We start from the raw sequence: 142800 nt of genomic DNA on the forward strand, positions 1-142800 counted from the left end.
GAAGGAAGCACAATAAGTAATGTGTAGTGAGATGGTGAATAACACAACAGCACGGTTCAAGAGCAAGATGAAATTAATTTCCAAACCAGTTTGTGTTGAGCTCAGGTCACCCAGACAGCACAACAAGAGTGTAACCACATGTTTTAATTATACCGTGATTATTTTCAAAGAGATAGATACGGATCTTTAGTTATATCTTGTGAAATGAGAAGTAATCAAATGCTGTAAACATTCATCATGATTTTTTCTTTTTAATAACGTTCCCAATGTTATACTGTACAGTAGTTCTTTCAGATGTATTTGTGCGTGGGGTACACCGGGTGTATTGTGGATAACCTTAGGTAAAAACACATGAAATGTATTACAAGTGGAAAGAGGCTTTAATTCCAGGGAATTTACTAGCCTTGTGATTAAATGTGCTTTATTTTCAACTGGTGTAGCTGAATTTGATCTGTGCTATAAAAGAAGAACAGTTTTCTTTACAGCTGAAAGACTAAAGGAAAATAATTATAGCTCTTGAGGGTAAAATCCAAAGTAATACCAGTTAATATTTAAGTAAAATGTAAAGATGAAGAAAACAACTTGGGGACATACTGTAAGTCATTTAAGAAAATCACCCACAGATACAGTAGCATGTTACATAATATACAATGTGCAGTTGTGCTTGGTGCAGTATGCTGTGTGCTGCTGCAGGGTTTCTCCTGCTAAATAAAGGTTAAAGCCTGTCTTTGTTGTGTGCCACTGTCGCCTCACATGCAGAAGTTGTTCAGTTGTATCACTGCTGCCAAAGCCAAAACCCTCCAAAAATGTTTTTTGAAGGGAAGAAAGAAAATGGAGAAATGGTAAATGCAATAGATTTTTTAAATGTGTTTGAAGTGCCACATCACACAGTGGATATGGAAAATAAAATTCTGCTTTCATGCTGCTCCATGCCACAAAGGGTTCAATGCTGGTGAAATCCTTATTGACAACAAATCCAATGAACACCAAAACCAGCAAATAAATAGAAATCAGCCTATCCAGTTCATTTTCTCAGTGCTATGGACCCCCATTGTTGAAAAAAAAAAAAAGTAATAATAAAACCTCATCAGTGAGGCACATCTGCACAGGCCGACATTTGCTGTTATTGCCATGAACACAGCTGCTTACTGTATTTTAAGTACATTTACGTCATCCTGGTGCTGTAAATACCCATGGATTTTTAATTTCAACTGTGTTATTCCACAGGTGCAAATAGCCCCCAACAATTTCTTCTAGTTTGACATGAGATAAACTACAGTGCGTCCAGGTGTGTCAGTAAATTACAGTGGATTTAAAAACCCATGATTCCTTCCTAAAAAGCATGCGTCTTCAAACAGAGAGAGATATCAACCATGGCAAGTCAGTTGAGTCACAGCTGAGGTTGCCACAGGAAAGTGCCACGCTGCACTGGTGGGAGCATAAGTATTGAAAGATTAACATGTCGGTTTTGGTCTTTTCTACATGCAATTTGTTACATGTAAGAATAAAGGCTGCAACCTGTGTTCACCTGTGGTGGAAATGATCCCAGTGAAAACCAGTGGGACACAGTTAAGATGGTTAAAAAAAACACACAATACCAGTTACAGTATGTTCTGAATCAAAATGAAAACATTTTTGTGAGGGAAGCATTATGATTAAACTTAAATTGTATCTTCTGTCACCAAATTTTATTATATTGACTTTTAACAACAGGACCTATATGATAAATACTAGAGGTCTGTGATGATTGTCTGCGTTTGACATCTTTTTTTTTTTCTTCAGACAGTATTTCTAATGGGAGCCTTCAGACTGTAACTTGTGTATGTGTAGTGGCTGAAAGGCGATCCTTTTGATAAAATCAAAGGTTGTGACCTCGCAGCAGCATTAACGCAACAAATCACTGGATTTTGTCTGTTTGTATTTAGTGTTTCAACATACATTAAAGACATGTACATTGATTTTTTTTTCTCCTCCTCTTCAAAAATGTGTGTCCTAAGTGCGAGTGCAGCTTCTGTTTGACTTTGTCCTCCAGATGTCTCTGTGAACTCCAAATGCTCTCAAACGCTGTCTCCCACAATCATCCTTCTTCATTTCCACTAACAATTAGGTAATGAAATATTGATTTTTAGTTAGATTCATATTGATGCTATTAGCTTTGCATTGATAAATCACTGATGCTGGGAGCCAGACCAGGAAGACATTACTGTGTGTTAATCTGATGGATATGCCTTCTTTTTCCTGCGTGTCTCTCTCCACCTGGACTGTCACACTCCATCTTTTACTGCGTTTAGTGGAGGTTCATAATGACCAACTTCTTTTTCCACTATATTTGGCTTCATTCTGGGCTGTAAATGCAGGATTCACTTGTTGATTTTAGATGGAAACTTTAAAAGCATTTTTGATATTACTTTTAGAGAATTTTGTTCTTTGCAAAAAAACAAAATTAGAATAAATGAATTGACATATGGCATTTGGACTTGCATTCAGAGTGTCATGCACATCGCTGACCCAGGCAACTTTCAATGCCGTGCTCTCTTGTATGGAACAACATTTCTGTGGCTGCTGGGAAATCTCCTTATCACCAGTGTCCACCTGTCTGAGGCGGCGCTCAGTATTTTACCCTGCTGTCTAGTCATTACTGTCACAGTGGGGTCTCAGTATCTAAAACTGAGACACTGCAATACACTTAAAAGACTTGAAAGAAATTTATATTTACTTTTATATGGAAATATGACTGAATAGGAAATATCAAATACAAGTCTTAATAAGGAGTGTACCTAACTTAAGACTAGGCTTGTTAAAAATGAATATGACTGGTATATGACTGATGAAAAGTGACTTTCCAGTGGTTTACTTATGGGATCGTCATACAAAAGCTGCTTTTCATTTAAATTATTTTGAAAGCTTCTAAGAAAAACTGTTTTGTATTTTATAAGAAATCACATTTGAATGTTTATCACTTTATTTTCTTCCTCAAACACAATATTTGTCTGTGTTTCCTGAACCACATGGGGTACTGCTGGTCAAGATGATGTGTGAGTCTTTGTTCTTAATACTGTATGTGATGTCATGTCTTAAATCAATATCTCATTTCCTAATCTTACCTCGACTTGCCCTATTTTAACCCTTACAACAAAACTACACAAGTTAGTGCTACCTTTCATACCAACATCCCAAACCTAATCACATTCAAAGCCCCAAAGCCCAAGTTTAACATCCCAAAACTTCACACATTTAATTTTATTACTCTAGTTACTGTAATCTTACTACATTATGGTCTGCTGTGTAATTCTGGTGGAGAGTCGTGTACATTACTTTCACTTCACTGTCTTCAAGTCAAACCTTTTTTTTTTTTTTTTTTAAAGTTTCATCTTAAAGTCAAACCCAAACGTCATGTCAAACTGTCACGTCACTCAGCCTGACATAAACTAAATGTATCCCTTAAACCTGTCTTCCAACCTTAAACCACCCCATTTAAAAAATGAATGAAATCCTCCTAAAATAAAGTCACTTTACAATACTGTCCTCACTTGCAATGTCAAAAGCTCAGACTGGCTCTGGTAAGGACAGCAGTGCAATGGCAACACACGCACATGCAGTCCTGACAGCTGTCACTCCCATCGTCCACCGGTCCATCTCTTCTGTGCTCGACAACAGCCAGGCGTTTCCCTGTCAGACGACATATGCCACTGCATTTCTCCTGCTCCGAGCCGCCTGACATTATCTACTCTCAGACCCTGTGGCCGGCACCGACTCTCAGCCCCTCTTGCTGGTGGCACGGCGAACATGATCTCTGATGTCTCTCAGGCAGCTAACTGATGCTGTCACTGCACCAAGATATAACACAACCCACTGACAAACACATTGTGACAAGGACATACAGGCACACCAACGTGTACACAGACACACACACACACACATATGCACAGTTGCACAAGTGCTCATGCCTTGTCGTCGATGTGCTAGACGACAGCGGCTGAGACTACAACCTTTATTCAGTATTTATTTTCTCCTCCGGGTTTCACCATCCAGATAAGGTCAGCTGCACATATGTTAACAGTCACAAGAAAATATTAGAATTCAAATGCTCCTCCGTGACTTTGTGACTTATTTTGTTTTTCCCATATGTTAAACACTATCCACTTGACACATTTTAACAAGCTAAAATGCTAAAAGCTGCCTGTGGATTCAGTTTGGCCAAGTTTGAAATTTACCAGATCTGACATCTCAATCACGCCTGCAGGCAGAAAAATGTCTGATGATGGGGGAGAAAGGACCTCATCCATAATTTGAGGCTCTGTCTTTGTACCATGTCAAGTTGTACACATGGACAGCTTATAGAGAGAGTTTCAGGGCAAACATTTTAATGGGTTACTGGTGGAAAAAAGGAGTATAAAAAATATAGTGCCACATGTAGCTGTATAGAAAACAAGAGGGTGGGATTTGTATCAAAGCCATTGTTGCCTCTTCTATTTCTTGTTCTTGTCCTCCATCTGCTGGTAGAAGTGGTGAACTGCAGCAAGTATGTGACTGCACATTCAACTCGGATGTTTAATTTGTCATAACGCAATTTAGTTTACAGAAGAAATAATGGGAAAATAATCCTCATTGTCACTGTAAATAAAAGCTTATGACTGTCAGCATTAATGTAAATTATAAAAAATACTTGTTTATGACAGTAATCTCCAACCTTTAAAATGAACTTACTTAAACACAAGTTACATTATTTCTACCACTTGCAGCAAACAAGTGATTTTTTTTTCAGCAACGTGTATTAGTTGGTACAAAAAGGCAAAAATAAACTCTGTAGTGATATTTTATAGCTGCATTTTACTTGCAAGTTTTACAGTTTCTTCCAGAAAATGATTAAAAACCAACTTGATATAATTTCTATGTATGAAATATGACAAAAGGTCAAAGTGTACGTGCCAGTGATGGATGGATCCGTGTAGTATTTTGAAGGCTGGGGAATGACTGTATGTTGCGTGTGTGTGTGTCTAGTGACACACAACTATTGTGAATCAACAATTGACCAACTTTATTTGAATAATTTTACAGACAGACATACAACTGGTGAAAATAGAAATTCTGATACCAACATCATTACCTATGAAACATGTTTACATCGTCACAAAAACCCGGTGATAGCTTGAATTTAAGCTTCAGTTCTGCATAAAGTTCAGGCTTGCATAAAACTTCACTGTCTCCTGGTTTCCGGACTATTCCCCTGCCAAACTGTCTGCAGCCGCATCTCCACTGTTGCAGAACAGAAGATTACAGGCTCAACAAAACCTGCTGCAGGAGCATCACTCCCTGCTGACCCTGCACTCTGACCTCAAGTGTGTCACAGGAGAAAAAAAAAAAACTTTTTTTTTTTCAAACATTTTCTGTTGTTACTACAAATATCAAGTACTTTGGAGTGTTAAAATACCACTCTTAGCAAACAAAAATACCATTAAATAAAACTATCATTTACAATATTTATCAAAAAAATGTCCACACAGATCAAATCAATACTCCAATAATAATAAATTATGTATTCTCAAGATCTCCCAAGAATCCATAACTTGATGGCTTTCTGTCAAATGCATAGACTATTTCTCTATGGGAGATGAATACAGTGAATCAGTAGAACTAAAATATAAACATACTAAACAAATCCGCAAACAGAAAACACATGAAAACAAACTGAGAATGAGGTGAATTTCATAAAAGTCAAAAAACAAATAATCTACAGTCTTTAAAGCTGTAGTTTTTTAATAGTTCAGCTGGCAGATGTAAGTCGGGGCCACTTCAGTAGAAATTATCGCTACAGTTTCTTTCTACCTCTAAAAATTACAGCATTCAATTGCTACATAACTAGCACAATGTGAAACAACTAGTGTAGATTTTTACACCACGTTTCTGTTTGGAGACAAAGAACACGTCCTAGCGTTGAGAAGAACAAAGCATGATGCCACATTTCATCGCTTGCGGGTTATTTTGACACAAACCTGTTTTAGAGACTGGCTACAATGATGGCCACCACTTCAAATGTATTTCTCTGGTTTTCTCACATTGATTGATCCATGCTGGACCTTGCATTTGGCAATAGCCGTGGAATTGCAATGAAAAAATGTAAATTAAACAATAAAGAGCATGGTGCCATTTCTAAAGATTTTCCTGTTTTACATGGGTATCAATTTCAAACGGGTCAGGAACATAGTATCTCATTCAAGCCAAGTTGTTGCCGTTATTAGAAGAGAGTTGTTGGTTAACTTGGTGTCTGGCACTGCATATTGAGGCTGATTAGACGATGGCTGGTACACTGGTGACACCCATTCCCTTTACTCACGACAGCTGACCCCAGAAACACTGCCAGAAATAGGCCTCAAATGTGATGCATGTTTTATGTCTGAGCTATGGCAAGTCTTTGTGATATAACAAGGGTAGATCAAACCCTAGTATATGGCTTGGCCACATCGTATTAGGTTTCAGCCTAGTGTCAGCTAGTTTTAGCCCTTTGTCTGTTTGCCCCTCTCTGAGCTCACTTAGAAATGGTGACTGAAATGAGGCTCATAAGACCACATGTCAATTTCCAAGCTTCTGATTTTAAAACCCAACACTGTCTGGAAAAAAAAAACCCACCATACACTTGTAAAACAAACACTCAAAGAGAAGGATAGAGTACACTTTCCAAAGAGCAACCACAATGGCGATGCTCCAACACTCGACCGGGCCAGCCAGTGTGTAGCCTTATCACTTAGTCATGAGAGATTCAGCTTGTCAGTGGTGTAACTTGTTCCCTCAGTCAGTCAGCCAGCAATGTTCCCATTTATAGGGCTGGAGCCACCAAAAAATATGTCATTTCTGCATTAAATGGGAAAAAACAGTGTGCAGAGGTGATTAATCTTGGTGATTTTCACCACGCCAAACTGTGGGCTGCAGAACGACTTGATTCAGTTTGAGTGTGATAAAAGTACAACTGGTGTATCCTTCTAAATGTGTGTGGGATGATGAGCTAATAGTGCTTAAGCCTGGATTTTGGTCAGATTTAGCTCTAATTAAGCTGGTACTTCCAGTGGGATGGTGACTTTGAGCTCTGTTAGTTGAAAACTGTGGAAGAGATCTGCCTGCGACTCCTTTTGACCAAGACTAAATTAAATGACTTGTACTTGACCCTCAGTGACTAGAGTTGGCCGATAATCACTGCCAAGTTCACTCCCAGGCCAAATGTGAATCATTCTGTGAATAATGGCTGCAAACTGAAAAGTAAAAGTGAAGCAAAACGTTCAGGATATAGCTTACATTTTATAATGCTGGATGTTTTTGGTGGCATCTTTATTTTTAAGATTGGTATCTCATATTGTACAGGGCCTTCCTCCAGTTAAAACTAAATTTCACCCCAAAAAATGATGTGTCACTTATCTGAATCTCATTTCCACATGGGCTTTTGTTTCTAACACAATAAGCCTAAATTATTCTTCCTTATTTCCACTGAGCCACACCTTCATGTATGTTTCGGTAACTAGTATATCTACATTCTTAAAAAATAAAAATTTTAAAAATAAAATAAAATGAAATGCATAACACTTCAAATAAAACAACCATACACTATGACAAAATAAGAAAAAAAAATCTGAGTCCACCTTATTGCTTTGCATATATTGTGCATTATCCAGTGCCCCTGTCCTTTTTGGGAGTTATGGCTGGTTCCTTTAAAGAACAACAGGCCTCTGTTCAGCAGTTTGTATCATGCGGGCTTGAAGTCAACAGGAACATGGCGTGTCTTCACGTTCCTTTACGGAGAGACCCTGAGGAGGAAGTGGAGCGGCTGTTCACCTGCAGGAGACAAGTATGAGGCACACCCATTAGACCTGTCAGTTTAAGCATATCGTAATTCCTGGTTTTGTAAATGTATCAAGGTTTGGAGCATTTCATTTAAAAGCATTTATGAAATACCGTATGGATTAATCTCTGCAATTTCCAGTCTGCACACCAAATGGTAATACCTCTACACTGCTGTGATAATGTAGCCTCCAGTAATACGATGCTGGCCCTGCCACACTAGGATATTTTATGCAGCAGCTCTATTAGTTGACCTAAAAGGTCTTGCTAATGCAGAGTTGCCCATAAAGAGGCTTTGTGTCCTTGATTAAAGGTATTATAATGGACAGAGTGAAATCATGACAGTTATAGGACCAGAAGACCTTAGAAACGTGTATGATAAAGAAAACGCAAAAGAAGAAAAAGAGTTAAAATGTGCCAATGATTATGTTTAATAGCACCCACAGTGTTATCCATATTAGCTTTATCTGATTTGTAATTCCTCGCCCCTACTGACTGAGATATTGCCCATCTTCTGTGTTTAAAAAGTTGCCCACACATTACTCTAGGGGAAAGAGGAGAAAGCAAGAACAGTTGTAGGTAGCATCAGGGTAGGCCTGACTGACAGGCTGATGACACACCATATGGAGATGCTGGGCGAGTTTTACCCTGAGGGGGACAACACTGTTTTTTTATTATTTGTTTGCCTCATCCCTGTCAGAGCCTCTCACGAAAATGAGAAGGAAGAGACAACCAGGTTGCGGAAGTTGACAGCCAGGCACCGAAACACATGAAAATACGCAGACGCACGTGTGCACAGAAATGACAGACTGTACTCCGACACAGACAGGGTACAGACAAGAGAACAGGCACACACAGTTGGTGAAGACATACTGTGCTCACTTGTGAGGGATGGGACTTTTCTGTTGCTCTTAATTTTTAGAAAAGTGAAGTGACAGAGCAGGTTTGTAGCTGTCTAACTTATACTGTTTTATATTTCAATTAAAAGTCTAATTAAAGCACAATTTGGGATACAAATTGAATACAAATATCATTCTATTCTAACAAGTGCAACAACTGACACTCATTGAATCTGAAATACTGTTTCCCTATTGTTTTAAAGTTTTGTCACATCAGTGACTTTTGTAAAACACAACAGTATAACTTGCTGCCTATTTTTAAATGCTGATTTGTAATTTGTTAGTTATGCAGACTTATTGCTTTTGTTGATTCTGGTTTTAATTTGAAGGATGAGGAAAGTTTTCTATTCACCAAGTCAATTTGCGTTAAATCCAAAACTACATAATGTCAGTGAATGCTGCAAAGAAAACATACTTGTTTGGAAGCTTCAGCGGAGGAATGGACTTCATTTCCAAAACTTCCATTTAACGGCAACATTGCTGTAGAAATAAAAGTGTTAGAAAATCGTTTACTTATAGATATCACATTCTACTGCTTTTTGTTTTTTGAAATAAAACATCAACAATAAAAACAACATTGGAAGTAGACTGTTTTTTTGTTGTTGTTGTTTTTTGTTTTTTTAAATTACATTTAAATGTTAATTTTTGACTTCTAATGCTCTAATGCGTGTTGGCCTCTTTCTTGAAATAAGCAGTTTTCAGGTTAATTTTTTTTTTTTTTAATTTAAAGTACAAAATCCAAGTTCCTCCTTACCTTGTGGATCAATCCTGGGGTCAATAAAGCCCCAGTGCTGATAGAGAGCAGCCAAGTCATGGGGACTGTAGTTCTTCAGCAGACTCAAAATATCAACGTCCATTGGCATTTCTCCCGTTGACTCACTCTTTCCCTGAGCAAAAAGGAGTGGTTCTAAATATGCTTTGCTCCCATGTAGCCCCCACATGTTCATGGCAGCCCACAGATCAGGACCCTTAGGACCCGACGAGGAGTCACACGACTGCCTGTGGGGATGGAGTCTATCTGCAGCTGTGTTAGAGGACGTCCCACCATGATTTCTGGCCAACATAAAACCCAAACCCTCTTGAGGGAAGTGTCCCTCCACTGCAGCCCTGTGGCCTCTGTGTTTGGGGCTGCTGGTGGGCTGGAAACTAGAGACACTCTTGTTGTGCACTGTACTGCTTGATGAAGTAGCTTGGGCACTGGAGCCTTTACTCCCCCCTTCCACTGCCCGGTTTTGTCCACCAGACTTCTTTTGAGGTAGAGGTCCCACCCTCCCACTAGAGTACGCCCCATCTGAAGAGCGCGAGTCCTTTGACTGATGCTTAGATTTGGGGACACCTGAATGAGTTTTAGACTGAGACTGAGTGCTTGTTGAATGCTTGCTACTAGTACTGCTACTACTGCTACTGCTACTGGGGGCTGTGAAGCCTGGGGGCTGTGTGCGCTGAGTCCTTGGAGCCAGTAAAGCTGGACAGTCCTTGCCTTCGAGGAACGGCGGCGGCCCCGTGCGTCTCCACTGGGAAACACCCGCCTTTAAACTCTTGAGATTGTTGGTGTTGGGTGCCCACTTGGGTGCGGTGGAGCTGCTGCCATCCACCCTGTGGGAAACTCGCTGATGGATCCACAGTACTTCTGGGTAGCTGGTAGTGTGGGAGCAGTATGGGCACTGATGTCTAACCAGGCCCTCCGTCTTTATCGGATAATTAACAGTGCTGTCTTCTTCATTTACAGGTAATGCCGACAGATTTAGAAGACCGCCAGCATCGTTCGTCGTTTGTACCTGCCCTTTGACCTCTGAACCATTTGACTTTTCAGTTTTAATGTTTGACTCTGCTGGTCCCTGGCCAGGTGGACATGAGTAAGGACTCCAGTATGGCTGACTGAGTAACACACTCCTGTTTCTGAGGTAGTCCATGTATCTTGAGGCCTTGGAACCACTCTGGCTTATGCTGTCCAAAATGGTGCTGTGTTTGCCTTGGGGCCCCAGGAAGTCCTGGTGGTGCTTGTGCAGGTGAGACCTGAGTAGTGAGGCGTCAACAGTGTGGAAATCACAGTGCTCACAGAAGAATGGTTTTTTATCTGGAAGTGCGAGCAGAAGAAACAGCATGAAATATTGCAGTAGTATGTTGATTTAACATGAGGTAATTGGCAATGACAGGATTATACAAGCAAGATAAGCATGGCCAAATGCCATCAGGGAGTCTGGAGTCATAATAACAACCAGCAAGGTTCACATTGGACTCACATTGAATGCAATGGATTCTAGGTAGGTAACTCCACAGTCACTACTAACACCGTATCAGTTTCAATAACAATGATTTCTATTGGATATTTCAATTCATTTGTTTCATTACAATGCATATAAACAGTGGCACCTGCTCTCTGAGTATTGCTGTGTGTGCAAAGACTCTTCTGAAATTGTAACCCCTTAAAACCTCAAACATTTATTTTTAATATATTCATCAATTAAGTTTTACAACAAAACAAAAAACATACAACATACATTTTGGAATTAAATCCTATATATGTTTATAAATTCTTTCGAAGCATCTATGAAAAAACCTTCATGGCTTAATCATGTCGGAATCTTCTTGAATAATAAAGAAAAATGACTGTTGCTGTAATTCAATAATAAATTCACTAGAGGTCCCCCTTTTCCACAATATAATGCTGAGGTCTAACCACTTTTCCTACCCAATACAGAAATGACTGAGTGTTCACTTCCCACATTGATGACCTCATAGGTTTATCTTTCTGTATGGTAATCTAAGGAGACTACTGCATACAGAATGAACAGACCCATTCTGAATGCAGTAGTTACCTCTTATAACAAAATGTCCACAGAAGTGACCTTTGATAGCTTGATTTGACAACAGGGACACTATTCAATATAAAACAACTGTCCTCAGCACAAACTATGTCTGGTAATTGATTTCCAATGTCAGGGAATCTGAACTCTGTGATACAAAGCTCTGATAAAGTAGCGTGGTGTCGTGTTTTTGGCTTACCTTCCTGGTCTTGGCTTCTTGGCATGCTGTTGGCCTGTTTAGGTGAGAAGTGAACTTCTTTGACCTTCCTCGTCTGCAGTGCTTCATAAAATGCGTGACCAAGTCCGTTCAACAGAATACGATCCTGGGAAATCCTCTTGTCGCCACCTTTAGTTTGAGCGAGGCTATTTGATGTGTGATCAAGGCCGGTTTCACCCTTCTTCCTCTTGACGTTGGAGCTCGAGGTGTCAATTTGCTTCCTCTTCTTTTCCTGCTTCAGGGGCACATACTCGCCCTTCTCCATATCATATGCCACTTCAGCATCAGCTAGTCTCTCCTCCCATCCCAGGCATTTCTCTGTGGCCTCCACTAGTCGTCCCCTTGTGGCCAGCTGCCACGCTTGGTAACTACAAACTGGATCTAGCTCTGGAATTCGCCTGCCCAGGCTCTTTTCCTCAGGTGTATCCCTCTCTCCAACACATGTGAGGTTCAGGCTTTCCAAAAACTCCCTCTTAGCCATGTGAGGCTCAGTTGCCACATGGTCTTCTTGTGGTGGATTTTGTGTTTGAGTGCGGCTGTGGTTCAGTTTATGGAGCTTCTCATGCATTCGCAAGGTCTTGCGGTCAGAGAAGAAGTTACCGCAGCCGGCACAGAGCTCATAGAGGCACTCTTCATTTATCAAGGATGCTGGGTCCTGAGGAACTCCATTGATTGTGGCAGGTGGGTCGTTGCTTTTGCCGCCCCGTAACTGGGCTTTGACCCGATGAATGCGCATATGACTTTGGAGGAACCATGCCTGGCGGAAGCGGCGTCCACATATTCGGCAACCGTGATCCTGGGAGCTTCGGTGCCGTTTCATGTGGGATTTTAGCAGAAGTACCTGAGGGAAAACCTGGCCACAAATGGTGCAGGAGAAAGACCCAGCATCAGCATCCTCTGCACCGTCTTTACCTTTAACTTTTTTCTTGGCTCCTTTTTTCTTCACCTTCCCGTTGACATTATGAGCTTTGTCAGCTGTGCCGATGATTTCAGGAGTGTCAGGGGTCTCAGGGTCATATTTCTGCTCCTTATTTCCACCCCCCTCCTTGTCACTGGCGTTATGGCTGAATAGGCCCAGTTTATGGCTTCGGATGTGGGCTTTCAGACTACCCTTCTGAGCTGTCCTGTGCTCACAGTATGGACACTTGTACGGCTTCTCTCTTGTGTGTCTTCTCATGTGCTGGGACAGAGAGCTGAGAAGAGGAAAGCTGCGTCCACACACCCCACAGGTGTGGCCCGAGGTGGCATCTTCCTCTGTCTCTACCTTTATATTAGCCATGCGTTTCTGTGGTGCATCCTCCCTGTCTTCTGTCTCCATTACTGGTATGTTTTAAAAACAAAACACAGCTGTGTAATTAAAACAAAATCCTCAAAAACTATGTAAAGTTTATGTTCCAGCAGTCAGTGAGTCCATTCATTCATTCAGGCATTAAAAACTGGCAAAACATCACAGCTTTAGTGTCCATCCTTATCGTAGAAGAGATGTCCTTTATCAGGATGCATGGTGAATACCTGAGAATAGAACAAAAAAATTCAAATTAGACTTATGATATTTCAAATACAATCAATGTTTATACACTTTTTTATCAGATCAAGAGATGGTTGCTACATATGACCACCAATCCATTGTCAATTTCAACAGAATTGGAAAGTGTGACTAGTAAGTCTAAAAGCTAACAGTCTTTGCTTTACTTTAATTAAAAATAAGTAAGGGCTAAAACTGAATATAATGTGGTTATTGAGACTTTTATTGGCCTGTTTCATTGTAACCCCAGAATGCCACACAGGAATAAAGGATTTACAATATTAAACAAAGTCATTTAAGTAAACCTTGATCTGTGTGTTTGATAGTGGCATAGATAAATTGTGTTTAAAAACTCCCTAGTCAAAGAAAAGTCAGATGATGAGTATGAAAATTGAGCAATAATAACATTTCTTCATAGCTTTTTGCTTCTAGGTTCACAGAGCAATTCCAGAAGTGCAGAGACTGGTTTCTCTATAAATACACTCACAGTGACATGATGCTGAGGCAGTTTAATTCAGTATGTGTAAAAAAAAGAAAGAAGGTACACCCTATACTGGGGAAGATGGCCGACTGAGGCACTTTGCATTACACAGATTTTAGAGTAACCTTTGTCCCTTCGTGGATGAGCAACGCCTGTCTGTGTGTCTGTCTCTACGAGTGCGGGTCAGCGTCTCAACATGCGTGTCTGTGAGTGGGTGTCCTTTGGTTTCCTATGTCTAAATTGAGTGTGTGAGGTGAAGCATGAAGAGATGCTTTCATTCCTGGCCAACCAGGATGAGCCCTGAGGGGCAGTCCACTCTAATTCACAATCAATAATCCATTATCAACAAACTTCATTTTAGAAACTCGCATACAGACACACACGCCCTGATTCTGGGCTAAGTGCTGACATAAGGTTCTGGGTAAAGGAAACAAGGTACATTTCTATGTTTAACCATCAAAATAAGAGAAGAAAAATCTTATAGTGACTAATGACAATGTGTGTTGTGTGATCTTTTAATAATTTCCTCCCTTCTCTACTTTATATTTAAAGAAACCCCACTTTAACAGATGTAAGAGCCTCAAATATTATATGCTACATCTGATTAAACTGGAACAAACCTACACCAAAGCAGAATAGGCATGTGTTGTAGTCCACATACAGAATAGCAATACACTCTGATGTGGTTTAACATGATCCTCAGGCAAACATGACTGTTTGTTAGACTGTTAATAGCAAGTAAGAAAGTAATCGGTGGTGTATAGCCAGCCAGGCAGTCAAAAGAAAAACCTGCCATTGTGTTGGCCGCACTAGAACTGTCACATCGCCTCATGTCTGGCCCTCCACCCCTCATTGGGGGGTCGAGAGAGTTATTGTTAAAGCAAAGAGGCCTGGGCCTGCATGTCACTGTCCTCAAACGCAGAGGCAGGACAAAGAAGACGCTTGTTTGTCTTCGAATGTGAGGAGAAACTGTGGCTCTAAAAAAATAACATGAGACTGACTCTGACTGGCATGATTTTCAGGGGATGAGGTTGTCCGTCTAATTATCTGTATCTGCATCCACGGTCGCATCTGTCTGCATGCATGCCTGCCTGCTTGCGGTCATGTGTGCTGATCTGCTCACGCTGGAATGGGTGCTGCTGTATCTGGAATATGGGAGGAGTTTAGGAGGTTTTCCGGACATGGCAGGTGTTTGGTAGGCAGACGCCATCAGATTAGTGCACGGGCAATGTGGCACACTGTCTCCAAGAGGGGGAGGATGTGCAAGAGAAACTGGAGGGTGGCAATTAAGGGGTTAAGGTTAAGGCGAATGTAATGAGTTAACACAATGGGGATAAAGTCAGAGAGCTGAGGGCAACAGATGGGAATAAACGGGCCATCAGTATGGAGTTAGCCGCCTCTACAGTATGGGCTTAGGCCTTTGTCAAAGCAGCCTACGTGCTTAGTGCGTGCTATATATTTGCATCTGCAATATCCTACTTTTACTCAATCATACAACTGATTGCATTTCTGCAGTTGTTGTGTTATTAAGGGAATGTATGGTTTCTCTATATTCATTAGATTACCATAACCTATATTATATAACCTCCTGGTTTCATTTTTTTTCTATGTGTGCTGCCTTTTCCACCTCTTCTGCTCTCATCCCATAAACACTGAAAGCCCTTTGGAGGATCTGTAAAGTAATGCAGATAGCCAAACATGTTGCTCCAGGGGTTTAACTCATTTCTTTTAGAATCCCTCGCTCCCTTTTTCTCTCTCTTTTCTTTGGCAGATGAATAGGCATGTCCAGTCAGCTGTCCTCGCATTGATTCATCCTGACGTCCCAACCAGCTCAGCACAAACTCCCTATGGTCAGGGCACTGATGCTAAGAGCCTGTGTGCTGTGGTGTGTGTGTGTGTGTGTGTGAGTGTGTGTGTGTATGTGTGCGTGAGTGTGCACTGCTTGTGTGCCTGGTCGCTGCACCAAAACTGTGGGTGTAATTTCCTGCCAGGGACTGGAAATAGAATTTCCCATGTAGCATCAAACAGCCAAAATACCCCACTTCTTTTTTTGTGGGAAACAAATATGCACTTATATCTGCAAAACACTGTTATCATAAATATGAGACAATTTTGAATAATTACGTGTTCATTGTGACTGTGAGCATGCACATGTGCCAGTGTGAGTGTCTGTGTATGTGCTGAAGTCATCCAAATATTCTCAGCAACCAGCAGCAAACCTGTGCCAACATACCCCTGACTGGAGATAGCATGTGACTGTCCTTATGCTAGTGTTCAAAGCCACAGTCACTCACTAAGCCTCACCTCGCATCTACTGTTTTGTATCCAATAATCCTGTTAGTTTCCACCAACTGCAAACACAACTGAAGCATAAATCAAAACTAATGCACATACTGAGAGTTTTTCTTTGCTGTAAATATAAGTGACTCTTTGCTGAGATTGTAAAAACACGTCTTATGTGTTCATCTTCAAGTCATCCCTCCAGCTCTAAATCTAAAAAATGTGTCTGTGGGCTCTGTCAATGCATTCATGCACAAAATCAAATCAATGCTTCAAATAAAATAAAATTAAAATAAAAAAAAAACAGTGTCAGCTGTTACATAATTTCAGACATTATATATTTAATATGTTATAAAAATGGCAAAGTCAATTTATTAGTTTATTATCATTAAATAATTAGAAGAATATATAGAATAGAATATATTACTGATTACTACTCCAGTGCAACATATTGCTGGTTACAGTAAGTAAACAATATGAAATGAATTCACTATATATTTCATCCTCCATTAAAACTTTACTGTATTTACTTTAATTTTTGAACCTTCTACTTTAGCAAAACCAAATTTTGTGAAGCTGAGCATGTAAACAATCTTAAAAAACAAGATAAAGAACAACAAATAGTGTCTGAAATCTTGTTTAGACGGGCAGAATAATCAGAATGTGCTTTTCAGTGTAAAATGTCTCATATTATCCAACGCCTGAATCTCAGTATCTAACTCAAGCTTGTTGCTCCACAAGTAATCTTCTAAGCACCAATAACTAGTGCATGAAGTGGAGGCATAGTTGGCACACCCTTTGTGAAATAAAAACCACAGACCACACAATAGGCCATGTTGAACACCTGTGCAGAATTGCCCACTACCAAAGAAGAGGAATTGGTTTGTTATCCACACACTTGTTCCATAACATCTATAGCATAATATGCAGAAAATGCATTATTATTGCTGATCCAATGCTGAGGCAGTTGAAAATAACTCCTCCCAGATGTAGTGGAGTTGAAACACACTCCCAGCTGCCAGTTTAATGAACCACCATACTCCACATTTCGTCACACTATAAAGTCTGATGCACCTTGCATAGAGTAAAAATAAGCCTCCATTTCACAGACCTTAGCATCACTCCAATAGTGCTGATACATCAAGGCCCTGGATGTTGACGGTATAATAAGCACAGAATGAATTGTGAATCACTGACACCTAATAATATACTTCAGCTCAGCCTGACTTCTGCACAGTTTGGGCACGACTTAAAGATAGTATTCAATGCCGTCAGGGTTCCTCGAATGACTTAATTGCATGAAAAACAGCGAAGCTGCACACCAGTGTGGGCGAACAGCCTAATGTACCTAAGAGATTAGACAGCCATGAGCTCAACAGTCACAAGCACGGACAAACTTGCGCACATTGGATCCCATCCCCCTCCTTGTCCAACTCTCCACTCGGTTACACAACATATACAGGGATTACTCTTCATAGCATGAGATGAGCTGCTCAATGAGTGGTCTTTTATCATGCATGCCCCTCAGTGCAATAAAACACACACAGGGAATGGAGATTGACAAAGAGAAGGCAGGAGAGATTCTTGGCAGAGGTTTTACCTGAACAGTCACAGTGAAACACATAATACACGTCATATAAGGCCAGATGCAGACATCAGGAATTTAACTGAACAATCCCACAGAAATTACAAAGGCAAAGATGAAGAGATTTGATTTTCTGGATATATTTTCAAATGACGCTGGTAATTTAGCCTTGGGTGTATTGAGGTTATCTACTGTGGTAGATCTGAGGATCCACTATGGACCCACTCTTTTCATTGTGGATTGGCTAGTGTGGGAGACACTGGAGTATAATCTGCTGGCATTAACTTGCTCTCTAAAAAAAGCACTCTCGACAGGGATTAGATTATCATGGCAAGGTCAGCTCAGACTCGCTCTGACTGTCTCCCTTTATGTCTCTCTATCACTCTGCTTTCTGTCTTTCCCTTTATCAGTTTTTTTGTCGTCACCTGTTCTCTCTCTCACCTTTGGCAGGTGAGTGTTTGATGTCAATGGATCAAACTGCCGATGCAATCAACAGCAAACCTGCCAGATTAACGAAGATTCAATAAATAGCATATTAAAGATCAGTATAAGCAGTGTTCATGTCACAAGCCACTGATTTCTATCACAGAGGAATATTTCTACTGTAGAAATGTTGTTCTTATCGCAGTGTTAGTTGAAGCAGAGAAGAGGATAATCTCACTTGGGCTGCAATTTTCATTATAGACTCACTCACACATAGACATTATCTAGATTAATTGATTCATAATTTGATGATTTTAAATTATTCAACTAACACTCCAAAGCCTAAAGTTAATGAAACAATAGCAAACAGTTCCAACATGAGAGGCTGTAAATGGGCAATGTTTTGTTTGGAAAATTAAAAGATTAAAAGTGCATAAAAATAATTGCTAGTTATTATTTTCAATAATAAAGTAAATTGCCTAGTCATTTCAGCATTACATCTTACTTGTAGTGTCAGTCTGACCTGGAAAATTAGACTTTGGATACTCTTACCTGACCTGGACCTTGATCCCTACACTATTGAACATCACAGAAACAACAGAAGAGAATTTGCTAAATTCCAATTTCCTTTTATCTTTATCTATTGTGATAAAGCTACTTTAACTCAATAGTAGATTTCACTGACCAAGGTCTCAAACTATTGTTATCTTATGTTTGACGATCAAGAACTACAATATAATATCACCCCAGCTTGTTACACCTAAAGATGGTGTTGTTTACACTTCTCCTCCTCTTACGAATCCAAATCCAAACAAGCCAAATATGGCAAATTTGATATATGATGTTTAAAATTTTTTGAAATGAAATAAATAAAAGACACATTTTCAATAAACCTACAGCAAAAACCTTGCAACTGCAACCAACACGTCTGCGTTGTTTTGAAACTGACCTATGCTACTGGGTTGTTGTTTTTGTGAAATGTAATGTTGATCTTTTATAAGTGTGCAAGATCAAAACTCTCAAGTTACATGGTAGATGTAGAACTGTAATACCGAACATCATGTGAGTAATTTCCCATTTCCTGCTATGATTAAGGTAAGGATTGAAGAAGGGTAAGGCGATACCTGCTTAGCGATTTTACCCTGCAGCAAAAGAATGACAGCTGGCAGCAGGGTCTGGATTAGGTTTCCTTAGGGGTATTGCATCTTTTACACCACCGCTTCTTTGGAGTAGAAAAGGCCGATAGTAACCTGACTCCCTCAGACCCATCCAATCTCGTCTATCTCTGCCTCAATGGGGCCAAACAGAAGGGATCTGTGAACGCCTTACTCATCCCTCCCATCTTCCATCTGGACATTTTGCCAGTGTTTGCACTCCAGTTCCTCCACTGGAGACTTAAAGGGCAAGTTCTCTTTTTTTTATGTCATTCATCACCAACTCTGAATGTTTTATGTCCATTCAGTTTTTGTTTTGGTGGTTTAGATGTTACAGTTCAATCTTGCCATTATATTTAACGCCCATAAATCTCTATGACTAATTGTTTCAACTCTTCAGCTGACAACAACTCATTCTTCCACGTTATGATACATTAACTAGATAAATCTTTGTTGTTTTTTTTCCTGAGATTAATTTTGGGAGTGCTTTTAATTCCCATCTGTTTACATGCACGTCACTTTATATTCTTTAATATTTTGGGCCTCAAGGTCCAGGTGCTTTGAACAACACACCCCATACAGAGAAAAACAAAGTGGGGGAGACAGCAAGCATATGTCAACATGAGACTGAATCCAGTATGTGGTCCATCTGTATGCCCTGTTGTTAAGTAATAACATCATAAAAGAGGATGCATGCTCAGCAAAATGCGCACATGTACGTGCACACATGTTATTTCAGAAGCAGGTATTTTGCAGACTTTTGGCTCTGTGGGCATTGTGCAGTTATGTTTACATTTACGTACAGCATAGTCAACTGCACATTACATGGGTCATGTTAAAGGTATCTTGCTGCTGGTTCACGTTACAGCTTCACCTGATGAGGCACTGTCAGTAATAATACTGTAAGACATTTAACAGTTAAAAGTGTCATAATTACTACATTCAAGTTCTTTTTTTGTTTTGTTTTTTGCGCGTTTGGGGCATTTGCATCAAATGACGCTCATGACCCCCACCATCTCAGAAATCTGACGTCTTAAAAGCTTAATTTTCATGTGATTGGGTCATTCATTTCTGCAAAAGATTGTGGCTACTACAGTGAGATTAAAGTGTTCCTTTGAAACAATATTTAATATTCGCTCAGTTTTATCTTGAACAGAAAATGGTTTTGTAATTGGATATCATGATAAACAAGAAATCCTACGTAACTTATTTTTACTTTCATACTCACATATACAATACTTCTATATTGGCTGTGCCACCATCCATTTGATTTTGACCCCTAGATATGCAGCTGTTTATTTGTTTTCATTTGGTTTAGATTGCGAAGCGACAAAATGTTTCAGCCCTTTGTCACACTAGGGAGCTGCCCAAAGTGGATGGCCTTACCCCTCACATCTTCCTGTCTGCTCTGTCTGTACCCCTCCCCCTCTTCCAGCAACAAGCCCCTGTCCAGACCCCAGTCTCCTGACCTAATCTAGATGATTAAATCATTTTTCTTTAGCACAAATTTTGTCCCCCCGCTACTCTTGTCTGGTAGTTGTCGCACACCCTCCCCTATTGATCGTCATGCTGAGGAGATTACCCTAATAGCTGGGATTACCTCCCCACATGTTGGTTGACCACATACTGGGGGGGTGGAGGGGGGTGGGGGAGAGAGCTGGGGATGGTGCATGTTGTGCATGATGTGCAAGTGTATGGAAGACGGGTGGGAGGGGTGGGTGGTGGTTTTGGAGGGGTGGGGGGTGTAAAATACAAAATGTTCCGTGTTTGTTTATTGTCTGTGAGCACTAGAACATAAAAGAGCTTCAACCAGTGTCAGAGCTGATTGTCTGTGTAATTAGACCTTCTTTTTTTTGCAGCCTCAATAATAAAATCTCTCTCCTTCTCAGTGACGATCGGTCACAAGACAACAGCTTTTTATCTGCAGGGTCTGCAAACAACACCCTGGAGACCTGGGTGACACACACACACTGACCACATTTGTCCCCTCGTGCTGATTAACTCTACACAGCCTCAGCTTAAAGGCCAGTGACAAGTGACATCACCGGTCCTTGTGGTGCTGTTTACTAATTATGAAACAATTAGTCAATCGCCTCCGAATGACACAAACTCAATTATAAACTATTTCTGATAATTAGTGTATCATTTCAGTCAGTTATCCCGCACAGATGCCAAACATTCTTTGGCTGCAGCTTATCCTTTCTGAGGATTTACTGTTTGTGAATTAAACAAATCTTGATTTCACGCTGCTAAAACAAAACAAACATTTTTTTTTAAGATTGCTAACACAATTTTCTGATAATTCATAGACTAACTGGTGGGGGGGGGGGGAAGATGAGTTATTGCAGCCCAAGTGTTTCCAGCCACATGCCCTGAAAACAATAACTACAACCAGCCACTGTCCCGTCCACATGTTTCACTTAGAGCTCAGTTGGACATCTCTCTGGCTTGGTGGCTGCTGGCTGTCTGTGAGCTGTTTTAGTTTACTGTTTCTAACAAGTGCACAGGAGGCTGAATCGGCCTGAAATCGAGATGTTATACCCACAGAGACAGGCAGGCAGGCAGGCAGAGAGACTGAAGGCCATTCAGACGGTGCAGAGAAAAGGAATTCCGTTAATCCGCCGCTGATCCGGTACAATGGCAGCCTTGTTGTCTGTCCCGTTTGCACTCACTTACCACAAGTTTGCGTGCGTTGACAATGTTCACTGAGAGCAGGTTCACAGCTGTGTCAAACCGCAGTTTAGGGCTGACGATAATTATAATAATAGGGTAATAAACGGCGGTGATAACGTGAAAGGAGGGAGGTTTGAGGGAAGGAGGGGGGTCATCCCGCTTCGACACCCAGAGGACGGTGCGACTTGGCCCGGGTGTTTCTCTACTCTGTATCTATATTACCGAGTCACCCACGGGATGTTGCAGTGAACTTTCGCCCACACTAACTCCTAAAAAACAGAGCAGCCCTCACCCCCACCGAGCCGCTGTAGCATCCTGCCCCACTTTAGACTAGACTCACTATCTTTTGTTAGTTAACCGCCGCTCAGCCTCACTCCTCCTCCTTACCTCTCAGGGTTCAGGCGGCAGGTCGCTCCTGGAGGAATCCCATCATCATCATCATCATCATCACCACCGATAAAACAATGGCGCTTCAACAGATAAACACTTGTCGACAAACCGAGGCGCTGTGCTCCAGCCGCGGGCTCATCTCTGTCTATCTCTCTCTCTCTCTTCTCTGCAGCGTTGAAACTTCACTGTCTCTCAATCACAGCGGTGCACCTGAACCGCAGTCCCGTCCTCCTGCTACTACTCCTCCTCCTCCACCACCGCCTCCTCCTCCTCCTCCTCGGCAGGCAGCAGCAGCAGCAGCAGCAGCAGCAGCCGTCGTTGTTGCGGACATGAGTGACGCGAGAGATAACGTTATTAACGCTAATGGCAAAGCCAGCGCGATTGATCTCTGTGCCGTTCACTGCAACCCGAGGTGAGAGGTGACCGGTGAGCGCAACATTTGGCTTTGACTGACTGAGGTTAATTTAGTCGGTAGTCATGAAGTGTCTTAAACACAGGGACGGATAAGGAGGAAGTGGGACCCTGGGCAAGGATCAAAAGGTCCCCCCCACCCCTCCTACTTGGGTTTTTTTTTTTTTTTGTCTCTTAGAGGTTGATCCACCTATTTTCTAAATAGCTTATATAAACAGGGCAAGCCAAATGTAGACTATTTGTATGGCTCTGTATCATATCATCAATGTGTGTTACAGAATTAAAAGATGCACAAGTAGCCTACAACAACAAAACATAAAACAATATTAAATGTAGGATAATTAAATAGGTCAAAAGCACAAAAACAGTAAAAATTGTTATTTTGTGTGTAAAGTACACTCTTTACAAAAGAGTCTGTTTTTGAGTCTGTTGTCTGTTTTGTAAAAAAAAAAAAAAAACTTTTTTATGTTTGTTTTTTATTAACCGTATGAATGTTTCCTGAAATAGCCCATTGCTCCTAAAGCACCACACATTATGGATCTCTGTTGTCATGGATGGTTTTGTACACAATGACTACTGTTCCAATCGTCAACATGGTTACTAAAATAACAGTTGTGGCTTTATGAGGTTGCACAAGATCCAGAAGTAGGCACTAAAAATAGCCTACCTGATTAAGATCAGAAAATGAACACGATTTCTGTTGCATAAACGTTTGTTGTAAGAGTGAAATCAAACCCCGCTCTCCTGCATGGTTGTTTGATTGAGCCAGCCATCCATCACAGCCTCCTTGTGACCCACACTTCGCACTCCCTCTGCCCCTGTCATGATTACCACAGCCACTAGATGTCGACTCAAAAAAAAAACATAACTGTGGGTCATAATAAGCTGCTGAACAAATGACCTTTGGACTCATTTTTTTTACTGGATGAAGTTTCAATTCAATTAAAACAAAGAGAAAGAGATAAAGTGGTGAAACAATACAAAGTGTTATGAATAAATGATAAAAGCCAGAAACCTAGAGAGACCTCCATGGATAGGTACTTCACCAGTAATCAAAGAAGCAGAGTTCAATCAAACCTTATTTGTTATTAAACCTACAGTATGCAGTGTTTTCCCTCAATATTTTGAGTTCAAATATGCCTGAACATATTTATATGTAGGAGAGTGGTGCTTCTGTGACTCAGCCAGGCAGCAGTGCAGAGATATTCCCTCTTAAAGTTTATGACTCAGCCAGACATCCTGAAATGATCTGTGCATTTCTCAGTTGAATTGAGCTCTCAATTGTGAGCGAACATGCACTCACTCACTGATTCATTTACTGAATGTGCCACACAGTGAATGTGAGCCCTGAGTGACAGGCACTGGCTCCAACTGCTGGAAACAGGCCCAGCAAGTTCAAGTAATGCTGAACTGTAGATCAGTAGAAGAGACTGTAAAGGGAATTAAAAACAATAGAACCAGGAAACCATTTAAATATTAAGAATTATAAATGAATTAAGAGCACTGACAGTTGATATATACAGCCGTGGGACAACACAGTCTGTTCTCTGCTTAAGCACTTAACAATTCAATAAACAAATATGTGAACAAACTTCTTATCTGAGACAGTGAATATTATGAAGACTTAATAGAGAAACTAGTTTTAGTATTCTTCAGTGCCATTTGATAGCTGTGATATTGCTTTGTTATTGTTTGACCTGACCTGACTATTGTCTTAAAACAGCCTTGAAGACTGAATGTAACCTCCATAGTGATATGGATTTATTTTAGATCTTTTTTAGTCGACAGCATTGGATTTCCCAGGGTAGAACAGGCAACTGAGTTCATTTACAGTGGATTTTCCCTTTTTAAAGCACATATTGATAAATATTTGAATGCACTTTTTTCCCGGACATTTCCCCTCATGTAATTACACTGAAAGCACATATGGAAGGGATCTAGCAATGCACAATATGAACAAATGAAAAGATTACAGCAACCTGACTGTTGTATTAAGACAGATTTATTATGATGCAAAATAATATTTAAAAAAATGTAGGATTTATTGCGGGGCTTCTCATATTGTACCAGTTACAATGGTGAATGTGTAGAATTTGCAGTGTTTCTGTAATGTTGCACAGCTCAGATTTCATTTGGTTGTACAGCAGTAGAAACTGTAGTTTTATCTCTTAAACTCCTACTAATTGCATGCTCAGTTCAATCCTGCTTTGATTTACAGCAAATGAACACCCTCCATTTATTCGTAAAATAAGTCAATTTTAATGATGCAAAAATCATACCACATCTAAATCATCATCATTTGAATTTCATATGCTCAGACAGCTGAAGATGTGCTGTCACCAGGATTAGGATTATCTGTTTTACAAGGTCCCACAACAGGATTTATAGCAGTAATAAAGTGGCAACAGCAACAAAACCACTGCCTCCACCAAATGCAATCAATTGTTAAATGTGCAGTTTTGTATATAACTCCACTAAGGAAAAGCTCTGTGTTTGTTCCCTTTGTGTTTTTGATATATTCCCTCCCTGAACAGCTCCTCCCTCCATCATGGAGCAAATGGGCTCAGGCTGTTTGTTGTTAGGTCAGCCTTTTGTCACCAGAGGGCTCACTTTAAGCAAGTACTAAAGGGCCCTCCTCCTCCTCCTCCTCCTCCTTCCCTAAACACAGTGAAGTGTTGTGTCCTCATTCTTACAATGGGTGGCGACAAAGTCATGTCGCTGTAGTCCACACACTGTCCTCACAGACCTCAACTGGCCTGATGCACAGTAATGCACACAACATGGTGATGGAGACAGCATGGGCCCTAATAATGATAATAATAATAATAATAATAATAATAGTAATAATAAAAAATTATATTTATAGAGCGCTTTTCACCTGAAGAACAAGTCTCAAAGCGCTTACAATAAAAATTAGAAATAAAATAGAAAAGAAAAATAAAATAGAAATAAAGGGCCCTGGTATACAGTACATTTATTTGAGTTGAACACACAATACATACTGTACCTGAGCAAATGATTTGTATTTTGTAAAAGATAAAATGCAAAATGTATAACATCAAATGTGAGATTCACACCACTTAATTATCTTTGTTGAAAACCCTGTTTATTCAGATTTGTCATCATAAAATGTAACTGTTCTTGGACATTCTTATATGGTTTTGTAACAACACTTGAATAAAGATAAACATTAAGTCTCATTTCACACAGAGTTTATAACTAGTTTTTTTTTTATGATTTAAAATGAATTCATCAGAGGGGTTGCAAGGGTAAGCATTTTTAACGTAAAGGTTGAGGTGTCAGGAACTAGAGCGATGAAATGATGGGTAAGGTGAACAGGGTTTCGCTTACAGAATTAGATTGACAGTGTGGAGAATATTGACCATCTTGCTGGGAGGCTCAGTCTGCACTAAAAATGGATCTACAGCCAGGATTTTATTATCTTACCTCAGCATAAAGACTGTGAACAGCTAACAACGGTAACAAAATCCACCAGCACCTAAAGCTCTAATAATAGCCCAGCACTTAACCCTCTGTGAAACCACAACCTGTCGTTTTGACGCTTTGGGTTCTGTGCTCATTTAGAAAACACATATAGGTAATTGACACTTTTGACTGATCAAAAGATTGTCTGTGTATGTTATGTTAAATGATTAAAATTGATCCTTTATTCACGGCACAGAGGAAAATTTACAGGTTGGAAAGTGTTGTTTCTGTAGCCATGAAAACATGAGGAGTCAGGGAGCTGCACCGTTTGTCCAGCTAGTTTATGAAGATGGCTCGGTTCAGGCAGAGCAGCATTAATCAACCTCTCCACTCTTCCGCCTATTCCAAGCTAATCTCATTTAGTCATTCAGTGCTGATGTTCTTTCCACTATCAACGATTCATAATGAAGAGTCATCTCTGTAGCTCAATCTAATCTCGCGGCAACACCGAAGATATAAATAGAGAAAAAATAAAACAAATTGCCTCTGCTACAGTTTTATTTTCTGTTGAAGGCGTGCCATTTTTTCACCTGTATGTAAAGTCCGGGTGCCTGTAACAGCACCATCAATATTTCTTATCTGCAGCTTCTATGCAAAAACAAAGAGAGACTTATTAGCACTTTAATGAACTGTCTTCTCTGGAGAAAGAATAGGCTAATAATATGCTTTAAAGTTAACTAGTTTACTTTACAGTATGTGCTCTATTTAATCAATGAATGCTGAGCAAATGTATGTGTAAATTTTGAAAATGTAAAAATGTTAGAATAGTTGATAAATCCAGCTGCAGATCACAGTTGAATAAGAACAAGTTAAGTTCAAATTACAAAGTGCCTTAAAATCAAACAACAATAATAAAACAATTCACCCAAAGTTACAGAAAGTATAAGAGACAAAGGTCAAATGACGTAACACTTCCAGGCAGAAAACATAGAGCACATACTCATGATTTTAAGGCTTTGTATACAAGACAGTCAACAGTGGCTGTGGCTGCTGCTGTAGCAGTCAGTTAAAAGTGAAAATGTCATATAATGCTGCACAACTACTTCATGTGTAATCACGGTTTTGATTGCGTGACGCATTCAAGATACAGTCAGTTATCTGTCATTTACAGGAAAAAATGTGACCAAAAAAACTGAAGACAACGAATGATTTGTCAGGCAATGTTACTAAATTTGAAGAAAAGATGTGGAGGAAAATGAAATCAGTTAAAATTATTTTTTCCTGTGTGACTAAGAACAGTGGATTTCTCTTTTCATTACAGTAAAATACACTTTCTTTGCCACTGGTTTAATTTCCCATTTAAATTTATGCAAGAGCAGATATTTCTCTTTAGGCTAATTTCTCCCTTTCTTTGGTTTGGTTGTTTGCATTTCACTATATTCACTCCGTCTTCTGTTCTCCAGTGTTTCGGGGGCAGGTGATTTCCAGTCTGAATATGCAGAGTGAAAGTTAGAACAGGGTGGAGCATGAACTCTGGGTGGGTGACAACCACATTGTTGTTGTTGTTGACCGCCTCGAGACATTTCTGTGATGTGCAGCAGAGCTGGTGTCAAGAGCAACTGTTGAAATACTGAAGATTTAACACCTTTGATATACATTCAGGTAAGATATATATATATTTTTTTTTTACTTAACACAGGCAGAGCCTAAATACAGTATATTTATTGACATGTGAGCTTCCTAAAAGCAAACAAAAACTCTGATAGAGCGCTGTAAGTTTAAAATAATATCTAAAATGTTTAGATGTGGTTGTTATTGCAGGGTTATCAGACACAAGATTAGAAATACAAAGAAGCTCCAATAAAAAAAAATTTTCAGACTGATTGTTGTGTCTGGTAAGTGATTTGAGCAGGGTTTCTTGCAAAAAAAAATACCAAAAAAACAATATAATACAGGTAAATATACAACTAAATGACTAAAAGGTTGTGGATGTTGTTTTTATTTTTGACCCAGTACGTCAACACCACAGCAAGATTCCCACGGATGTAGAAAAGATTGAATAAAAAAAGGAAAGTGTATAAGAATTTAACCAAATGATGTGTATATGCTATTGTATGATGGGAAAAAGTGATTTGTGAGGACTCTTGACAGTCTTTTCCACTTCAAAGGCTGAATTGAGTTTAATCAGTTCACATGTTTATTCATGTTTCCTGACAGAGAAGTTTGTTTCTTTGAGATCTAAATTAGATTATCCAACTCTGTGGGTAACACTTTAGTGTAATTTGTTTATCTGACAAGGCTAATCTACTTATTTACTCATAAACTGCAGCGTCTATTATGTAATGATAATTTCCTCTTTCCTCGCAGGGATAGATGACTGTCAGCTCACAAACAGACAACCAGAACTTACATTTTTGATTCATTATCGGCACAAGGCGGACAAGCAGAAACATCTCGCATAATAACTGGACAACTTGAGCCATCCAACAGCTTGCCTTTGGGGTAGACAACATGTCAGACATTGACTTCAACAGGCCTCCTGAGAACATCCTGAGTGGCTGTGGTGTAGGCCCATCCTGTAATAACTCCCACCTGTTTTTCCACAACACCAGTTTTAACAATGGGTTGGAGATTTTTGATGACGGGTCCCCCTGGCTGCGAATAGTCATCTCTGTGGTGTACTTTGTTGTGGCTACAGCGGGAGTGTTGGGGAACTTGTTAGTGATCTTCCTGCTTTATTCCACTCACACCATCAACACAGGCACCATCAATTTCTTTGTGTTCAACTTGGCTTTGGCTGACCTGCTGTTCTCCCTGGCCTTGCCCTTTTGGGCCGTGGACATTGCGCTGGACTACAGCTGGCCTTTTAGCTTGACCACATGCAAGGCTGTATCCTTACTCACTGGTTTGAATGTCTTTGCCAGTTGCTTTTTCCTCACAGCCATGAGTTTGACCCGCTACTGCTACGTGGCAACTGCTCTGAAACCCAGTGCCTCCCTGTGCGCTAGATCTTGCACATCTCCGGTAGCCACAGCTTTTATCTGGGCTGGAGCTCTCATAGCAGCGGCACCCCGAGCTGTGTTTGCAGACCTGCGCCTTGTGGGTAGTGGCAATGACACAGCATGCCTGCTCCGTTTCCCAGATGGCACGGCGTGGCTTGGAATAAACCAACTCCTGCGTGTGGTGCTGGGATTTCTGCTGCCTTACGGCACCATCATCTTCTCCTACCTGCTTCTGCTGCGCTTCCTCTGTCGCCATAAGCTCAAAGGCAGCAACTCTCGGCGAAAGGCCGACATTTCAAAGTCAGTGGCAGTGGTGGTGCTTTCATTCTGTGCCTGCTGGTTCCCTTACAATGTCCTCACACTTTGGGGTGTCCTGATCCAACTTGACATCGTCGATATAAGCCCTTCGTACTTTTTGGCTCAAACATACTTCTTCCCTCTGGCTAACTGCTTGGCTTTCACCAGCAGCTGCTTCAACCCCGTCATCTACTGCCTGGTCAGAAAAGAGTACCGTTTGGCCCTCCATAACGTGCTCTTCAAATTAAGTATGGCCATTATGTCCAAGATGCCCTATGCCATTAGTTCTGAGGAGGGGTCCGCACAAGCTGGGCATCTGTCTATTCCTCTCAGCAACGTATACAGCCAGATAACCCAGTCTGACACAAGGAGATATGCACCACTGTCGACACTTCCAACTGTTGTGTCCACTCTGTAATCAGGTTCTTTACACAAATATTTAGAGTTTATTTCATTTTCAGAGTTTTCATTGTGTACTTCAGATAGACCTGTGTTTTCCCTCTAAAGATGTACAGGATGTATAGTTTAGATCTGTTGTAAAGAGGCTGCACCTGTGCTTTTGTGGGTCGTGTGATTTACAGTTTTAGCTGTCTGAATAGGCTAGAGTTAGGGTTGAGCCTAAGATCTGAGCCCAATTTTGATTTAGATTGAAACATTCACTCACATTCACTGATTCAATAGGAATTTAACAGTAAGGTGATTTCTGTCTGAGGCCTCCTCTCTCTCCTCTTCTCCTCATTCTCATTATTGTTAGTAGTATTGACATGAAGTACTCTATACCTGAAACTAATGTACAGATATTTACTACTAGAGTTTGGAATATTTGATATTGCTGTATTGTAGTCTTGGATTGTGATCGTCTTGGTATTAAATCGTGTAAATTTGTCATTTCTTTGAATTGTCGATAATGAATAAAACTATTCTTGACCTGCACTTTTCATGTTCATTGTGTTTTTTTTCTTCATTGAGTCTGTTTTCACACATTTCCTGTGCAGTGAAAGTAGAGTTAAGCATTAAGAACACTTATACCCTGTGAAGGTAAATTATGTAGTTTGTTACCTATATTGGAGATGGATTAGTGTTAGGTGTAAATTATACTGTAAATATGTCAGTTGTTCAGGTGTAGTGGCAAATACCAGACAGTAAAACAATACATCTTCATACCCCTCATTGAAATTGCATGTGACATGATATAGCACATGTACTACAGTTACAGTCCAATATAAGGCTGTGTCGTCTTCATAGTGTTGAAAATGTTGATATTGTTGAAGCTGTTTGTCAGAATGGAATGTGCTGGTTGTGTCCCAGAAAACTCCCCGAGGCCGGAGCCAAACAAGTAAACAGAGCCTTAGATGTCAGATAGCTCACAGATGTCCTGGATCAATGACCCATTGCCTAATTTAGGCAATAGAACTCTCCATGGCGCCATGTACTGTAACACCCACTGTGGTGTTTGGAAATAGGCAGAGAAAACGATGTGGAAGGATATGACAGTAGTGGAGGAAAAGAGGACCTGAGTGGGAGTGATCTGGGACAGAAGGGAAGGAGATCATGGAATCATATATTGATCGGGTCATTTAGAAGATTTGCAGACTTGTACTAAGAGACAAACTCTGATCCTTTGTGCCATTAAGAGTTTTAACTGAACATCTCCAGAAGTTTATCTCAACTACGACACGTGTTGTGCAACACTTTGACCAACTATAACCTTACATTCAAAGGTCATTAATGCAGGAAACAGGAACAGGCCCTATTACTCAGGACATGCTTTTTACAAAATCAACAATGATGAAGGGAAATTTGGCAATAGAATGACAAATCATAGCTCTTGAACACACTTGAGCCTGACATCTGATATCATGCAGCTTTACTGGTGATAGCGGGTGTTCTTTTCTTGTCTTTTCCTGGAGCTATATAAATGTATTTTAAATCAGAATGTTGTCACTGTTGTCACTACAATGTGTAATTTAAGATCCAAATAATATCAGTATACAGTAGCCTAAGTAACAGACCCTATGGAAAAGCCTCCTCCCCTTTTTAGCTTACCTTCTGTTCTCCCATTAGGCCACAAGATGGTGCTTTAGCTCAAATTTTGAAACTGAATGAGGCCTAAACTCACACAACATTCTTGTTAATGCAGCACAGTTTAAAAACACCTCAGACTTTTATATGAATATGAATGAATGGCAGTCAATACCACTCCGTCACCTGTGGGAAAATGTTCAACTGCTCCTTTAAGATAGTTTCTATATAGAAAATGTAGCTGACTCCGACATGTAGGCACGTATAGCAGATGTGCTGCACTGCAGACATTTATCTGTTTAGGAAGTATAATTGCATTTCAAGTATACATGATTCGCCTGTGATTCAATGTGTGATAGTGAGTGAGAAGAAAGCGCAGCAGCAGTGGGTGCTGTGAAACTGATTCACCCTCGTTTTCTTGAGTATAGGGCAGTTGGTTCTATCAAGCAGGTGGTCGTCTGCAGTCGTCTGGCATCATCATCTCTGTTGGAGAGCAGCTCGCATAGAAACTACTACCTGCTCAGCCATGAGGGAACGCTGGGCCAGGTTGTGAAGAGTGGCGAGAGGACGGAGTGTGTTTTTATTAGATTCTCTTCATTATTTGTCAGGATGAGCTCTGGAGGCTTACAGAGGTTGATCATCATGTAGAAGGTGTTAACACTGACACATCGTGCTGTTGGTATACCGCAGAGAGCTCCACTGTTATTGCAGATGTTGTTATTGATATGTAGCAAGCTGATACTGGTCAGCAGCTGTCTTAGCAGAGCTTTTATTTTTGGGCCATTCTGGGGCAGCAGAAAAAGCTGAAACCAAAACACATTGCATTTTAAAAGGATATATGGCAAATGTGTTAACAAACTGAGGCATATATTTACACATGGACCATGAAGCAACACTTGCAGTAATTTGGTGTGTGTTTCCTGCAATTTAATGTAGCTCAGTTTTTAGTGTCTGCCAACTCCTAAGAGAAATATGTGACTCTGTGGCTGCTGATTGCTCTGTTATGTCCGCCAGACACTGAATGTGCCATGCTTGCCATTTGCTGCTAAGTGCAGGTAGTGTAAAGTGGGTTTATCTGAGCTTTTTGCTTCAAACAGCTGCTTGGTGCTGAAAATATGGCTAATGAGACCGGTGAGAATAAACCAGTAAAGTTGATTAGCAGTAAGCTACAAGAGCCGAAAAAGGCATTGCAGATATAAAGGGAGCTGCAGAATTGGGCGATAATTCTCAGTGGGTTCATCACTATGCACAAGAATTCAACATACTGTTAATATAAAAATATCAATTAGTGCAGATTTAATGTTTCTAAAACCAAATGAAGTTCACGTCTTAAACCTGTGAGATCAAGACAGGCGACCTTCACCTCTTGATTTGTAATCCACTAATGTTCTTTGTTGCACTGCAACACTCAGAAAATGAACCCCAGGCTGTAGTAATAATAAAAATTCCTCTTGCCACAGCCACATTTCCATCTTTTCTAATTGAATTTCTTCAATCAATCTCCGATGAATCCAAAGAAAGCTTTACTTTAGATATTACTTTCACTCCTCAAAGAATCCAATGAAAGGCTTGTTCAAATATGAGCCTATATAAAACCCAATGTACAGTCAGATTTGAAAAAGCAGCTAGAGTAGCTCACTTACAATAAAAGATCTTCAATTAGGGATTTATTAATTTATTTAAATCACTCGGAAAAAATCACCTGAAAAATGAATACATTCCCTTTGTTCAAACAAAACAAATCATATCAATCAAGTATACTTACACTAATAATAATCATTACAAGCGCAATCATACCTACAATAACTACCATTGTAAATAAAACTACCAACATTAAACATCCACCATACAACATCAGGGGGGACTGGAGGGTATGGCTTATCCATGGGGGCATGGCTTATTTCAAAAGAAATGTCAAGTAAATTAAGGTATTACATCCAGTAGGCCTAATTCAAGTCAGAGACCCCACTAACTAATATATTTGTGACACAGTAGATCAATTGTGCAGAATAATAGCTGCCAAGAAAAATACTTTGTTTCATTCCTAAATGCTATACATCCATTTTTAGAAACATAAATATGTTGATTGATGTTATATACCCTTTTTCAAAATATACAAGATATCTCATTTCATTTGTTAGGTCCTGCTTTAGCTGCAGCAAAGGCAGCAGTTACTCTTCTCCGTCGGGTCTATAAAGGTTCATACATCCTCTAAAATGTCATGACTCTGTAAACATAAAGCACTTCTGCAATAGTAACTTCAATAATATTTCTTACCAAGTTTTATTACAGTGGAGCATTTGTCACATTTTTTATGTTTGGACCAAGAAGCAAAACTCTTGTTCCCTTTTTTAATGCAACATATAATACAAAACGAAAAGGTGTAACTATTTATCAGATGAGATATCAGGATCAAACCAAAATAAAAGGTTATTAGTTGCCTTACAGACGCCTCATTTCAAATGTGCTTTTTCAAATGTATCAACTTTAATGCTCAGATGCCGAAGATTGTGTCTTAACATTTTAGCATCAGAGATATTAAAAGATGTCTCTGTGTTCCTTCTAACACCTGAGAGTCTGATGAATACCTGGAACACAATCAGTCAGTCTCATTTCATAATTAAAAGGAGATTTATATGAATGAAATGTAATGGTAATGGCACTTAAATACAATAGTAAACAGGACAAACTTCAGAAATGGCCCTGTAATGGCAAAAGGTTTATATTTGAAATCTTAAAACAGCAATGAACAAGCAACCGAAAAACTCAAAACCTGACTTTGCAGCAGGTTATAAATAAAAATTAAAATATTTTTTCTTAGCATTGTCTCTTAAATAAATACATATTTTCCAGCCATGTGGAATAAAGTATCCTCTCAGGTTGTGGTATAAAGTGGAGTAAGGATCCTTGATTCCAGCAGAGACGGGAGATGAGAGGGCATGATTTCAGAGGTAGCACACTGTACCACTGCAGCTAACACAGAGAACATTTCAATTATACATGGGTATGTCTTTAAAAATAATTTTCCTCAATTTGTGGATTGCAGCTTCACGTACAATGAAAAACAGAAGTGCATCTTAAATGTTTCAAAATACTGTATTGCAATGCAGGCCAAATAAACAAACGCATATTTTAAAAGATGACTTAAAACTGCAATCCAGTATTCTTGAAAGCACCACTGCTATTTTGGTTTCACAACACAGGCGAGATATTTTGAGAATTTTTCGTATTGTTTCATCTCAAACAGAAGTGTGCTATGCTGGGAAATTATTCAGCTCTCATCCCATGAACACAGTCACATCATAGCACTATAGTTTCTGGATTGCAGCATTAAGAGTTATAATATATAAGAATCAGTGTTTACCACACGTTCAGCATGCCTGAAGGCCTACCCTTGATTTGAATACATTTTACATATAAGAATAGATATACATTAAGCTATTTTATACATTTCTGGTAACATAAACATATAATTTTGTATCATTGATATTTATCTTGAAAGAAAATGTCTTTTTAAAGGCAAGAGGTTAAGATAAATTATATCAACCATGAAATTCATAATATAAATGATTCTGACTAACATACAGGGTTAACCAACACACTGCTTATTATTTCATCACCTGACTACAAAAAAAGGACATTTTATATACAAAGTGTACAAGTTCTTTTGTATTGGCATTGTTATTTTGGGCCCTGTGGCACAGACTGTAAGGCAGTCAAGTCCTATGCACATATACTACATATCCCTGTGTGGAAACTCTTTATTGTTCGGGTGTTTTCACTGTGTCTCTGCTTTGTGTTCGTCTGCGATTTCAGTCCCATCAGAACTTTCATGTTGTATAATGCAAAAGGCTGAATGCCACCCTCTTCTGGAAAAACTAAAGAGTCAGCAGGTTGGATAAAAAAAAAGAAAAAAAAGATGCCTTCCAATAAGAAAGCCATGTCAAAGTTTGTTTTTGTTTTTTTGTACATTAGATTAATATCTGACAGCAAACTGACTTACTCGTCCCGGCGTTTAAAAAGCACATGCAGAACTGTTGCACATCTATGCTTCAGAAACATTAAACACAACAGATGAGTAATTCACTACTCGTGATAATATGATTTGTTTCCAGTTGCACATTATGTTTATAATCGTAGATATTAAAATGTATCTATATAGCACTTTTTTGAATCAATGTTACAAAGTGCTCCGCAACAAAATTAACATGAACAAAAGAAAAAATACCAGGCATGAAGGGCTGAGAGGCGAAAGGCCTTGATTTGATCACTCATCAGATTGATTACCATGATTTGTTTCCACCCCCACACCCCGATAAAGTTGGTTCAAATTGCAGCAGGAGAGAGGGAGATTGATTCGATGAGACAAACTACATCTGGAGGCGGTCTGGCTTCCTGCTAGCTTAAGAAAGCTTAGCAAAAAAAAGACACATAGAAGCAGTAGCTGGGAAATCTTCCCTCACAAAAAGTGATTCAGAAATGAATGACGGTCGTTAGTCACATGGCATGACCTCTTTAGCACTTTAGCTCATTTGCATATTGAGATCCAAGACGACGATGATGATACTTCTTAATACCAGGGATAAAGTCTAAAGAATAGATCCAGATACACATCACCTTTTAAGTGTACTGTAAATGGGAATGGGTCAAGTTGTCCTGCATTTCCCACAATGCAACCACTCTCTTTTTTAATTAGATCTTCCTCTGAGGTTTTACAGACTTTACACAGTTTCTAATGCACCTTTCATTCATCAATTTTTGTTGTCTCCAAGAGCAAGCCTGACGTTACAAAGCTCGTCCACAGCCACTGAAGACATTTTTATCCATATGATGATGAGAAAACTAACCTTTAAAAATCCCCCTTTTATCTATATTAAGTTTATGTTTCCACCTGTTTATGAAGCACTTTGTATCACTGTTTTGAAATGTCATATATAGATATAGATATATATTGTCATTATTATTACAGTGAACAAAAAACATTTTAATCTCAGATTGTTTTTGTAAAATATTTTCATTATTAAAGAATTTAAGAAATACCTCCTCTATACACTGAATTTCAAAACTGTAGAATTCAGATTGTGCTTAAAGCAGTTATAATGACCAACGTTGATGGTAGGACTTGTTTGGCATCTATTTAAGTAGGATGGCTGTACTATAACGGATGCACAAAAGATGCGAAAAATCATAACGATAACCACCTCTGGGAAGTGGAAGTATTTTTGCAGTGAGACAATGTTACTATATGATTTCATCAGAATCAAATGGTAACATACAGTAGGTCTTTGCTTGGGCCCCGCATCTGAGGATCATAGATGGAAAATGATTTAATAACATGCTTGTTGCTCGTCACAGGCGTCATCATGAGGGGATATGTGCTTGTAAAAGCCTTTTCTATACATTGTGTCTGCAGCCACTAAACTGAGAAGCAGGTGTGTTGCTTGTAGCAGGGAAAAATCAAGGCTCCATCTTCATCCTCAGTGTTTTACATGTATATCTTCTGATTAAATAAAGAAACTCATTAGGTTCAGTATTGCCGTTATTGTGGCATTGGCTTATATTTCAATCAACATGTGTAGAAGATTCGCCCACACATGTTGGTCCTCACGCTAAACTGATTGTCAAGTTCTGGTACAGGCAAAGTTTGAGTATGTGCAAAGATTTTTTTTGTTTAGTTTTTTTTTTTTTTTTTTTTAAAGAATATGATGGGATGAAGCTTCCAGTAAGTCCTGCTGGATCCACTGCAGAGCTTTGTTTTCATGGGGTTTTTGTAGAGGATGTGAATCAGTCTTCTTACACTCGAATGACCGTCATGAACTCTGGTCACTTTGGAACTGGCAGTCAGGATCCTGGGTGGCCATAGCCCTGGCTGATAGACTGAAGGGAGAGAAAACAGTCGAAATTACTTCTTATCTCCATTTATAGCTTCATGAGGGCGCAGGCTTAAAGGAATAGGTCAACGTTTTGGGTTGAATGGGTATTCATTTTCTCACTGAGAGCTAGAAGGGAAAATGAATACCGCTCTCATGTCTGTGGGACAGAGAGCCAGCAGCCTATTAGCTTAGCACAAAGACTGGAAGCAGGAGGAAACGGCTGCCCTGGCTCTATCTGAACAGGTAATTTACCATTTTTAGGGAAGGGTTTTTGTGATATTTCTTGGCTGAGAGCCACTGCCCGGCAACCAGCAGAGACTCCAGGAAGTCTTTGCTCCTGGCCAATAATAGTCAACTGCATAACTCCCTCTAAAATTGTTAAATTGTCATTTTCACACCTTGGTTTTGTACAGATTAAACAACCCAGATATAACATGTTAATCAATGAGCTTCAGAGGTGCTGTTGGGCAGATTTTGTTATCTCTACTTCCAGTCTTTGTGCTGTAAGCGACTGGCTGCTGACTGTAGCTTTATATTTACAGTACGCACACGTGAGAGTGATATTAATCTTCTCATCTAACTCTTTGCTCAAGAAAGTGAATCAAAAAAAGATTGTAAATTCTCAAAATCGTAATTCTCTTTTTTCTGTCTTTGGGAAAGAACTGTTCGTGCTTGCATGGGGTAATTAACGGGACTCTCCCACTCTGAAGGAATAGCAGTTCTCAACACTTAATTTTATTCCTCTTGTGCTCCAGGCACTGCAACATTCAATATGAGAGTGTGTGTTTATCTCTTAGCAGTGACTTTGAGCCAGAGAGGACGGCTTACAAACTAATCCTGCTCACTAGACTCAAATTTGAAGTTGCAGAGCTTGAGATCTGTCTTCATCACACATTCATTTGTTAAATAAGTCTGGTGTAAAACAATTACCAGACCAAGTAGAAAACATTTCTATAAATGGATTGATTTTTTTTTTCCAAGAGGCATTTTTTTCTGTTTTCTTTTCATATTGAGGGCTGCAAAGGAGGTGACAGTGAGTTATTTCAGCTCAAACGAAAACACACACGCGCGTCTAACATTAGCTGTGACACAACGATTCCCTCAGCGACTCTTAACCCTCAAACATCTGTGAGGACTGACCAAAATGTCCTCGCAGTGATGGTTTTTAACCAAAATTTGTCCGCACAAACACAGAAAAACATGTACACACACTACGCAGCCTCTTCACCTGCGTCACAATCCAGCCTACATAGAGCAGCATTCATGAGGCTGTGCCTTGAAGAATTACTGTGACGCTGCTGATGACTCACAGTCAAGGTTTTTTTTTAATGACGAATGCATTCTGTGGTATAATAAATATCTATTTGTGTGGCACTGGCTTATATTTTGGTTTCAGTGCCGAAGACGTGCTATTCCTTCACAGAATCATCTTAGATTAACCTCTGCACGTAGATTTAAGCTCTCGCATTTTAGGAGCAGCGTTGCGTTTTACACTCTGCCCTCAGACGTGTGCAGTAAAATGGTGAAATGTTGTTTCAGGTGTGACATAAACGTACTTTTGAAAAGATGGGAACAGGTGAAGTGCATGAAAGCTGCAAGCCCCCCCTCCCACCCCCCATACCCTCCCCCTGCACTGGCTTTGGCAAATGCTCTGGATATGATGTAAGAATGATGCAAAGTGTTTTAGGACATGACTGGTTTAGCGAATAGGGATGATAAAAGATGTAGACACAGGCACAAACCTGGTCTGTGAGGATTCGAGGCTTAATATCAGGAATGGCACCCCCTCTCAGCTCATCTTCCACAGCCATGAGTCTGACAACAGGGAAATAGAAACAAACATACCGGTTGAGAGGAATAGAACTACGAAGCCGGTGTTCTCCAAAGTTACTGTAGGATTATGTGGCCATATGATGATATTAAGGTCTTGACATGATCCTGCTATCCTCTGAGCATCCTGAGGCTGAATATGAACTCCCTTCAGGACAGTCAAGATAGTTCAAATTCAGCTGTTCAGTGAAAACGTGCGCGAGTGTGTGCAGGATAGTGAAGTGTGCACCCATCTGCTATATCTGGATTCAGAGTAAATAGAGTGTAAGAGTATTTGTTAACCGAAGGAGCTGTTGTACCAAATGAGATGAGATGTGCAGTTATACGAAACCTTGGCTTTAAGAAAATTTGATATGGGGCAATAAACATTTCATTGAGTAGCAGTGTGTGTATATATCTCCTTTAAATAAATGTAGCTGCAATCAGAATGAGGCTGGCTTGGTTTCCTCTGCCTTCATGATGAAGTTACTGAAATAAAAATGTGTGTTTCGTATGAAGTGTGAGCCCACTGGGTGTGCTTTTCGGTAGTCATGACATTCAAATGAGCTACATTTAAAGAAATAGTTCAACATTGTGGGAAATAACATGCTTATTTGCTTCAGTTTGTGTGTTCATGGTTCTCTGAGGAGGTTTTCAACCACAGGTGGCGCTGTGGTATGCAGCAGGCTTTCTTGTTGGTTTTCTGAACTGAATTTCCACAAAACCTGCATAAGAAATGCAAGTTATTGTGCATTTCCATCTGCTTTTATTTTGCAGTATTACAAGTTGGGGTCACATCAGGATAAACACCTGCAGGCACCAATTTGCCAGGTGCCATTTAACCACGGAGCAAGATGTTGTAAATAAAAGAGCACTGAACCTCAGATTGATGAAAACAAAGTAAAAAAAAATGTGATGAAAATATGGTGTTTGTATTTCATTCATGTTTTCTTTTTAGCCTTTTCTTTCTACTGCACATTATTGCATCACACTTTTATTGACACACCAACCATTTTAGAGTCAAAACTTAAAGATGGAGCCAAAGCCAGGAGGTGACTATTAACACCACTGAAATCCACTAATTAATATGTTGTACCTCATTTATTTAATCCAAAGAAAACTAGAAATGTAAAACCAGTAGCCAGTGGCACCTGGCTCCACTATATGAAAGTGGTATCTACTTCTCTTAGCAAGAAAGCAAATAAGCATATTGAATATTGAACTATCACTTTAAAATCAGATTCATATGACACAAATCAAGTTCTTTTCCAGTGGGAAAACTTGAGTTCACACCCAAAACATTTCTCTTAATGGAGAGCAGTGAAGCTGGTCACTGCCCTTACTTTGCCGTTATTTTCCCCATAGCTGTGTTTAGTTACTTCTATGTATTGTTTCCTTGTAGCACTCAAATGTGTTTTACAGCTGTAGTCCATTAGTTGTTACTCTTTCAAGTAACAGTAAAGATGGTTTGTGATATTGTGTTGAACTGCTGCTGTTGGAGCAGGTCACATGATCGTAAGAAGCAGAAACAGACTGTTGAGTGTCTCTGTGGTAAATGCACCACTTCAGATTCATCACGCTCAGCTACATAGCTGGATATAATCATGATATGGGGCATAATTTCATATAAAAATCCAGCCTAATTTCTGCCAGCTCTTGTTCAACCTTCACACTAATCACCTGCTGATGATGCCTTTGATTTGAGAGTCCTTCTCCACTTGCTGCTGCTTCAGGCGGCGCTCGCTGTCCTCCAGGCGGTTCTGATACTGCTGCAGGATCTTGCTTGTCTGCTGTTCCTGCGACATGAGTCTCTGCTCGTATTCTTCAAGCTTGCGATGAGACATCTTCAGCCGTTCTTTCAGGGAATGTATCTCCTCTTCGTACTCTTTTACCTGAGAGATGAAGGAAATAAAGTGACATCGGGTTATTTGTGTCTCGGATTCTGCAGCGTTCTTGAATGATGAGTGATGAGTGATTTGTATCAGCACAGACACCACAGATGGTTGCGAAGTAGCGAGCGCAGACGCATTGTGCTGGCCTTGAAGTTTCAATGTAATAAGCACCACACACAGTAGGAATCCATTTCTAATATAGACGCCAGTGTGGGAGTTATTCCTCATAGGAAACAAACTCTGTTAAAGCTCCACTACAGCATAATGACAGAATCAGTAGAACAGTCGCCTCAATGCAGGTGAGATACAGTTTTACAGGTTTGATATGGGTCTGCTAATTGAATGTTTGTTGAAATATTCATGCAGTAAATAATATAGGGGTGTAACTAATAACCAGTTTATTAGTTAACTGTTAACTGTTAACTGTAATACTATCGTTTTCAAATTCAGCAGTGTGTGCATTGTATTTCCAATGAAAATGTACTGATCTGGAAAACAGATGTTTAATGACTTATACTTTAGATGCCTGAAAGAGTCACCAGATAATGTTTGAGTTTCCTTTTTTAGCGTAGTTTTCACTTTAAATAGTGTCATATGTACTTTGAAGAAATTACACAAACATGCACACACAGTCTAGAAATACAGTTGCCTTTTTTTAGCCCAGTGCTGCAGGAAGGAAGTGAGTGTACTTCACACACAAAAAAAGGGGTGGGCAAAAGCACTAGTAAATGTACTAACCCTCTCTAATCGTGACTCATCCATGCTCTTGGAGTACTCTTTCAGCTGACCCTCACGGTCCGGCCGCAGGCTCTCGATGTCAGCGGAGAGATGAGGCATGTTGGACACCCAGGCCACTGTTCGCTCATTGAGCGCCGGGGTGCTCAAGGTCGACTGAGAACCCTGGAACAACAGAGCAGATCAGTCATGACTTTAGTAAATGTCTTCATAGTGAATTGAAGTGAGATTTTAAGTCTCTTCTCTCACTTCATGTCACATATAAACTGAGGTAGGAATTCTCATCTTTATATAGCAAAAATATCTTCATCCCTGATCAATTTCAAGTCAGACTGAAAGCCTTTCTGATATACCCCCACACCCACAATCATTTTACACTTATACATACTCATAATTTTATTTAAACTCTTTTGTTATAATAAGGCACTTGTATTGCTTTTTTGTTGTTGTTGTTGTTGATGAATTGTTTTTTGAATCCTTGCATATTTTTCAGGGAGGTATTTTGTATAAGCCCATATGGGGTTTTTAAACCTCTCCCACATTTACTATTCTTGTTTCATTTCTTTTTTTGTAATTGTACTTGATTTTTATGGTGCAAATATAAAAAACATAAAGAAAAACAAGAATGATTTTGGAGCACCTCATTAAATCAAAGGTTTCAAATTGGACTCACCTGTTTATTGGCACCTGGCTTGAGCAAATGTTGCTGTGGAGGCTGCAGCTGGGACGATTGAGGCTTCTTGGTGCTTTTTGTTGGAGTGTCTGTTGACTCCTCTCCAACTGCCGACGGACCCTGGTTCTCTTTGGCGGAGCTGGTCTGGTACGGGAGCCCGGGAGCTGGACTGTCCGTCACCGACAGCTGCGCATCCTGTTGTTGCAGCTGTTGTTGCAGCTGTTGTTGCAGCTGTTGTTGCAGCTGTTGTTGCAACTGCTGCTGCTGCTGTTGTTGCTGCTGCTGTTGCTGCTGCTGTTGCTGTTGTTGCTGTTGCTGTTGTTGCTGCTGCTGTTGCTGCTGCTGCTGTTGTTGTTGTGTCGACTGCTGAGAATGACGCTGTTTCGGCTGACTGCCACTGAAATTAGTGTCAGAGGAGTCGAGGAGGAGGTTCCTGCTCTGCGGGCGAACCTTTGGAGGGGTGGCGGTAGCTGGAGTGTTGATGGACCGCTGAGACTTGAGGTGTTGTGGTGGGGCCATGGACGACTGCCGAACAGGATGCACCGTGGTGGGAGGTGTCGCCAAAGATGCAGGGGTGCCCGTCCCAGTGGGTGTTTGAGATGTGACTCCCATTAGGTGCTGCTGCTGGAGAGACTCCTGAGAGGAAAGAATAATAATGATAAAAAAGAAATTATCAAGAAAATTAAGGAAGCTTAATTTCATTTACTGAGATCACTTTCTAATTACTTCCTTAATTGAATGTACTCAATAGCACTTTTTGTAGAATTGAAAATATCCATCTTTGATGGCCCTGGTTTCCAGTGAGGTGTGAATATGAGTGTGTGCGTCCTGTTCGTCGCTACATATCAGCCCTGTTATGGACTGGTGACTTTCCCAGGGTGCACTCCGCCCTCACCCTATGTCAGCTGGGATTGGCTCCAGCCCCCAGTGACCCTGCATGCATTAGCAGTATAGCCAGTGGATGGATGAAAATTCGCACACTATTTTATCCTATTTTCTACCAGATTTACTTTTTTTTCATAAACACAACTGATTCTCTCTGAATAATTCAAAAGATGCTATAACCACAAAATATATATCACTCATCCAGTGACATGGATGGACAGACAGATGGACAGACAGATGGGAGGGTGGATGATCAGCAAAGCAAGTTTATGGATGTATGGCACCTTCAAACGATGAGTGTTTGACAGTGTTTTATATGAGACATCAACACAAGAAAAAAAATGTTTAAGATAAAATTGCAGCAAAAAAAGTTAAATAAGAGAATTGTCAGGTCTCTGCTGTGCTCATCCTCTTTCCCCCTGTGTCTCCTCTGCCTTGTGTGTCTGTGTGATGGTGTCACTCTCTTTGCATGGGTGTGGTGAAGCACTGCGAGTTTGTTACACATGCAGCTAATCTCATGCAGCTCAGCAGGAAAACCCTGGTCTTCACCTCACTCTTCAGCTGTGAACTTCTCTCGTGAACTTTGAACCCCTGTTCCCTGGCTAAGTGTCCCTGCTCCCCTGGACGTCCCTTGTTATCTGTTGTTGTTTGGGCAATAAACTTTTTTTTTTAACTTGGCTGTTCAAGTGTGTGAATCTGCTCGGGGGTCCAACCAGAAAACTCAAACGTAAAGAATAAATGTTACAAATCAACAACAATGCAGTAGTGCAGCTCCAAATGTGATTGAATAAAAGGTCATGTCAAATATAAAGTTTTTGAGTTTGAGCAGAAGTGCCAAATCCTGATCCACTCTGAGCTCTCAGTGCCAGAGCAGAATGAATACATAGGTGATGATATTAAAGTACCAAGTCTCAACTTTAATGTATGTAGATTTACACCAATGTAGAAAGAATTGTTTGTCCATATACTTACTGTCAGGACAGACTGGATGGACAGACGGATGGATTGACAGGTAGATGGTACATAAATAATGCATAAAGCACTGTCCTGATGATAACACCATCTGTATCAATAAAACAAGAGGCTCTTATGATGTTTGTTCCATTAAGGCCCACGCAGCAGGACGGAAATAGCTTGAGACCAACATGACAGTATCATTAAATGCTGTAATTTTACACAGACATGCTGTAGTAAACTTATCAGATCAACAGCCCGTGACTGCACCATCAAGTCGACACTAAAAAAGATCAGCTCGGATCTCGTTTGATGGAACAGCTCTTAATGAAACCAAGTGAGTTCAGTTCAGGTTTGTAAGCTTGAACTGAACTTTAAGTGTCGGTTGAACATCTCTAAGTCTGATCTGACTACATAATACAATGATATATCAGCAGTTACAACACTTTTTTCTGCCCTATTGACCGACAGTGAGTTTCCAGCCCTATTGAAACAAGGACGCACAGGATGATAGTCAAGCACCCTACACAGTTCAGCAGAGGAGGCGAGTGAATGATCAGGCTTCAGTGTGTTGTCTGTAGCATAACAAGTGTCTCGCAAAAGTGCCCTCACATTACTGTTGGATTTGCATATTCTGCTGCACAGGAGTGGTAAACATTTCCCATTTTGTTTGCATCTGATGAACTGCAGGGGTTAATCTGAACGCAGCAGCTGATGCAGACATTTTTGTTGCCCAGTCGAGATGTTAAATGAATAATATAGCAATGGCCAAAAGTATGTTGTGTAATTTGGTTTGGAATTAGAAAATAAGATCTCCGGGGTCTTATTAACAAAACTGAGAAAATGAATTTTTGGCTGTGACAGTTCTTATCGCAATGTTTAAAGATCTATGAATGCTAATTAGACAAAATATTGTGTTGAATTTGGGAGCTCTAAAGGAAGAAAAGGGTATCCACAGTGATATTTACAACATATGAAACTTCTTTTGAATAATGTTACTGTTATTTGCTGGAAATTGTAAATTTTACATATCTCACTGATCCACTCAAATTTCAAGGGATTTGGTTAATAATGGACGAGTTGTTTCTTAGATAGCATTCGTTTCTCACATCTAGTGAAAAGAATAACTCAGACTAAATAACCAAAAAGACTCAAGAGAACTAAAAACAGCCTGTTACTGAAAATTATTTTAGTCTTTAACAGGGAATCTTGAAGTGTACAGCAGGCACACATAAATTACACTGCATGTTTAGCAATGTACTATACAAAGACTGTTGCTGCAGTTGATGAATGACATCTTAATGTACAATGAATGTCATTCAGCAGATCAGTAAACAGGCTTTTTGACATACATTCAAATAAAATGTCATGTTAATTGCTGATTATTATATAATCTATATTGAGGAGGCATGTGCCTGTATGAAGCCTGTAATTTTAGCTGTATCATGCCAAAAGTAACAAATGTTATGTTGATGCCTCCAAACATTAACTTTAACTGTTTGATGTAAATAATCCGACACCATATCTCAGCCCAAACTGAATAACTATGGGAGACATGTTGGACCAGCTCAGTGTCTCTTTGAATTACATCCATATTGGACAATTCTGCACCTCATGGTTTAATGTGCAGAGCCAACAGTGTGTGCCAGCACAGTGAGCGGTGTGCCCTTTAGGTAGTCAGGCAGAAAGTAAGGGTGTAGAAGTCAGAGCGGTGAATGGACATATGCCACATCTGACTGGAGTTCATGTCCCATCACAGAGCTGGAATTCAATTTCCCTTTTTTTTCTATATTCACTGTCTCCTTCATGGTTAATATATCGGTTGTAAATACTGGCATTTACAAGTTGTGATATTTGTTGTCAGGAAATAAAAGCGCTGCAACTAAACTTGAATTCTGGCAGTAGGGTTGTTGAGATGTTGCCCTCCACCACCAGCATCATCAAAACACATAAAGAGGGAACATATTTCAGAGGAATGTGGTACCATAACTTTAACTATAATAAAGTTCCTGAGATTGAAGAATCGATGGCAAGGAGCACTTCAACATTTCTGGAGGCCTCTGTAGCTGAAACTCTGAGACATTTCATTCTGGTTTGTTCCTTTAATTTGTCACTTATGTCACAAATTGTGATTTTATTTTTATCTATAATGTTGTTGCCTCATTGGACTGCATGCCCTATGTTGATTACATATGTCATTTCGATTTTATGTTTATTATCTGAAGGTCCTGAAAGAGAAAATGACTGTTGCATATTTTCTTCCTTAATGTGTGAAGGAAGGTGAGAGGTACCTACCTGCACCTGCAGTGACAGCTGGTGCCAGGCGTAGTCGTTGCTCTGATTCTGCCGGGTGAAATCATCACTGTAACTGTGTGAGTGGACAATGCTGGGCTGCACCAGACTGCTCTGTGACCGCAGGGCGGACAAGTCCTCGCTGCGGGAGAAAGCACTGTTGCCAAAGGCGGGTTGATAGTCATGGTGGCCATTCTCAGGCTCAGGGGCGAGGAGGAGAGGAGGGGGAGGCTGCTGAGACTGAGCTGGGGAGTTCTGGGCAGCCAGATGGAATAGTGGGTTCTGGAAAGACAAGGGGAAGTGCATGGCCGCTGCCGCTTGCTGTTGCTGTTGGGAGATGGATTCGGTCGGCCCCCCGATGTGGCCCATCTGGCTCAGCCTCAAACCAGAGCCCGATGAGCCCGGCGGCATATGCCCTCCCATACGAAGAGGACCGCCAAGGTTCCCGAAGCTGTGGCCGAGGCCGGCGATGGAGGCTTGAGAGGAGGTGAGCATGTCTCCCACGGAGTTCAGGTTGGAGATGCTGTTCATACGGGAGTCCTGAAGGTCCATCATAGAGACACTTTTATTCACACTGTGGACCTGAGACACACAGGAAGAACATTTGTTGTAGTTTCAATTTGATCACATCTACAAAGTTCTGCATCATTCATGACAAAAGAAAACTGTTCGTCTCACAATGAAACAGTAAAATGAAACACTAGCTTTCTTTATCAAATGTAGCAGACGTCCCTAGTCTGGCATCAGTCATAAGCTATTAAAAGAATTTGGAAAAAGGAAATTCAGAGTTTATGGACTCAAAAGGTCTGTTTCGTGTCTGGAGATAGTTTAATTGCATGAGGGCAGGAAGATAGAAGATCTCTCTTTCAAAACACAGACCACAGCTTTTTAAACATCACAGTGATAGATGACCAGCTCCAGAGGACCCACTAAATGGACACAAGGCAAAATGGGAGTAAACGACCAAAATCTCCACAGGAAGCTCATTCGATGACAATAAAAACATCATCTCTGACGGATATTTAACTGTTGCTTCCCCGGGGAACGTAACATTAAAGTCAGAAGTACTCATCACCACATACAGTATACACCCACCCACCCGCACACAGACACACTAATGTTTCCCCCTGTTTAGATAACACTCATAAATCACAAGCCACCTTCCTAAAGCTTTCTAACATGTGATTTCATTTTTTCAATCCCACATCTGTGACTGCATCAGTGCAGTCCATATTGCTTTTACATAATTAACTTCAATCCCCCAGTTTTATATCCTATAATCTGTTAAATGAAGAGCTCCAAGTAATTCAAAAACAAAGACTGCAATCAAAACTAAGAGCTCAACTCAAGCCTATAATACTGTGATACCAAAGTCATATCAGACTCACATGCCTCATTTTAATAATCACTTTATAATGTAAAGATGTTAGCTGGTTGTTTATCATACTATTTAAAAATGTATGCATTTCTCCTCTGAGGTATCAAACACATTCACAACACTGTAGTACAGTGTTTTTCAACCTTAGGGTCGGGATCCCATGTGGGGTCACCTGAAATGTCTAGGAATTGATAAAAAAAATTACTAATAAAAATATTTTTGTAACTGATTATTATTCTTTTTTACATTATGATTAAAAACACCACACACAATCTTAAACAACTGTATTCTATACTTTCACTTTCTTGAATATAAATCGTGTTCAAATAAAATGCAGAATATATCAAAAATCAAAAATATCTGAGCTGGCGCATCTTGATTGACGGGGTCGCCAGAAATTTGTGATGTCAAAATAGGGTCACGAGCCAAAAAAAGGTTGGGAACCACTGCTGTAGTACGTTGTATAGTGAACCACTTGACATCGTACCTTTGGATCAGGCTCAGTAATGTCCGAGCTGCTTGTGCAGTACGCAGGGCTGGATCGAGCCAGCGGTGGACGCGTGACGTAGAAAACTTCCCTCGACGAGCGAAGGTCTCGTTCTGCGTGACGCCGCATGTTCAGATTGGACGACAGGGATTCCACAGCTGACACTCCCGTGGTAGGGGACGGCAGGCGAGAGATGTCTATTGAACTGCAGAAACAAGAGAGAGAGAGACGTCACATCTCTGGGCTACAAGCTTACAGATCTTTAATTCTTTTCATTTCCTGTGGAGAGAAACAAGTGTTAAGCGTAGAATAGGTGCAAAAGGTAAACTAGTCTTCTGTCCAATGTTTTCACACTAGGTTGAGATATTTTAGGCCTTTCGGCTAGTAAACAGTAGAGAGATGGCACAAAAAACGGACTCCTAGTATCAGTTTTTGTCTTAATCAATGGGTAAAGCTACAGAAAGAATTAGAGATTAGAGACGTTTAGCTTTTTCCAATCCCTCATATGGGGTCACGACCCCCCGGTTAGGTTGGGAAACATACAAAATATATATCTATATATAATCGGAGAATGAAGCTAAGGAAACTCTAGCTTGTTAATTGTTATGAATTAAAAACTGCCGGGTGCTCTACCCTCTTTAATATTTTATACACTAAGCGGTTCATTTTAAAACAATCAACAGATTAAATGATAATGAAAATCATTAGTGCTGGCGCCTTAAATAAAGTAAGCATGGGAAGAGCAGTGTGCAAGATTGATTCTATGCGCTCATGTCTATAAGATTTAATGGTACGCAAACACAACATGTCTTATTGTATCAAGGTTGCGTAATGAAACACGGAAACCCAGTGAGAGGAAGGCGTCACCCCCTCCTGTCAGTCACTCGTAGCCTGATCCCTCTGGGGTTAGAGCGGGGAGGAATGGCAGGTGTGTCATTCTTTGTGTTGGTTTGAATTTCCATACGTTTGATCTCTGTCCTTTCACACCTGCCTGCAGCACAGTTAAGTCATTCTCACTCAATTACATGTTTATTTCTCCAGATTCTGTTCCCAGCAGACAACTGCTTGGTGGGAGGGACCTGTAATAGTAAACACAAAATAGCTGCTTGCGGAGTCCTTTGATATTAGCTCTGTTATTACTCTTACTTAAAGAGTTCTTATTCAAACAAGCTGTATGCCGCTGTCAGCAGTCTCTTGACAATAGCAGAGTACTGACGTGAATGAAAACACAGAGGAGAGGGGTTTGGGAACAGATGGTGTTATGGATTGATAGAACACTTAGAAAGCCTTAAGAGCTGCATTAGCATTAGCATTATGTGCTTGTGCACTCTCATTTATTTCGAGCTGTTGAATTCTCAATTATTGTGTATTCTTGGTCTTTTTGTGTGTCACTGTTAATTACACCCATGTGAAACTGTGATTCCCATGTTAATGTAAAACACATGCGTATTTGCAGTCATGAGCTTTTTCATTTGTCTTGATAAAAGCACAGCAGAGATCAAGCCACCATTCAAATGTAAAACTGTCATCATAATCTACTGTCATGAAAAGCACACAGTTTGCGAAGATGCAATAAACAACAACGGTAGTAATAATTATGATAATACTAATTAAATTAAGGAAAGAACGAGGAGATACCTGTTTAAGTCACGCATCATAAGGCTTTGGAAGTCAGAGGACATTAGACGATTGAACGATGGTCGTGAGAAGAGTCTGTCCTTCGGTCGCTCTGGCTGGTGATTTGAAGGCATGTGGAGCTGTGGGTTCCTCAAGGCCACGCTGATGTCATTCAGCAGCCGTGGGAGGGGTCCCAGTTTAAGAATAGCATCCTAAAACACGGAGACATTGATACAAATCAAGAGATCCTGCGTTTCCTTTGCTCACATGTCATGTGTGCCAGGGTTCACGACCTTTTGGGGGAACCACAGAGCCACTTTGTTAAGCATTTGACCAGAATAAAGGTCAACTCAAAGGCCCAACTCATTGTGAAATAAAATCAAAGTGAAAATAAACATTTGACTTTATAACTTTGAATCAGGCTCAGTGATCAAAAGTCAGCATAGATATTATGAGTATGGTATGGTATCCAATCAGTATTCAGTATAAGTATATTATCTTATTTTAGAGAAGAAGTTGGATCAGGGCATTTCTGAAATCATTATTCAGTGGTTTTTGCAGAGCCATCTCGTTTCTTTGCCTGGAAGCAAATGTTACATGGTCTGGTGCCCGACCATTCACCCAGAGGTTGGGAACATCTGCTATGTACTGTACTGTATGACTCACTTCATTATTCATGAAATTCAAATGACAGAGGAAAAAAAACACATAATATTATATAACCTTTGACACAGTTCAGGACAGACCATAAAGTATTTCTAACTTGCTTTATGCTACAACTACAGTGAAGCTTCATTAAATTAACAATGCAAGCAGAGTTAAATATTAAAGTACTAACTCCATCTCTGTTTTCAGAGTCCAAAAAATATTCATTGTGCTAGACAGAAAATGAAAGAACCTAATTTCCCGGCCCTCCATTTCCCACACTCTTCAGAGTGAGAGCGAAATCATATTAAATGTTTAATCTAAACCTTCTAGTCATTTATCTGGTTATTGCACCTACCTTGCTAAGCTGGCCCATGACTTCCCACAGTAAGCTGTGGAGCATGGACAGCTCTCTGCCCAGGTCAATGTAGCCTTCAAACCCCCCAGCGTTTCCTCCAGCGTCCATGTTGGAAATCTCATAAAGAAACTGCTGCATTGAGTCCCACTCCATGTCCAGGAACTCGTTCATGAAATACATGTATTCCTCCTTGGGTCCAAATCTGTGTGACAGGACACGTGAAGACAAAGAACAGCAGATTTGTGGCTCTAATGTTTACTGAAAACATGCAGAAGCTCAGGATTAAACTTGTTACACCTTCATTTTAACTGTTTTAGCATTTTTTGGACCTTAACTTCACTGTACTCACCTTCAGTTAATAAGACAGCTGACGATACACATTATAATACCTCAGGACACCAAAAGTAATGCATTATTTTACCCAATGTTCCTGAAGTCTTTTAAATTACCCAAAAACTTTTGATGTCTTAATAACAGCTGCCTGTTAAAGTCGGCAGAATTCTTTTTTAATATCATAAAAGAATGACAACAGAGAGTGAAGGTAAGAACAAATGGGTCGCAGCTGAAAGGTTCGGCAGTTTGACAGTTTATATCCATCAAAACGGCAACAGTCTGTTTCATCAGTGTCTGCATTTCTAAAGATGTACAGAAACAAATGTAAAGCTGAGGTAAGAGGGCAGGTGGTGAGGGAGACTCACTTGCTGAAGCTGGCCAGGTTCTGCATCACCTTGGCTATGAGAGTGAGCGTGCGGGACGTGCGTTCAGCGGGGTACTCCTGCATTAGGTTGAACAGGGAGGGGGACATGATGGCTGGGCACATGAAGCGAAGGAACAGGGAGGAGCTGATGAGGCTGTCAGCGAGATCCTCTCTTCCGCGCTCAGCACATCTGGCTCTCCATGAGGCGAAAACTTCCTTCAGCTCCCGGGGAAATATGCTGAAACAAGAACATGGTTTTATTACCCACTGTCGAGATAAAAACTCAGCAGCTCAACCAGACGAATTCAGCAAAGTCAAGGGACTGAAGCATATGGAAAATTACTGGACCATACGATGCTCAGAATGAAAAACATTTATAAAACCGTTTTTGGAGACATTAAGATGCTGATTTTACTAAAATATCAATGGAAAACATCTAAGTCGTGAAAGATGTGCTTGTTTAGTTATTTCTCTTTGAATATGAGAGCTTGTAAAAAGGAATATGAATGTTACTACTGTATGGCAAATGTTTGGTCAATTTGAAAGATGATGAATGAAGTAACAACTGTAACCTGACAGGAGATGTTTTTATCCTGTAGTCAAAAATAACAAGGCATGAATTTTTCTTTTCGATTCAAAAGTATTTTTGTTGATTCTCTGGAATTTCTTTCGAATAAATAATTTCTTTTCGTTTTTTAAATATATATTCATTTCTTCCCCTTGTTAAAAAATGGTTCACTGTCTCTACGTAAATCTATAATGAAGCAGCCCTTTAAATGACTTTTGTCCTTCTGTTGGCAGGGAGGTGTGAGTGACTGCATAATGAAGCAGGCTGACAGAGGAACTGACCAGAGAGAGTTGATAATCTTGCAGAGAAGCAGCTCGCAGCACATACGAAGGTTGGCTTGGTGGTCGGCGAGGACTGACGGCGGGACACGCATGGGGTCCACTTCACAGTTCTCCTCAGACTCATATAAGGCTCGAATGAAGTCACCTGAAAGTTGTAGATCAGACACTCATTATAGATAGATAGATAGATAGATAGATAGATAGATAGATAGATAGATAGATAGATAGATAGATAGATAGATAGATAGATAGATAGATAGATAGATAGATAGATAGATAGATAGATAGATAGAAACAAAGAAAGAATGTGTGAAGCACTAGAAAACTTAAATACCTTGCATACATTAGTTCCTGTGAAAGCATCACCTGATAAATATTCATAGGAGGCTTATAAGTAGGTTACAACTGTCTGTGATAATAATTACTAGTGAATATCAGTAAAGCTAAAAATAATAGTGAGCCTGTCAATGATCAAGGTCACTTGGTTTTCTAAAGAACAAGCTCCTGTAATTTGCTGGTGGCTAAAAAAGCTATCCATAAAAAAAAAAACAGCAGTCATTAGATGGGCCAAGGAGAAAACTATCACTACAAACCTATAAAATCACACAGATAAGATAAAGATGTGCAGTGGTAAACAATGGCTGCATAAATGGTACAAAATTAATTAATTAATAAAAAAAATGTATTTGATGTTGTAGAATGCTATTTCTAAAAAATCTAAAAACTCTAGACAGTGTCAATGTTGACTCCATTATGGTTGAACAAAATATATTGCTGTACTTGAGCGTCATTCAGTCAGAAGGAAATAAGAAACGCAGTGATATGATATGCAGTTTTTACCTATAGCATCCTTGAGGTATCTGTGACCTATCAGTTTGAGGTACTCTTCCACAGCCTTAGTGGCGAGCGTGTTCTCCCGAAAGATCAAGTGCTCACGGTCCATGAATCGATCCACCTCACACATCGCCATGTCGGAGAGGAACTCCTGCGAAAACATCACATTTCAAGTTTTTTAAAAATGTGCAGGAAAAGGAAGGACACTTTTTTCAATGGAAAGCACACTTTCCACAGAAATATAACATCTTGCCATGTCGAGGAGTCAAATGATTGTTAACATTGCTGATTTGTGTAAAAACGGCATGCAGTCAAGTGACCTCTTGTTTACCTTTGTCTTCCCTGTGCTTTGAAGAATGTGCACCAGAGCAAAGGCCACCTCCTCTTTGCTTTTCACACTCAGCAGCGGCTCCAGAACTGCACACAGTGTTCGGTAGTTGTTGGTAATGTATTCAGCAAACTCCTTGTACAGCTCCATGGGGAGGATGTTCATTGTCTGATAGCGAGACTTAACGCGCAATGAGGCGTTGATGACTTTGGCGCTTCCAACACCACCGCTTTTGGCCAAAACACTGGATTGTATCACCGGGTACCACTGCTCCACAAACTGCCGGCCCGTGATGCTGGAGATGGGGATGCTGACAAGGCCAAGGTATGTGCTTTTTTCCTACGTGACAAACCAATCAATATTTTTGCATGATCATTTTTTAACTCTATTTGCTGTTAAAAAGCTTATTTTTACTGACTCACTTTCTTTACCTTGCGTCTTTTTTTGTCTGTTTCCTTGTAGAGGTGCAGGCGAAGGCTACGAATGGTAGGCAAATTGTTGAATTCAAAATGCTCGCCCCAGAAGACGGTGTCGGTCCGGGGTTTGCTGGTGGTGCGTGCATACAGCATGTCGTCCAGACACAGCTCACAATAGTAGCGTTTCTTAGCTGGAAGGTCTCGAGCTTCAATGATCCACAACTTGAGCACATTGTCAACCCGCCTGCTGTTGTCCTTGAATTGAAACGAAGAATTCTGTTACTGGATAATAACAGTCCTTATTTACATCTGTCCGTAATGTTACAAATAACAGGTTGTCGAGGGTTTGGATAGAAAAAATTCTGACAGAAAGCAAAAACATTTATTGTATCTACCTTGTTAGGTTTGACAGCTCGTTGCAGATTCTCAATCCACTTGTCTCTTTCTGAAGCCGAGCGACAGGCAAAACATTTTGTCCCTGAACTGGTGGTCACCTTCAGACACAAAATACAGTTTTATCATATTTGTAAATACGTAAAAAAAATTTTAAAAAAATAAAAGATGTTTTCTCAATATATGAATGAATCTGTAGTTCAGAAATTGTCTGAAATGCTGAAAAATTACCATCACAGTTTCCAGCATGTTTAGAGCTTGGAACGTTTTAGCACTTCTGCTTAAGTAAAAGATGTGAATTGAATAATCAACTGAATTGTTTCAGCACTAATTCCCTAGACCACCAGGTCGCCTCATTTCTCTGATTTTCAAGAGAGGTGTAAAGTGGCTTCGTAGTGACACATGAACTATATTTATATCTAAAAACATTTTCACACATAAAATTGATTTGATCTATCCACGATATAAATATAATTTAAAAAAAAGAAATCCTGTAGTCGGTGGGAGAGACTCTGGTTAAAGGGTGAAAGGTGGAACAACTCAACGCACCTCAAAGCAGTACTCTTGTCCTAAAATGCTAGAATGGACAGGTTTGATTATGGCCTCTTCATCCAAAACTAGGTCCAAAGCCTCCGCGGCACTGCTAGGAGAAAGTAGGGACTCATGGGAGTGGGATTCTTTGAAGCTTTGCATCAAGCGAGTCCTGGTGAGAGACGAAGAACAAGTGGAGATTTATTTACAACCCATATTTAAATCGGTGTTTTCGTATAATTAAAAAATGAGTCACCACAGCAGAGGAATGTATGAGTCACTCCTGCAATTTTGGTATGATTTCTGTGATCTGATCCTTTTATAACGAGTCTATGAAAAAGTTAAGACTTCCAGATTTTCAAATCTGGTGTTTGTAATCTGTTGATCGGCTCCCGTGACTCACTGTATGTGAGGAAACAGACCACAGTGTTTCAGATTGCAATGCTCTCTGGAAATGCAAACCTTTTTATTTTTATACACCTAGATTTTAAATTGCTAATGTAATGTTTGTCACACTTGGCAGGAATATTGTAATGCATATGAAAATGCACAGAGCATTAGGACTAATCGTGAGGTAACCTTTAGAAGAGGGAGGCTCCATCAAGGGAGAGAGAAAAGTGTTGGTGGAAGTGGAAGCCGGAAGGTGAGTGATTGCTGTTTCTCAGGTGAAGTAAGGTCAGTGGGCCAAATGGAAAAAAAAATTGAGGAAGGAAATCTTTTTCTGAAGGGTTATGGGAAAAGGAGGCAAACCGAATTAAATCCATTATCGGAACAACTTGAGTGTGTGTGTGTGTGTGTGTGTGTGTGTGTGTGTTGCCATCTCAGCCAGTGAGTGGGTGCATGCCCTTTTGGTTCAGCTGTAGCTTTTCAGGCTAAGGTGCAGCAAATAGAGACTGAATGTGAACCAGTAAATTGATTTGCTGGCTGGTGGAGCTACAAAACACAGAGGGGGAAGTTCCAGCTCTGCAGGGAAAAATACAGAGCTCCAGCTGGTCATTTTAGATTTAAAAGGATCTTGGCCAGAGTTAGATGAGAACATTGATGTATCTCATTCCTCTACCTACTCTGAATGAGAAGCTAGAGTCAGCAGCTAGTTAGCTTAGCATAAAAACTAGAGGTAGTTAGGAAGTTAAGCCCACAAATGAACATGTTATATTTGATTTATGCAATTAAAAAAAAAAAGTGTAGAAGAATTTACCATTTTACAGGCAGTTGTCTCAGATTGTGTTTACAGTCTTCATATTCAGCTCAGCTAACTAGCTCCTGGCAATTGTTTCATATTTAATAAACAAATAAGAGCGGAATTAAACTTCCCATCTAACTCTCAGCAAGAAAGTGAACTAGTGTAATTCCCTTCACAATTTCTGAAATTAGTTTTGAATCCTCATGACATTTGCTTTGAACATTAGAGAGAAAATACAAAGCGAGGAGAAAGACGCGCAGAAACGAGTCAAAGGCAAAATGATAAAACACACGATAACTACAAATGACAAGCAGTAATGTGAGGCCATATTCACAGCAAATCATCTACTTTAAGGAGATGACGGTGCCATCGCAGGATCCAGCAGCAGCACATGAAAAATGCTTTGGTAAACCGAGTTGGCAGCAGAGGTGGAGCAGCTGCGTTGGAAAGCTAGAGTGTGAAGTTGGACGCAGAGGGTTTATAGCAAAGTCAACTTAACACTACCAAGTGAATTAAGCGCGTGTGGGCAGAGCTCAAAGCAGGCAGTGAAGGCAGCTGTCTGCAGCAGCGGTGGCAGCCGGTGAATGGCCGTGGTTGGAGGGGATGGCACACTGACTGAGGCAGAGTCACTTTAACCCCTAAGCAAGTCTCCACCTCCTCCAGTGCTGCCTCCACAGAAACCCCCTGGGCTCTGCATTATCCTCTGCATTTTAGAATGAAGATCTTTACATCCTTTGCTTTAAAGGGATAGTTCAACATTTTGGCAATTTGGCAAATAATGTAACGTTACGAGACAGAGTTGTTTTCGAGGCAAATGCAGAGACTGCTTGCTGAAAAACTGTCCCCGACGGGAACGTGCATCAGCGGTTTTGCATGAATTTGTCTCTAAAACATCTCTGTCTCATAACGTTCCATTATTATCTCATAGCGTGGTGAATGTGCAGGTCACAACTTTTACATGAGAGTGTTTTGGAGTTGTTGAAGTGTGTATTTGATGAGTTTGATGAGGGAAAACAATAAATCCCATTAGCCTCCGTAGCGTAGCTCGTTCTAAAAATAGCTTGCACCGACAATTTGCCAAAATGTTGAACTATCCCTTTAACAACGTATTCCACATCTCTGGGCGTCGGACATCCTCACCTGCCCTGAAACTATCCATTACACATCTCCTGTGGCGAGAGGAAAGTGTACTGTCAGCATAACATTTTCTGTCTCCTTCTCTGTGTCTGTGCCATATGTGCATCTGTCGTGGCTGGATTGTGTGAAGACTGCATAAAATTTTGATCACAATGCAAGTGAGATTCCTCTGGGATGTGACCTCACGTCAGAATAAAACAAGAAAAAGCTGTCACGAGAGCCTCCAGAGCTGCGAGCTGCCGCATCCTGACACAATCGGATGATAGAATTCACACTGACAAGATCAACGTGAGCCTGTTGTAAATCGAGCAGTCCCTCCAGAAAGTCCAACAGACTTGTGATGTTAATATCTTTTACCAAAATTAGGCTTTTGTTCGCTGTCCTGTTGTATATCAATAATAAGACTGCACGTTTATACAACTACATATTTATGAGGGGGGGGGGAGTCCCCAGGTCAGACAACCAGACTATGCTCGTTGCATCTCCTGTCTGTCTCTACTGCCTCTATCACATGAACTCATAAAATTGGAAAAACAATAGGATGATGGTACATCATGGTAGGATTATGGTAGTCACAAACTGATTCAGAAATGTTTGATAAATAATCCTCAGTAACTAAATTTTGCTAACATTATCCATCCTAAGCAAATGGTAATCTCAGACGAGGCAAGACAATCCCCTCAGTTTAGTGAAATGAACAATAGACTGTTTATTGTCCTATGAATTCAACTTTTATGTATAAAAGGATGTGATATAATACTGCTTTGTGACGTCTCTTTAAATAGTAATTGCAATATTTTAGTAGTGTGTCCTGACCTTGCTCTCAGTCGAGCCACATGTTTGGCCGAGACACCATAATACAAACAGGACAACTTCACACTTCACAGTATGAATATAACAGGTTTCATAAATATCATCAGTCTCCTCAGTAACAATTGCAGCACACTCTTCAATACAGAGCACTATAATTAGAACATCTACGCTATACTGTAATCACAAACAATACATAATCAGCTGATAGGTTAAAGGCCGTGTAGCAGCAGCAAAATAAAAAAAAGGACGGTAGCCTTGGGCAGCAAAGGTGAGAGGTTCCCATGCAGAGGAATTGTAGTGCAGTGTGCTAATCCACTAAAATAAATCAGCACACAAAGCAGCATGTCAGCCATCCAAGCAAGAACAGATTTCATTGTTTATGGATGAGTTGTGTCAGAGGCTCAAAGCTGCTCACCATGTGAGTGTATAAAAAGGCTTCTTTTTCCAAGTTACATTTACTGTATGTTTCATCTTTGTGATGGATGTGGAGCAGAACTGTGAGGCCCTAGTAGTGGAAATCAAACTATCAATTAAAGGCAAAATGCCTAACGGGCTCATCCTGCATATATCCTCCTGTTGCTTGATCATAACAGACAGATTATGCATTTACAATGTCAGAAATAGCTTTGATTAGGGGCGGTGCGTGGCGCAGTGGTTAAAGCGGCCGCCCCATGTAGAGGCTACAGTCCTCAACGCAGGCGTCCCCGGTTCGAATCCCGCGTCGGGCAGATCTTTCCTGCATGTCACCCCCCACTCTCTGCTTCCCCCTTTCCTGTCTATCTCACTGTGTACTATCAAATAAAGCCAAAAAAATATACTTAAAAAAAAAAAAAAGAAATAGCTTTGATTTGATAAAGTTAATATAAACCATGAGGAAACACACAGTTGATTTAAAAGCCTTTCCATAATGTATTTGTGGGACCTGTGATAAACTGACAACCTGTCCACAGTCTTCAACTTGGCTTTTGCCCAGAACATCCTGGGACAGACTCCAACCACCCATGAGACTCAGAATATGCAACCAGACTCTGGATGTGTGGTGGTGTAACCATAAAATTACAGCAGGGCTTCACACTGTCAGTGTTAGTTACCTCTCTTGGTCAGCACTCCGAAACCGGGGCAAAATCATCTGTCTGAAGCTGCTGGTCCGGTCCAGTTTGGGCTGACTTTTAGCCCTCTTGATGGAACCCTTCAACCTTCGATTGAGAAAACTCTGAAGATTTAACAAAGGAAAAATGGACAAAAAAACACAGTTCAGAAGAGAAGCATATGGCACAAACCCATAAAAAGAGCCGTGATTAATAAGCACACAAATGTATGTATGGGAATTTTACAGTTTTGATTCCTATCTATGAAAGTGTCAACTCTCATTCAAGCATCAAATTGTTTTTGCTTCCCTAGTGAGAATTAGTAATCTACAATATCAGACTGGACCCCAAAAAAAGCCAATCTGTATTTATTTTCTGTAAGAGATGGCACTGTAAGATATGACAGGCTTTGCTGTACTCACCGGCTGTCTGAAGGGCTGTGGAGTGGTGTTGGGAGGGGTTTCCATGCTTGACTGTCTTACAGAGGCAAAACTTGCCCTGCGAGATTGGTCTATGAAGAAAAAATGCCAAAAAGAAATAAGAAAATGAAAAAAGGACAAAAGTTGATCAATAAATATGAAATACAGACACAATGGGTTATTCTAGATACTATAAACTAGTTTGTGTTTGATTTTCTTTTCTGCATCTGGCTACAAAAACAGAAAAAAGATGCTGGTGTTATGTTACACCTAAAGATGCAATAAGTTGCACCTTTTATGACCCACATTTAATTTTCAATTTCTTAAGAGAGGACCATTTTTGTACATTATCACAATTTATAACAATGTCTTATTCAGAGTTTATTATTACCCTGGAGCTGCCTTGGTAACATATATAGAGAGAAAGAGAGTCCAAAATCACAGCAACAGCACACGCAAGCAAGCTACCAGCACATCAACAACGCAGAATAGCAGGTGGACGTGAAGCTCACCAACAAAGACAGACAGCTACAGCCTCCAAAGAACTACAAAGAACAACAGTGTGACAGTCTGAAAGACGCTTGTATGTTGTCTGCAAAAGCAGCTATTTTTCCTCCCTGACACTTAAATACGTTTTGAATCTAGCGGAAAATGGTGTGGGAACTATATTGGACACCTATATAATCTGAAGAGGAGACACGCTCTTATGAGTCATCTTGAAGCTCCCAGGCTTTGTCTGACTTTAAGCCTGTGCAAACTCTGGAACATGGAGCCGGATCTATAAAAGTATGAGCAGCTATCTTTAGGGAATCAGATCTGATGCTTCCTCTATATATGACTGTGTGCTGACTAAAAAAGACAGGGCCGAGGCCCCGGAGCAGGGGAATCATGAATACTCCATACATTGCTCTTTATCTCACCATACAAACAGAAATTCAAGAGGGTTTTTAAAAAAAAAGAAGAAAAAAAAACAGCAGAATGAATGTGAGTTTTGGAGCACGGTGTAAATTTCCTCCCTCTTTCATTCCTAATCGTCCTGTTTCTTTGCCTGGTGAATCACTGCCCATATGCTCCATTGGTTTGATTCAAATCAGTCCGGTATTTCCCTCATTGAAGCAATTTCCCCCTGTCACAGAAATCGTTGACCAGTCAGGTGCGACAAAGAATAAGGAAGCCATCTCTCAGTGTAGCTGGCTCGATGCGTAACTACAGTATAATCATTGAAAATAGGGGACAGAATAGTAGCGGTAAGCCTTGATGAGACTGATGCTGTCCTCTGACAACTCTTGTGTTGACACATTGATCAAATGTGAAAAATATGTTAACCGCTACCACAGCCTCCGTGTCAACTGAAAACTACAATAGTGGGACAGATGTATCACTTCCTACCAGTTTAAAGATCAGGGCAAAACATTTATGAAATACCTACCCTCCCTTTGCTTTAGGAACATGATGTTACTAGTTTACCCCACACAGATCAGGGTTTGTGACGACAGAAGTACAAAGGGTAGCTAAAGGTAAAATGTGTTCCAGTACTTGTTAGAACCACATTCTTCTTTTTATTCATGTTTTCAGCTATTGTTAGGTTTTTATTCATCGCTTAAGTCGGTTATAATCAATAACATCCATCATACATTTGATCCTTTGAAGCCACAGATTCATGCATAGATTAGTCTCTTAAAGCTAAAAATGTGATCAGGCCTCATGTTGATATTCACTCGCGCGCTTCTATTTTTATCTCTGATTGATCCGTTGAGGTAATTTTTTTCTTTTTTCTTTTCTTTTCTTTTCTTTTTTTTCTGAAATTACCCATTACCCAAAGGAGCTGTTTTTTTTCCCTTTGCTACAGAGAATCAAAACACTCTGTCATCCTATGATTTCCCTGCTCCCAAAGCCTGTAAATAGGCTACTCTCCAGGTTCTATTCTGAATCCCAGCTAATTGTTTGGTATCCATGGAAACAACTCCGAGGGCTTCTACTTGAACCGTAGAAGATATTGGCACACAACTGCACAATAAAGATGATGAAAAAGTAACATGCAGCACACAACACACAGCGTTTGTGTGACCTGATGCTCAGACCTATCAGCTGCCCGCCCGCGAGGGGGAATCGTCCTCAGCTGGAGGAAACGTTTCAGCTTCCATTGTGTCTCATGTGTTTGGGGCTGAATCCTGACACTTCTGTGAAGGCAGATCGAACGAGGATGCGGAGGAAAATTATTGTTTAGCATCTTTTTCCGATTCTAACGCGGCTGTTCGGCTAAAAGAGTCACCTGCAACATGTGGTGCTCTAAGTAAACGTGACATACTAGAACACATGGATGTGTTCACATGGGCTATTCTGAATGTAAATTGCTGTCAGGACGGAGTGTGTGGGCGGCAACAGCCTCTAGCTAACTGAGATGCAGAGGGAGAGAAAGACAGAAAGAGGAAGACTCTGAGTGGGTGTTGGAGAAACATACTCAACCTTTACTTTTCTTTTACTAATACATATTTAGAAACTTGGTTGCTTTTTTAATAAACTAGACAAAACCATAACCTCTTTATAGGAGGAGTATGGTTATAGTTAAATATAGAACAGTAGGCTATAATGTAGTTAAATATATGCAGTATTTTTCAAGGGAGTGATCACAACCTGCGCAGGCTTAGAAAAATATAAATTTAAATACTTGCTTCTGTAAAAACCATGAAATATAGCAGCTATTCATTTACCAAATAGTTAGTACTTTATAATCACAATTGCATAGAGTCATGAAAAAACTGAAATTACTGAAACTATAATTAGGGATGCACTGCTCCAATCTACTGGACTGCCTTATCAGCTATGATGAAACCCTCATTTATTGCATATAAATGCTTCATTAAACAATCAAACTTGAGAAATTGCCATGTTTTCGAGGTATTTGGTCATAAACCAAAACATTTGGACAAAAGTCAGGGTACCATCAAAGTCATAGGACTCTGGCCACCACATTTCATGGCACTCAATCTAATACCTGTTTGTGGATCAAAGTGGTTTGACTGACCGACCCACGGATAATGATCCCAATGAGTTCTACACAGACTTTACATTTGGAAAAGGGAGCATAATGGCACCGGTTAGCACTGTGTATGATCAGATACCATGAGTTGAGGTATCAGGATCAGAGAAATGTTGGATTGGCGGGTCTTCAGCTATCCTAAATGCTGCCTGTTTGTTGGGTTGCAGATGCACTTTCTTAAAAAGAAAAGGCTCACTACTCTATGTGAACAAGTTTTCACACGTATTACAAAACAGTTCACAGACCCACACAGTTATTTAAGTTATTTTACAGTTTGACTGCGTCCTCTCAAGTGACGCCTCTGTCATCTGGAGGACACAACTATGACTAAAGTAATAATAGCCTTGCCAAAATTCCCACAGAGACTGGTGCTAGGATGATATATGGCTTTCAGGATGGTCTGTCTATATATAGTATATTTGTCATTTTTAATGGAAAATCACACCAGTATGGATGCTTTTGCTGATGCCAAGAAGAACACTAAAATATGAACAGTCAGTAGCATTGTCACTCATGGTGAGAATGTGCGATTGTTTATATATGTAAACGTCAAAATGTAGGCTACCCTCTTTACAGCTCTAATACATTTTCTGTTTTGTCACATATACGAGCCCGTTCCAGTGTTGTGAGAGCTACAAAATACATAATTTACATCTCATGGTACACCACATTTAGGGTGGGAGCCGACCCATTTGGTAAGGTGAGTGTATTTGATTTTATTGTGACAACTGTAATGTCCATTTTGGAACGACAGCGTTTCCAAAAACAGATCATTCTCAGTTGTTATGTCTGGTCTGGAGACTTCATGACAACGAGGAGCCTCTGGTGACTGGGGCAGATGTTGCATCTATGTCATATGGACGTCTGTGTAATTACGATATTCTGACTGACCACATGACCAACAATAAACTGGTAATAATGTCTGGGAATTTGCCAACCTTTCCAACAGCTTAATGTCCATAAAAAAAATAAATCCTGATATAATGGTGCTGTGAAATGCAGGATGCCTACAAAGAACTGTTGAACAAGAACAACTGGGAAAATGTTATCAAATTAAAGCAGGTAATTAAATTAAAGCAGGGGTTGGTTTTTTTTTTGGGGGGGGGGGGGTACAAGTATCTGGCATCTATTCAACACAACACAGTGTTTTTTAACAGTAACATGATGCTGAGGCAAAAGTTTTTGTTTTTGTTTTTCACTGAGGACACTGTAACTGATCTGCTTTATGGTAATTCATAGTTTACACTGTATGTACCTATTCAAAAGCATTTGACGACACAGGATATTAATTTAAAACTATAATTACTCCCTCACAGCTACAGTATACGCATCTGCCAACCAACCAAGATATAGAAAATAGTGTCACAATCTCAGCTCTCTGAGTCACAGCATTGAATAGTGGCCAGAGGTGATTTTATAGAAAATGTTAATGTCATATATGAAGTTGACCTTTGGCCATCTGGATATAAAATGTAATGATTTTTATCAGTGATGCTGGACGTTTGTTTTAAACTGTGTCATAATTTCCATATAATGTGTGAGTTGTTTGTGTGATTTGTGACATCACTGTAGCCTTGACCTTTGCCCTGTGCCCACTTAAGTCTAGTCAATTTCTCTTTGAGTCCGAGAGTACCTTTGTCCAACAATCAAAGAAATTCCCTCAAGGAGTTACTGAGTCATCGCATTCACAAGAATATGGTGGATGAATGAACAGACGGGCAAATATGAAGGTATTCTTTTAGGGAGACAAGGTCAAAAAACTGAACCTTGTGACATGTCTGTGACTTCGACCTTTGACCACAGGAGTCTAAACACATGTAATTTATCCTTGTTTCTATAATGGTATATTAGAAGAAAATCCTTCAAAGCTTTACTAAGATATTGTGTTTAGATTAACATTTGACCACCAAAATCTAATCACTACATAAATATATAACACCTTTGATGAACGTTCTCTTACGATATGTCTGAGAATTTAGACTCAACGCTCATGTTGTGATCAGGAAGCTCACACAATGATCCGTCCCGATGCTGGCTTAAACAATATGATGTTAGGCAACTGTTTGTGGATGTTGAGTCTGCAGCGTTATTTCAAACAATAACTGCAACATTACATTACGTGATCATGACACCCCAACTCACACAGGTCAATGACTGACATGTGACCTCACCACTGTAAGTCTCAAGGTGTCAACAAGCTCACAAGAGGCTGAACAAGCCTTCTGGATGCACTCATTTGGCAGACTGTCCTTGCCTATACCTTGTAAGTTGGCAGATGCTTTTATCCAAAGCCATGCGAGAGGTGAAAGGTCTTCATACAGCACTAAGAAGTACAAAGATCTGGATGACTAATTATCTTTACGTACCCAAGAAAGGCTACATAAATACAGATTGATAAAGTACACTGGGTCAAAGGTGGCTTACATGCCATTATTAATGCATAACAGTGTCACAGCTGTTGAAAAACCACACACACAGTGAGTGTGTGTAGAAAGTTAAGGCCATTCATTAACAGCGAGCTGTCCAAACAATCAGTTTGAGTGACTGACAGGAGCAAAATCTCACTACATCAACCTTGTGGCTCTTTGACAAGCCAGCAGCATCGCCCCAGGAGGTTTGATGCCGTTCAAGTGTGAGCAGTGATTTACAGAGCGCAGAATGACGTTGGAGAAGCCAAACACACAGAGACATACACCGCTGGCATTTAGAGAATCACCTGCCTGATGGAATAAACTCTTGTCTCGCAACGCCTGGTGATTTCAAATGAAAGGTGAATAAACATGAGGGCTACTGTTGAATACAGTTAAACTGCCTTTTGAGTACAAACTCAGGAACTGATATATTCAAACTGGCTAAATTATGCACCCTGCATGATGCATGCACTCAAAAGTTGAGCAAAAATAAGGACCGGTGACACTTCCGACTATGTTCAGTGGCACTCCGGCGCTATGTTTAGATACTGCACTGTAATCAAGTAAATGTAAAATGCACAGAAGAGGCAGAGCTGCAGGATTTGAAAGCAGAGGTGGGTGGAGGGGTTGAGGAATCAGGGGCAGTGTGGGCGCGAGGGAGCCACGGGAAAGAACCTGCGATCTGCTTGAAAACTGACAGATATTTTTGGAGGAACAGAAAGAAAAGTGACTTCTAACATCCTGCAGTGTAACCACGGTTTCTTAGGGCCAAGAGACAGGATTTTTTTCTTTCTTTTTTTCAAATGTAAATGCTCTCTGAGCGGAGGAAGGCATGAGAACAGTCACCTAAAAAAAAAACACACACAATCTGAAGTAGCTCTCCATCACGCGTGTTTTCCAGCGTTCCCAGCTCTCTCCTGCTTGTCCCTCTGCCTGTGTGTGAGCCAGCCAAGGGGAGTGTGGCCTAGTTACCATAGGAACATGTTTGTAGCGTGTGCACTGCTCTCCATCAACACTACCTTCATTTTAGCTAATGTATTTAGAAGCATTATTGCTGTGCTTGTAAATGAGCAGACCCAAATTAAAGAGCTGGAAATGGTGAAAATGATATCCTTAGAAATTAAGCAGTGATTCGAAGCTCTTATCACTGACTGTTCTCAGCTACTTCTGTATTAAATCACCACATTATAGTTCACATCAGCCAAGACTTCCCCAGCATTATGAACCATCTCTTGTTTGTTTCAACTCAAAACAACACTGGCAGGCTAAGTGTTTGAGATGAAATAACGGCTTTACATGCTCCACTAACTCACAAAAAATTATTTGTCTTCCTGTTCTTTCGTGGGAGCAGAAATGGCAGCTTTCATTTGTGGAAGTAAAGAGCACCGAGAGGAGGAGGAAGACTCGGAGAATGTCAGAGCTGGAGTTAAAAGGTAAATGGCGCTATCAAACCTAGCGGATGTCAAAATTAAACTCCAGGAGTGTGACAAAGCAGGGCTCAGAGAGTGAGTGATGCTCCGGTGTAGGATTGAGTGGTAAAAATCCTCGATATATTGAGGTACTGTAAAGCTTCGTGGCGCTGAAAAGCACAGGAAAACGAGCAGAGCGGCACAGCTCGGGCTAAAGTGTGTGTCAAACCTTTCATTAACCATTGCCAACAGACGTGTCGATGTGTGTCAGAGAAAACGGTGCACATATAAAAAACATTTAGAACAGAGAAAAATAAAATCTCATTGGACCACAACAGACTGGAGACGAGGCTGAGAAACTGCAGGAGGGACAGCTGACAGTGCAGAGACGTCGACCGGTTTGGGGCCAAACCGACTCACTTGGGGTTAAAACTCCAGATCCGCCACAGCAAACCTCCGCTTGACCAACCAACCCAAACTGACTCTGATGCGGCAGCCACGTCTTTGAAGATGTGTCCATGCAGCTATATGGCACAGACACAGGTTTGTTTGTGTTTTTAGCTTTTGACATTGCTGGCCCATTAGTCACTATACAACAATGACAAAAACAAAAAGAATACAAGACAAGTATTAACAGGTTGTTGTGCTTTCAGAATAACAAATAAATGAAAGTAAGTTCAAAATCCCCCCCCCCCCCCAAAACAAAATGGTTAGAAAGTGCATCATTTCTGGCTCATGTTTTGCAAAAAAAACAAGGAGAACTGTTTGAATTTGGGAATACAGTCACACCTTCATGTTACATACCATAATGAAAAAAACTGAAAGCCGGCAGGACACAGCAAATCATGATTTTGAATTACAAGTCACACTCAACTGATCGGAGCTGCCCTTTATAGACTTGTAAGCAAAATGTCATTATGCTGCTTAACCACAAGCTGTTTCTATGATTAATTGATAAGCATTCCTACAGACACATCAGCATTTGATTTCCATGTTTTCCCTGACTGGAACTTCGGGAGAGGAGGCTGAATGCATTATACATATTTCAAGTGTCATGCAGGCAAACGGGGACAACTTGGAAAACATTCAGGATATTTGATCAGCCTCTCATGACCATGGACATGACGCCAGCTTCAGCAGGGACTGAACAACAGCTGTTGGTTACAGGCTTGGTTGCATGAGATGATAACTAGTAAGGCTGTCGACTTAAATGAGGCATCTGAAGTGGCTAACTCTTGCTACAGATTAAGAGGAAGATGATGCGAGGAAGGGTTTGTTGAGCAGCTCTGCGAGGACAAAATTAAGAGTATTTTGTGGCAGTAGGTTGTTAAATTGTTCTAAGTGAAAACAGAGGCTCAGGATGGAAAAAATCACTGCAAAGATTTAAAAAAAAAAAACTTGTTTTTTCTCTCTTGGGTTACTCTTGAAATTATAAGGAAGGGAAAACAGATCGTGGCTAGAGGCGAAATAGAACAATTTGAGAAGATTGCAGGACAGGAGCTCGTTGACAGACTCCTCTAATATATATTTTTTGTCTTTTAGAGAACATTCGAACAGACTGACAAAGCCTTTCTGTCCTTGGCAGTCAGAGAAAGCCCCCTCTGTGCACTGAAGATGGCTAAAAAGCAGCAGAATTACGACGGGAACTTGGTGTTGGAGAAGAGTCAGCTCTTTGCCGGCTGTCAGGCTCTCGGCTGTCGACTGTGGCAGAGTGGCAAGAGGACCAGATTCTCACCCGCTCACTAACAAATTAATTCCATCAAGATATGTGCAATATAGTTCTTATCCCGCATAGATGGAAATTACATATGGAGGAAGATGAGGGAATCCTGCAAGGGGCAATGAGTCAGAGTGAGCTGGACTTATCTCGTTCTATCGAGTGTGCAGCCTCAGACATTTCATTAACTGAGACTCTTCTCTCTCCACTGCATTATGTTTTTTGGTTATTTTTTTTTTGTTAAGGTGGGGAACTGTATTCACAAGGACACAGTCTCTTGCAATATGAAGATGGTGGCCACCAATCATATCATCACTGTTATAAAGTGTCCAAACATCAGTTACATTTGTTCTTATGGAGGAAAACTGTCACCACTGTCAAATCTCCTTTTTTATCAATTACTAATTCAACCCTGGGAAATCCTGGTTTGTATTTTACTTTGGAAGTTGGGTGAAATTACAGAATCATATCTTGACGCATCATTATGCATATCTGAGCTCCCAGAAACCCTCCTGTAGTCGGTGCAGGTGTTCACTGTGCAACACCCAGTGATAGCTAATTAGCAAACTGCAGGTATCAGTGAAATCTCTGCAAAATGGCATTAAAAAAACAACAACTCTGAGCTGCTCACTGCCAATCAACCGAGAGCCATGCACTGACTTTGTGCAGAGATTACATTTAAAATTCTCTTGAATAAATAACTCAGATGAATTTATAATATTCCCCCGAGTGTGCAATGATATAGGAGTAATTTGATTATTCTATGTACAAGATGCACCCTGAGGGCAACACTGGGTAAACTGTGACACCTTTGGATGCCACGAAATTGCATTCAGAAAAAAAAAAAAGCCTGGATAACTTGATAACTAGATTTTGTAGCACAAACTACATTTTGTGTTCTATGGAAATTCAGCAAGTGATAATGTAAGGCCTCATATCCTCCGAAGAACATGGTGCATAATCAGGCCTGTGTGAAAACTGTCTTATCAAACAGCCAGGAAGTGCTTGCAGGGGAAAATTTGGATTTTGTGCCAAATAACCAAAACAACCAACACATTTATTAGGAGAATGTTTCTAGAATAATCCATACGACTATTCTGGGGGGGAAAATCCTACTGAAAAAACACATGATTGACATGCGCACTAGGTGGTTATATGAAATCATAAGGCTATATCAGATGTCATGCAGCCTGCAATGGATCGCCTTAGAACAGGTTACGGTTCAGCACAACTCTGTATCTGAACACCTGTCCTCTGTCTGCCGGTGTGTTGGACACCTGAGCAGCAGGAGTGACCTTCACAGCTGTATCAACAGCTGCTGTACATCCTGAGCTGTAGACTTAGGCTGCATACAGTAGGCTACACGCTTTTGTAAGGTGGACACCCATCAGCTTTAGCAACTCAATCAGTGGGCAGCAGCTATCTCTGACTGCACTGTGACGTCAGGTGAATATACCGTATAGGATATGGCAAGTTTTAGGGTGTGAGACACTGTCCCCTCTGTCCACAGTGGATGTACAACACTTACCCAAAAACTCAGGACTTCCTGGTGATGAAATCTTGACAGCTTAGTTACATCTATGGATGCAGACTGTATCCTGTGGGTTTCCAGGGCACTTGGGAAGGGGCTGAGGTTCCAGGTTTAACTTGCTTTGTTTTGTTTTTTTTGGGGGACAAAGGTAGAATCAGTTTGTGCAGACCTGAGAGACGTTTTCCAAATAAAAAGGCCGGTGTTGTCCTCTGTGAGAGACAGTTGTGTTTCAATCATTAGGGCCAATGTGTTGTGTTCAAAGCAAGGCAGCTCTTGTTTCTCACCTATGCTGCAGTGTGTCCGTGCATGCCTTTTGTCAGGTGTGAAGGCTCCAGAGAGGGAAAAACGTGAAGCTGGCTGTCACAGGGATCCACCTCCACCTTCAGCTCAGTCCATCACTGTAGCCACAGCTTGCCCATCAGCGGCGGCGGCTCTGTCGTGCAGCTCAGCAGCTCTCTTCTGCTTCTCCTCCCTCTCTTCTCCCTCGGCTCCCTGTCCTCCAACTCTATTGCAATCCAGGAACTGAGATGTGATCCCAACGCAGCTTCTTCGGTAATAAAGAGAATCCCTTCTGAGGACGGATTTTGTCATCTTAATTGTTTGTTCTGGGCGCATGTGACTTCAAACAGCCCCTGCGTCGCTCCAGTATTTGAGAATATTATCAACTCCTGTTTGTGCTTTTTTTTTTCTGTATAACGATCCACAGAGCCAATTAGTTCATCACTTACATTAAAACACTCCACAGAGATCAGCGACACTTAACACGGATGCTGTACGGTTACGTCTGCAGCACTGTGCACATCAATCATGCCGATTACTGATATTGAAATAAGGATAATGTTGGAGGTGATGCCTGTGGGCTGTGCCAACTCTGAGCATCACACGGACCTCACTGCACACCGCGCGCACTAAAAGCACAAAAGCATCACAATAAACATCCCAGGGGTATTTACAGGCGAAATCCCGATGTTGTGCAGCAGCAGCAGCAGCAGCAGCACCTGAGCATCTGTTTCATGTACATTTTTCTTTTCTTCTTTTTTTTTTTGACGTGCTCCTTGTTTTTCTAGCTCGGCTGATTCAATCTTGGAAAGCGTCTGTAGTTCACCCTGCGTGGCATAACGACGTCCCCATAATCCAAAAAAAAAAAAATCGAAACGAGGGAGGTGAATCCGGTGCCAAATTTGACGCTGTGTCCTTTGCGCTCTCTCGCAGTCCGTCACACCTAATTTCGATTTAACGGCGGCGCTTGAAGAAAGGTGCTCGCTAAACCGAGAAGTCTCTCCCTGGAGGGCGGAGATAGTGCGTGAGATAGACAGAGAGAGAAACCAACGCCTCCAAAGGAAGGCGAGTCCGCCCTGCGCTGCTCCATCTCTGGAGTTTGTAACACCCGAAAATAAAAAACCAAGTGATGACGGCCGGCCGCCCACTGCGCCGAATAATTACGACGGAGATGAGGATGGGGAGTATAACAAAGTTCATTGAAGTTACTTTTTTTGAATATGCAGAGTGGTTGCTGCTGCACTTTTAATAAGGCTGAACTTTGCACACCTGAAAAATCTCCATGAACTTAGGCTATTTTTAGCCAACAGCAGGTGGGGAAGTGGTGCCTGTCATTTGGGATCAGTCAGACAGAAATAGGATCTAATACATTTCCCTGTAAACAACATTTTTAATAAGACAACACTCTGGGCAGCAGCTGCGGAGCCCATTGGTGACAAATGGGGGAAATAAGAGGTGGGCTGGCTCAACAGATTCTGATAACAAGATCCCCTGGGCCCAAGAAAAGCCTCAGGTTCACAGAGTAAGGATGGGGGGTTTGTGGGGGGCGTCAATTTAACTTTGCTTTGGAACTTGAGCCACTTTGACTTTTTCACCAGACAACCCTGGGATTGTTTACTTACATCTGCAGGTCCCATCTTCACTTCACTTCACTTCACTTCACACACTGCAACTTGTGGAAAAAAACACATGCAAAGACTCAGTTGTGCCACAAAATCTTAACAACATATGCCAACACACAAACGCAACACAATGTTAGTGTTTCCAGGGTGACAAAAAAGTTTTTGACTGTAGAAGTGCTGAAGACGGCTTTCCTGTTGAAAAAAAGGGAGTTTATTTTGACATAAATGTCACATGATTCAGATGTTATTGCAAATGTGTAGCCTACTGTTAGCTTAGCATTGGTATTTGTCACTTTTTGTGGTCCTGAAAGCATCTCTGTTGTGTTGTCAAATTAATGTTTGTTGTATGTTGTTTTCTGAATTCGTAGCACGTTCGTGGCTTTGCATGTGTTTTCTCTCAGGTTGTAGTGGGTTGAGCTCTCAGGGCCACCGTAGGTGTGAGCATTCAGCTGTCTGAGTGAGCTAAATCAAGTCATTCTTTACTTCTATTGCATGAAATTGTCCATCTGTGTGTGAACAGTGTTTCCTTGCCGAGACGCAGTGGAGGTACAGCAACACTAAAAGGCTAAAAGTGTAACTTTTAGAGGATACACGCTGGATGTGATTCAGATTTCTGCCCCTGGTGTTACAGCTCCTGCTGCTGCTGAACTGTGCACTGCTGCTGCTGTCCTGCTACAAAAGGAGGAGGAGAAATAACAAAAGACCAACATCATCTTCAGTGTACAACATAGGCAGGAGTGGACTGTTTATTGACGCCTTGAACAAAATGTGACCCTCTCCCTTTAAAGCTCTCAGTGATGTTTTCTGTGTTTGAAAAAAAAAAAACAATACCCAGGAGAAATTAAAGTCATTGGGTGACTCATTTGGATTTTAATAGCCTATAATCTGTTTTATTCTGGTCACTGAACAAAAGTGTCCATATAGGTGGAGAAGTGTGGAGGCAAGAGCAATTGTTCCAGATGAAAGGACTGTTTACTTTGCTATATGCTGTGTAAACACGTTACATAAATGTATTGCTAATTATTAAAATCTGATGTGTCATAGATCATTTTGTGGGACAAATATATAAAGGAGGTCTTATGTAAATCGCTAGGTGTTTCCCCTCTAAATCACAAACACGGTGCCAGTGTTGAACTGTGGGTATGAAATGGAGATGTGAGTAATGATGACCTTTTTCCTAAACCACAACAGCCCCCTGAATAAATCATTAAAGGTTCAAAGAGGGTAAACAGACTACATTAAAACAGAAAACAGATCAGCAATTGCTGTCGCGTTTATAGACTGTGACATGGCTCTACTTTACACTAAATGATGGATGCACTAGAGTCTTTTGAAATGTTTTTTCCTAGTATAAATCAAGCACTTGCATACACAGAAAAAAGGAGATTTAGCTAAACCAGCTAAGGAGAAGCAAAAAAAACCTCTATTATATTGGTGTTTCTCAAAAAAAAGAAAAAAAAAAAAAAAAAGAAAAGAAATATAAAAATAACTTAGGTTGGGACAGTGTACGGCACAGGAAGGCTTCAAAAATACACCACAAATATAAACTGGAAATGACACATCCTCACTCTTTCACTCTCAACCCCTCACTCAATCACTCACATGCACACACACACACACACACACAAAGAGACACACAGAAAGAAACACATCTCCATGGAAACTGATAAAAGAATAGCTGGCCTGCAAAAAGAAGAGATTGACAAAGCATATATAGGAACTTAGATGGTCAGCAAGTAGCAAATTTATGGAATAAAGAAAAAATCCAGGAGGATTTTGAGGTATGTAAGAACGAAAAAGGGACGGCAGTCACAGGATATTAACCGTCTACAGAATAAATAAAACAAAACAAGAAGGAAACACTACTCAGTCAAATCTTGTGTACAAACAGAAGCATCAAATACACTCTCAATTAAATTATCTTCTTATTAGTTGTTTGTTTTTTTCTTGAGGGGGGAGGTTTAAATTACAGGATATAGTATATTTAACTGGCTGATGCAACAATGCAAATCCGCCAGAAAACCCACCGAGCGGAACGATTTGAGAAAATATGAAGGAATGAAAGTTACGTGGATGTTGCAGATAGCAGAACAGAGAGGGTGGGCAACGGCAGAGGGGAGAGGACAAGGGAAGGAGTACAGCGCAGAGTACAGCACAGTACACCACCTACACTCGTCTCCATGGCAACTACCACACTAGAACGAGTGATAATGCAGTTCCCTCTCTTCCTATTCTGAAAACTGTTCAATTGGTACCATATGCACTGTGCACTATGTGGGAGACAAAGCTTTCAGTGTTCTGTTGTTGCAGATGATACGAGAAGTGTTGAAGCATTATTAAACTGCGAGTCTGCGACGCTTCTCAAAACACTTCTGGGCGAAATATTTCAGCTGCATATAGGCTATGTCTCATCCATCTATGCACCAGAGACACCGGCTCGGCCTGACACTGAATGCATCATCATCGCTTTAAGGGATAACTTGTTATTTTTTTTGAATTAATGTGTTGCACAGAGTGTGGGCAGCAGTCGCTTTCAAAGAGCAACTACTGAGGTTGATGGAATTGAAATGATTTCTTCTTTTTTTTCTTCCCCCCAATGGGGTTCCTGCTGTTTCTGCTGCGAATGTAAAGCGACACCTTTAGCAACTTAAAGCTTTTTTTTTTTTATTTATACATGCCTTTGTGCTGCATAGTCTTTTGAAATCTGTATCTTCTGACAATGAAGGCACCAGTGTGCTGAATATACAGCTTGACTTGGGGGCATCACTGTGAAATAATGTGGCAACAATGTGTAGATGACACTGCACAAACTGTGTGTACAGCCTGTGCTAAATTGTATTTTGGGTTTGGACAATTAGTCTTTGCTACACCCACGCTCCCTTTTTTTAGCCCTCGTTTCAGGGGCCGTTCATCCTCGTCTGTGTATTTTGTTTTCTCAAACTGCTTGTTCTACTCCACAGAACGCTGATGCTAGAATAACTAATGTTCCCGAAAAACCCAAACAAAACAATGAATCAGTTTGGTCATGTCAGTCTGAGGGTTTTTTTTTTCTTTGTCTGGTCGTCTGTCTTTCGGTGTTAATTTGCCGGGCAGACTGTCACGATTACTGCAAAGTACAATCAGTCTGTCCGTCAAGTCAGCAGATGACAAATACGGAGTGAGTGAGGTTGGTCGCCGGGCAGCCCACCAGACGGCCGCTCCGCCTCTGCTCTTCACATCGTCAGCTTTGTTTGCATCGTGACAGAGGCCGTCAGACTGCTTCCACTACAGTCAAGAGATCTTTAATAATGGCATCACCTCCTGCTATATGCTCATCTTTAGCGTGTGCTGGATTTTCTGAGATATCGACATATTTACTATTTTACACGGGAAAAATTAAACTTCGAAGTGTTCTGTAAAAAATTATGTCAAATATAAAATAAAAAAAATTGTCAATTAACAGCAACTACATTTTAAAAGTAAAAGGTAAACTGAAATGTTTGTCTCTAGCTTTTCAAACGTGAAGCTTTTCTTGGTCATTTATGATGGTAAACTGAATATTACAGGATTTCGGACAGTTGGTCAGACAAAACAAAGTCATGTGAAGACATATCCTTCAAATGAGCGTTTTAACTGTTAGACAAAACAATAAGCAGTTAACCATGGCAGATTAATCAATTATGAAAATAATTGGTAAATGAGGTCCTAGTTATTTTTACTATCTGACATGTTCCTGGGACTAATATACTCTTTGAGTTCAACCAACAGCATCTTCGCCTGCTTCTTCTGGACATAAGCCTGGACATAGTATTTTTTTTCTTTGCCACATTCCCTTTGTGAACATACTTCATACTTCATACTAAAGCTGCTTAGATTTAGTATGTATTGTGGATTTAGAACACGTCTAATATCAAAGACGTTCATCTTGAAATGAAACCTTGCTATTCTCGTTAAGTCTTTTCCCTTCAATCTACAAAACAGACTGCGTTCACAGAACATCTGAGGCATGTACAGTAGTTGGTACTGTAGTCGCTTAGCGAGCAGAGCAGACAAAAAGAGCTAATGAGGCTCAGGCATCAAAAGCCTAGTGACATCACCAACATCATCAGGACATTACAGGAACAGCAGGACAAAATCTTCTGGAAATGTCGGAGCCTTCTTGCAAAAAAATGTTTGCCTGAACCATCTGCTGGAGGCTCAGCTGACATGAAGCAGACACAAGAGAGTATCTGTACCTGAAACTCCACTGAAATTAAATGTTAGCTCCACCAGGCAGTCATGATGACATCACCATCCTCATCGATCAGCAGTCCCGTTATGATTGCCTTGAAAACAAGCCCTTATTTTTTTCTTCATGTTGTGACTTATTGTATTTCAGAAGTGTGATTTTACTTCTGAATATTTTACCAGCACTGGAGGATGTTTGAGTAAACATTCAACATGTTTTTCTTTCCCAGCAGACTATTATATTCAAATATAACAGAGACTGGCTGAAATGGCTAAAAGCTACTGGACACTGTGAAGACGAGTCTTTCTTTTTTATTGTATGAGGGGTCAAAGGTGCCGCGCTAGTCAAGTACCGATTAGTGTTCAGGGTTAGTTGCTCTGTGAATAAAGAAAGCCCAATTTAATGTCTAGAAGGATCAACACGACACTATCGTTCACTGTGACACTTGAGGCTGGAGCTCAAGCAATTTTCTGTTATTGACCATAAAAGAAAAAGCTTTCATAGCTTCACAATACACTCAAACATATTCAACCTCTTGTAGACAAACTGTCTGGCCTCCTGCAATAAAATAAAATTGACTGACATTATTCAATGTCTCATCTCTCCTGGTGTCTGGCAGTTGGTCAAAATCTGTATTAGAATTAGACTCAAAGTTAAGAAGTGGACATTAAAAGGACACTAAAAGGGAATGAAACATAGGTTTGCTGTCAGTAACACCAAAGTCTTTAATATTTCAATGCTTGCTGCACTGTTAGAAATTAACAATGAGGATTTTTTATGTTACGTGATTTCAGTGGAGTTGGAATGAAGGGTGAGAGTAAGGTTTGGCAAAATAAACCTTGAGTTAGTTCTGCTGACACCAAAAACCTCTGACTGTCTGGGGGGGATTCAAGCTGGATTTGAAGTCCTGAGGAGCATTTTCAGTGCAGTTTCACAAAGGACCTTGTAGTGTTGCTGTTGTTTCAGTGTTTGATGTTTGAGTGTTAGAGTTCACGAAAACAGAAAATATAAATTATTGAATGTTTGAATTATTTATTTTTTGTTGAGAAGTATGTACATTTGTAAAGACAAAAAACTATTGACAGTTTAAAAAAAAAAAGGTAAAAAAGAAAAAATAGCTGCCAATGTGCAGAGTCAAGTCTATTTTGAATTCCAAACCCAAGTTGTAGTTTTGCTTCCACTCAACCCGAGTTTGTAACGTGTTAACGTACACAACAAACTCTCATACACAAGAGACAACATAAGTACGACTTGTTTCACTGTTTAAAGGAACACTTCTGGTTTATCCAAAATTTGTTGTTGTACTTTTTGTGATTTCATTTTGCCCAGGCAAGGATGACACTGAAAATATTTGCAAAATATTGCTTTTCCTCACTTGACTCATAATTATCACAGCTACTGCTTAATCCCAAAATGTCTTTTTCTGTTAACTCATGGAGCCAGTTGCCAAGTTGTTTTGAAGAAATGGTAGCTGTGGTGGTGGTGGAAGCTTGACGAGTATGGTTTTCTCACATGTCACATTATCAAGTCAGTGTGCCTGAATTGAGAAATATTTGAGAAAAAAACACACAGAAAAACCTGTATCCAATTTTTTTTAAAGAAACTAACCTATGTTGCAACTGCGCTCTGCTTGACAACCATTTTCTGGCGAGCGCCTTTAGATGCGGAGGAGTCAAGTCCTGTCACCCCACCCGAAGTGTTGGGAAATCCGTGAGCAGCCACGTATTTACGGTACGCTTCCCGGATGATGCGGAAGGCCCGCGTGTTAGCGTAAGGTATATCAGTGACTGGGTCTCGGTACAGTGCGGCCTTGTGGGTGACGGGACAAACCTCCTGGACGGGAAGCTGAGGACTGGACTGCGCGCTGTGTGGAAAGGCCGCTTCGAAGGCCTCGTCGTCACTGAAGGTGATGTAGGTACGGGAGCACAGGCCTCCTGCGGCCTGCTGGGAGGGTGTGGTGGGATTTTGAGGCGCAGTCTGAGGAACATCCTGATCCAACCTTTGAAAAAGGATAAAATGTCAAAAATGCAATTTAGGCCACATCATCCGTCCTGGGTGAGGGATCCCTCCTCTGTTGCTCACCCTGAGGTTTCTCAGATTTTTCCCTGTTAAAAGGGTTTTCTATGGAGTTTTTCCTCAGTCGATGTGAGGGTCTAAGGGCAGAGGATGTTGTTACGATGCCATGTAAAGCCCTTTGAGACAAACTGTTTGTAAAAACAGGCCATATAAATAAAATTGACTTGCCTTGCTTTGTCATCATATGGCAATAGTTTATACGCTTGGTTATACATCACTCTAAAAAATGATTAAATACCTCAGGGTGATGATTTAAAATAAATATTTTCCACCTGATCAGATTACTTGTCATAAATACAAAATTGTACAGCAAATACTGGTTCAGTGACGTATGTAAACTATCTGCATAGCATGAGACAATCCAGTAAGGCTCATACTCACCCCTCAACATCTACATTTTCTTCTTTGAGGACTGAGTGAGAGACAAGGGGCATCAGGACTGAATGGTAACGGATGGTTGGTCCTTCAAACCGTCGCTTCTTGTGGACTTGTTTCTTCTTGTCTGCCTCCAGACGCTCATAGTTCTCTGCACAGACAAAACCGTGTGAGTGGGGACACCATCATTTTATGTTTGCTGTCATTAAGTGAAGCAGCTGGAGACAACTTGAGACAATATATATGTAAATAAACCCGTCCAGCTAAGTCATAATTTCAGAGCAACTACAATAACTTTATGCATCTCCATAAAAAAGGGGGAACCGAAGTCAGGCAGATATGATCATATTAGTCATCACTATAACAATCTGTATACAGAAGCTCAAGCACTATAATATTGTATTGAAGATGCAGACGATTCTGGTGCCAGTAACTCGACCGACATGAACTCACCGAGTGATCGGATGTTGATCTCAGCTGTTATCTTGGCCTCGGCCAGCAGTTCTTCCTGGGTAAGAGGCCGGTCTCGATGAGCACCTCTCCTTCTCCGAGGGGCATCCTGACGCTCTTGTAGGCGCAGATTGGTCTTTCGGGTGTGTTCACTAGTCGACTGTCGCACAGACTTCCGAGCTAAACAGTCAAGATATACAGTTCAAACAAACTCATGTTAAAACTATTAATTTACTAGAACACCCAACCTTCATCATGATGGGCTTGTTTCATGGTGGTGTTGCGTAATAAAATAATTTGAGAGAACAGTGCAGTTTCAGTGGGAGGGTTGTAATAAACTTACTCTCGCTAAAATCTTGGAATTCTTGTGGAATCCTCCTTTTGAGCTCCACTTTAGTTTTCTCGGTTTTCTTCTGTTCCTCTGAGGGTCTTTTTGGTTTGGGTTTTGCCACTTTAATAGGTTCCTTTGGATTCAACAAAGATAAAAGTTACACGTGTAACGAATCCAAAAAAAATTAAGTCCACACTTCCCTTACAGCAATTTACAAGAGTTTGTGACCATTATGTGACTTGACTCTACAGTGGGGAGGCAGAGCTAAATGAAATATCATTCTGCTGTGGCATCCACAGTAAAAAAGCAGCTTGTAAGGGTTTCATGCGTGGAGTTGACTCAATATAAACCGGGTTCAAAAGCACACATGCTGAGAAAAAATATTTCACAGGATGATGCAGAGAATAAATAAAGTGGCTAAAAGCTAATAAATATGTCTTTTTTTGTGTGAAAAAAAAAATTTCTATGCTCATTCCATGGGAAAGAAATGCTCTTACTGTAGGTCAAAATAACCCAGAATTTTATGCCACGGTGTCTTTTAAAAGGTCTCTTGGGTATGAGTGCAAACTCACGAACATAATTAAATTCACTTTTTTAATGCTGAGACCTGCTCCAGAGTCTGACAGCTGCAGAAATGACTTTCACTACCTTATAAGCTTTAGTGACAACTCGACTTTTCCGCCGAGGCGCATCCTCCTCCTGGTCGCTGTCTGGCTCATCTCCCTCATCGATGTCAAAGTCGCTGTCCACCTCGTCCTCTGTGTCTGAATGTTCTCCATGATACTCATCATCCCCCGATTCCTGAAAGGACACAAAAGACACAATTATTTAACCTAAAATGACTGAAATATGATTAATGGACATTACAGAAATAGACACAAAACCATAGACTGTAAAAAAAAAAACAGATTCTTAATTAGCAGTAATTTCAGCATTACTACACACTGCGATGCAACTTATACTGTGCATGAGAGACAACTTATCAATTAATTTAATTGTAATATTAAAATATTGCTACACAATATTGTACCTAAGATTAGCATTTAAATTAAAGTGTGTGAACAGAGATAGAGACAGTGCCAGCAGAAATGACTGTGGCATCTCAGGATTTGTTTGTAATTTTTTATTAATCTAGCTACTCTTGTCAAACTCAGCTGAGACTAACGTCAGAACTGCCAGCGCTTCCACTGCCAAATCCCCCTACACAAGTTGACCCTTCACCCAGCAGCTGTTTAAAATTAGCAAGACTGTTAATTGTGGAAACCAATCAACAGCTTAAAATGCAAGCCTAAAATGAGGATGCTGGTATATCAAAAATTAGCATGTTATGTTCTCACACACAATACAGCTTGAAGCCTTTAATCTGCTGCCTCTCTTCTCTTTTTGGACCTGATGCAAAAAAGGATTGGCACTCTCTCATCTAGTCTGCACAGATTTGCTAGAAAGATGTTGCAAGAAGGGATGAGCCAGGATATTTTAGGGTTGTGGTCAGATATATACAAAGACGGTAAATAGAGTATCTTTGATGTATATGCCGTTGGCATGGTGATGTTGATGACCAGAGCTGCTGCTAGCCTGGGTTTTGTTAGTGTCACTTGAGGTTTTTTTTGGAGTTTAATTAACAATGAATAATAAATTAGTCCCGGTGCACAAAACAGTTCCATACGTCCATATTTGACATTACTGCAAAATATATTTTAATGTGTTTCTCCTTTACTTCGTGAAATAAAAATGATAACATTGGCTTAACTATCAGACAGGTTACATGCATCATTCATAAATTGTGATTTTAAGGTTGATATGTCGATAAAAAGTGAATAAAATAAATATGTTCGTAGTTCTCAGGTGCAGACCACCCAATATTTTACAATTTAACAACACGTCCCTATTGCGCTATTATGACTAACTCTAGCTAGCCGGGAGCTAATGCTAACTGAGTGTATTGTATCCGTCCGTTTGATTACTCACATCGTTAAAGCCTCCGTATGTAGTCTTGTAAAACTCATCCTCTTCTTCAGCATCCAGGAGTTTGGACATGCGGTTCCCCGCAGTCTTTCTGGGTTCCCGGCCGACTACCAGACTCATGGCTGTTTATTTCTAAACAATGATAACTTACGTGGGTACGTAGCTGGTAGCTAGTGTTGTGCTAACCCGTATGGACTACAATGCTCTTTTTTTTACGTCGTCGTCACTCACTATGCTCCCTCGGTTATATGCCTTTACCCATGTTTAAATTCATTTTGAAAACGATTTAATTTCCGACCAATATCACAATATAACGTTAGTACGATGAAATTACAACACAGCTAGGGCTAGCCGCTGCTACTCACTGCTTTCTGGAAGCTAACTAGCACATCCGGGTTAGGCGATGTACTTCCGGGCTACGGGCAGAGGCCACTTTCAAAATAAAATGGCTCTGAACTTTGTTTGTACATTTAGATTTCTGATTTTTGTATGCTATCATATTGCTTTTTTTCACTGTAGGGAGTACCCGTATCATGAAAATTTACATCACAGAGATTCAAACTGTGGATTAGACTAGCCTTGTTAGCCAAACATTAACATAGGCATACACAAACATATTGGTGAAATATTAAAGCCTTATGATATCTCAGACATGGGCAGATTAAAACTAAAACTGTTTCTCTGCCCAATTGTGGCTCTTCATTTGCTTCTATAGCCTAGTATGTATTCAGTGTTCCTATGATTTTTTTAAGGTTTTTAAGATTTTTTTTAAATGACCACAGTTAAAAAATATTCACACTAGCCTATATAGCCGTGCTGTGTGTAGCCCATGTATAGCTATGTAGCTTATGTCAGTTTTGGACTGTGAGTCACTGAAAAAAGGACAACAAAATACACAAAATTACATTCTTGAAACCACAACAATTTTATTTTATGCTGCTTTTTGAAAGAAATTGATGACGTGATTTATTGGAGAATAAGAAACAAGCACACATACACTCATTAAAAATATGACAGTATCAGAATACTGGCAAAACATGTATTTATCAAATTAAGTTGAATAGAAATGACATGCTATATAGCTTAACATTACTAATAATAATCTGTTGTATATTTTTTTCATTTTCACTAAGGTGTTTGCCATAATGCTCATATTTGTATGAAATATTAATTGCAGGCTCTGAACTATTCTAATTGTGACTATGTCTAGAAATTGGGACTTTAATTTCTTTAAAATTGAAAATAGATATTCCAATTAGTCATATTAGCTTCATGGTGAATCTGCTTGTCTCCGTATTGCCTGTGCCTCCCTTATTATTCGACATGGCACCTCGTGGTACATATGCAATCGTGGCTGTGTGCTTTATTTGTCCTTTGCTCTTACTCCAGAAGAACATGAAAATGAAACAAATGCTCACAGAGCTGAAAAATGAAAGAAACCCAATTGTGGCTGCTACTAGTAACGTCTTGACATCAAATGGGAGTTGCTGATTTCCATTCACACCCGGAGAGGCAGATGGAAAGGCAAACCAACCTTTAAGATGGAACGGGTTTTTAGAAGACGGTGGAAAGGCTCGGACATGGAGGCTGACAGGAAGGCTGTCATTTCCTGCTGCATTAGATGCCACACAGAGATAAGTGCCACTGTCTTGAGGCTGAGCATAACGAACCTCCAATGAGCCATTAGAGAGAGCCCATATTCTACCAATAGCTGATAAAGGTCTTAACTGTGGGTTTAGCCAGTTTACAGATGGCAAAGGGTCCCCTTCTGCATTGCAATAAAACATCACCGTGTGTCCCTGATCTACTGTCACTCCTTGAGGTTTGCGGTTGAGGATTCGGGGCTGGCGACAGGTGAGCAGACTTGGTAGCTCAACTTCAGAGATGTCAAGAAAATTCTCCCAGCCCTGCAGCTCGACCGAGGTCGTGCAGGTCGGTGACTGTCCACCAAAGTCCAGGTACGGGCGTCTTCGCACCACCCACAGCAAACGGCAGTCACATGCCAGTGGGTTGTTATCAAGTCCCAGAGTTTTCAGGGTGTCCACTGATTGAAAAGCACCCGCCTCGAGTGCAGTGAGAAGGTTTCGAGATACATTCAGCAATTTGAAATGTGTTAAACCCCTGAATGCCCCGATTTCAATGCCTAACAATGATCCCCCAACCAGATGGAGCTCTTGGAGCCGTAGCAAGTCTCCAAGCTGGTTCCCATGAATGTAAGTGATGGGATTGAAGGAAAGGTCCAGGTACACAAGGTATACGAGATGATGCAAAGGAATGTAGGGGACAGCACTGAGGTTGCAGTGTCTAATGGTGAGGGATGTAAGATTTAGGCCAAAGAGGCTGTTTCCTGACAGTGTCTCCAGCCAGGGGCAATGAGAAATGACGAGTTCTTTGAGGTGCACTAGATGATGAAAAGAATAGTTTGGCAGTGTGGTGAGGCCCAGTCGGTGAAAATGAAGGCTTCTGAGTACGCTGAGCTGTGTGAGCGCCTCTGTTGGCACCGCAGTAAGGTTGCAGCCATCAAGGTGAAGCTCTTGTAGACTGGTCAGTCCGGCAAATGCTTGATTAGAGATGAAAACTAAGTCATTATCTGCTGCTTTCATACACTGAAGGGCTGTCAGGTCATGGAAGGTAAAATCTAAGAAAACAAGAAGCTCATTGCTGCTTATGTCCAGTAACTGCAGGTTTGGTAATCCAGAAAACGCTCCCACAGGAATAATCTTCAGGTGATTGCGGGCAAGACGAAGAGTAACCAGACTTTGCAAGCCACGAAAGGCCCCCAGTTCAATCACTGCTAGGAAGTTGTCACTTAGATCCAAGTCTAAAAGTTGTGTTAAAGTCGGGAACTGCTGATGCACCAGAGTCTTTATGTTATTATGAGTTAGGTTTAGTAGTTTAACATCTTGTGAGAGATTGTTAGGCAGCGTGTTAAGTTGGCTATGAGAGCAATTCACCTCCAGCAGCTCAGGGTTGCAGCGACACGACTGTGGACACGGCCGATGAGTTTCAGATGTTAATGCCACCCCTGTGGCCAGCAAGTAGAAAAATCCCCAGCAAAGCCGTTGGTGGATGACAATCCCCTCAAACATCTGGTGGGATGCCTGCATGTGTGAGAAGACTGTAAGGACATCACATAAGGAAAATGTAAGACATTAACAACAAAGCTGACAGTGTTTAGATGTCACCTTTCACATTAATCTTACGTAACTGTGAATAATTGTCTTATTCTTTTTCTTACCTCTTGGGTAAAAGGAAGTAGCTTTTCATAACCAGACAGCTGCTGATGGAGCATCCCGTCTTCACAGACTCACAAATACTGAAGAAAAGATGAGACAGAGAGAAAAGCAGGCTGTCAAATGTTGCTCATCTTTGTCAGACTTTGATTTAAGTTTGTACTTGTATTGATTGCAGCACTGCAGTTATCGTAGATGACAAGCTGCAGAGGTACAGCCCATCATCACACAAAGTCTCAGACAAGAGCTCTCTAGATTTTATACCTTTGTGAGTTTTCACTTTGTTCTATCCATCCATTGTAATTTCTTCTTTCTGTGAACTATTTTCTAACTTCTATTGTGATTTTCTTGATCATCTAGTAACTGAGCCACCTTTATTCACAAGCCATGAGATGCAGCTGAAAGATCCTAGTAAGTAGACCACAGAGCTGAGGATATTGTTATTACACTAGCAAAACTCTTCCATGCTGAGGTTGATGTTTTTTGCAGCGATTGTACAAAATAATGCTGCTGGCACCGCAAAAATGCAAACATCATCACTAAACGTCAACAAACAAACTACTTGCAGACAGGAAGGGAGCAGGTTTAAGACGAGGCTCCAACATTTCCAGTGAAGATGTTGGTTTTGTAGCTGGTGTGTGAGACTGTGTAGCCTGAGTTCTTAGGACTGAAGTAAGATGGATCTACATTTGAGCTCTATACACCTCTAAACACCACTTTCAATCCACTGTAGACCTTTATGAGACCAACAGAAAGTCAAGGTGCTTATCTCCTGTATGACTGTGAACCATACAACTTTCTGCATGACTTCAGTTGGTGTCCATCAGATACTAAAACAAGTGTTAAACTGTCACTGTACAGCCAAGCTGCTGCACTGTGCCTCCAAGACGCCATGCACCGTCCTGTGGATAGTTTTATTCTAACTTGACAGCTCCACCTGGAATAGATAAAATAAAATGCAAGAGCAGGTTGTCAGTTCCACCCCTTCTTTTTAGTTTATTTATGCAGTTGAAGGCAGAGAGTGTAAACCTGCACCACATGAGCCACATGGACATAAATGCTCAATTATCTGGAGGTCCTGAATCATTGTAAACATCATCTGTCTTTGGGCAAATTGTAACTGTCATATCCTCAGCATTTATTACAGTATTTGATATTTTTGTTTATGATGCTGTTCTGATGAGTCTGAAAACAGATTGCAGGTTGATTTAAAAGACTCTTTGGCATTTTGGAGTATATTGTGCATCTTTCAGGGCATGTAGAGTCACTCAGCTGGAAAGTAATGTGGACTTCGAGGTTAACTACTTCTCATAGCATATGTTGTTTCTCTTAGAGACAACCACACCTTTTGTTTTTCATTAGATGACCGTTTCATAATGTGTTCAGAACCCTTCAGGCAGAGATCATATTGCTTTTCTTGTACTATTTCATTTCATTTAGCATTATTTCATTTAAGGAGAGAAAGACCACCAATACAAATATCTTTGCAGCCTATTTATTTAATATTTTGAAGGGTTATATTGCACATATTGCTGGTCTTATCTATTTTTGGTCAAAAATGTGGCCACGTCAACAAAATGAAACAATGTTTTATTCATCTTTTAAACCTGTTTCATCTCAATATTTTTCTCAAACAAAATAACAAGCTGGCTAAATTGTATATTTTATTTTTACTTATTATTTACAGGTTACATTTTGCTGATGCTAGAAGAAAATAAGGTTCATTTCTTGTTGTTTTAAACACACTCTCACATTTTCTAAAACCTGTACCAACAATAATAGCAGCAATATTTGCTGTTTAATGTTAAGACTATGTAGAGAACCACTACAAATAACATTTGATCATCTATTTTTATTTGAACAGTTGCTTAAACCACCAGTAGGTAGCGACAAGCACAGAAATACATCAGTTAGAAATGTGGGGATGCTGTCAGTGTGCAGGCATTTTTTTTAACAATGCATGAAAAAATAATGTAATGGTAAAACTGCTATCATCACATTGTCATCTGTAATGACACAAGTCTCAAAATTCACTTATACTGTATGTGATCATGTCATGTAAGCATGGAAACAGATGGCTTTTCTTAGGAAGACATGAGGTAGCAAAAAAACTATGTCTTTAAAAAATCATAAGGGGGCCTCAGAGCTCATAAAAAAGAAAAGAAAAAAAAGTGTAACTTGCTGAAATGCGCTGCTCAAATTCCCAAGAGACCGAAGGAAAAACAACAACACCTTCTGGTGCGATGCCACCCTCTGCTTTGGCAGCTCTCCTCACACATTGTTGTGTTGAAGGATGCGACACTGTAGAGAATGTGCAAAAAAGGATGGAGGGGGAAAAAGACAGTGGGATACATGATACATCAGATCCATCTGTGACATTTTCTGCAGAAATCTGTGATCATAAATGTAGAATATCAAATCAATCGTTTATTGCATGCCTTTTCTTGTCCCTGAAAACGAATTTATTCTATATTTAATATTAGACATCCCTGAATGACGTTATACTTTTAAACTTGTGGTTGCCTGGGGAACTTGGTCTCAAAATTTCAGCAAGCAAACACACCAGAGTGAAGGAGCTTAAAATGATCTCTTGTGTTTTCCAGGTGGCAATTCTCTGTTGGCACATATTTTTATGGACCTTGGGAGTACAGTCTGACTGCTGGTGATGACAGCAACTCCCCAGAGCGGTGAATGATGGAGGCTGATTCCTCTTGAACTCCTCTGGATACGCACATGCCGGAGAGTGAAAATAGTGTGCAGAGATGCAATTGCAGTCATTTACTGTGACAGCCTCAATAGCTCAGATACAAAAAGGGAGGCGATGTAAAAGTCACAGAAATTACAGTGATTTGTGAGTAGAGAAAAAGAAAATTAAGCATTGTAACTCACCATCTCTTCAGTCTGGAGCGCTGGTCATTGTCATGGCTTCATTTTCAAATTTTCATTGAAAAATAAAACACACAGGAGTACATTTACAAGTGTAGTTTTCTTTCACTGAAATTATGTCTTCATTCAAGTGTAGAGACTTTAAAGTTCAAAAATACATCCAAATGAAACCTGTAATGTGAGAGAAACAGAGAGACGTGTCACAACGAGAGAGCTTCATCCTCTTATTCAGATTTTTTAGACTCCAGCGTAACCGCGTTGCTGCAGCTCAGTTCCCCTGTTGCTTCGCTCTCCGCATGGCAACAGCAACCTCGCTCTGGACAGACGCTTGAGTGCTCTGTGCATGCTGGGGGATTATATGCAGTAGCTTCTGGACTCCATCCAGCACTATGCTCTAGATGACAGGAGGCAGCCACAGGTCAGCCAAATGCAGAGATTTAGGAGTGACAACAGATGGGAATGATTTTATGCACTGACACTTAAAGGAGTATCTTTTAATCTCTCGTTTTCTCCGAGCTATTTAGAAGTTGGATCCCCATCTATTGTTTTTGCTTGTAAATCCATGGTCTGCACTGAATAAAGGGTGGTGCTTTGGGGTAAAAATAACAACAGTCAGATAAAAGTTGTCAGACGTATTACTATTATTGGACTATTAGTATGAGTAACTCCATCACAACTGATCTGTCAGTCCTATTGTGTCAATCCTGAAAACCTGAATAGGTGTAATTAGTTCACCTGAAACAGACAAAATTATTGGACATGAAACTTTGCAGGTGTGTAGTGGACATCAAAGTGCTGAGTTCAAAGCTGGGGGTGGTCAGACCTATTTTAGTCATGTAAAAACTTAGTAATGTGTAATAATGTAGTAGTAATTATAATGTAGTGGTAATATACTCAGTACCTCCTGGGTCGTCATAGCAGCTGTGATCCCATCATAAGATGGTCTGTAGTTTCTGTCCAAGTGACTTTGTTTTGTCCTTGTATTTACCTTTAAGTTAACTGACTATTCACTGGCACTTTAAGTGAAACTTGTGTAGTTTCACTTCAATATTTAATAGTTTTTCTGATCAATTTCAATTTAACAGCAGTTAGATAGTTAAACAAACTGAGGCTTTATTGTTTGTAATTACAGAGCCAGAAATAAAAGATATAAGCACAGTTTCTGGATTGGCTCTGTGGCTATAGAGAAAACTTGTGCAGGTCCTAGTAGATTTATCTAAAAGCAATACAATATCACATGCCACAGTGTGTGTGTCTGTGTCAGTGCCAGACTCTCCACTCCATATATTCCCTACTTTTTGGTCATGTGAATCTCATGCCATCGCATGAGTATTGTGGTTTTACAACAGCATCACCTTCGCATCGTCACAACAGTTTTGCAACGTTAAATTTAAAAGTGGTCCTGACCGCAGTGTGGTCCTCGAAAATGACAATAGTTCTCCAATTGTTTATAGGTAGTGATGCTGTTTGTTGTACATGTTAAATTATGTACTTTGAATGTTTGTTGCTATAATTCAGCAGGTTACACTGCAAATCATGTTGACAGTGTATTAAAATCTGGTTTCACGTGCCCTTTTTCATCCTTGACTTGCGCATCCATAGGTTTCACAGTCCTGAAACAACCCGATGTTTCTCTTGACATCAAACTCTCAGCTCTTCGTGTCGCCTGTGAAACAAGAGAGGAAAGTCTAAATGTCTTGAGACAAGGGGTTGAGAATGGTCAACTTAAATGTCATATGTCAACTTAGATTATATAAATAATGGTGTAAGACATAATATAATTAATTAATGATCATATCTATAAAGGATGACACTGCAAAAACTGTAAATATATGAATCTGTCATGTCTTCATTGGCTCCATTTGCTCTAAATCAATTCTCTTCAATTATATAATTGGTGTTTTTAGACACATCAGCTGATTCAATTCAAAATTAGCTACACGGTAAATCTATGTCAGGTTTCAATATGAAGATGTGGGTGGTTACATCTTCTTTGATGCATTTGACAGAAAGATGCTTTTCTTTCCCCCTCTGTGATTGAATATCATCCCACGTCTCTGAGAGACTTGAATAATTGGCTCCCAAGTATAACGAGTGTACATTCATTTGTGAATTTCTGTACTCTTTGTGTTTACACCCACACCGATCGGCATGTTAGTTCTATTATTCAAGCACTTTGTTTGTTTAATTAACAAACATGCGCCTCAGATTCAATGAAAGTTCAATTAATGGTAAAAAAAAACAAAAAAAACAATGAGTTTTCTGAATAGAGCTGTCCTCCTCTCTGCTTCGCTGCAGGATTATGTGGTGTGCTGACCCAAAGGATGACCACCACAGAGGAAGACCGGGTGCTGAGTCAGGAACTCACCATCTGGTACCTCAGGGAACCTGCACTCATCAGCGAATCTCCGTCCAACCCCGGATTCAGGAAGAGAAAGATCAGAGATGGACGCCAATTACAGCCTCGGCCAAATCAGAGCTCCACGTTGCATAATATGCTCCTGTCCTTTTATTATCATAATGTTGCGTCATTATTAATCCCTGCTGTGATGACTGCTGTGATGTTTTTGGTTCCCTGTCTTTATTAGATGGATTGAATGAAAAAGATGACTGGATATTAGGGGATATGTATGTATGATAATTATCTATTTGTTTTGTTGCTGAGAATTGGATGAGAAAATCAATAACACTGTCATGCCTGTGTGTGTGGTAGCCTAATTAATACTGTGAAATGCTACAACCAGCAGATGGATCGCTCAGTTTAGCTTATCTTTTTAGCTTAGCCTAGGTTAGCATTAGGACTGAAAACAGAAGGAAACAGCAGTTTAGGTTTGTCCCAAAGTAACACAATTAGTGAAGTCCTCTAACTCTCTAATACGATTTGTAGGAGCGTCTCTAAACAGCGGCACAGGATAGGAATCTATGTGTTGTCATGGTTACTGTGTTAATGAATTTTGCTTAACACACTTGGATAAAACCTACTTGACTACAAAACAACAGGCCAAGAAATAGTCCAGTACTGGATGTAGTCAGTTAGATTTGATTTCCTTTGTGCAGAGGATGTTTCCTCAGCTGTTTCCATCTTATTGATACACTGCTAGATCAAAAGAAAGTATGGAGTAACACATTTACAGCTTGTGATCACAGTATGCTACATGTTAACCATAATTATACACACATTAAAGGCACTTTTTCAGCACTGTCACTGCTGTATGTCTGATCCTATAGAAATCAACTTAAAGTGAACTAGGCCTATAACCTTTGATACTGAAACCTGTACACCACAGCCGCTCACAAAACAGGAAATAGGCTACATCAAATGGCAGCATACATGAACGACTCCCTAACAACTGCATTATAAGACTTTTAATCACGATATATCTTCCTCTGATGGCTCAACCTTATTGTCTGACACTGACAGAAATAAACAATGTGTCAGTGTCGCCTATTGTTGAAGTGTTGATTATAAATCAGAAAATAACAATAGGCTATACTATGGAATTAAAAAAAGAAAATTACTACAAATGACCTCGAGTTTTATGATCACAACTTATCCTGACATTAGTTTAATGATTTCTAAATGTCCAAAATGTTTGTTTGTATTGTTTTGTTGTTTTTTCTCACTTGTAGCTATTGTTTCTCCACCAGTTTCATTTACATCTGTCATGTTACTTTTGTGACTTCCACCTCTCGTACTGGAGGCGTGTTTTGGGCAACTGCAGATGCCTGTAAATTAGACTCACATGATGAGTCAGAGAGCAGATGCACTGAAAAAAAACACTGAGTATTAAAGGAAACTATACTTCCTCTTTTATGTGAGAAGGTTGTCGGTCGGTTGAACACGGGTGCACTCTCTTCCTGGGACAAGAATAACCCTGCTGCTGATTATTCTGCAACGAGGTAAACGTTTTATTTGCTGGAGTGAATTTGTTGATTTGTTGCTCTACTGATTTTCTGCTGAGTGTGTCGATGCCAAATGCCTGTCACAGTCAATGTTGTGCAGTGTGTGTGTATGAATAACAGCGCAGAAGAGATTTGTATAGAGTAAGAGAGGAGAAGAGATTCCAGTCAAACGGGTTTTAACTTCTCCTTTTTTAAAGAGAAAGAGAAGAAAAACTGAGAAGCTGACAGATTAAGTAAAAAAAGAGACCGGCAACATTTCTGACTCTTAACTTTGACGTGAAGGTTTCACAGCCTTTCCCATATGAACTGGCACCTTTGACTTTATGTTATTGTTGCATGCAGTGCACCATGTTGTCGGTTTAGTTTTGTTTAGCTTAGCTCAACTGCGTTGTGTACATATGAAAATGGAGTCTTAAATCTTAAATTGTGCAGAGACTAACTTTAGGGGTTACATCCTATGTTACATCCTATACTATGTACTGTGTGATCAATTTGTAAAAAAAGAAGTTTTAAAATCTCTTTGTGTTTTATTGGAAGATTTTTCATGTGCCTGTTTTTCCACAATGTTTGTGATTTTGCTAAATTTATGCAAAATTAGAGCAGAAAGTTATTGTTTTGATTAATGCTGACCTGTCTGAAGGGCCATAGATACAGTATATTGTTATTTAGCTGGATGTTTTCTGAATATTCTAGGCTCAATATGTTTAAGTGCAGAGACTTGACCTGGGACTGAGGGGGCTGGAGCCCGAGCAACAGAGGCCAGGTGGCGAATAAGGGAAGGTGCAGGAGAATGGAGGTCATATAGAGTGGAGGGGCTGATCCAGGGCTTTAGAGGGAATAAGACTGATGAGTAGAGGCCAGATCCAAATGCAGGTATAAACTGGTTGGTGGCTGAAGACCGGAGGGTTTAGGATCAGGCTGAGGCACAGAGGAAAGAAACAGGTGTAAACTAAAAAGGTTCACAAACATGAGAAAAACTCAAGGGCGTCACCAGCCCCAGTATATATGAGCTGTGCCTCAGTATAAATGTCATAGGCAATACACTTTAATGCTTGAAGAATAAGCAAAGGCAGTTCAGACCATAGGCGCAGATCCCGTGGGTTCTCCAGAGCTTGAGCACCCACTGAAACGGCTGAGCAGCCACTGGGGGCAGACTTTATTTTGACTCACCGATTGGAACCGGTACCTATTTGATTGGATCTTGGATATAAAACATAAATTGTATAGTTCAGACTGAGTTGTGCCCCAGTAGAGCTTAATGGCTAGCAACTCTTGATAAGATACAAAACAAAAAAACTGGGCCGACGGTTTGTAACCTGTGTTTCCTGAACAATCTGACGGAGCGGTAGAAAAGGTGTTTGTAGTTCACTGAGGTTATGGCATGTAGGTGTGTCACTCTCCACGATCAGGTACTGTCAGGGAGCCACGCCCACTGCACAAAAAACAAACAAACAAACAAAGAGAGCACAGAGATATTCCTACCAGGGATGGGACCTACAACCACCACCATAAGGCCAACAAAAATTGTTTCCGCATTTGCCAGCCAGGATTGTTCAACATTTATTGTTGTTACGCATACTGTAATTTTCTCATGTGGCTCAAATCATAACATTTCTGTAAAACAAATGGCTTTAACCTTCCTAATGTAATTAAAATCATTTAAAAATGCACCTCCCAAGTAATCAGAAGAAGCAAGAATGACATCTTCACATGGATAGGAGGAGAGTTTACTGTCAAATCAGGACAAACAGCCTCATAATTAAAATGTTACAATTAACTGAGGAATGTTTTTCTGAGGGTGAAAAATCTACTCTTGTTTTTTCCCCCCTCTTTGCAGGATGCACATTTTGTATGTGGTGCTGCTTTTGGCCTTCCTGGTCCTTGGCCACTCTGCATCTATTTTAGATAAGATGTGGGAAGAGTGGAAAATCGAACATCACAAGGTTTATGATAATCAGGTAGGACCTCTGTGTCTCTGTCGTTACACACACGATCTAACCCACCCCAAAGGTCAGTGGGATCACAGTCAGTGTTTTGGTTTCAGACGGAGATGGTGTACAGGAGAGCAGTGTGGCAGAAGAACTTGGTCCTGGTGCTGAGACACAACCAGGAGGCATCAGTAGGGAAACACAACTTCACTCTGGGCATGAACCACCTGGCAGACATGGTAGGATCCTGCTCCAACACATACAGCAGCTCTTGGTTTTAAGTTTCTGTTGCTGAGGAAACAGACTCTCATTACGCCTCAGTTTTGCAATATGACTGTTGTGAAATTTCTCAAAACTTAAACTTTGACCGTTTCATTTTGACTCACATAAATTGTTCTTGTAACTACAAAAAAATACATAGAAGGCTTATTTTCACCTCTTTCACTAACTTGGTGTTTAGTGAAATTCCAGGTCCCAGTTTACCCCTTTGACCTGCTTTGAGATCAGTTTTTCTGATTTTGACGATGGATTTCAACCATTCACCATTACAGTTACACCAGAGCAAAATGATTAAAATACAAAGAAAAAAAGAAAAGAAAAAAATCACAATCTTTTATTTGCATTTTTATGAGCTTCGGGTTGAATTTCCCTGCAAAGTAAAATCTAACAGACTGGAACTTTTCCTTTTATCTTATTTTTATTCCTTTTATCAATTTATAGTTCACTTCTCTCTTCCTGCAATAAAGCAGATACCTGTTTTGATCTTGTAGAATGAATTTTATGTTGATTAAATACCAATAGTAAACTAGATTATTGTTTGATTTTCTGTGCTATAACTATAGAACCTACTTTTGTTGGTGTTCAAGACATTAGTATTACTGCCAAATCAATCTCCATCTGACGAACCAGAGTGGAGTTTGTTTAGGACCAAAATGTATCAGAGAGACCTCTACTGGTTACAGACTATCTTCACCCTCACATATCACTGCACTCCCAGGATCTCTGCAGGACGAGACATCATTGCCTAAAGTGCATTCACACTCACTGACCTTTGCAGGTGCAAGATGGTGGACCGACCGAAACTGCTAATATGCGTTTAAACCTGCAGCATGTTGGCTTAATTTAAACCCTGACCTATAGAGCTGCTTTAATCTTCCTTTACACAATGTGATTAATTTAATCCTGTGTAGGCTGCACCAATCTGGTTATATGACCTACTGTACATGCAGGAATAAGGCTAACAAAAGTTACGATTTTGATAAAACACTGTCTGTAAAATATTCACAAATACAGTTAGAGGTGCATTTTGCCTTATCACTTAAAAAAAGGACTCCAAAGTTAATCATCTTCAAACAATAGCACTATATCAGCTGAATACAAAAAATATAATAATCATGTATTGTATAAACAAAAGAAAAACAAAGAAAAAATTCTGATCATGTGTCCTATCAATTTCACGTTGATTGCACTATTGATTGTAGTATCCGTGAAGAAACTATTCAAGACAATAGAAACAAGTTACAATTTATTACGTAGGCCTAAATATTTAGAAAAACAGAGGAACTTTGTTTATTGTGCAGCTGAGAAATTGAATTTCCTTCGGGATAAATAAAGTATCTATCTATCTATCTATCTATCTATCTATCTATCTATCTATCTATCTATCTATCTATCTATCTATCTATCTATCTATCTATCTATCTATCTATCTATCTATCTATCTTTCTAACGAGTGCAAGTTTTAAAATGCCATAAATATCCCTTCACACATGTGTCCCTTCTCCCTGGTGAATGTCTGTCTCTCAGTCCCTACAGTATCAAAAAAGTATGGTCGTTGTTTACGTAATATTACCACCATCAACTGAAGTATGAATAGAAACATACTGATCATTGTGTATTAAAAAATATACAGTCATTAAAACAAACACGTTATTGTATGTCATGTTGCAGTGTGGTCTGGTCTCTGTTCAGGCCACTGCTTCACCTGAGTGTAGGAATGAAGGTTTTGTAAGGAAGATAAACCAGGGAGGGAGGGAGGGAGGGAGGATTTCTATCTTATTTAATTTTGGAGCCTGAAGACGGCAGGAAACCTGAGGAGTGGATCCCTGTGTGGGAGTGACGTAGGAACTCTGCGGGAAACTGGCAACAGTGTTTGGGACACTCTGGAGTTTTTGGCCTCTAGTCAGAAATCCCCAGAGAAGGACAGTGTGCTGTACTTGAAAATGAATTTGACTGTGCGTGCTCTCTCTCTCTCTTTCTGTTGAAAGCTGAAGTTGAAATTTTGATAAGAATCGGAGGAAGTTGTGGTTAATCTTTTAATTGTTTGCTGGTGTCAATGATACTGAGGGAAAACACATCAAAAATAAAACCTTGACAGGAGATTCATGGGAGGAAGGTGAAACCATTAACGCGGATGATGATCCTTTCTGACCATAAACAGAGATGATTCAGTAAAAAGTGATCCAAAGAGAACGAGGCTGTAAACTCAAGATGGACTTTCAGCACAGTGACATGTGAGTCCTTGAACTGCTTGGACACTGGACATTGTAATGTTTCTATTACGGTACATGTGTCTTTTATTTTCTATTATAGACAGCTGAGGAGATCAATGAGAAGATGAATGGCTTGAAGCTGGAGGAGCCTGTCCATTTCACAAACTACTCTTTTAAGGAAGTGAGCGACTCATCGATACCTCAGAGTGTGGACTGGAGGAAGAGCGGCATGGTCAGTCCTGTCCAAGACCAAGTAAGATCGACTTCTTTAAGATGGTTAATTAGTTATCAATAAGCATAAGGACATTATAGCATTTGCTACTTTGCTTGCCTGCCGAAGGATTTTGTTGCACTGGAAATCCCCCAAACCACCCAGCACCTCCTTATGGATGAGTGACCTTATGCTCCATTTAAGTCTTGAAAAGATCAAATACACACTTAGAGGGTCGAAAAACCTATTTTATTCCACCTGGAGCCCAGTAATGTCTTTCATAAACAAACTTAAAACTCTCCCCGATAACTCATGAATCCACTGGTACTATATCCTGAAGGGTGATGCATGATGTTGCACAGCAAACACAGCCTCCTCATTTATTCTCAAACTTGATACTTAAACTTAATTTCTTCATATATGTTGAATGATACCTTTACCTGTCAAGATCATAACCTTTATTTATTTATATACTTATTTAATTCTCTTGAAATGGGATGCACCCGATGTTGCAGGGGTGGGTGGGTTGGGTGGGGGTGTTTGTTTGTATATGTGTTCTGAGAAAAATCAAAAATGTTGTCTTTCTATATTACTGTCTCTTTGTACCTTGTTTTCAATAAAAAGATAGTTGAAAAAAAAGATGGTTAATTAGCACAACCCCAATGAAAAATCAGTGGTACTGAGGCTCAGTAATGTCTCCCCTTTGTGTTTTTAAAGGGCCTATGTGGCTCCTGCTGGGCCTTCAGCTCTATGGGAGCTCTTGAGGCGCAGATGAAGAAACAGACAGGTGTCCTCATTCCCTTGAGTCCACAGAACCTGGTGGACTGCAGCATCAGCGATGGAAACCTTGGCTGCAGAGGAGGGTACATCTCCAAAGCCTTCAAATACGTCATCCGCAACAACGGCGTCGACTCAGAGAAATCTTACCCCTATGAACACCAGGTTGATAAAGCATGAAGGAGCATTTTCTCTCTCCTTGTTTCTTTCTTTCATTGTTTTAATGACAGTGTATTTCCACCTTGGCACTGCAGTGAACCAGTGACACTCTCATTTAAACAGGGAAAAATATGATGAAGATAGATATTATTCATACACTGTATTTCTGGTTTAGAAAGATAATATTAATGGAATAATAAATAATGATTATTGTTTCTGTTTGTAGGATGGTAAATGTCGCTACTCTGTGAAGGGAAAGGCTGGTCACTGCTCTAATTACCACATCATTCCACAAGGAGATGAGAGGGCTCTGCAGGCCGTGGTGGCATCGGTAGGACCTGTCGCCGTGGCCGTGAATGCCATGCTGCCGTCTTTCCATCAATACAGAGGAGGTGAGGACAAAGGTCTCCTGAATGTGGAAATATGAGACAAATATGTATGTAAACTTGTGTTGTGTACAAAGCTAGCATACTATGGTATTTATTTTAGTAAACTGTGTCTCCCTCTATTTTTCTTGGAAGGTTCCAGGAGTAAAAAACAAAATCGGTAGCCTATGCAATTGATTTTAGATTACATCTAGATGACAGATTACAGCTGATAGACTGCAACACAGGAGCTCTGTTCACTCATCAAAAGCTACACAAGAAAAATAAGCAAGCGTCAGGCATTTTCTCAGCCACTGTTACTAACCCTGTGGATGTTTTAGGTTTATATAGCGCCCCTGACTGCAACCCAAGGTTTACAAATCACGCCGTCTTGGTTGTGGGCTATGGCACAGACAGAGGACAGGACTACTGGCTCGTGAAAAACAGGTGAACTTGTCTTTTTTTGGCTGCATAGTTAAAGAAATGTTCTGTCCTGTTACCCTACGCGTGCAAAGACATTCACATGTTTGAACAAACGTAGATGATGTTTTGTTTTTTTGTTTTTTTTGTGGTTGCAGTTGGGGAACTCAGTGGGGAGAGGAAGGTTTCATTCGACTTGCAAGGAACAAGCACAATCTCTGTGGCATCGCCAGTTTTGCCATCTACCCAACACTGTGACTCATCACCTCAGAAGAATTTATCTATCCAGATGTTTGTGGTGTTTGTTTTTAACACAGAAACTACAGGTGCTGTCAAAAAATAATAGAATAAAAGTTGTATTCAAGGAGTTTTTAAAATGTTATTTCACAAAATCTAGTTATTTGCTGAGGTTGACTTTCACAATATTGTTTTGATTTATGAACAAGAGATTGCTTGGTATGTACCTTTAAAAATGTTTTGTAATTTGACACTGCATTATTTGATGTGTTAATGTAAATATTAATATTGTCAAAATGTATTTAATGTATGAATAAACCTCTTGATGATAATGTTTAAAAAAAAATCTGATGTAAAATATTTCTTATTTGTTGTACTTACAATTTCTATTAACTTTTTTATTCATATTATTTCCCTTGTCCGTCCTCAAGTCACCAAAGTTTTCTTCAAGTGTTGTAATTTATTTGTGTTTAGTGAAGTTCAAAGAGTGGTGCAAAGACCGGTTTTAAAGTGTGTCTGTTGTTGTAAAACTTAAATGAACACAATGAACATTAAAGCAGAAGTGAGCGATCCGGTCGTTTTGGCTAATGCTGCGTTCCAGGCAGGTTTTTGAAATCGTAAATTACAGCTTCAAGTCACAACTTACGACTTTGTAGCGTTTCAGGCAACCCACTCGTGTTTTTCCGACCTGTTTTACCTGTGAAAGTCACTATAACGGCCACTCGTAACTTCCAACCCGTGAACTCGTGCTAGATCAAACTGATACAACTTCACAGGTCGGAAAAACAGGAGTTACGAGTTTCCTTGAACGCACCATAACAGTCCTCGTCCCTACGTCGCCACATTCACGGCGTCCCTTGGCTGCACACACAGCCCTGCATGCCGTTCTCTCTCCTCATTGGATAAAGGTTGTAGGATACGATAAATGTTTTCTCCTCGGCTCAGAGCAGAGCAGAGGGACTGAGAGACCCGTGTTTCAGTCCAAACACTCTATATAAGTGATTGCTGTCGGAAGATATAACTATTTAAGACTTATATTAACACAAATATATCACTTACTTCTGCTTTAAATCACACTTTTAAAAAAAAATCTTAACTCTTCACTTTATGTAAACCCCTACTCGGACTGTTGTGTTTAAATACGTGTTTGAGCATAAACTTTTCTAATCTATTGATTTGAAGATCACTGCGTCTAATTGTTAATTGTTCTCACCTGGAGGAGTTTGAATCTGCTGCAGCTGCCTAATCAAGGCCTGAGCCAGGAGGCCGACTGAGCTCTGTTAAAGCCTCATTCCTCCCTGACGGTGGTTGGATCAACAGTTGTCCCACGCAGACATGTTTCGGAGCCTGCTTTTCACAGCACTGTGTGGTTTTGCAGCGGCCGTCACCAGTCAGCTACTCGATCAGCACTGGGAACTATGGAAGAAGATGCATAAAAAAGTGTATTCACATGAGGTAAATGTTTTAGATGCTTGTCAGCCATGTCACTACCAAACAACATTATTTGGTGATAAGTTGTTTTGTCCCGAGTTTAGTTGTAAACTAAGTCTGGCTCAGTGATTTTCCTGTTATATGATATGCATTGGTGACCTCACTCGAAAAACCCTTAAAAATCAACAAGGCAAGTACTGTGGTGGTGGATATATTAACTGTTGGATAATATCTTTAATGCTCTACATTCCAGATTGAGGAACTGGGTCGCAGGCGGATATGGGAAGAAAACCTGGAAATTATTAATGTCCACAACCTGGAAGCATCCCTGGGTTTGCATACGTATGAACTGGCAATGAACCACCTGGGAGACCTGGTGACTAGATGAATTGGCAGTTTTTGTTTCACCAAACCACTGAGTATGTGCCCCATAAACTCATATCCTTTTGTATGTTTGTTTGTTTTCTAAGACGACTGAGGAGATTAATAAGATGTTAATGGGGACCGTCGTGCCCACTGACCTGGAGAGAAGTGCTCCCGGCTCCATCGGGGTCCACGCTTCTCCACCAGCATCAGTGGACTGGAGGGATAAAGGCCTGGTCACTGAAGTCAAAATGCAGGTGAGGACCTGTGGGTGACATCTTCAAGCGTCAGCATGTTTCCACAGAGCATATGGACTTGATTGGGTTTCTTCTAGGGTTCCTGTGGTTCTTGCTGGGCCTTCAGTGCGGTTGGTGCTCTCGAGGGGCAACTGAAGAAGTCCACAGGTGTCCTGAAGTCCCTCAGTCCTCAAAACCTGGTGGACTGCTCCTCAAAATACGGCAACCACGGGTGCAATGGTGGCTTCATGACAAGTGCCTTTGAGTATGTCATGAAAAACCAAGGCATTAACTCCAATGCAGCCTACCCCTACACTGGGAAAGTGAGTCACATGATCAATCAATGCATCTTTAAATTTCCAAGTTTCTGTCAGAACATGCAGTAATTTGGCACAATTTTCTTTTCAGCGCGGCCAATGCAAGTATAACCCAAGGTATAAAGCTGCTAACTGTTCCAGTTATGGCTTGTTACCAGAGGGAGATGAATTTGTGTTAAAAGCGGCATTGGCCGCCATCGGCCCCATCTCTGTTGCAATTGACGCTTCCAGACCGAACTTTGCCTTCTACCGTCACGGTGAGTGGATATCTAAAAAAAAATCTTGGTTGGGTGTGAGGAAGTGAGTGTTTTTTGTCCCATGATCAGTCTTGTTTCATGTCTCCTGTGTCCCAACAGGTGTGTACACTGACCACAAGTGCAGTAAGAATGTGAACCACGGCGTGCTGGCTGTGGGTTATGGCAGCGAGGGGGGACATGACTACTGGCTGGTCAAAAACAGGTTTGTTGGTTTGAATTTCAGGTTCATTTCCCCTGACTTGAGTGTTTTTGTTGTTTGTTTTTTTTATTGTAATGTGCTTTGATTGCAGTTGGGGCGTATACTATGGAGATCATGGCTACATCAAGATGGCACGAAACAAACATGACCAGTGTGGCATTGCGCTCTACGCTTGTTTCCCCATCATGTGATCAACAGACGGCCTGGAGTTTGTCCTCTAGATGAAGAATGACGCTGTAGATTAATTTAGTTTAAGAGTTGGAAATGTCTTCAAGATCTTATAAATGTACTGAATAAACATTCTTGTGCCATCATGTGCAGCACCTCTCTGCTTCTCAGCAGTCAAATACTGAAAGCCTTAATCATGAGCCAGCAGGCTTCAAGGACCTCCTCCTTGTGAGGGAAAACTACTGCACTTCCTAACTGTACATGTATCAAATGGCTTTGAAGCCAGTTAAATTATTGCTCATGCACAGCAAGACACTGTTTGGCACAAAAAGTCACAATCTGGCTGCTGTGTCTGTGCAGGCACGATGCAATACTGATACAGAGCAGCAGGGCATGCTGGGAAACATTGTACTAAATCAGTGACTCCTAAACACAGGGGATGTGGAAAGATTATGGAGCCTGGCAAATGAAATTAAAATTATGATGGTTGAATCTGGCCTTCACATAAACACACCTTGGAAACCACACAGTGCAAAAGATAATGTGTGGTGGAAAACTTTTTGAAAGTGGCTGGAAAAACTGAAGGTAGTGCACTGAAACCACACCACAGTGACAGCAGTAGCCTAACTGTGAAAGCGAAAGAGAGCAAACCTTCACAGTCCCAGGTTGATGGTGGGGGTGTGGAATGATGGCGTTCTTGAGCTCATCCGATTAGGCCGGTGAAGGGAGCACTGGAGGGGGGAAAAATGGTTGGGAACAACTGAATTGGTCGGCTCCTAGGAATAGATTAACAGACGGGCACTGTTAACGTTGCAATTACATTACTAACTATAGAACAACATGCTACAGGCCCTGTGACAAGATCCTAAAAAAGTGGGAGGGTAAACAAAATATATTGTTTTCTAATCTCACACAGTTTGCTTCACAATAAAAATATTTGTTTTTCTAATCTCATGGAAAAGTCATCTCCACTAACTAAGACAAGATGGATGAACAGCATTTAACTGTACGGTAGGTCATTTACATGTTGTCAAGTAAGTGCAGAATAACATTTGAAGAGAAGCTTTCATATGAAACCGATCTCTACAATGCAAACAAAGACATTTTTTTTCTTTTCTTCAAGTTTTATTTTCATTATCATTTTCTTCATAGAATCGGATAGATGGCACAAAAGTGCAAATCCCAGCATAATGAACAACTCTCACATAAAATAAATACAGCACCTTTTCAGCATCACTAAAATATTTTCAATATCCAGAAGTAATAAATACTGAATTTACCAAGATTTTCAGTCTTCATTTACAAAACACAAAGACAACACACAATAGATTTTTGTGTCATATTGAACTATTTTTGGAAATGTTTTCCTTGATCTTTTGTTCCACAATTTCCATACTTGCACATACAAACATCTACAGTTTCTACACACAGTACACATTGGTTTTTGAATTGAACTCACATTTAGAGAAGAACTTTTTATCATTTAATAAACAGGTCAGAGTCAAAACTGAAGAAAACAAAAACAGGAAACTCCTTCAGTCCAAACTACAGTGAAGGATTCTTGCAGTTCTTTGCAGATGAAGGAGTTGTTTTCTGGCATTGGTTGGTCCTTAAGTCGGGATTCATTCGGGACTGATCCGTGTGCTCTTTAGAGTTGACCAGGAAACCATGCCATAAAAAGTCCTCCATTCCTTTGACAAACCATCATCATTCAGGGAAGTCTTCAGGCTGGTGTTCGCTTTATTTTGACCACATCCCAATCTATCACGGCCATCGTTATAGATAAAACTCAAACCAGTGACACCTTTGATAGTTTGTACATTTATATATATGTATATATATATGTATATAGAATCAAAATTCTACACATAATAACATTAAGTAGTAAACTTTTACATTTTGGACAGGAGCTTCAATTTGACATAGGGCACTCTTTTGATGAGTTTATAAACTGCGGTCCTTTCGAGTTTAACCTTAAGAAACAGGGAAAGCCTCCACTTTATTGCTCACACTTCCCCCCTTTTAAATGGACTCACATGGACAAACAGGTTTCTGTCAAATTGCACTTTCTGTACTTAAATTTATGCACATTTTCAGCCCCCTATACTTAAGTGTATTGCCTTTTTCCGGCCATAGTGATCTTGTATCTCTGCGACAAGATAAATTGCACGATTACAAGCATCCTCCTCAGAAATTCAAGGTATATATGCATATATATATTATATATAAATATATATACACATACAAGTTACCTGGGTCCAAGGTAAATGGGGAGCACAGTCACCACTAAATTACTTTCAGAACACATACTCAAGTTTCACCAATTTTAACCCCACTTTGATTAAGAACAATCACTGCAAGCAACAAATCTATGTCATCATACAACAATGAAAACACAAGTTCTTGCTTTAGACAAAAATAGCTGGCATACAGGACGTCCAAGAAGTCAGACAATACGATACAAACATGCGTCACGATCGGTTGAATACAGAAGGATTAGGGGGTAAGTCGTCTTAATTTAAGATATGATCCTTTCACCATGTTTCTAAACGGAGGAACAGATCACAAATTATCTCTGAGACCGGCTGTCTTTGATGGGTTTTGTTTTAAAGGCTGAATTGTTTCAGCAAAAGAGCACCCGCGTCTATCATGAAGAACAACACATTTCTACACTGCATATATTGCATTAGGTTTCTCTTTTTTTTTCTCCTCTCAAAGTGTAAATATATTTTTCTGTGGTCCCCAACTGAGCTGTGTTTATCACAGGGATTCATCAGCGCAACAGAAAGAAGTAGAAAAATATGTGAAAGACGATTTAGAGTCAGCTTATACACACACACACACATCGTACACATACATTCACATACTAACAACACATCCAATCAGCCTCTCAAACATGAATAAGACGGGACAAAGCTGTTCATTGAAAACGCACAAGACTTTCTACACCAACAGCAAAGGAGAGATTTGACTGCAATCTAGGATTTTACAACATTAAAGGAATAGTTCGACATTTCATGTTGAGGGTTAGATGAAGATTGGCACCACTCTCACATCGGCCGGTTAGCGTAGCTTAGCATAAAGACTAGAAGAAAGGGGAAACTGTTAGCCTGGTCCCGACACCTGCCTCTAAACCATAACAATTAACATTTTACACCTTGTCTCTTAATCTGGACAAACACAGAAGAGTAAAAATAAATAATAATTTCCGTTGGACAGAGCCAGGCTCACTGTTTTGCCCGCCTGCTCCTAGTCTTTTGCGGAAAAATGTCAAACTATAACTTTATAGTCTCTCTCTCACACACCCATGCACACATACTGTACAGAGTTTCAGCAGTCAGACACGCCACCTGTAGCTGAGATCATATCCGTTATCCATCTAATGGGTGTGTGTTTGTGTTGTGGAGGACTTGACAACAGACAACATCAAAGCCTCTAACATCCTGAACACACACACGCACAATCCAGAGGACGTCTTTAGGTCAACACATCACACTCTACTAACAGGACGGCAGCAGCAGCCCCCACAAAGTCACTCAATGATTGTCAGCACACATATTAATGTACACCTTTGGAGAAATGATACCGAAGTAGTGATATGTATAAATAATGGCACTCAGTTAGCTTCCCCTTGTGTCAAATTTTTTAAAATCAAATTCACAGCAGAGAGTTTGTAAAGTATTTGTGGTAGCATTGAGGACGGGTCAAAGGAGCAGAGTGAACAGGTTTTTTCACTCATCATGGTACAAATGGAGGCAGTGAAGGAACAGGAGCCCTTTAACTGAAATTAGACAGCTGTGTTTATAATCAATGTTTTCTCTTTGTGCTTCACTCCCTGCCTGATCAATATGAAACAGCTGCTCTTTCTTATTCTTCTATTGGTCCCATTTGTGCTTATGAAGCCAATTAAGTCATGATAGCATGACCTTTAGGGGGTATAACATAAGTATAAGAAATGATAAAGTGTAATTTTTATGTTTTGAGCCCAAACAAAAAAAGACACAAGAGCTTTTGTTGACAAGACAACTGTGAGGTTCAGTTAAAAGCTTTGGGAAAAAGCTGATGAATGTAAAACCAGTTTCCAAGGTCATAAATGAACGTTCACACTCACTCAGATGACTTGTGTGGTGACTTGTTTTCATATTAAGGCTAAAAGGCTAATTAATGCAGCTTTGCGCAATGGACAATTATCCTGCATGTGCAGTAATTTGGTGCAGTGCTGCTAAAATATAATATGAGCTGTAAACAAGGTCTGAGCATTTCACCACACCTGAGCTGCTGCATGAATTATATCTGATACTATTTCTAATCTAATTAGCCTAAAACATGTGAGACTGCTGTTCTGTACATTCTGCTGTTGGATTAATAGAACATCAAAAATAATATAAACAAATAAAGACTGATAAAATATGGTCTGTACGGCCACACTGATCTGATGAAATGATGGCGTTTGAGGGAGTAAATCAAACGTTTTCTCGCATTTGTACACATTCAGTCGCTCTCACTCACATTTAAACACACTCACACTTCTAATTTAGCAAATTTCATATCCGCGCTCACATTTAACTCTTGACCAAAATCCGTCCCACAGACGTTCCTGTGTTGCAGACATGAACATCGTCACACTGCCCCACAGTTGTATGGTTCAACAACAGGAGGGAAAAATGTTAGTTTAACACTGAACACCGGGGAACTGGATCAAACTATTCCCATTTACAACAGAGAATCCTGTGAAATGCATCTTCACCGTCTTTTTTGAGGCTGTACAAGGAGGAAGAGACTGGATTTATGCAGCGACAAAAAGGCTGAAACTCTCTGTTTCTGAATGAATCCGGCCTCACTGGAATGTTTTATATTATCATTTGGTGGTAACAGCTCTCAGCAGGTCTATAGCTTCAGTCGTCGGCAGTGATGAAGGGTCAGGGGCGCATTTAGAGATAAAATAACCACCCTGATATGAATTTGATATATTTTTTTGTTTCCAAAGAAAACATCTGTGAGCATCAGTCTTAACGATAATGTTGAGTGAACTGTACCAGTAATGTCACAGTAAAATTAAAAAAAGCAGCACTGAAAACCAGCAAAACACAGTCAGATGTCAAAATTGTCCTCATACGTGGACTAAATGTTTTCACACTTTCTCCCAGAAATGGCTTCTTTTTCTGTTTAGTTTGACCTCTTGTCTTTTCACTGTAGATCTATGGGCATGGTAACGTAACGGCACATTTCCATTTGTGCTGCATCATCACCCTTTGGGTAAAACACTTCTGTGAAAGGTAAAATTTGTTTCTATAATACCTGACAGGTATGAATAAAGCGTTTATGGAAGTAGTTGTGTTATCACGACACAGGTGACCATTTCTACATCTGTGTGCTCTTCTGTTAATCTCTGTGGCTTTAGACTTTGAAAGATGCAGTCCATGTTTCAAAGGATTCTGGGCTTTACAATGGGGGGTGGGGTGGGGAGGGGGTGGCAGTCTGCTCTGTTGGTGTGTGATGCACAGCGCTGCAGCTCTCAGGGATGTTTGGGCTCTAGTTGTCAAACACACACTCCAGCTGGACTCTGTCGCCCACTGCTGGTCATCTGCTTTACTGCAACACTTGGCCTCGTGTTTCTGGCAACTTTGTCGCGAGGAAACTACCTGCAGCGAGCGCGCCAGCAGCAAACAGGATGGGCAGGGCCTTGGTGATGCCCACGAATGACTGGAAGATGCTGATGCCCAGGACGGCGGCCAGCTTACAGAGAGCGTTCAGGAAGCCGAACGCCGTGGTCCTTCAGACAAGGAGAGAGGGACACACACACGTTTAAAACACTTGGCACATTTTCTCGTTTGCTCTGGCTCAAAAACACTAAGCTCAAACCTCTGGGCAGTTAGTTTGTCTTTCACAAAAGGTCAAAATGTGTAGTTTTGGGACAGGTGTGCAAAAGAGTAAAATATGCATTACATAAAAAAATATGCAATGCATTTGAGCATCAAATGTGAAATAATCTATTCAATTATCAAATTCTATAAGAATTAGTGTAACAAAACTGACTTAACCAGTCTGCCTTCAGTGATAGATAACTGTAACTGTGTTTGAACTTTGAATTTACTTTACTGATCCTTCTCTATAAGGCAAAAATCATCAGATCTCTGTTATGACTTCATATGTGACTGCAAACAATCACAGGCTATACAGGTAATATTCACCAAAAAGAAGAGTTTCTTCACTGAAATATACTTTTCTATAATCGTCTGACCTGATAAAGTCATTAAAGGACATTTTACTTATAGATAGATGGATGGATGGATGGATGGATGGATGGATGGATGGATGGATGGATGGATGGATGGATGGATGGATGGATGGATGGATGGATGGATGGATAGATAGATAGATAGATAGATAGATAGATAGATAGATAGATAGATAGATAGATAGATAGATAGATAGATAGATAGATAGATAGATAGATAGATAGATAGATAGATAGATAGATAGATACCTTTTGTCAGAGGGGTAGAGCTCCACTGTGATCACATCCAGGGCGTTCCACGAGGCGATGCTGATGCCACCAAACAGACACAAGAGGGCGATCATCCCTGACTCACTGTTGCCGAACATGAGGAAGAAGCAGCTGACACATGATATGACACTGGATCCCGCTGTTCGGAGAGAGGAAGGAGGATCACGTTTAGTTAAACCGCCTTTACGTTCAAAAGTGAATTATCTGCAGTGATTCAATTTACCTACCCAGCATCCGTAAACGACCTATTTTGTCCATTAATAGAGCTGACACGATGTTGCCAGGCAACACCGCCAACGTGCCAAGGAAGTTGACAAAGTATATCATGTAAGCGTTGTTGAAGTCGTCGCTGAAGTCGAGCATGCAGCCCTCCTTGTTGTGTAGAAATGTGCTGTTGACCAGTTTACAGTCGATAAACCGGTATTTGAACAGATCTTATGAAAGGAAGAGAAGAAGAGAAGAATAAATGTGAGGGTGTAATGTACGGGAGGAGAGAGGGAAGAGAGGAGCTGTTGGAAAAGGGTCAAATGCATCATCTAAACTGAATTGAGATGTGTTTGCAGACTTTGAAAAATAGTTTTAATGCCCTGGATTTTGCGTCTCAGCCAAAATACAGGTCAGCCAGGGAAAAATAGGTGCTGCAAACAACACTGAGGGCAAAATATACCTAAATCATTTTATGCAGGTTTTAACTTAGTTATCTTTTCTCTAAGAGGGTAGTGCTCTTTATTGTAAATATACGATATTATTAACCATATCATGTTCATATCAGTGGAGATTAACCATGAATATAAGTCAAGTTGGAGCATTTAAAATACAGGTGTAAATGATTTTTAAAAATATTTTTATTCTCCTGAGCTAATCATTAGGCCTACATAAAACATAATAAGTATTAAACATTTTAATATTCTTTCATTTTGAATGGAAAAGATCTGACTTCATTGAATTTGCCCACTTCTGAAACCAAATCTGCAGCCTACGCTGTCAGTCTGTTAATCAAAATTGCCTTAAGGCCGAGATTAAACATAGAAACAGAGTTGAATACAATCATTTTTCTTCCTCCAGACTTCTTAAAATATACAGTACATAAGGAAAACAGACATACGACTTCACAGCCAGCTTACAGGGCCTGTTACTTTACTTGTTGTTCAAACTGAGCAGCTGAAAACTGCATTATTGGATTTTCTGATGACACTGCTGGAACTGCCTCCAATAACCAATAACAGTTTTATTAACGGAAGTCAGTGCTGGATGAAAGTGCTGAATGATCGTAAAAGTTTAGATGCACAAATGACACAAACATAAAAGAATGTATCACTGGCTTCGGAGAAGAAACTGCTGCTGGAAACTAAAAGTGTTGCAGCTGGATGGACGGTGATGGATGTGACCGTTTTTAGTTTTCGTTTTCCTGCTCTGAATCTGACATGTTGTCAATAACACACCGTGAGGCTCACATACAAATGAGCCGTAGCTGTAAAAAGCTCCCGCTTCACATCTAATCCCACCATCAAAAAAAAAAAACCTGGGCTGCATTTGTTTACGTTGCTACAGTAACCAGTTAGCTGCAGCGTAACCCAGGGATACTAGCAGCATCAGAGTGTCTCTATGGTAACGCAGCCCTGTTGAAGAGCTGTTATATTTTCCTCCTCTTTTTTTTCCTCTTTTACTTTAAGCTTGAGTAAAAATGTTCAAAATCCATATTTAATCTCGGTGTGATGAGAGCACAGAGATCATTAACACCTGTTTCCCCACAGTGTATTTAAAACTACAGCTCAAATCATGAGTCAGTGCCCAGAGCCGAGCTGCAGTTTCTCTCGTTTTGCATAAATCAATAGTGTTGTACTAACAATGAATAAAATTCCTCACGACCTCGTCTCAGCAGAGCATTTCAGTGTCTTTTAACTCATTATCTGGGGGGTTTCTACTCCAAAAGTCCTTTAGGATTTTCTTTTTCCAATAAAAGTATCTACATTTACACTGTGCTATTGGAGATCTTTTTTTATACCACTGCACCAAATTTTGAATATATCATGTCACTCTGTCTGTGATATGTATTCCGTAGCTGTCAACAAAGTTACTGTATCGGTTCATCAGTGAATATTTTGCAGCCACAAGTAGCAACTGGAAAGCAGAAAATATCTGACAGACATTTCTTGGGAGGCCAGAAACTTGACTCTAAACACATGCTAATGTTGCCTTGTCCCCCAAATGTGTAAATAGGGAACACTTCCCCAAAGCAGTCAGCAGTCAGTCTTTGCATAGTTAGACTTTCATGGGTTGTGACGGGCATCTTTCACTTCTTCCATATATTTTATAGACAAAACGATTGGGAAAAATAATCTCAGAAAGATTAGATTTAGAAAGACTCCCTTGTGACGCTGACTGCACGTCCACTCGTTGATATTTACCTGTGTTATAGAACAAAGTGGCGATGAAGGTGCAGTTTCTGAAGATGGTGTGCGTGGAGGTGATGTCCTCGAAGTAGCACTCCTCAAACATCGAGTCTTCAAACACCATCGATTTCATCTTCAGATTGAGGAACCTAATCAACACAAATAGTCGTTTTAATTATTGTTTTATATTAATAATCAACTGCGTTCTGCAGCTGCAACAAAACCTGCTTACTTGTCGTTGAAGTAGTGTCCCTGGCGATGCACTTGGTTTTCCAGAGTGAAGTTGAACGTGACGTGTTCCACTCGCTCCTTAGCGAAGGTCTTTGTCTTTGCTTCATACTCCTGCTTCTGGATGTATTTGATCATGTCTGGGAACCACACCGTCAGGCCGTAATAGCTGCAAAGTGGTGAGAGTTGAGAACAGGTCGGATGAGGATCAACACAGTGAACATGAATCATGACACAGCAAAAAGCTTTAAGAGTCTTTAGTTCACCTGAAGGACATGGTGAACCACACAGCCATGAGCATGAATGTCGTCCGTTTATATTCAGGGCTGAAGCAGGCGAGGATGTTGTTCTTTATCTGCAACACATGAACAAAAACACACAGCTTTTGACTGATATATTTAATATTTCTGAACATGAACATGCAACTTTTCATCCAAAAACGTCCTGCTGTGAGAGAGCGATCTCCATGTAAATCTACATTTTTAGTGCTTCAGCTCTTATTGTCAAGACTTTTCTTAGCAGACATTAAGCGGGTGGTAGCAGATTCAGAAGAACATGGAGGGTGTAGGTGTGTGTGTGTGTGTGTGTGTGTGTGTGTAGGCTGAATGTAAATTAAACTCAGGCACGAAGCTGGCAAAGTTTCTACCCAAAGCACAATGAGCAAACGAGTTTAAACACATGACAGTCAAATACAAACAACAAAATCACTGTTGCTAATTTACTCACATGTTAAAAATGAACAATAATTTTTTTTTTTAAAAGAGAGAAAAAGCAGCTGAGAAAATCAGCATGTGGTTGAAAGCAATTACTTTTTTGTGATTTAATAAAAAAAGTCAAGAACACAAAATTATTGATTAGGAAAGAGATGATTTAAACTGTTAAGCTGCTTTTGAACCACAACCACGTCCACCTCCATCTCATCAATACCAGCTCCACTGAGGCCTTTTACAGCTTGGGGCCGGTTGTAAAAGGCCTCAGGCTCATGCTCTTGTATAATAACTGTAATGCTACAGTGATCTCAGGGACGTTTCACGCCTTTAAAACTTTGCTGCAGGCACTTGGTCACAGTTTTGTTTCAAGGAGAGCCTGCACAACCACTAATCTCTGCTTTACTCCAACATTTACTCCAAAGAGACGCTTTCTTATCAGATTTCTTTTACGAAAACAACGACTTGTGTGAATTATATTTTCATCCTCCTCGTTCGGCTTCACTCACCTGTTGGGAGAGGCTCATGATCTTCAGTCTGTAGCGTTGCCAGACCGGAGTGTCGGTGCCGGTGTCCACCAGTTCATCCATCTGTTTCACTGTTTTGATTGTGGTGACCTTGGATAGAAGAGACAAAAGTCCTTCAGGGGAACAATCTCAGCCAGATGTTGTGGTTTTCTAACTACAGTGAAACTTCTGGAGGCTCTTTAGGAATGCAGCAGAAACAGGAAACTGTCTCTATGTACCTGATAGTTACAATCCATGTTAGCTTATACTGTACCACTAAATCTATATTTAGATTTCCTGCTGTGAAGGTCCGCCATACATCCACGATGTGAAGGAAAAACACACTGCAGAGATGTGAATGTTTGCAGTGCTGAACAAAACAATATAAGAGACTGTGTACTCACTGAAAACACCTTCTCTGGGTATCCTTTTGCACGCATGTTTGTGTCGTGAACTTGCTTCAGAATCATCCAGCCTTCGTCATGTTTGCCGTTCTGTTCGAAGAAAAAAGGAAAGGTCACACTCTATTGGTGTATTTATATGCGTTTATCCCATCTATTTGACCTTTATGTGGGAAATATAAGGAACCATATATATATATAAGCTGCTAATATTGCCAGAAACACATGTGCTGACCTCCAGGTAGAAGCGTGGGCTCTCTGGCATGGCGCTGAGGGCAGCGATGGCGGCAACAGAGGGGAACGCGCACACTAACACAAACACACGCCAGCTGTGGAACTGATACGCCGAGCCCATCTGGAAACTCCATCCTGCCAAAGACCAAAACAACCAACAACAATGTGAAGAAAAGGAGCTCATTACTTGTAGCTTCACTCTGTAAATGTGAATCAATAACAGATAAGGTCAAACGATCAATCTTTATAATAAAGGACAGTCTGGAGTACAGTTAATATGATGTGGCATTGTATGAACCGTGTCCTTATTTCTTCCCGCAGGGTAGGCAGAGGTCAGAGGTCGGCCTCAGTGCTGTGTGTCTAGGCAGATGTTTACCAGCAAATGAGCTTCAGCCTTTATATTATTACCTGCTGCCAAAACTAAAGCTTAGAAAGTTTTTAAATGTCAAGAAATAACTGGAAATATAATTGTTAATCCTATTTATAGAACTGGCATCACTCCTGTGTCCACGTGTTAAAATATAGCCTCCTGCCAATTAGCTTATCTTAAAAAAGACTTTAAAAAGACTGCACAGAAAGTCTGGATGAGTCCAGTGGTACCAAAATCAGCCACTCAACACTAATTAACACTTCACATCTTGTTTGTTCAATTAAACTTTGCAGAAGGGTTGTGGACCAGACAATCAGAACCAAATATAGGAAATACAAGATATGTTATTTAGTGGCTTTTACCTTTATCTAGTGGGTGGATTTCAGACTTTCAGAGATGCCAGGTTAGCTGTTACCTGTGTTTCCAAGTTTTACTCAATGGACAAACACTGTATGAACATGGCTTCTTTGTCAAAAACCTGCTAGCCTAGTTCCTAAATTGTTCAAACAATGACTTTACGTGAATAAAAAAGGGCTGATACCAGCTAGATGAGCTAGGGATATGTTACTGTACTCACCGTAATGTGGGATAATGGCCCAGGCCATAGCGGATGCGTAAATTCCTCCAATCATCCAGAACATGCAGAGCCAGCTGAGGTGCTCGCCACGCTTTTCTTGGGCCAGGAATTCAGAGTAGTAGGAAAACACGATGGGAATCGAACCACCGATCCTGCAAAGATGAGAAACCCACTGAACCCAGAGCTGAAGATCCAGAGATGCACACAGGTTGTTGATGCTCAGGTTGTCAGATTAAAATTTAGATTTATGACCAGTACCACTGTAAAATAGTGATTTAATTCACATACACACCACACGTCCTTCATTAAAGTGCTAACACACCTGCTCAGGCTCTTGTTTACTTTTTATAACAGTATGATAGATATGAGAATATGTCAAAGCACCAAAAAGAGCAAATTACTTGAAATCTGAGCTTAAACTACAGCAGCTGAACTGTTCCGACCTTTTCTTTACTGCAGTGGTTTGGTTTGTTTATTGTTCCTTTCGATCTCTACACACTTGTGTGTGTGACTCAGTCACCATGGTGCAACGCTACGGGAAAGTGATTGATTTTAGCACCACTGGAAACAATTTCAGTGTCTCAATTTGCCACTTCACTAAACCAGAAAAGCTTCTGTTTTTAATAAAGTCAAGACTCTGGTGCCATTAAAAGTGGAGTGGTAAAACTGAGAGGGTAACAGTAATAATTAATGAGCACCACCCTGCTGTTATTTAACTTAAAATGGTGGAGCCTGGTGTACAACCATTCAGTTTTGTCTGGCTGGTAACTACAGTGATTTTGTGAAACACATTAATGATTATTTTGGTGATTTCTGGCCACTAATTTTATATCATAGCCCCCCACTAGTCGTGTGTGTTTCCTTTATTTCAGAAAATCTTAAAGACTGAAATGTCATATTTATGTAATAACATATGGTTATGTAATCATTAATCTGATTTTTGAGGTTTACTTTTAGCGCTGTTAATTCAATTCAATATCTTTATTGTCCACAATGTGGAAATTTGTCTTTGGCTTCACCACATAAAACCACATAAAATACCACATGAAATCACACAATAACACACATTAAATAAATAACATGTCATTCAATACACAAAGAAAAAGTAAAAGAGTAAAAGAGTAAAAGGGTGATGTATAGCTCTAAAATGTCCTGGAATGCTTTTAAGAATTTAATATTGTAATTGTGTGCGGTATGAATGATTTCTTATGAATATTTTTCGTAGTTTTGGCAGCTCTATACATTATAGTATAAAACAGAAGTTCCTGTAAACTTTAATATATCTTATGTTAAATTAAGTGACTAACTGACTAATCAGATCAGTGAATCTGATTTAAAAAAAACTGGAAAGTGGAAATGATTTTTCCACTCACCCAACACCTGACAGGAGCCGGCAAAACAGAAAGGTGCTGTAGCCCTGGACAAAGGAGGAGAAGAAGGAGAAGACACTGTTGATGGAGAGAGAGATGAGGAGAGACTGCCGACGGCCGATCCGGTCGGCCAGAGCCCCCCAGAGGAAGGCCCCGACCATCATCCCAAAGTAAACAATCAGACCTGTGGAGAGAGCAAAGGAAATGTGACTCTTAGGCATTGAAATGTAAAACAGCAGTTTTAATTGTTGTCATCATATATTTTTGTGGTTGTTGTTTTTGAGTGGTTTGATCATTGTTCTATTTCTATCTTTACGGCAACTTTTTTCTGCATTGCCACCGATGTGAGTTTGTCTTGGCATCTTCAAATCATTTCTGTCCTTTGATCCTTTGATTTTATTCTGTTGACAGTTGCTCTCACAAAACAGCTAGGGATAACCATTTGAATATAAAGAGTGACGACCCCCTCCTCTATCTAAAATATCAGGTTCTCTTTCAAATACTGTCAACAAGTCCAACCAAAGTACATTTGATGGACTCGATCTTCTTGTGAATGTAGTAAGTAAGTAAAATTCTGTATTTGTTCGGGACTATTGGATTAATATACATGTGATGCTTAGTGAGTATTTAAAGCAGCTAGAGTGTGCATTTGTGATTCGTGACAATAAACTACAATGTCTATGTTCATCACAGTGGAGAAAAGTCAATGGCTGAAGAGGAACGAGATATGTGACCTTTTGGGAGCACAGAAAAACGTCCGTCACTGTGATGATAATAACGGGATTTGGCGAGGAGGCACAACCACCTGTGAAACTTACCCAGCATGCTTTTGTTAGGTTCAGACAGGCACATGTCCTTCTCAGCGCTGGGGAGGACGAAGCCGACCACAAAGATCTCGACACCATCTGCCATGAGAGCCAGACCCAGGACGAAGTAGAGGGTCCACTGGAACTTCCCGTGACCGCACTCTTGTAAAATGGTCTCGTATTGTTGAGCCAGCTCCTCCTGGTCCTTCCTCCTCTCGGCCTCCGACACCCCGATATCTCTGAACTGCTGAGCTCCGGCCCCCATGGAGCCGGGCCCTCCGGCCAGGCTGCCTTTTCCCGACTCAGCCCTGGGGATTCCTTGGTATTCGCCCTCATAGATCTCATCATCCTCATCGTGACCCTCTGTGGAGTCGCTGTGGCCGCCCTCGTCGTCATTGGCCGCCTGGCTGTCTCCACGGTAGTAACCACCATCCTGGCTTCCCTGCATTGGATAATCATCATCATCGTCCTCTTCAAAACGACTGTAGGAGCGCTTGCTGTACTCGTCGCTCATCCTGTCCACTGAGCGGCCGACCTTCTTGGAGGCTTTCCTCTTGACTTCTTTGGCAATGTCTTTGGCACCTTTGATGAAGGCGGTCCGGTTCTGGTAGCCGTCCTCCATGTTGAAGATGTTCGGGGGACGCTAACGCGGTCAAACGACGTGTCAGGAGGCCACCTGAACGTGCCGATGTTTCAGTTTGTTCAGAAGACACCTCAAAGATCTCAAGAGTTGACGTTCCCTGACTCACAACGGGTTCTTTTTGTGCCTGAAGAGGAAGTGGAAAGATAACTCAGTCAAGAGATGGTGGGAGCTCCAAAAGCAACAACACACATTTCTGGTGACCTCTTTACCTTTGAAAAGTAAGTCATGAAGAATGATTTTGATGATTGGCAAGAAGGAATAATAAACCAATCAGACCATGTTCTGTCAACTTAATCAGGTGGAAAAGCCTGGATGTCAGAATTACTGTGACTCTAAGTTAGGGATTGGTACCGAACTCGGTTCTTTTATTGGTACCGACCGAATTCCCACCAAAGTACCGAGCATCGATTCATGAGAAGTCAAACGATACCACATTTTGGTACCTGAACACACATTTGCGTTGCGTGCGTCAGCGAGAGTGGATACAGTCTATGGGAGGGTCTGTCTGACGAGACAAGATAGTGGATAGTCTCATAAACTATTCTTTTTTTGTTCATTCAATTCGAAAATCGTTTCCCATCCCTAAAACATAAAATACTCTGAGGAATTTTGACGCTGTTGAGAAATAGATATTTAAAATTCAGAATTTTGACATTTTTTTTTATAGACAAAATAACTTTAATTACCACACTCAAAAAAAGTACCGAAAACAGGTACCGTTGTATACCAGTACCGGTTCCCAGGTACCGAGTATCGGTAAGGTATCGATTTAAATGTGAAAGGTACCCATCCCTACTCTAAGTCCTTTATTGGTTTGATTTTTATCTATTGCTGCTTGTTGTTCCTTGTATGAACACAAGTATCTATGCGTTGCCTCTTTTTTGTGAGTATGGTCTGGGTAAGCTGCAAAGAAATCATCTTTCTGTTCTTGGTATGATATAAAGTTATCTGAATCTGAATGATGATAAAGGCGGTAATAGAATATATAACTAAGTGCATTTACTCCAGTAGCCTAATGTTCGGAAACAACAGCACATAGATGCACATTATCCACTGGGCGGCTCCACAGAGAAGCACAAAATATCATAACACAGCTGGGGGTCATGTTGTTCATATACTGTAGGATGCAGAGGGGTGGGGGTCTGCATGTCTGTACCCAGCGGCCTATTACTGTCCAAACACATCTCTCTCTTTGAACTGATCATACTTTGTAAGCAGGACTTAATGATGCTTTTTCCTCCTGACTACACCTGTTGCATTTCCATATCCGCCCAGTGTGTTGCTCTGCACTGAACCGCAGATGGACCCGAGCAGTAATTACAGGGCGAGACATCAAGCGAGACATTAATGTCTTAAATGTCTCAGCTCATGGTGAAGAGCAACAGAACATCAGCGTGAGTCAAGTCTGATCCGACTGAGATAATGATGCAGCGGATCCAACACTAGTTTGGACTAAAAGAACAAGAACACTGTATGTTCTGTCGTTTGTGGTCGTCGCATCGCTTCATTGTGTTACATCCTGTTGTCCTTCTGGGTCAAATTAACCCAGTCTGTTCCCTATTCTTTCCTTCCTTTCTCCCTTCCTTCCTTCTTTCCTTCCTTCCTTCCCTTCGTCCTTACTTCTTCTTCCTTCCTCTTTTGATCCAATAGACCTGATCTGTTCACTCCCTCCATCTTTCTTTCCTTCCTGTTTCCCCTTCCTTCTTCCCACAATCCTTTTCCCCTCCCCCCTTCCTTCCTTCCTTCCCTTCGTCCTTACTTCTTCCTTACTTCTTCCTTCCTTTTTGACCCAATCTGTTCCCTCCCTCCTTCTATCGTTCCTTCCTTTTCCCCTTCCTTCTTTCCTCCCATCTTTCCCTTTGTCCTTCCTTCCTTCCTTCCTTGAACGAATCTGTTCCCTCCCGCCTTCTATCTTTCCTTCATTTTTTCCTTCCTTCTTTCCACAATCCTTTTCCCCTCCCTCCCTTCCTTCCTTCCTTCCTTCCCTTCGTCCTTACTTCTTCTTTCCTTTTTGCCCCAATCCTCCTTCCTTCTTTCCTCCCATCTTTCCCTTCGTCCTTCCTTCCTTCCTTCCTTCCTTCCTTGACCCAGGAGGGCAACAGGAGGGTTAACAAAGTTCTTCAGTCTTCTGCACCATTTATTATCAGGTTTATAATAACACATTAACACTATTGAATAAAACACAGTTCACACCATCGATTAATCAAATAAAGCTGTAAACAACTGAACTGTAAGTGCTGATTTAGAGACACTGTGTTACAGTTTTTCTCAGTTGCTAAAACACTAAACCCTATTGCCTGAACCAAATTCTCAGTTGCCTGAACCCACTGATTGAATCAGTCACTCTTTTGTCAAAACCATCAGCACTTTTCACCTGTTTAGACACATCTTGCCAACACATTTTCATTGTGATGCACCTGTGTTGCATAATGCTGAGCACAGGTGGCAAAAGTCAAACACAAGTAAAGCACAAGTTTCACCGGTTGAACACAACAACTCAAAATTGATCACACTTGTGTCCAATGATGTGAGGGCACATATACTGTAAGCTAGTTCAGGATGAAGTCCTGTGGCCTGATCCAATACAGAGAAATGATGTTGTGGCTGAGTTGTGCACTTCTCATTTCTATATTTTTGTACTTTATTTTTATGTAGGTTTACTGTATACAAGTACTAAATGCACAAGATTTCTGTTTGTTTTTGTACTGTACAAGTGCTATGTGTAAAATGCACAGGATTTCTGGTTTTTGTACTTTTTTTTTTTTACTGTACTATGTGCAAGTGCTAAATGCACAGGTTTTTTGTTTTGCAAGAGGAGAAGATGAGAGACGACAGGGTGAAGGAAGAAAGGATGAGGGAGGGAGGGAGGGAGGGAGGGATGAACTGGGAAGAAAAAAGAAGAAGGAAGGAAAAGGGGATGAAATGGATGTGGGGAGGGAGGGAGGAAGGTGAAAGAAAGGGAAGGAGAGAAGTGCTACAGTGTAAATGCACAGGTTTTTTTGTTTTGCAACACACATTTAGCCTACAGTGAACAATAAACATTTATCTCTTCAGCTTCATGTCCTGAGCATTGTGTTTTCTATTTTTCTAGGTAGTGTTTAGTGACTGCTCAGTAGTGTTTTTAATTTTGATTGACTCGGGGCACAATTTGACAACAAAGTTCAGTTTTGGGCACAGATTGAACTGTTTTGAGGTGAAAGTTTGGTTTTGCAAGAAGAGTCTGAGGTTTTGTGAATGTAGCTTGAAAATTGGGGTTTGTGCTCACAGTTTAGAGAAAATGAGAGAAGCTTTCGAGAAATGTGTCTTAGCAATCGAGAAAAACTGTAAAACAAATTAAGATTGAGACTGATGGTCATTTTTACTGCAGCATCATTTCTCTTTCTTAGAAATACTCATCCTAAACAACATTTATAAGGAACCCGCTTGTAGAGTTAATTGGAAACCATACATCTTCTCCATGTTGGTGAAGATGCCGTGCGTTTCACGTCAGCAATGGAATAATAACATGTCACTTTGAATTTGTGCTGCAGTGGAACAACAGACAGAGAATGAGAGGCATCTCAACAACGCCTTCTGTGAACAAAAACAGAGGCTGACAGTTAATAACAGGCCTGACACAGCTTTAAGAGTCTGACAGGTATGTGGTGTATCGATATAGAATCAGAGCCAGAGCAAGGATTTTATTATTTTCTTCCTGCGTTTTACCATTATCATCTGTTTTCTGTAAATTGCATAGCAAGTCATGATGGTCTGAATGCTGCTTCAAAGCTTCCTCCACACTCCCAGCACATAACTGTAATGGAGAAATACTAAAACCCCTCATTATGTTTTAATCTGTGTATTTCTTTCTCTTTTTTTAACTAAAACCACTTAGATTTAAATGAACTATATCAAAAACAGCCTAAAAAACCTAACGTGCAAATGTACAGAGGAATAAAACTGCTCAATCCTCATATTGAGAGGGATCACATCATCACTTTTCTTTTTTGTGCACCTGCAACATCGTTTTTTTATGGCTTTTATTGTGCTTGACACTTTTATGATTTTATTGTGTTTTTGTTTCATGCCACTTGAATGTAGAGTGACATTGCTGTTTCTAGTACCTATAGGACATTTTCATATCTTTTTCTCAGCTCCATCATAAACAAGGTCTCTACCTCAATGTGTTCCCAAGTTCAGATAGAGGTTAAATGAAAATAAAGAGACTGACTAATAATTGATGAGTCATTTCATCTAGAAAAATGCCCGGTCAGAGAAAACGTGCAAATCCTCACTCTGGACCCAGACAGGAATCAGACGACATTTGGCATCTCTGCATAAAAGACAGGACTGAATGTTGAAACCAAAACAGTTGTCACTCTCTTATTTCTGTAAATCCACTAATTGTTTCACCTACAGGATCTTTACCAGGGGGAATTACGCCGCCACCTGCATCCTGCTCAGTGCAAAACACTCGGTTCATTTGTCTGTGTTAAATTTCACTCAGACATCATCTCTCCAGTCATAAGGCCACAGGCAGATTTACTGGCACGGATCAAAGGAGCCCCACCAGGCCTGGGCAGCAGGGCTAAACTGTGGGACTCTAACCTAATAATGTCTCAGACCAAAGCACTCACAGGCCTGTAATCACGATCCCTTACAAAACACGAGCCTATCGAAAACAATATGAGCATATGGGGCCACGAGCAAATAAAAAAAAACAACCAAGCTGTTTCATTTCGAAGCCCTCGCGCCCACATGTCCAGCCCACACAGGTGTTGTCTCCTATTTCGCCTGATGGGACACAGGTATTACAAACAACATTAACGACGGCTGCATGTCTCACTGAACCAATAGAAACAACACGGGTGAACCTGAAAGACAAGCAGCCACCATTCATTTTGTCATTCACACATGCTGTCATGTCATGTGTGAGGAGCCAGGAAAACTGAAATCACCTGCATTTCATGGTGTTGGCACAACATAAGAAGACAACTCCATAATAATAATAATAATAATGTTCACAGTCTCTGTAGGAAGCAGTTTAAACATCAACCACAGTAAATCAATAAAGTGCTTTAGGCCATCAGTGCATATTACCATGCACTCCTTTACATTTACAAATAATGTGGACTAAAGGAAAATAAAGATGAGGCTGGCAGCTTCTCCTGCAAAGCTGTGCAGTAGTAAACAATACAAATGATGAAAATGTGTAGGCTGGAGCTACAGCTCATTGCACCGACTGCTTTTTTTTTTTTTTTTTTTCCTGTTCTCCCTTAAACACAACCTTAAACATGCACATTACACCCCCTCCTGCTGGTTGTACATCCTGTGGGGTAAAAAAAAAAGCTGCAGACTGGTTGGACTCAAACCAAAGCTTAAAAAACCCCACTTTTCCCCCACCTCCCCATCTCAGTTTGACAGTACAGCTCCACAGCCAGAGAAGAGGAGGGCCTGAGGATCTGAGGAGGATGGGAATTACTGCTCCCTGGTGCCTTTTATTTATTTATTTATTTATTTTTCCTCCCATCGTCCTCAAAAAATCAATCAGCATCAGTTTACCACCTCCTTTGCAAGAGAAGGCCAAGAAGGACAGATAGCCATCACATCTCTCTCACACACACACACACACACACACACACACACACACACACACACACACACACACACACACACACACACACACACACACATACACACGCAGTCTTGAGATTTCTATCGGTCAAGTGCCGCGATGAATAATCTGGACACCTGAAGATAGCATCGCATCCACCACCACAGTCGAAGACCCCCACGACCCCCACCACTTAGAACAAACCACAATAGATACAGGCCTAAATTCTTCTTTAACGCGAAAATGTGTTATTTCTGCACAAGCAGCAACAAGCACGGTGAAAAATGTGAGTGTAGTGGGGGGGGAAATGAGCGGATTCTGGCTCCTCCAGTTGTGTTCAGTCACAGTGATGTTAAGAAGAGAAAAGAAAAAAAAAACAGGCCTCGTCGCTAACAGGCCAATTTACACAGCCTCGCAATATGCGGCCGGATTAAAACACAAAATGTGACACCGACAGGAGCCGAGTGTGCGCTCCTGCCTGGCTGCAGCACCGACATCTGCGCTCATTCTTAGAAATCACAGGCAGCATCTTGTCACGATTTACATTAGATTATAGGCCGCGCGTCTCGATTCACAAAATCGATCCTAATTGCTGTGTGAAGAGAACACGCCCATCGTGTCCTCCTCAGGATGTCTCCATGCAACACATACAAAAAAAAAAGAAAAGGAAAATATCCACGGACACAAAACACCATCAGCTAATTTACCGGATTTTAATCTCACCTTTAATTCCTGCGATGTGTGTGGTGGTGGTGGTGATGTGTGTGAGAGATCTCCCCCCCTCTTCAGCCTGGGAGATGGTGAGGATGAGGAGGAAGGAGGAAGGAGGTGGAGGAGGAGGAGGATGCGTACGAGGCTGTCGCTGTGAGCCGAGTGACGGTGATGATGGTAGTTGTGGTGGTGGTGGTGATGCTGTGCGGTTTGGAGGAGAGAAGCCCACGCCATCCACGCACACACATAGGCTCGCTCTACTCGCGGTGGTGGTGGTGATGATGATGATGCGCAGGGGTCCCCTCCCCCCATGCGAAACCCTCACGAGCGCACGAGCACATTATTATAAACGCCTTCATATCTGGAGGGGTTTGGTTTGGCGCATATCTGCACACGATCTGCGGCTCTGTGCGTTATTCTGCTGTTGCGCCTTTTTTTTTAAAGCTCGTGCAAGCTAGATTTATTTTCCACATCTAAATCATCGTTTAAAAAAAAAAAAAAAAAGATGACAGTTTTGTTGTGCAGCCACTGGTCAAGAAACACGGATTTCTTATAACCTACGCATATTCTCACACGCATGCGCGCTCTACTTCGATCCACCAATTTTTGTGTTTGTTTTTTTACTAATAGATGTCTTGATTGTCATTACACATGACTATCAGACGACACACACGTGCAAGCGCACCTGACTCCGGTTGCCATGCCAACCACTTGCCATATTATTTGTCGATCCCCCTTTTTTTTTTACTGCATCAAAGACTTTGCCACGAAGAAAGTGGTTGTGATCGCCTGTAAATGGATGAATTGCATTTGAACAGCACAAAGCTAATTGTTTCCATGTGTCAGACACAGTGGGGTGTGTAGTAGTAGTAGGCTAGTAGTGCAAGGAACTGGAAGCATTTTAAAAAGCTACAGCTGAAAAAGAAATGTGATGAAATCCACAAGATGTTTTTTAAAAAATATATCACCAGTGCTTATAATAAAATATGAAACAGCCTGTTACACACTCTTCTCACAGCTGCGGTTGTTACCTACAGGTTCAGGGATCCTGATCTGCAGGTTTTCGTGTGAGGGAGGAAATCAAGATGCTTAGAAAAATGTTTTGCACCATGTCATGTCATCCTGGGGAGCAAAGTGTCATAAATAATGGAGAGAAACAAACTGTGCAGGCCTCTTTCTAGTCCTCGTCCTGACAGTCAGTGGTAGAGGTATAGGAGCAGTGGTGCGTTCACTGTCGCAAGACATTGTGAATGTTACTTTAGCAGCTCAGAGTTGGCAAACTATACCTAATATGTCGAAAATACTTGCATCCAATTTCAGTGCTGCATACATAACATTGGTTTGGTTAGGTTAAATGCTTTGTGTACTTTTCTATAAACCTGGATAAACCTCATGAAAACTGTGTATTGCTGACCAACCAATCAAATGACGTAATTGATTCTGTGGCGGCTGCTAAAAGACAGTGATGCTGCTGCTCAGAAATTAAAGGGGAACTATGCAAGTCCGGTCACTTTTTGACTGTATTGCTAACCCTCCTCCTGGCCATGTGCATTTGTTTTCAACGAAGCCGACGAGAAAGCAATCCATGGAGCTATATATCATATACAATGTTACGTGTATATTTTGTGTACGCATATTCTCACTTATATTTTGTGTACGCATATTCTCACACACATGCACGCTCTACTTCAATTCACCAGTGTACGACGTGTATATTTTGTGTAGTCTTATCTGTCATAAACTAGAGATTGCGGGTTACATGGCGTGTTGGTGACGCATTGCTGCCGTGACGAGAGCTGGGACACCGGGGCGGCGGCTCTGATCTTGCAATGTTGGTTTTTCGGCCAAAGAGACGCTACGTGGAAAGCAGAGAGCTTCCATCCTACCTCGTAATAAGATGCAAGTCATTTATTTAACCATCACAATTACTCCGAAACTGTTTAAGGTAAAAAATAGTTCCTCTTTAATAACTGGTTTATTTGACCTGTTCTGGTCTAAACCTCCACCTACACAGTAAACATTTAAATGTACTGGCCTTTTTCTTCAAGTGGACATCTTGACCTCTACAGCAGTTAAACCACAGGGGGAGCCAATCGCAAAAATGACAGCTCCATTTACCAGAAGTGTACAAACAAGCAGTGCCAGTGATTCAGCAGCCAGGAAACAGGACACCTAGATAAAGATGCAGCTATTATTGATGGGTTGGGTTTTTTGTTTTTTTTGCACATTTACTTCTACTCCCTCTGTGACGTGTCAAGATGTCTGCAGTGAAACGGGCCGACTGCCAAGGGGACGCTCAACCACACTGAGTCCACTCAGAGTGAAAACTGTTTTCACATACCACTGGTATGGATTGACCTAAAAGGGCCCCCGTAGACGAATAAGATCCAACTAATTGTTTGCTTTCTATTTCTTACATTTCTATGGGGCTGTGCTTCAGGACCAAATGTACTGTACAATAACCCCTAAAGGTGAGAAAAATATGTCCAAAACTTGTACTAAAAACTTTATTCATCAAAAAGGTCCTTCAACTGTACAATGACCCCAAAAAAAAACAAAAAAAAGAAACAAGAACAGGTTAAATTATTCTCACAATTACAAATTGAAGTAGGTCTAACGATGTTAAAAAAAAAAAAAAAAAAAATCAAAATCAGAGCCTGTTTCTGCAGTCTGAGATGGATTACGGTGGCATTGGTGCTCTCATGGGGACGCGTGGTGGGGCACCAGGGGGCCTTGGAGGCATCGGGGGTCCTCTCTGGAAGCCAAACGGAGGTGGACGAGGGGGGCCGGCACCGTAGCCAGGTGGAGGCATGGGAGGAGGCCCTCTCATACCTGGGGGCACAGGGTGACCTGAGGGATACAAAGAGGAGGAAAAATGAGAAAACATTTGATTCTGTGACCTTTCCCAAGCCAAAGATAACCACAGATAAAATAGCAATTTAACTTTAAAAATACACACTTGAATGATATTCTGATTTATGGTTAAATTTAAACACATTATATGCACTAATTCTACACTAATGTCACGAACCAATGTTGGATACAGATCCGTATGTCTTTCTGGTGACTCACTTCCTGAACGTGATGAAACTCAACTGCGTGTGTGTGGGCGCGTTTACACTGTGCTATAACAACAATGTTACACATTCGTTGTACGCTGGACTGTGCGAGATGGTAAAATATTGATGACAGTCTGTCAGGCTGTATAACAACAACGGTGAGGCATGTCAGATGGTGAAATGTAGCTTTATGAGATGTAAAAAAAAGATGGAAGAAACACAGGTACTCTTATGTTTTGGAAATGTTGTGAAATAATAAATTGGCTCTATCAACACTGTTCACTGCACTTCTATGCACTGAGAGCCTTCAATAAAAAACAGAGGAGGAGGAGGAGGAGGAGGGTCACTGCCAGGAAAGAAAAAGCAACATGAAAATAATGGTTTTGCATATTGAGTTGTTGTCTGTTTTTTCCCCCAGCTTTTTAATAGCTGGTATTTTGTTCATCTTTTCAGCAGTGCACAATAAACGAAAAACGATACATGAAAATGTGTTTTAAGAATTCAATGTGTGGTGATGGCTCGGACACAAAATTTGGTTTGGTGCAACATATCAATACTGCAAATTGTTACATCTATTCTGTGGCATAATAAAGATATGCAGAGGAGATGCTATTGACCATTTTGCTGCTCTTTTTTTTTTTAGACTGTACACTGTACTGCAATTAAAACATACGCAAATCTTTGTTTAAATGACAGAGATAATGTTTGTGAGCTGAGAGTTTTGACAACAAAGAGCCTCAACGCTCACCCATGGGAGGTCCATATGGTGCTCTGGGTGGCATGCCCATAGGTGGGGGTGGAGGCATGCCAGGCGGTGGCGGTGCCCGTGCTTGATTTGCTCCTGGAGGAGCAGGAGGTGGAGGCACCATGCCAGGAGGACCAGGAGGAGGCATGGGCATCTGCGGCATACCTGTGGGACACAAACAAACAGAACGTGTAGGCGACGGCGTTACAGTTTCTTCTTACTGCAATACCAAACAATTGAAATGAAAACGTTTGTGTGCTCAAAGAGAGAGAAAAGATGAATCACAACTGCCTTTCTTGGTGAATTACACTTTTTATGTTTGAACCGTTTTACAAGTGATCATAAATGTGCTTTTGTCATTCTTGTCACGAGAGGCAGCAGGATAAGAAACTGTACTAAATTATGTGTTTGTCTGTCAATCACTTACTCACAACAAGCAGTGCTTCATTACAATGTGTGTGTGTAGGTTGCAAGCTTGGTCATACACAGTTATAAACATTAAACTGTGGCAGGGCAACTTACACTTTGTATTTATTTACTAAGACAAATATCATCTTGAAATTTGCAAACATATGAACTATTGGTGACATCACCAGCCATCAGCACATGAGTGAACCTGTCAATATAGTAATATAGTATACCGTCTTGGGCCCTTTCACTTGCACATTAAAAACACATTTTAACAAGCCATTACCTGGATGCATGTTGGCAGGGGGGAATGGTGGTGGTCCGGGTGGAGGTCCTCCACCTCCGCCCTGGGGGCCTGGTGTCCCTGCGTTTGGAGGCATGGCCATATTTGGGGGCATATTTGGAGGCATCGATCCCGGAGGAGGAACAGGAGGGAAAGCACCAGGAGGTGGCATGCCTGCATAGAAAGAAGAAAGAAAAAGTTTGATTAACAATTTCAGGTATAACAAAACACAGTTCAACCAATGCACAAAGCTGATAATCTGTCTGACTGATTAATTTGTTACATATCATGAAGAATGGAAGGAGTTCCACCGCACATAATGTGGTCATTTCAACACTGATTTATTGTTAAAGGTAAAGCAACGCGTTTCACCCTGTGGGCTTCATCAGGCGCTTGTTAAATATCATGGTGATCGGTCAGCTCAGGTGCCATGTTGACTGTTTGATAAATCACTCAAGATGAAATCAAAGTTAAACTCATTATCGCCTAAAGAGACAAAGAAATGCACCGCATTCAACTACCTAATCTATAACCATTAATCAGCAAAAACAGCAACAAAAAAAAATCAAGATAACATATATCGAAATTGTAATTTCAACATGTAGGGTGTTTGTTTCATGGCTGAGACTGATTTATAGCAGAAACTGTATCTTTTGTTAATGTTGTTGAGATTTTTGACTTTTAGAGAGATTTAAGAGAAAATGCAACTTGTGAAGAAAAAAATGTCGACCAAGATGGTAGCCCACCTCAATTCTTTACATAAGGGTTGAGGCATAGTTACATCTGTTCCACACTGTGTAGGCATGTGACCTAATATAAAACCAACTGATGACTTTCTCAACCACAGAATAACTGAAAATGTTCTTCGTTACACTACGAGAGCAGTTAAACACAAACACAGACCCTCCGACATCCACCACATCCCCAGTCGTACCTGGCATCGGCATCCCAGCTCCCATTGAGGTAAGAACCGGTGTCGGGGCGCTCGGTGGTGGCGGGGCGTCTGCAAACAGCTGGTGAGGCCTGTCAGCCTGGGAGAGCGGGTTCTGTGCCGCCAGGAGTCGCTCTGCGGCCGAGCCGTGTCGCTCTCCTTTAGAGTCCTTCTTGAAGGCGTACGACACCGTGATGGGCCTGTTGCAGAGGTACTGGCCGTTCATGGCCTCGATGGCGGCATCGGACGCGTCGAAGCTGGCGAAATTGATGAAAGCATAACCCTTGGAGTTGCCGGTGTCGGGATCTCGCATGATCTTTGGCGTCTGGAGGATCACGCCGAAGGCACTGAATGTGTCGTAGAGCAGTTTCTCGTCAATCTCTGGGTCCAGGTTACCGATGAAGATGTTTGCGCCCACATCCAAGTTTTTGTTGTGCGCCGAGGCCTTATTAACTCGAATTGGTTTGCCATACAGCTTTATCATATTCATGATTTTGATGGCATAGTCGGCATCTTCCTCACTAAGAAACTCCACAAAGCCATAACCTGAGAGGGGAAAAAAACAAATTTAGAGGAATGTCATTTCTCGTCTGATATTTGGTTGCCTTGGTAATCACCAACTTTTAACGCATGTAAGCTCATGATACTCACCCTGATGCTGTCCAGTGACCCTGTCTTTGGGCATGTGAGTGTTGACTACAGGGCCAGCCTGCAGGAAAAGCTCCCATAGCAGTGGTTCTGAAACCTTCTCATCCAAACCACCGACATACACGGTGGCATCTGAAAAAAGGGTAAAAATGTCAAATCTGATCAATATGAAAATGTCTATCATGTTCAAATTAGACACATTTTTATATGAGTTTGGATCAAATAAGATGACAAACCAATAAAGATGCTTAATGACATATTATTTACATGTTGTCTTTGACTCTACACAGTTAATCTACATGACCAAAACACCCCAAGACGATCTTTGGACAGTAAAATTTGCAACTGCAGAGTATATCTTAAAACCCTTTACTCCTTAATCACTATTACCTAGGTACAACCTGACTGATTCTTATTCCTGATGTTTCATCAATACGACCCATAATGTTTAAATGAAACCACAGCAACTGTAGTTGGTGACACAGATTGATATGAGCAACAGTGGATATTGTCTGACACTTTATGCTGAAACGTAAAATGAAGCTACCATCAACTTGTATGAGCTTTTTCATTCATAACATCGATTGGACCGTATCTTCCTCACAGGCGTTACACGTATAATCTGATACAACATGAAAACCTGATGGAAATATCCTGACAAAACGACACCAGGTAGTGTGATACACACCGTTTGATGACTTGTTTAGTATTTATCCACATTTTATCCCCGCATTTGCCACAGACTCGCATGTAACTAAACGTTACGTTACTGTTAGCTCTGTTAACTACGCTAACTTAGCCGGACAAGCTAACCGCTAGCCAATATAGATAACCTGACTAAGTTAACGTTACACATCTAAAATAGTCGCCACACATGAGAAACCAATCAGTAACTCAGCAACACAGATACCGCCATTTGCACCACGCAAGCAAGATAGACATAGGTACGAGAAGTTATGATGAATTGTTAAATTAGCGGCAGGTCAAGCTAACGACAACTGCACACTCCCATGTGACCGAGCCATCGAGTTAGCTCACCAACAGGCAAACGGTGCTAAACAAAACAGCGGAGAGACTTTGAAGTGCAACCAAGAAGTAGATTCATAAAAGACCATGAGAAAAAAAAGAAACGCATGTTTTAATAGATTATTTACCTTGGTTTCTTTCTGAAATTGGTCCCGCCGCCATGTTGAATGAACAACGGAAGGCGAGCGTCGCTAACCGAAGCCCCGCCTCTTCCTGTACGACGCGCCGTACGTGACCGGAAGTAAATACAATAAAAGTATTTTCAAAATATGTGAAATTCAGTTCAGTTCACTTTTATATATTTCTTATAAATGTTTTTGAAATTGGATGTGGTTTTTGTATCTAAGTTAATTGACAACAAGGTAAGTAACCAGCTGCTCACAAATAAACTTTAGTGTTAGGGTGAATTTTCCTTTCAACATTGAACATTTATATCTACTGATTAAATCTGAGCATTATAGCCTTATGACTGTTGATTAAAACTGAACATTTATGTCTACACTGAAGATTTCTAATGAGCACTGAACATTTATCCTTACTCCCTTACCTACTGATTAAAACTGGACTGAATAAAGTTCTCTTTCATCGATTAACTGCTTGCAGACCACGATTTCCAAATTAGAGACAATCCTTGTACAAGATTCTTAAACCAACACGCCTGACAATACCAATACATTTTTTTTATCAGCCAATTTATTACATCATATAAATCTACTAAAAGTATAAACATGGAATACAAAATGTTCATAGAAAATACATACAATAACAGCCTTCAGAAACACTTAAAAACAATACTGAATAAAATATGAAACTTATAAAAACAGAAATCAACACAACATGCATCAAAGCCAAAGGATGAAAAGCCAAAGTCTGTTTTTTTGTTTTTTTTTATAAAATGGATAGCAAAAAATATACTGTTTTAAAAAAGCCTTCATCAATAATGATCACAAAGAAAGGTTCAAAGGCATTTGTAAGAAGAGACTTCTGAGATTAATGGCTTGTTGTCAGAAATCACATACATCATAAGAACTGAATCAGAGGAAATATGTAAAAACACATAATTCAGGAGCTCCAGCCTCAATCCTATAACCAGCTCAACGTAATACTTGTTGAGTATTTTCCACATTAATTACATTTTAGCACTGGTACAAGTGCACCGGCAAGTCAGACTTGAAACCTGTTCATGACACATTGTTAAAATTGTTTGAGCTGGTTATTCAAAATGTAAAGTGAAAAGGAAAATGACCGATGAATGAGGCTGGATTCAAGCTGCAGAACAGTGAGGTCAAAGTGTGCATTACATCAGTTCAACTGTCTATCTTAACATTTCAGTATTCACTGAAGAGCGCTGCAGGGTCTTTGCCAAGAGGACAAAATAAGTCGCTGCTGCACTTGTATGTTACGAGCTGAGTACCAAACCAAAGATATATATTGGTTATACATGTATAACAAAGGTAGTAAGATTGAATAAATCCTTCATAACAACATATTAAGGTATTATAGCAGTAACATAGCATGTAATCTATAACATCACCTTTACATGTAAGAGAAAGGATTTAAAATAGAGTAGCACCAGCCTTTTAAAGACCCTGTGAAATGAAAGTTAATGGTTCCAACCACTGTATGCTACCTATTTCAGAAAGGCACAATGATCCCAGAGAACAGATGCAGCTTAAGAATATTAAAATCGATCTGGCTTTAATCATACTACATTCCTGCCTCTTTTGTTTTTTACTTGCTGTCTCCCCTTTAATTTTATGTAATGACTTTCTTCTGTTGACAATCCAACACTCAGCAGCAACATGAGGTCTCCTGCTGTTTAACTTGGGCAACTCACTGCCCACATTTCCTTCCAACGGGAGCCACACATTATCAATTTAACTCTCACTTCCATTCCCCAGGGTCTTTAAAAGGCTACTCTTTGAAATGCCTTCATTCCTATAATGTAATAAAAAATACATTTTAGACAGACAGGAAAATGAGGATATCACATTTACAGTATAAAATAAATCAGGTCCTTCAACATAAAATATTTGAAAGGTGATAAGTGCGAGTTACATACGTCGTTTTTTAGCTTGTGGACGAACACCAGCGCTGAAAAACAAACTCTCCAATATCTTAAAAAACAGAAACCACAACCACTGGTACTGTTTTGTATCGACTACGATGACTCACACATGACTCACACATGATGAATAAGCTTGTTAAAAAGCCAAACTTGGTTATAAGGAAAGATCCCTCGGCTCGGTGTTTTGGACTCTTTACTGTTTTCGCTGAGACCCCTCACCTCGTCTCTCACCTCGTCTCTCACTTAGTTTCCCAATTACCAGCTCTTTTAATATCCTCTGGATGACAAACACAACTTCTATCACAAGAGCAATTCTAGAGTCTGAACAGCATCGCTTTGCAGGTCCTTTAGCTGAGAGCACACTGAAAATATACATTCAGCTCGTGTCGTGGCCACCAAGCATACAATGTAACATAAAAAATAACACAAAGCGATGGTTCACTATCTGATTTTTCAAAAACCTGAGCTGCTGTCAGAGCGATCACTCCCCTGCTGACATTTCTGCAAAGTACCCACAACTTTTTACATGAGCCAATAAGTATTTTTCAACGCTTACTGGAATAGTTACATACCTCCTACATTATATTCTCATTACAAGTGGTAGGATAATGTCTAATGTTGACACTATATGGGATCTTTTATCCTCTTCCGTGCTGGTAATATTTTAGAAATACTGTTTATTAGCAAATACAAGGTACTTGCTATCAGGGTTTAAAGCTTGTGAAAGAAAGTTTCACTTCAGGTATTTTCTCTACACTCTTATGATACTTCTTAACCACTTTGCCTTGTCAGAGTCCATGATACTATAAGTGCTGTAAGTGAACCGACCCAAAAAGAAACACGCTGGTTTGACTTAAAAATGATCTTAACCTCATGTGTGTTTGGATTTTTGGGCCTCATGACTTGTACATTCACTGATGAAAGGCAGGTTTTGTTTTGTTGCAGTGTGATATAACCAAAACACATGTACACCCCAGAAAGCTGGTGTGCCAAGCAAGTTTACAGGGATTTTTTTTTTGTTTTTTTTGTTTTTTTTAAGAAAAAAAGCACTGATATCCTGTAATCACTAGGCACAAAGAGGTAACGGCTATAGCGGCAAATGTTTGTTTTATGGATGGATGTGCATACTGTAAAATTCAAGGCCTGATTACCTGGTTTCCACAACAACACACAATATACAAAACCTAAGAAATCAGATGAATCATCTTTATCTCTATGAAATGTTCAATACTGTTACCAGGAATCCTACGGAATGTGAAGGCTTGTTTCCGTATGTCGGGTTTTTAGTGTGACGGCAGGGTGGCGGTGTTGGCTGCACTGAGCTGACCCACGGCTAACATCAGGATATCTTTCTTCTCTTTGTAAAAACGCAGTTCTCTGCCCGCCAGCCTGGCGTCCTCCAGTTCTCGCTCCGTGGAGGCCAGCTCCTGCGCAATCATGCCCGCCACGCTCTGCTCTCGGTTCACCCAGTCGGCGGCCATCTGTGTGCGCATGTCGTCGTCCAGAGCCCGGTGGGAATAGTGAGCCAGCACCTCCTGCGAAGATCGGCGATAGCAAAGAGTCAGAGAGTGCAATGTAATGTACACATCAACTCAAATCCCCCTAACCCTTTAGTTGTGGTGCTGGAGGAAACGAGAGTTGCAGTTTATACTCTCCTTTATTTTTCAGGGAGAGGATATAAAATATCATGTCTCATATGAAGGTGAATGATGATTTGCATTACAGATAAACAACCTAGAGCAGTATTATATATATATATATATATTTTAAAATATGTTTTCTGCAACCAAACTGACGCTAATTTCTCGAAGTTTTACAAATGATATATATTATTTGTTGGGAAAGTCTCTGTAGAAGAAATTTATTGCGGTGGCACCTAAAGAATAAACAAAACTTTATCTAAAATCCATCTGCAGATTCAGAATCACATACAGGGAATTTGACTGCAGTTTTTCATTACTATCAGTTCTTACCTATAAATAGGCATATAGTTAGGAATAAGGGCAGTAAAGAAACTTAACTGGTAAGATTAAAAAAAATCCTTTAATTATTTTAGTTTTGCCTGTTTGTCTGTTCATTGCGTCAGAAGAACTTCCTATGGTATTTCCCAGCTTGCCACTGCTCTCTCATGGTGAGAGAGGAAACTGTCTGATCTATCCAGAACAATCCTGTTATGCAGGAAAACATCAGATAATTAGTTCTCTCTCTCAAAAAAAAAAAGTGTGATGTGAAAGCTGAAATCCACTGCTGCTTTTGGGTAATTGAGCCCATCTGTGAGACGGGGTTTGAATCTCATACGGTACCTGTCGGGAACACTGTCGTTCTCTCATGGCTTTGAGGCTGCCATTCCAATGCAGCAGCTGAAACACAGTCATCAGCTCCTGAACACACAAACACAGACAAACCAGCGGGAACATGAGGCCAAAATCACTTCAGGACGCTCAATATTTAGTCATCCAGTAGTGTAAACCACAGGTGCTGCCTTCAGACGTCTAATTTTCTAGTTTGAACTGGGGTTACGATGTTCCAGCTTCAAGCTCATGTGGGCTCAAGTTACTGTACATAACCACTGGAGGTCTACGAGCTGCATCCACATAGACTGTTTGTATATTTATCAATGTCTGTTAATGGTATGCTAAAGCCACACCAGCTAGTAATCTCTTTACAGACATTTTAGATTTCTAATTTAAAGGGGAACTATATAAGTCCGGTCGCTTTTCCACTGTTTTGCTAACCCTCCTCCTGGCCATGTGCAATTGTTTACAACAAACCCGACTAGAAAGCAATCAATAGAGCGGTACATAACGTTATATACCATATACGATGTCACAATGTGTATATTTGTGTAGTCTTATCTGTCATAAACAAGAGATTACGGGTTACAGGGTGCGTTTGTGTCACGGTGCGCTGAGACGAGAGCTGGGACACCGGGGTGGCGGCCCCGATCTTACGAGGTTGGTTTTCAGCCAAGGGACGCTACATGAAAGGCATTCTCCCAAAAACATATTGAAAGTAATGTATTTAACCATCACAATTACTCTGAAGCTGTTTTTATTCACCTGAAACTCCAGCATTGATTTTCCCTTGTTGGACTCCAGCATGAAGCGAAATGCCCCAATTCCTGTGTTGGGATTGTCAGCCTCTTCTCTGTTTCCCTGTAAATGTCAACAGGCAGTTAGTGACTGTGCTGTGCATGTGGGCTCACATACTTGGGACTGTCAGCCACCAACACAGAGGAGGATTACCTAAACATGGTGCATAACTCTCTAGCACATTGGTATTTTGTGATGCAGCAGTGCTTTCTAGAGCGGCTCCCTGTTTTGTTTGTTCTGGTGCACACAGTGACCTGACTCACACTCTTGCCAGCTGTTTCACACCATTCCTCTGATGTACAGGTGTTGGTAAGAAATGTAAAAATGAGCCAGTGAGGCAACCTACAAAAAAAATCTGCTTTGCAAATGTTTAATGGAAAAGAAATATACACCAATTGGTTAAGACTTAAACATACACTACCAACTTTATGCAAGTCTCTGGAAGCAAAATCCTCAGTAGTTTGTTTTCAAAATTCTATTTTCTGCAAATGAGTTTTCTTCCTTGGGAGATTTATTGCATCTGGTTTCAATTGAACTAAATAGGAGACACAATGCCAAAAGTCAGTGTGTATGGGACCCCGTCCAGGGAACTAATATTTAACTTAATTCTGACAGCATTTTGCAAAGCAACTACTGGATTTCAAAAGTCAGAGTGTATTATCTGGCTTTCTTCATATACAACAGGCCCGTGGCATACTTCCAGTCACATGTACCATGAAAAAGCATTTACGGTCACACTTAAGAATCATTTACAGCATCTAATATATGTTTGCATGCAGTATATCCCCTTGGAACCAGTGTGGGGGTCTAGGACACTGTAGATTGATTGTTTCCTACTGACTGGCAGCTACTGTACATGCAACTTTCAGCAATTGATGAAAACTTACATTGAAGGAGGCCAGAGCCTCACTCACGCTCTTCTCAATGAAGTCGTCTGTGATGCGACGAGAGGGGTGTTCATTGAAAACAGAGTTCATGAGGGCGATCTTGGCAGCGCTGCGTCTTGCCTCAGCCTTAGTGGGACAGAACTGTCAAACAGTGAAGAAAATGTGTGTTAGCAGCGGTCAGATACAATCAGATGCATACCGTACGGTCAGAAGGCCGAAGGCATGCAGTGTTTACATGGAGCGGAGTAAGCAACAGTGTGTGCACAGATCTTAAGTTACTGGTCTTGTGATTGAATCCATACTTGGTATGTTGTGGTTGCATGGAGTTTTCTAAGCTTGTGACATGGTGCTTTAATGGCCTTTTTTTGTTGTTGGATAAATCATTCAATGTGATGGGTTTGTGTACCTGGAAACTTCCGAAGCAGCTGCCTCCTGGAAGACTGACATAGCAAACGTAGGGTGGGCTGTTGGATGGGACCATTTCATAAACAACTAAAGCTCCGTTCCTCAGGTCAGCTCCTCTGCTCAGCTTCATCTGCCAGAACTCCTGCAGAGCCTCCACCACATTCACTGCATGGGACAGATAGAAATATAAAACTATCACATTATGGTATACAAACCCTGTCTTTTATCAGTAACAGAGAAAAAGTATTATAGTACCCAGATATCTAAATGTTTACTGCGATCAGTTTGCATCTAAAGTGTGATTAGTCCTTGGCTGTGCTCTGCAACATCCTCTCTAAACACAAAGATGGAAAGGGTTGGGGGGGGAAGGTCACTTCAAGGATGCCAGGGGATTTTCCTGAAAAGATTTAGGTGGCTGCCGAGAGGAAATTCTGCATCACTACAGAGGAACTGCTTAAAGAAACACGCGCTCAACCCTTCTTGGTTCTAAAGCGCTCATGAGAGAAAGTTACATTCCTGTCGTCTAGAAACAAGACAACACCAAAGAAAAGCAGTCAAATTCGCAGCTCGGTCATAAATAATTATTTGGGTTTGGGTCTGCAGGGAGATGTGAGTGCGGCCAACATTATCCAGGTCTCTTTCACTGCTGTTCGTGCTCGGCTCGTTCCCACTGAGCTCCCACTGTTTGATACCAACACAGGCTGACTGCTTCTCCCTCACACACAGAGTCTGGAGCCCGATCAGTATGTTTCAAAGGCCCCAGCTTAGCCAAACAAAGACATAAAAAAACACAAAAGCATACTCTGACATCAGATATATAAATCCCTGAACTGCAATCCAAGTAATTTTGTTATTGCTCTTACTGTGCGAAAGCAAAACGCTCTATAAACTATAAACTGTTCTCTTGTTGTAGCCAAATATAAAGTAATAACTTGTGTGCTTTTGTAAGAGTTGTGATGTTACTCTCACAACAGAAATCGATCAATACTGCTATCTATTTAAAATATTATTGAGTGTATTGTTTATTGGATATAATTAGCCATAGATGTTCCGTATAAACACAGTAGTTCCTCTAAAGCAGAGGTCAAACAAAGGAAATCCAACTTTTTCCAATTCTGAGTGTGACAGAGAGGGATTTTTGTGCATCTATAGAGATCACAACAGTGATAAGATAATGCATTTCCTTACATATGAAAAACAAAAAGTCAGGAAATATTGGGAGATAGCACAATGCGATATACGTATTATAACAATGGGTGCTGTCCCGGCTCAGACCCACAGAGCGACAGTCAGACACATGACACTTTGACCACAGATCCACTGTAGAAAAACCTAAATCACATCTCTCTAAAGAAGCTCCTAAGCAGCTTTTGAGCGTAAAGAATTGGACTAAATGTAATTCCCCCCTTTTCTAACCCAAGAGTAAATCACTAAATTGGAGCAACAGTAAGACAAAGTCACAGCCGGTGTACAGTCTTTGTGCCACTGCCAATGTTGATGGTGTTAAGTAGCCTAAATGGGATAGAGTAGGAAAGAGGCTGTTAGTCAGAGCACGGAGGGACAATCTTTTGGAAATAAATCCTATTAGCGCAGGACGGGAACACTTGTATTAGGACCGACTGCCAACATTATTGTGGATTTTGGTTTAATGTTTGTTTTAAGCACACAATTTGCCAATGTGCTGCAGCGATTGACTACAAAGTAAAGAGATGGGTAAACTATCACCAATGGGGTCATCAGACACATAAAACACACATTATGCACAAATTAAATATTTGTAAAGTTCAGAAATAATTCATATTAATGCTTTTTTTTAATGAATGGTTCTTACACATATAATACAATGCAGCCATCTACTAGAATGTACTGTGGGGTATAGTTTGGATTAAATATGAGATATTCTGATCATATCTGAAAACAATTGATAAACTGATCATATATTTGTTCTCTGTTTTTTAAAACAACAGCATGGTTTTACAAACATATTCACTACTGACAACCCCCTTTTTTCCACAGCTGGCATGTACAGTAGGCTACATGGCCAGCACTGTACCGTGTCCAATGTAAAGTTAATTTACTTTATTGTAGTGTGTATAATAGTTTATTGTTCATAGACTTAAACCCCCATGCAGAGCCTTGATAGTTAATCCTGTAATGACAAAGCTGAAGGTATGGTCACTGTATAGCTATGTCGGAAATAAGAAGAAAACTCCAGAGAAACATCACATCTGGTTAAAATGACCACATCTCAGAGTGAAACAAAGACAAAGTGAACATATTTGACGTTGTGCAGCTGAACATGACTGTAACAGTATGAGTATGTTTATGTTTTCCGTGGCTGATCCACTTCCAAACAAATGGCGCAGCTAAAAGTGGTTTTCTGGACTCCCCCTCCCCAACTACACCCAGGCTCTATCACACTGATTCACACCGTTATTTACACGTTTAACGGGACTTTTACTTTATTTATTCACGGCACAATGTAGTTAGTTTTAGTTACCTCTGCCGTAGCCTTGTGTGTGTTTGGCGAAGCTGCGGACCACCGCCTCCACCGCCTCCTTCAGCACCGCCGGGTTCCCCGGGTTGCAGTGCGCAGCCCCCGGCCCCAGCCCCGCTGCCATGCCGCCGTACAGGCTGTGCAGCTGCAGCGGCGGCGGCGGCGGCGGAGGCCCGGACGAGGCGGCCAGAGAGGCCGGGGAGGGCAGCAGCGGCGCGATGGGGACCGTCACCCCGGGCCGGAGAGAGGAGCGGAGGGTCCCGGTCGGTCCCGAGCCGAAGCCGATCCCCGGCTGCAGCCGCGGAGGGCGGACGCTGTCCGGGAGCAGGTTGGATTCCATTGTCCCGACGTAACGTCTGCGGAGTCGGTGGGTTGGGGAGGAAATGTGGACCGATCAACCGGAGGGGTTCAGGCCGAGACACGGGCTGGAGGAGCCGGGCGGACGAAGTGTTAACGCGGGGGTTTTAGTCAATCACGGCCGAAGAATGAGTGTGAGCCGACGGGTCCCTGGACACATAACACCGCTGCTATGCATCCTCACTCTCTGGATTAGACTGCGGGGCTGCCAGTCAAATGCTGCGTTCACGGCCTCCTGGTAGTTTCCTGCATCAGAAATCAGCCCCAACTGTAAGCACTTTTAAATCCAGGTTAAAAACATTTCTCTTTTCACGTGCTTATAGCTGAGCTCTTTTAAGAACTTAAAACTTTTATTTATTTATTTTATATTATCTATTTTCTTTTATTTTACTTTTATTTGCTCTTGCTTTTAACTTTTTTTTAAATGTTTTGTCTTTATGTAAAGCACATTGAGTTGCCTTGGTATGAAATGCGCTAGGCTATATAAATAAAGATGCCTTGCCTTGCCTTGCCTTGCATCTGCTTTAAAGCACCAACAAGTCAGTGTTGTTCAGCCCTAACATGTTTTAGCCATAATTATCTGTGTGGTTCTAGCTTTTTACATCTCAGTTGCTGCATTACACATAATTGTATGATGGTTTTGTGTAACATGACACAAACGTGACGCTATTCTAATGTTACAGCTATTTTTTCTGTGTTGTTTTTATACTGTCTTCTCATCCCTGACAGTGGGACTCCTCTGGTTGTTCCTTTCGTCTGATGATCAATTTTCCTCCCTGGAACTGGGGATCCAAGGACACAGGATGTTGAATACGGTAAATAATTGGGGTTAAGGCGGCTGGGGTCATTGTGGGATTGTAGACATACTGGGTTATATGAACAACAATAACAGTAACCTTGACCTTGACTTTGATTCATTGTTTCATTTGAAATGTCTTAAAGTGTCTTATCACATAGGCCTACAACTAAAATTTACCTTGAAAGCTAAAATTATGTGTTTTTATTTTCACGTTCTGATTACCAGATTACCATCGACCAGAATTTACTGCCAGATAGCTACAACAACATCCAAACAAACATATGACCAGCCACTACAAACTCACCTGTTAATGACAGAAGACTTCATTTATCTGAAATAAATAATCAAACAAACAAATGAAAATTTTAATCTAATAGTCAATGCTTGTTTCTACTGTTACTTTGTTCACTAATCTGTGAAACCAAGACTTAACTTTGTCAGTCTGGTAGGCTACAAACTGAGACAGTAGCATGCCAATTCTGTTCCACATCAGATGTCACAAATAGAAATCAACAATGTGCAATTGACCCATCGCTTTTCAAAATAAAATAAAGCCTTAAATCAGAGGTAATTTATAACTACAATTATTTTTAAACTACTGTATTTTTAACCAAATGACTGATCAGTGTTGACCTTTGAAACACTGAAACCTGTTTCTCAGACAGTATTTCCTCAGTGACCCCACATCAACGCATAATGTCTAAACATGCTGGAGTGTGCTTACAAACAACACAAATGTCACATTTCTGCAATGCCAGAGTCAGAAAGACACACCTTCACTTGACACGTTGATGTTGAGTAAGCTGCTTGTTATATCCGTGTTTCCGACTTTTCAAGCAGACCGTGAAGGCAACACTAGAAAGTCAGAGAAATATCAAGCCAAGAAATCTGAGCCTCCTGTGTTCTCCAACAGAGAACAACTACAGTGAGGGCTCACAGCCCCAGCCTCTGCAGCCTGAAGCATGTGATTAAAACTTGAAAGCAGAATAACTACGTTTAGTCATAAGAGAGCAAAAATAATTACATTTTTCAGAAAAAGGCAAAGAAGTAAAGTAGAAATAGTTACAGGGTTTAAATGTGAGTCAGTAGACCACCAACTCTGTACAAAACAAATACTTGGGAGAGGAAATGGGACCTCCTCTTGCGCTTCCTAAGTGTTTTTTATGACTGTAGGGGCCTTGTGTGATTTTTCATTCTTTCTGTGGTCTGGGATGAGGCCAGAGGAGCTCAGGAGGAGGAACTGCAGGGAGCATTTGATTGAAGCGTATTTTGCATTAGATTCAGTCACTGTGCATCTGGTTCCACTAAAAAACAAATTTTTAAGCAAATCAGTACAAAAGTGCAAGACTGTGAAAATCTCACAAAAGTCAGAGGCAGTGTCTTTAAATGTAACAATGTGAGGCTGTGGCTGGTTGCCTTGTTTACTAGAGGAGTACACACACACAAACAGAAACAAGTATGTACAGTCATATATCACAACTGTAATGAGTGTTTGGCTCACTGGAGGGCACACTCTCATTTCATTGCATCACTTAATATGAAGCCTGTGTTCCTCTGACATAATATGATGTAGATCTCCAGTTGTCTTGTGTGTTTGTTGTTGCCACTTTAATATTACAACCTCTTGTCATTTATAGCCTACTAATCAAATTATTATTGGCCTGTATCACCCACCCCAAATGTGTCATCATTGCTTATTATTGGAATGAACTGTAATGAATGAAGTGTACAGAACAAAAATAAGTATAATTAGGCTACTATGGTTATTTAGTATTTCACAAAACTTAACACTTACTTATTTATACAAGTTTATTTTATTCAACAAACAAAACTTTTAAAATGCCAACACATAATTTCACCTCGCTCTCTTTTTTAAATGATCAGAGAGAGGATTAATCTTATATAATCTGCCCCTTCTCTCACACAAATTAACAAATACATTTGAATAAGAATGGCTGTCGGCTGCAACACAGCCACTCACTCCCTTCACTCAGTTCCAAGTACCAAAATTATTACTTACTATTACTAATTATTACCTTTCAGAATAAAACTGAACAGAAAAAAACATTAAGAAGTTAATAATTTTAACTAAGAACTACTTCTGTAGCAGAGCATTGTTTTCTCTTTCTTCTTTTTCATTCCTCTCCCAGTTGTCATGTTGCGACCCCTCAAATTTCTCATGTGACCCTCCTCAGGGGTCCTGGTCTTTGTTTTGACAACCACTGGAAATAATGGCAAATTAGTTCAACTTCAAACACACTTGACTCCTCCATGTTACTACATTTGTATTTACAATCTAATATAATATAATCTACACTTTGCAGATTGTACTTCTGTACATTTCTTTAGGGTGCTTGATTGCAGCTCTCTAAACTGTAATAAATGTTTACTCGAGCAAAGGTTGAAGTGCTTCTTCCATCAGTGTTTTCAGTTTATTTGACTTGGTGTTGACGTATAGTTACTCTACAGATTAAAACCACATGATCAGTTTGTATATATTACTGATACTTTTACTCACTTGTAACTGAGTTTCTTTTTTTTCTCTTTTCTTTTACTGTGTTCTTCTTGCTCCTACTGCTTCAGTTAAGTATCTGAGCTTCTTTCAACTTTTGGCAAAACACAATGTGGGTAATGAGTCTTGAATTTACTGTGCTATCATTGAGCCAGCTCTGAGCTGAGCCTAATAAATCTTTACTGAGAGTATCAGAGGGTCAAAGAAGCAGACGTGTAAAACCTTTGAAATCAGGCAGAGTCGGGGCTTATTCTCGTTCGGCCCTTTTTAAAATAAACAACACACATCTAGTTTACATTTCTCTGATGCTGCACGGTTTGTTTTCATGCCTCCTCCATCACTTTTGGGCAGTATTCAGATCTGTGTCACCCCTACACTCCATGCATACCACAGCAAAGATGTCTGGAATCCTTATTCTTTTCTTTTTTTAGGTTCGGAGGACGGGTTTGAGGGATGTAAACAACCAAGTCAATTCCAACAGACTGGTGGCAAACAGACTGTGGACTGAGAGAATAATCTCTGGTTGAAAATGTTCCCACATCTGCTTCTAATCAAAGCTTTACAGTCACAATCTGACTTTTAAAACTGCAGTGCAGGAACTTTAGATGAATACACACTCACAGGACCGTCTTTTACATACAATAAACACTGTGTGTTGTTTATATTCCCTGCACATGTATTCTTATTCACCCACGTTTTTTTCACCTGTACCAAATTGTTTATTAGCAACTGGGTTGAGATTGGGTTGAGAATTAATTACTTTACTACAGCAATAAAGATAAACTCAGCATAACACGCTGTTGGACGTAAACCAAAGGTAGAAGGTTTACATCCACATGGCTCAGTGTGATTGATGAGAGTCCACACCAAAGCACATCTGACGTGACATTAGAGACATTGGATTAAAATTTAGATTAATAAAATACATTTTACATATTTGAATGCATTTTATTTTCTTTAATGTGTTTTTTCCTTTTCTTTAATTTCTGTTCCAGTCGTTGTCCAATTGAAAACAGCTCCAAAGACAAACTTAAAAAAAAAAAATGTTATTGACTGTAGACAGAGAACAGAAGTCTTATAACGTTTACTCAACAGTCTTTATGTATTTAGTGTTTGGTCTCAGATTGATACTTTTCTGAAAGGGAAATGACAAGAAACAGAGGAACAACAAAAATAAGTATTTGATCTCCTGCTGATTTTGTAAGTTTGCTCCCCTACAAAGAAATGGACTGTCTATAGTTTTTATGGTAAGTTTATTTTAACAGAGAGAGACATAATATCAACAACAACAAAAATACAGAAATAATATCATCTTATAAAGGTTATAAATTAATTT

General features: G+C 40.4%; 10 protein-coding genes across 21 annotated transcripts; 3 read left to right on the top strand and 7 right to left on the bottom strand.

Annotated features, from left to right (window-relative positions):
- Positions 1-5023: 5023 nt before the first annotated feature.
- On the bottom strand, positions 5024-22509 carry LOC146978666 (zinc finger protein 516-like). The gene is made up of 5 exons (XM_085791509.1): positions 22259-22509; positions 11733-13262; positions 9481-10803; positions 9142-9206; positions 5024-7821 (listed from the first exon to the last, which is right to left on the bottom strand). The coding sequence occupies exons 2-5, from the start codon at positions 13066-13068 to the stop codon at positions 7771-7773; spliced, it is 2775 nt and encodes a 924-aa protein (XP_085647635.1). The 5' UTR covers positions 13069-13262; positions 22259-22509; the 3' UTR covers positions 5024-7770.
- A 5157-nt stretch (positions 22510-27666) lies between these two features.
- Positions 27667-30329, top strand: LOC146978667 (relaxin-3 receptor 1-like). The gene is made up of 2 exons (XM_085790391.1): positions 27667-27760; positions 28466-30329. Exon 2 carries the CDS (start codon positions 28610-28612, stop codon positions 29813-29815), a length of 1206 nt encoding a protein of 401 aa, XP_085646517.1. The 5' UTR covers positions 27667-27760; positions 28466-28609; the 3' UTR covers positions 29816-30329.
- Positions 30330-37169: 6840 nt separating this feature from the next.
- LOC146978668 (ras/Rap GTPase-activating protein SynGAP-like) lies at positions 37170-71186 on the bottom strand. 9 transcript variants are annotated; one of them, XM_085791516.1, is made up of 20 exons: positions 69811-69962; positions 66986-67153; positions 59709-59797; positions 59290-59411; positions 55084-55237; positions 54537-54635; positions 54157-54396; positions 53729-54064; positions 53404-53548; positions 52564-52708; positions 51716-51952; positions 51018-51219; positions 50036-50226; positions 48398-48602; positions 46536-47114; positions 42402-43037; positions 41732-41893; positions 40782-40993; positions 39035-39107; positions 37170-37296 (listed from the first exon to the last, which is right to left on the bottom strand). In XM_085791516.1, the coding sequence occupies exons 2-20, from the start codon at positions 67134-67136 to the stop codon at positions 37261-37263; spliced, it is 4014 nt and encodes a 1337-aa protein (XP_085647642.1). In that variant the 5' UTR covers positions 67137-67153; positions 69811-69962; the 3' UTR covers positions 37170-37260. The 9 variants fall into 9 exon arrangements, with proteins under 9 accessions (XP_085647642.1, XP_085647640.1, XP_085647644.1 ...); XM_085791514.1 differs by having other exon boundaries at positions 54157-54417; XM_085791518.1 differs by lacking the exon at positions 39035-39107 and having other exon boundaries at positions 54157-54417.
- Positions 71187-76705: 5519 nt separating this feature from the next.
- Positions 76706-81496, bottom strand: vps72a (vacuolar protein sorting 72 homolog a). Its single transcript, XM_085791520.1, has 6 exons — positions 81122-81496; positions 79802-79954; positions 79166-79286; positions 78826-79002; positions 78379-78523; positions 76706-77920 (listed from the first exon to the last, which is right to left on the bottom strand). Exons 1-6 carry the CDS (start codon positions 81236-81238, stop codon positions 77530-77532), a joined length of 1104 nt encoding a protein of 367 aa, XP_085647646.1. The 5' UTR covers positions 81239-81496; the 3' UTR covers positions 76706-77529.
- A 792-nt stretch (positions 81497-82288) lies between these two features.
- LOC146978670 (leucine-rich repeat and immunoglobulin-like domain-containing nogo receptor-interacting protein 1) lies at positions 82289-87556 on the bottom strand. Of its 4 annotated transcripts, none has more exons than XM_085791521.1 (3): positions 87241-87556; positions 84357-84434; positions 82289-84219 (listed from the first exon to the last, which is right to left on the bottom strand). In XM_085791521.1, the coding sequence occupies exons 2-3, from the start codon at positions 84408-84410 to the stop codon at positions 82378-82380; spliced, it is 1896 nt and encodes a 631-aa protein (XP_085647647.1). In that variant the 5' UTR covers positions 84411-84434; positions 87241-87556; the 3' UTR covers positions 82289-82377. The 4 variants fall into 4 exon arrangements, with proteins under 4 accessions (XP_085647647.1, XP_085647650.1, XP_085647648.1 ...); XM_085791524.1 differs by having other exon boundaries at positions 82289-84236; XM_085791522.1 differs by lacking the exon at positions 87241-87556 and having other exon boundaries at positions 84357-84590.
- Positions 87557-90983: 3427 nt separating this feature from the next.
- Positions 90984-98224, top strand: LOC146978671 (cathepsin K-like). Its single transcript, XM_085791526.1, has 8 exons — positions 90984-91137; positions 92978-93098; positions 93185-93307; positions 95661-95813; positions 96489-96713; positions 96934-97099; positions 97414-97519; positions 97651-98224. Exons 2-8 carry the CDS (start codon positions 92979-92981, stop codon positions 97748-97750), a joined length of 993 nt encoding a protein of 330 aa, XP_085647652.1. The 5' UTR covers positions 90984-91137; position 92978; the 3' UTR covers positions 97751-98224.
- An 808-nt stretch (positions 98225-99032) lies between these two features.
- LOC146978672 (cathepsin S-like) lies at positions 99033-100764 on the top strand. Its single transcript, XM_085791527.1, has 7 exons — positions 99033-99184; positions 99414-99536; positions 99631-99780; positions 99858-100082; positions 100168-100333; positions 100433-100535; positions 100624-100764. The coding sequence occupies exons 1-7, from the start codon at positions 99065-99067 to the stop codon at positions 100721-100723; spliced, it is 987 nt and encodes a 328-aa protein (XP_085647653.1). The 5' UTR covers positions 99033-99064; the 3' UTR covers positions 100724-100764.
- A 5242-nt stretch (positions 100765-106006) lies between these two features.
- Positions 106007-115567, bottom strand: LOC146978673 (synaptic vesicle glycoprotein 2A-like). The gene is made up of 12 exons (XM_085791528.1): positions 114813-115567; positions 113998-114178; positions 112625-112776; positions 111679-111812; positions 111447-111536; positions 111046-111153; positions 110096-110184; positions 109834-109998; positions 109617-109750; positions 107436-107642; positions 107188-107347; positions 106007-106473 (listed from the first exon to the last, which is right to left on the bottom strand). Exons 1-12 carry the CDS (start codon positions 115420-115422, stop codon positions 106290-106292), a joined length of 2214 nt encoding a protein of 737 aa, XP_085647654.1. The 5' UTR covers positions 115423-115567; the 3' UTR covers positions 106007-106289.
- An 8673-nt stretch (positions 115568-124240) lies between these two features.
- sf3b4 (splicing factor 3b, subunit 4) lies at positions 124241-129030 on the bottom strand. The gene is made up of 6 exons (XM_085791529.1): positions 128976-129030; positions 127825-127953; positions 127177-127719; positions 126246-126416; positions 125555-125716; positions 124241-124597 (listed from the first exon to the last, which is right to left on the bottom strand). The coding sequence occupies exons 1-6, from the start codon at positions 129007-129009 to the stop codon at positions 124428-124430; spliced, it is 1209 nt and encodes a 402-aa protein (XP_085647655.1). The 5' UTR covers positions 129010-129030; the 3' UTR covers positions 124241-124427.
- Positions 129031-130229: 1199 nt separating this feature from the next.
- Positions 130230-138349, bottom strand: lix1l (limb and CNS expressed 1 like). Its single transcript, XM_085791530.1, has 6 exons — positions 137800-138349; positions 135301-135464; positions 134895-135035; positions 133975-134070; positions 133219-133296; positions 130230-132450 (listed from the first exon to the last, which is right to left on the bottom strand). Exons 1-6 carry the CDS (start codon positions 138134-138136, stop codon positions 132199-132201), a joined length of 1068 nt encoding a protein of 355 aa, XP_085647656.1. The 5' UTR covers positions 138137-138349; the 3' UTR covers positions 130230-132198.
- Between the last annotated feature and the right edge of the window lie 4451 nt (positions 138350-142800).

This window comes from Trachurus japonicus, chromosome 11 (assembly GCF_045865225.1).
Source record: "Trachurus japonicus isolate A0001 chromosome 11, Traja_1.0".
NCBI lineage: Eukaryota > Metazoa > Chordata > Actinopteri > Carangiformes > Carangidae > Trachurus > Trachurus japonicus.

Coding starts and splice junctions, on each gene's coding strand:
- LOC146978666 (XM_085791509.1), bottom strand. CDS start 13,068: ATGGAGACAGAAGACAGGGAGGATGCACCACAGAAACGCATGGCTAAT. Junction 10,804..11,732: donor AAGAAGCCAAGACCAGGAAG/GTAAGCCAAAAA, acceptor TCGCACTTCCAG/ATAAAAAACCATTCTTCTGT. Junction 7,822..9,141: donor CCGCTGAAGCTTCCAAACAA/GTATGTTTTCTT, acceptor TGTCTCCTGCAG/GTGAACAGCCGCTCCACTTC.
- LOC146978667 (XM_085790391.1), top strand. CDS start 28,610: ATGTCAGACATTGACTTCAACAGGCCTCCTGAGAACATCCTGAGTGGC.
- LOC146978668 (XM_085791511.1), bottom strand. CDS start 67,136: ATGTCAAAAGCTAAAAACACAAACAAACCTGTGTCTGTGCCATATAGC. Junction 54,636..55,083: donor GACAAGAGTACTGCTTTGAG/GTGCGTTGAGTT, acceptor TTGTGTCTGAAG/GTGACCACCAGTTCAGGGAC. Junction 54,418..54,536: donor GAGCTGTCAAACCTAACAAG/GTAGATACAATA, acceptor ATCCAGTAACAG/AATTCTTCGTTTCAATTCAA.
- vps72a (XM_085791520.1), bottom strand. CDS start 81,238: ATGAGTCTGGTAGTCGGCCGGGAACCCAGAAAGACTGCGGGGAACCGC. Junction 78,524..78,825: donor GATCAACATCCGATCACTCG/GTGAGTTCATGT, acceptor TTGTCTGTGCAG/AGAACTATGAGCGTCTGGAG. Junction 77,921..78,378: donor GAAAATGTAGATGTTGAGGG/GTGAGTATGAGC, acceptor CCTTTTTCAAAG/GTTGGATCAGGATGTTCCTC.
- LOC146978670 (XM_085791521.1), bottom strand. CDS start 84,410: ATGCTCCATCAGCAGCTGTCTGGTTATGAAAAGCTACTTCCTTTTACC. Junction 84,220..84,356: donor TACTTCCTTTTACCCAAGAG/GTAAGAAAAAGA, acceptor TCACACATGCAG/GCATCCCACCAGATGTTTGA.
- LOC146978671 (XM_085791526.1), top strand. CDS start 92,979: ATGCACATTTTGTATGTGGTGCTGCTTTTGGCCTTCCTGGTCCTTGGC. Junction 96,714..96,933: donor CTTACCCCTATGAACACCAG/GTTGATAAAGCA, acceptor TTCTGTTTGTAG/GATGGTAAATGTCGCTACTC. Junction 97,100..97,413: donor TTTCCATCAATACAGAGGAG/GTGAGGACAAAG, acceptor TGGATGTTTTAG/GTTTATATAGCGCCCCTGAC.
- LOC146978672 (XM_085791527.1), top strand. CDS start 99,065: ATGTTTCGGAGCCTGCTTTTCACAGCACTGTGTGGTTTTGCAGCGGCC. Junction 99,781..99,857: donor TCACTGAAGTCAAAATGCAG/GTGAGGACCTGT, acceptor GGTTTCTTCTAG/GGTTCCTGTGGTTCTTGCTG. Junction 100,536..100,623: donor TACTGGCTGGTCAAAAACAG/GTTTGTTGGTTT, acceptor CTTTGATTGCAG/TTGGGGCGTATACTATGGAG.
- LOC146978673 (XM_085791528.1), bottom strand. CDS start 115,422: ATGGAGGACGGCTACCAGAACCGGACCGCCTTCATCAAAGGTGCCAAA. Junction 110,185..111,045: donor TCATGAGCCTCTCCCAACAG/GTGAGTGAAGCC, acceptor CATGTGTTGCAG/ATAAAGAACAACATCCTCGC. Junction 109,999..110,095: donor TGGTTCACCATGTCCTTCAG/GTGAACTAAAGA, acceptor ACCACTTTGCAG/CTATTACGGCCTGACGGTGT.
- sf3b4 (XM_085791529.1), bottom strand. CDS start 129,009: ATGGCGGCGGGACCAATTTCAGAAAGAAACCAAG. Junction 127,720..127,824: donor GGTCACTGGACAGCATCAGG/GTGAGTATCATG, acceptor TTCCCCTCTCAG/GTTATGGCTTTGTGGAGTTT. Junction 124,598..125,554: donor ACCATATGGACCTCCCATGG/GTGAGCGTTGAG, acceptor TGTATCCCTCAG/GTCACCCTGTGCCCCCAGGT.
- lix1l (XM_085791530.1), bottom strand. CDS start 138,136: ATGGAATCCAACCTGCTCCCGGACAGCGTCCGCCCTCCGCGGCTGCAG. Junction 133,297..133,974: donor AATCAATGCTGGAGTTTCAG/GTGAATAAAAAC, acceptor TTGTGTGTTCAG/GAGCTGATGACTGTGTTTCA. Junction 132,451..133,218: donor AACGACAGTGTTCCCGACAG/GTACCGTATGAG, acceptor CGATCTTCGCAG/GAGGTGCTGGCTCACTATTC.